At 41.8% G+C, this 120,608-nt stretch overlaps 1 protein-coding gene across 1 annotated transcript; it reads left to right on the top strand.

Moving 5' to 3' along the window:
• The first annotated feature begins 12,215 nt into the window (after positions 1 to 12,215).
• On the top strand, positions 12,216 to 89,794 carry LOC110529773 (sodium/potassium/calcium exchanger 4). The gene is made up of 17 exons (XM_021612293.2): positions 12,216 to 13,107; positions 23,888 to 24,004; positions 56,287 to 56,363; positions 69,337 to 69,411; positions 69,758 to 69,842; positions 71,274 to 71,377; positions 72,962 to 73,036; positions 73,295 to 73,320; positions 73,504 to 73,557; positions 74,254 to 74,351; positions 77,253 to 77,422; positions 77,713 to 77,857; positions 80,820 to 80,986; positions 81,392 to 81,506; positions 81,708 to 81,820; positions 83,960 to 84,025; positions 86,807 to 89,794. Exons 1-17 carry the CDS (start codon positions 12,951 to 12,953, stop codon positions 86,954 to 86,956), a joined length of 1,794 nt encoding a protein of 597 aa, XP_021467968.1. The 5' UTR covers positions 12,216 to 12,950; the 3' UTR covers positions 86,957 to 89,794.
• The last annotated feature ends 30,814 nt before the right edge of the window (positions 89,795 to 120,608 follow it).

The raw sequence follows: 120,608 nt of genomic DNA, 5'->3' as shown, positions 1-120,608 counted from the left end.
TCCTCAATGGGATTCTTTGCAGTGATTTGCAGGGGCAAAAGGTTAGTCTTCCCTTTCCCTGCCCTTCCTTTCTGCTTGGCAGACAGAAGCATAATGAAGTTACTTATATGAGGCTCGTTACAAATGCCCTGTGCCCTCACCGAGATAGCCCACTCTGTGCTTCTGTCTTCCATCCCTTTTCTGAATCCTGGAATATGGAATATCTACATAGGTGTACAGAGGCACATTATCAGAAACCATCCCTCCTGTGTTTCAATGGCATGTTGTGTTAGCTAATCCAAGTTTATAATTTTAAAAGGCTAATTGATCATTTGAAAACCCTTTTGCAATTATGTTAGCACAGCTGAAAACTGTTGTTTTGATTAAAGAAGCAATAAAACTGGACTTCTTTAGACTAGTTGAGTATCTGAAGCATCGGCATTTGTGGGTTTGATTACAGGCTCAAAATGGCCAGAAACAAAGTGCTTTCTTCTGAAACTCGTCAGTCTACTCTTGTTCTGAGAAGTAAAGGCTATTCCATGCGAGAAATAGCCAAGAAACTGAAGATCTCCTACAACACTGTGTACTACTCCCTTCACAGAACAGCGCAAACGGGCTCTAACCAGAATCGAAAGAGTAGTGGGAGGCCCAGGTGCACAACTGAGCAAGGGGACAAGTACATTAGAGTGTCTAGTTTGAGAAACAGACGCCTCACAAGTCCTTAACTGGCAACTTTTGAACGGTAGTGTACATGTTTTAAAATAATTTCTTATTGATCTATACAATATATTAAATACTTTTCACTTTCTAACATTCAAAATAATAGATATCTCTAAATGTCACTACAACTCCACAAAGCACTGTTGGGACAAGCCAATTTTCTTTCCCTAAGTACTTTAAACAACGCATAAACAAAAATGGTTGTAGTATAAAGGACTTTCATGATTAATTATTGATAAGCAGTTCAATATAAACAAAAACATGTATGATGTATTTGTAATTTTTGAAGTGTTTTTTGTTGTCCTGCATCTCATTGCTTGAGGCGTCACTACAAACCCTGGTTCGATCCCGAGCTGTATCACAACCGGCCGTGACCGAGAGTCCCATAGTGCGGCGCACAATTGGCCCAGCGTCGTCCGGGTTAGGGGAGGGTTTGGCCAGGGTAGGGTGTCATTGTAAAATAAGAATTTGTTCTTAACTGACTTGTCTAGTTAAATAAAAGTTAAATAAAAAAATATGTTGATCTTTGCCAATATGTCATTGTGGTACATTACATCTCCCTGTGTTTGAGAAATAAACCTTTTATGGGCAAGGTGTGTTTGCCTGGCCTGGCTGTATCAGAGGTGACACTCAATGGGTGATTAAGTCCAATTGTTATGGAGCTGATTTCAGTGCTGAAGATGACTGCTGAATATGACTGCTGGCTCCAGAATGCATAGACTAGGCTCTTTGCCGCTTCTCTCTCTGTGCTGTTTACTCTTCACACCCGACCAGGCATACAAACAGACCTGCAGCGCTGCTGCTGCCACAGAACCAACGCTCTACGTTGATGATGAATATTACATTTTTTCCTGCAGCAAGAAGTAAATTCAGCACTTTCATAGGGACGCCCCATGTACACGACGAGGCTGTCAGGTGCTGTTTTTTTTTTTTTTTGTTATTATTATTTTTTTATTTCACTTTTATTTAACCAGGTAGGACAGTTGAGAGCAAGTTCTCATTTACAACTGCGACCTGGCCAAGATAAACCAAAGCAGTGCGACAAAAACAACAACACAGAGTTACATATAAACAAGCGTACAGTCAGTAACACAAAAGTAAGGAAAAATAGAAAGATGTATGTACTATGTACAGTGTCTGCAAATGTAGAAGAGTAGGGAGGTAGGCAATAAATATGCCATTGAGGCGAAAATAATTACAATTTAGCATTAATACTGGAGGGATAGATGTGCAGATGATGATGTGCACGTAGAGATACTGGGGTGCAAAAAGAGAAAGAGGGTAAGTAATAATATGGGGATGAGGAAGTCATCTATTTACAGATTGGCTGTGTACAGGTACAGTGATCGGTAAGCTGCTCTGACATCTGATGCTTAAAGTTAGAGAGGGAGATGTAAGACTCCTGCTTCAGAGGTTTTTGCAATTCGTTCCAGCCATTGGCAGGAAAGAACTGTAAGGAAAGGCGGCCAAAGGAAGTGTTGGCTTTGGGGATGACCAGTGAAATATACCTGCTGGGGCGCATGCTACGGGTGGGTGTTGCTTTGGTGTGAGCTGAGATAAGGTGGGGCTTTACCTAGCAAAGACTTATAGATGACCTGGAGCCAGTGGATTTAGCGGCGGATATGTAGTGAGGGCCAGCCAACGAGAGCATACAGGTTGCAGTGGTGGGTAGTATATGGGGGTTTGCTGATAAAATGGATGGCACTGTGATAGACTACATCCAGTTTTCTGAGTAGAGTGTTGGGGGCTATTTTGTAAATGACATCGCCAAAGTCAAGGATCGGTAGGATAGTCAGTTTTACGAGGGTATGTTTGGCAGCATGAGTGAAGGATGCTTTGTTACGAAATAGGAAGCCGACTCTAGATTTAATTTTGGATTGGAGATGCTTAATGTGAGTCTGGATGGAGAGTTTACAGTCTAACCAGACACCTAGGTATTTGTCCACATATTCTAAGTCAGAACTGTCCAGAGTAGTGATGCTAGTTGGGCGGGAGGGAGCGGGCAGCAATCAGTTGAAGAGCATGCACGTTTTACTAGCATTTAAAAGCAGTTGGAGGCCACGGAAAGAGTGTTGTATGGCATTGAAGCTCGTTGGGAGGTTTGTTTGCGCAGTGTCCAAAGAAGGGCCAGATGTATACAGAATGGTGTCGTCTGCGTAGAGGTGGATCAGAGAATCACCAGCAGCAAGAGCGACATCATTGATATATACAGAGAAAAGAGTCGGCCCGAGAATTGAACCCTGTGGCACCCCCATAGAGACTGCCAGAGGTCCGGACAAAATGCCCTCTGATTTGACACACTGAACTCTATCTGAGAAGTAGTTGGTGAACCAGGCGAGGCAGTCATTTGAGAAGCCAAGGCTATTGAGTCTGCTGATAAGAGTGTGGTGATTGAAAGATTCGAAAGCCTTGGCCAGGTCGATGAAGACGGCTACACAGTACTGTCTTTTATCGATGGAGGTTATGATATCGTTTAGTACCTTGAGCGGGGCTGAGGTGCACCCATGACTAGCTCGGATACCAGATTGCATAGTGGAGAAGGTACGGTGGGATTCGAAATGGTCGGTGATCTGTTTATTAACTTGGCTTTTGAAGATTTTAGAAAGGCAGGGCAGGATGGATATAGGTCTATAACAGTTTGGGTCGAGAGTGTCTCCCCCTTTGAAGAGGGGGATGACTGCGGCAGCTTTCCAATCTCTGGGGATCTCAGACGATTCAAAAGAGAGGTTGAATAGGCTAATAATAGGGTTTGCAACAATTTTGGCGGATAATTTTAGAAAAAGAGGGTCCAGATTGTCTAGCCCAGCTGATTTGTAGGGATCCAGATTTTGCAGCTCTTTGTGGTATCCGATAGGGTGGGGGAAGTTGTTGGAATGGTATGGGGTGGCGTTAGCACATGGGAAACTGACAATAAAAAAGGCCAGACCTGACCACAGTGTTATGCTATTAATACAGAACCGGAGACTACAGAACCGGAGACTATAGAACCGGAGACTACAGAACCGGAGACTAATACAGACCGGAGACTAATTCAGACCGGACTCCCTCCCTCTCTCCTCCACCAGCTCCCAAACAGTTAGAAAAATATTATTTACAATGCCCGCGAGGCATTAATGCAAGGTGTCAGACTTCCTCCTTCAGCTCTGTGACACCCAGGCCCAGGCAGCCTCTCCTCCGCCATCACCCCCCCCCCCCCTCTAGAGAGATGGACACGTATGCTCGCTCGGCTGTCTGTGTGTTGCTGGTGGCCTCAGCAGAATTTGCCACTCATGTACAGTATGGGATATCCCAGCTCACCCTAGCAACTTGACATCTGAACCCATCCAAAAGAACATATCACCGTCATCCTTTTTCTTTCTCCACACTACAGATGCAGTTTACGTAAAGCCTGCTACCAACTTTAGAATTGCTAAATAATGTAGCATGACGATGCAGACATTGCTCATTTGAATTGTGAATAGTGGGGCATGAATCACCCCACTGCTGAGGTAGACAGGGGGAGAAACTGCTGTATTGTTGAACACACCGATTGTTATGTGTGTCACTCAGTCCATTGTCAACGCCCTCAACACTTGTCTTTCCCAGGTAAGGAGATGACACTTGTTGTTTTTGCATCCAAGTCCACACACACACAGCTTTCTCTCTGTCTCTATTTCTCTGCTGCAGGTCAGATACACTGCGATGGGTCCCACAGAAGGAGCAGAAGGAGGGGTCTCCCGAGTGGCGCAGTAGTCTAAGGCACTGCATCGCAGCGCTAGCTGTGCCACTAGAGATCCTGGTTTGAGTCCAGGCTCTGCAGCCATCCGTGACCGGGAAAGCCATGGGGGCGGTGCACAATTGGCCCAGCGTCGTCCGGGTTAGGGGAGGGTTTGGCCGGCAGGGATGTTCTTGTCCCATCGTGCACTAGCAACTCCTGTGGCGGGCCAGGCGCAATGCACGCTGACACGGTTGCCAGGTGTACGGTGTTTCCTCTGACACAATGGTGCGGCTGGTTCCCGGGTTAAGCGGGCATAGTGTCAAGAAGCAGTGCGGCTTGGCTGGGTCGTGTTTCAGGAAGAAGCATGGCTCTCGACCCTCGTCTCTCCCCAGTCCGTACGGGAGTTGCAGCGATGGGACAAGACTGTAACTACCAATTGGATACCACAAAATTGGGGAGAAAAAAAGTAGCAGGAGGGACAAGCAGGTGATGTGTGTAGATGTAGCACAGTGGATAAAGTCCTGTAAGCATCCCTGGCATGGCTCCCCGATTACCTGCCTGCTGTGTGGGCCGTGGCCTGCCTGCCTGCTTTGTGGGCCGTGGCCTCCCTTGACGTGTGTGTTGCTGGCTGGCTGGTGACCCATGCTGCAGGATGGAAGGACCTGGGGCCAGATTAATCCTGTGAGACCCACGTTACCTAAATTGCATCCTTTACAGGCAAAATATAAAAATGTATTTCATTGTCTTACAGACATGTCAAATGACCAAAAGTAAATATATTTTTAAATGTATGCTAAAAGAGGTCAGGACAACCAAATATTACTAAAAGTAAGTCAGATGTTCTCCATGCGTAGAAAACACCCCAAATAGTTGATCCTTTCATAAATATACATTTTTGGTAGCGAAATACAAACATTTGAATTGGTCAAGTTGGTACATTTTGCCATTTCAGATGTGTATATACCATTAGACATTTGTAATACCATTGAAGCCCATGTGGCCTTTTTGCAACGATTCCATAAAATTGTTCTACAAACTTGAAATTGAAAAAACATATTTTCATAATCAGAGGCCAAGTAAGTATTTATGAAAGGTAATCCATTTTCTTGCTCTAATTTGAATCTATTCTTTGGTCTCACAGGGTTAGAAAGCCCTCGCTAATGACAGAGATGCCTTCCATCCACACTTGACCAGCTGGCACAGACACAGGCCCCTCAGAAAACATAAATGGCATTGCAGTACATCCCTTAATGCAAAGAGTGTGTTTTGGAGGTTGAGGGTGATCTGACATAATGCATGTCCACCAGATATTGTGAGGCGAGTGCCTTGACCCTTTGATCTTTATATCCTCCCTGGTGTTTTCGACTAAGTGGGCGGCTGCAGTCAGTCGTGGCGGAAGATGACAAGCTGAAATCTGACAGGCTGATTTCTGACATGTCAACCTGCCCCTTGCGGATTGGTCTGTGGCTGTGTGCGGCATCTCTCCTCTCCTGCCTGTTATCTTGGTAGTTGAGGTGACCTGTGGGGCCCAGTGGGAGGGGCGCAATCTCCATCCCTCAGCGCCTCAAGATCAAGGCTGCGGTCTACGGCGGTCTACCCTTATGAGACAAGTTTGTATGGTGTGTGGTTGTGGGATGATCCAATTGCTGATTAAAAAAAACATTTACAACGCCCCTCACGTCGACATTACCACAAATGACTTCAGCGACGGCAGACTCAGACAGAAGTACAGTATGTGTTGAACATGTAGTAGCGGAATAATTCAGTTTGAGTCATCAGGCAAGCACACAGGTGCACATAAATGCTTGGAGGAGGGGGGGGGGGGGGTGTAATTCGTATATGTGTTTTTTTTTTTTTAAATGTAGGGGGTAGATGAGCTTTAATATTGCAGATAGATTGTGGCTTCCATCAATGTAATCGTCTGCATCATTTCCAATCACCCATATTTGTTTTGTTTAGATGTATTTTCCTTCATTTTTTCCACTAACCCTACCATCCCTCCCCTAATTGGGATGAACGAATGGACAACAACTCTTAGGCTTCTACTTCCATCTTATATATACTATATACATTTTACGGACTCAGTATATTTTACGATAGTTATCTTTTGTTTGTTTTTAGTCCCATCCTTCAGCTACCCTCAACCCCTCCCATCTATCTCTGAACACCATCCAGTCCCATCCTTCAGCTCCACACAACCCCTCCCATCTATCTCTGAACACCAGCCAGTTTTGTGCTGTGATGTTTCACAAAAGTTCTGAACACTTCTATTCTCATAGATTCTACATATTGTAAATTAAAAATAAACATTTTTGCTAAGAGTATTATTACATTATTGATCGATTTGACTATGACTTTTTAAATCACCCATCAGTGCTATTTGCAGAGGTGGACATAACTTGGCAGGGGGTCTGGTGGTTCTCACATTTTCTGGGGCATCGAAAGATAATTTCTACACAATCTAATATGACCCGTGGCCCTTCTAGTCATCTCTCTTTAGAACAACAAAAAGTAAGCAAAAATGCCCACAGTCATCAAGCTAGGTAAGAGATTATTAAATATGTTTAGGTAATTGATAAGACTGAACTAGATCCATGATAACTAAATCATCTAAATCGTGTTGCACCATAGAACGTACTATATGCCAGTGAAACTGAATATCATGCACTCAGAAATGGTATTATTCCTTTGGGGCGTGTCTACAGATTCTCCCTTTTCCCTGTTTTTGTTTGCTTGGAAATGTTGATACTGGAGACTGTTATCAGAAGAAACTGTGTAGCCTAGCATTTAGAGTGGCTAATAAATGCATTGCCATTCATTGGAAGGATGGTTATCCTCCCACAATGGATGGAAGACGTCAAGTTATGTATAGCATCACTAGATTTGTTTTAAGATTAAGGGTATACTGTACAACTTTCATAAGGTCTGGATGCCTTCATATGGAATACTGTACAACAAAAGCAGTCTCTATTTAAAACATGCCCACGTCAGGGGAGATTTAGGCAACTCCTAGCTGCTCAGTCCTGGCCCTGGAGGTCTGCTGTATTGTTGTCACTCTGGCTTTGGCCTAACAAACCTGAAACCAATAATGAATGTTTCACTAAGACCCCAAGGCTGAGTGGGTTGTGTTGGGTTGGTGTGCTGCAGGGCCTTGGACCCCTAGGGGCAGGACAGGGTGACCCAGCTACAGTGGGGAGAACAAGTATTTGATACACTGCCAATTTTGCAGGTTTTCCTACTTACAAAGCATGTAGAGGTATGTAATTGTTATCATAGGTACACTTCAACTGTGAGAGATGGAATCTAAAACAAAAATCCAGAATATCACATTGTATGATTTTTAAGTAATTGATTTGCATTTTATTGCATGACATACGTATTTGATCACCTACCAACCAGTAAGAATTCCGGCTCTCACAGACCTGTTAGTTTTCCTTTAAGAAGCCCTCCTGTTCTCCACTCATTACCTGTATTAACTGCACCTGTTTGAACTCGTTACCTGTATAAAAGACACCTGTCCACACACTCAATCAAACAGACTCCAACCTCTCCACAATGGCCAAGACCAGAGAGCTGTGCAAGGACATCAGGGATAAATTTGTAGACCTGCACAAGGCTGGGATGGACTACAGGACAATAGGCAAGCAGCTTGGTGAGAATGTAACAACTGTTGGCGCAATTATTCGAAAATGGACGAAGTTCAAGATGACGGTCAATCACCCTCGGTCTGGGGCTCCATGCAAGATCTCACCTCGTGGGGCATCAATGATCATGAGGAAGGTGAGGGATCAGCCCAGAACTACACGGCAGGACCTGGTCAATGACCTGAAGAGAGCTGGGACCACAGTCTCAAAGAAAACCATTAGTAACACACTACGCCGTCATGGATTAAAATCCTGCAGGGCACGCAAGGTCCCCCTGCTCAAGCCAGCGCATGTTCAGGCCCATCTGAAGTTTGCCAATGACCATCTGGATGATCCAGAGGAGGAATGGGAGAAGGTCATGTGGTCTGATGAGACAAAAATAGAGCTTTTTGGTGTAAACCCCACTTGCCGTGTTTGGAGGAAGAAGAAGGATGAGTACAACCCCAAGAACACCATCCCAACTGTGAAGCATGGAGGTGGAAACATAATTCTTTGGGGATGCTTTTCTGCAAAGGGGACAGGACGACTGCACCGTATTGAGGGGAGGATGGATGGGGCCATGTATCGCGAGATCTTGGCCAACAACCTCCTTCCCTCAGTAAGAGCATTGAAGATGGGTCGTGGCTGGGTCTTCCAGCATGACAACGACCTGAAACACACAGCCAGGGCGACTAAGGAGTGGCTCCATAAGAAGCATCTAAAGGTCCTGGAGTGGCCTAGCCAGTCTCTAGACCTGAATCCAATAGAAAATCTTTGGAGGGAGCTGAAAGTCCATATTGCCAAGCGACAGCCCCGAAACCTGAAGGATCTGGAGAATGTCTGTATGGAGGAGTGGACCAAAATCCCTGCTGCAGTGTGTGCAAACCTGGTCAAGAACTACAGGAAACGTATTACCTCTGTAATTGCAAACAAGGTTTCTGTACCAAATATTAAGTTCTGCTTTTCTGATGTATCAAATACTTATGTCATGCAATAAATTGCAAATGAATTACTTAAAAATCATACACTGTGATTTTCTGGATTTTTGTTTTAGATTCCATCTCACACAGTTTAGTGTACCTATGATGAGAATGACAGACCCCTACATGCTTTGTAAGTAGGAAAACCTGCAAAATCGGCAGTGTTTCAAATACTTGTTCTCCCCACTGTATATTGTGTGCAAGTCAAAAGAGCTCTACAGTACTATTAGGCCTATGATATGAATTCTATGGAGGGTGAACTGTTTCTGTGTGTTAATATGAAGGTGTCTGTGTTTTCATTAAACTTTTGTTTTCCAAACCTTTCCCTTGAGACATAAAAAAGAAAGGAAGTGTTAGGGAGGGGAGAGTTCAGTTACTGACTAGACAGGCGTGTAGGTGGCTCGGGTTGGCTGAGCGGTCTGGCTGAAATGTTATATAGAGGATGTCTTAAAGACAATACAAAAGTCTTTGGACTTTATGTGTAAGAGTTGTTGAACCCTTTTTTTCCCAATTTCCGCCTAAAATGACCTCAGGACCTGAAGCAAGCATATGCATATTCTTGATACCATTTGAAGGGAAACACTTTGAAGATGGTGGAAATGTGAAATTACTGTAGGAGAATATAACACATTAGATCTGGTAAAAGATAATACAAAGTAAAAAACATGTTTTTTTTTAAATCATCTTTGAAATGTAAGAGAAATGCCAAAATGTAATATTCCAGGTTAGGCACACTTTATATTTTGCCTTCATATGGAATACTGTACATCAAAAGCAGTCTCTATTTTAAACATGCCCACGTCAGGGGAGATACCTATTTAGGCAACTCCTAGCTGCTCAGTCCTGGCCCCGGGGGTCAGGATTGTGTGTGACACACCACCGCCCCTCTCCAACTCCAAATCAATCCCACTCCAGAGTACAGGCCTCGGTGTAACGCTCATTCCTTTGACGATAAGCACGAATCTGACCATCACCCCTGGTGAGACAAAACCGAGACTCGTCAGTGAAGAGCACTTTTTGCCAGTCCTGTCTGGTACAGCGACGGTGGGTTTGTGCCCATAGGTGACGTTGTTGTCTGTGATGTCAGGTGAGGACCTGCCTTACAGCAGGCCTACAAGCCCTCAGTCCAGCCTCTCTCAGCCTATTGCGGACAGTCTGAGCACCGATGGAGGGATTGTGCGTTCCTGGTGTAACTCGAGCAGTTGTTGTTGCCATCCTGTACCTGTCCCGCAGGTGTGATGTTCGGATGTATCGATCCTGTGCAGGTGTTGTTACACATGGTCTGCCACTGCGAGGACGATCAGCTGTCTGTTCTGTCTCCCTGTAGCACTGTCTTAGGCGTCTCACAGTACGGACATTGCAATTTATTGCCCTGGACACATCTGCAGTCCTCGTGCCTCCTTGCAGCATGCCTAAGGCACGTTCACGCAGATGAGCAGGTACCCTGGGCATCTTTCTTTTGGTGTTTTTAGAGTCAGTAGAAAGGCCTCTTTAGTGTTCTAAGTTTTCATAACTGTGACCTTAAATACCTGTTAGTAAGCTGTTAGTGTCTTAATGATCGTTTCACAGGTGCATGTTCATTAATTGTTTATGGTTCATTGAACACGCATGGGAAACAGTGTTTAAACCCTTTACAATGAAGATCTGTGAAGTTATTTTGATTTTTACCAATTATCTTTGAAATAGAGGGTCCTGAAAAGGGGACGTTTCTTTTTTTGCTGAGTTTAGTATATCATACTGTGAATATCCCAGTGGCCAGGGTCAGTCAGTTAGTAAAGGGTGGATGCTGCTCAGGATAGATGCAGACAGAAATTAGATTGGGTTTTTCCAATTCAGCACTGTGTAATCGGGCAGGCACCTTCCCCTTTCGCTCTCCCACTCGCCAAGTGCCCTTTTGGGTAGTGATATAATTATAGATTTTTGGTATACATTTCTTTGTTCCGTTGTTCTGAACTCACTGCACCAAATTCTACCCCTATCCCGTCCGTTGGTCTGCCCTGAATGGAGATTGCCGCCTGGTATCCAAACATGCATTGTGACGCGGGTCACCGTTCGTGTGTGTGTGTGTGTTGCAAGCTATCTAGTTTAAATATAAACAGTACTGCCACAGTAGCATAAGATATGATTAACATTCGATTTACATCATTCGGTCTGGTTGGCTGATAGCCTATGCGCAGCAGCGCTTCATAATTGATTTCCTTATAGAATCATAGCCGGGGAAAGGGGCTGGAGGTGCTGCAGCACCCCTGATAAATTGAAATAAATGTGTCAAAATTATAGAATAACTGCAGTCTGAAAGAAATGTAATAATTCAGAATAGCCTACTACACCATATGTAGGGATATAATTTAGCCACAGAGGATCAATAGCTTCTTTTAAAAATAGCCTAGCTGTGGAATGCCTGTCTCCCAATAACAAGGCATATCCTGCAGTCGGGATTGCGCCTTAAATCTGTCAGTGTACAGCATTCTGACAAAACAGGCCTTTCGTAATATTTCAAATACAATGAAGGGAAAACACAGGTTGGAAAGGAAATGACTCCTGCTGAAAATAAAATGTGAATCTGTCTGCTGTAAGCTACCAAATTATTTTATCAACATCCAAATAGGCCTATTGAGCGAACATTGTTTAGTCTTCAAGTGAGAGTATTTTGGAACAAGCGCATCGGTAAGGCCAGTGAGCAGCACATCATTGGGCGAGTCAGTGAAACTGGAAAGCTTTTTTAGGATGATAAATTCTTCCTCATATTGTACAATAATTGTCAACACACACCTAGGCCTACAGTAGGCTGTTGATGGATTCAAGAGGAGGTTGTTTTGTTTGATCTCAGTTTGTCAAAGTAGCCTGTCATTACAATCATTTGTGCAGTAGGCTATTAAAAATATTATGCCAAAGTCTCCAGTCATGCAAATTTACATAGAAGTGCATGAAATGTGTTCATTAAAAAAAGCTATTTCTTTCTTGGACCTAGGCTACTAAAGATGCGCAACTTCTGTAAGCACTGCTACCGCTCAATTCCACTACGCAAATACGATGATACGCATGCAATGATTCATTATAAAGGTGTTTTTTTTTGTCAAAGAAACAGAAGTTTTATTTTGGAGTGGTCGATGAGCTGCTGTCAGGATTTCAAGGTCGATAGTCCAGTGTTTTCAGTTCAGTTGTAACGGAGCAAAAGACAAGAATATTATCCATTGCCGCAAACTATCACGTGTCTGCACATGACACCCTCGGAAAAGTTGCAGTTGGAGGAATCCGGCGAGGTGTTTTAAATGGACCGTAGACTGTAGCTTAAAGGAAAACTGCACCTGGAGCGACGGAGTTGACGATAGTCCCATCATCCGCACGCTTATTATTCTGCTCTACGAATTTAAGGGGAGGTTTTCGAACGATGTGACATGACTGCTACCCGAATGTAACAATTAGTCTAACCTTGATGAAATCAGATTGCGCTCTTCCGCCGTGTATTAATTGGAACCAGTCGGGTGCGCACAGTTCTGCGGCCATATGTAGATGAATAATTTAACTGAAGAGGATGCTTTAAACGTACATTCAGTAGAACATTGAAGGCAACCCGGAATAGCCCCCAATTAATTTCAAATGCCATGGTAGCTTATTTGCTTAAACGTAAAGGTCAGAATCTGGGGTTTGCGAGATACATGCTGAATTGATTGGAGACCTTCGGAATTGACCGCCCTGTCATTCATTGCCTGTTGTGTAGGCACGGAATTTTCACGCGCTGTTCTAGCAATCCAACAGCTGAACAACATTGTCTAGGTAGCTCATCCAAACTGACCGCCCCACTACTTCGCATCTGCGCCCCGGCCACTTGAAATGAGGACCGCGTCCCGAGCCTGTTCTGTGTGAAGCCGCGAACACGGGCAATTCCTTCCGTCTCTCCCGTCCGCAGTGAGGCAAGGACATTAAGTCCCCTTTGGCCGTGCTGCAGCCATGGACCAGGACGAGAACAAGAGCGTCTCGAAAAAGACCATAATCACAAAGATTTTCAAAGTTCGCAGGAGGAGAGAGATGCTTTTCGTGCAAGTGTGTTTTCTCTGCAGTGTCCTCTGCATGGCATGGAGCATGTCAGTATTGCTGACAAAGACAGGTGAGTGTGAGCCGGGGAAACTGCTGAGAAACGCGGGGCAGGGAGGACAGCTGAGAATTCTGCGGTGTAATAGTGCACCCTCTAGCCAGCTAGCCATTAGTTATATACCGAGAATTGTCTTTCACCACGCTTATAAAAATACATTTTCAAGGACATGCAAGCAAAGCATTGTCCGAATCATTTATGGTGCCCCCCCCCCCCCCCCCCCCCCAGTATTTCTAGATATTCATCTGCATCAAACCATGTTGAGATAAAATTGGAACCACTGATAAAGTGCATGGTTATTGCTCATAGTTATTCAGTGCAAAATGCTTAGCGAAGTGATGGTTTATAACAATGTCGAGAGGTTTTGAGAAACTCTGCATTTAGTCTCAATGTCGACGCAGTGGCTGTTTGCCTCGGCATTATGACCCAACGCTCTCATGACAACTCCCATATTAATTGTGAGGATACCTCTGTGATTTGGGTCACTATAATTTTTCTTCATCGTGTTCGATTATGCGTTGGTCTTTCCGTATGCCGCAGTGTGCGCGGCTGCAACACGTTAAGAAGCGTGCAAGGTGGCTTACACCTCGACAACCATATACATCACCTCGGATGTAGGCTGTCATAGAACCTCAACAATATTTAATTGTGTGTGTTGGTAACATTTGGTTTGAGCGTTGTCACCCTATGGCAAAACGAGAGCAACCAACCTGGCGCATCAGTCGCTCAGCGTTTGAGAGAGAATGAGCGTAGGCTGTGGTAATGCTGGCATCATCGTGTCTCGCCCAGGGCTTCACACATCATTGCACACTGGACAGGGCCGGCTCTAGCCTTTTGGGCCCTCCTTTACAGTAATTGTATATATTTTTTTACTATGGGGCTGCGAGAACATTTAGCAATTTTATAACATTTCCTGAAATTCTACACATTTTGCCATGACTTATGTCAACTTAAAATTATCTGAGAGAGTGACTAACAAAATCTATGGGGGTCTGGATCCCTGGGCTCTTGCCCTTCATGCCTGGTCGTTAATTTGGATGTGATTACTACAAGTTTAGATTGTTAAATTAGTCTAGCCAACTATCTAAAAAATGTTAGCTGACATTGAGTGAGTGAAATAAGAGAATCTGCTGATGCACAACCACATTTCAAAACTTGCACCTTGTGTATTCCACTATTCTAACTCAATAGTAAGTTTAGACCCCGACTGAGTTGCCCATTCCTGGGCTATATGGTAGGCTGTACAGTGTCAAAAGAGACTAGTGTAAATAGGATAATTTTGTTCAGAAAGTCAGTCTTGTCCAAAAGAGTTTAGTGAGTTAGTCATGACTTGACTTGAGGGGTAGGTTTAGTTGGACATAGCTCATTTGCCCACTCACGGGATACACAGCTGAAATGATTGGACTCTATCCAATCCTACTGCAGAACAGTGTGAGGCAGACCTGTCAATCAGCACAGCAGATACATAAACACATCATGCATTTAACTTGAGAAATACTGCACCAAACACCTTCATGTAAAATTGTGCAAATTACATTTCAGCAAAAACCTCAATTTCTGGAGTTATCCTATATTCATGGACTGTTTTGGGGAAATTATACTGGCTTTTTTCATATGGTGTCTCATGAGAGACAAACCTTTAACTGCCACATCAAACCACACCCAAGACTGAAATTCGGTGTGTTCAGTCGTTCTTTAAGTTGGATGGCTGACCATGTGTGTGACATGCCCAAAAACCAAAGGTTATGGGTCCCCACGCACCTGTCATAAATCACCTCAGGCACGTGTGAACATTCAGAATGAGTTGCCAACACATTAGGAATATGTAATCAGACAAGTAGCCCTGTCCGTTTGCTTTTGAACAGAACATGTGACTGATAAGCACTGTCACTGACATTTTGTTATGACAGCAATAGAGATTTCACCCTAGATCAATTACAAATGACCAAATTATGTCAGTCATCCTTTCTATGGGCAGTAGTGTTTAGGATTGACACTAAGCTCTGAGAGCACAACTTAAACAAAGGACTGGAAGTTTTTTGAAGGACTGTCTGGTTTAGGATTTCTGCTGTCACCTTGGCACATCGGTCAGAATGCAATAAAGGAGAGCGAGACGAGAAATGCAGTTTTAAGGGTAATTAGTATGCACAGTTGAACAGAGGCACATGGGGGGGAAAGTTTGGATGGAGGTTAAGTGTTGGGATTGTAAGGCCTCTAGGTTGGATAGGAATAATGTGTTAGGAATTGTGTCTTGTGAGGCCTTGGAGAAAAGTTAGGATGTGAGGGTCTGGAATGGAGATACAAAAGGGTAACATTAAGAACACAACATAAAAGGTGCAGACATGACAAAGTAGTGCCACGTGATTATGGGGAATAGGCTTAACATATAACCTAGGAGACTGCCAGGATAAACGTAACAAATGAGCATTAGCATGGATATAAGGGATATGACCAGTTTAAACAGCATAACATACATTGTATTCAACACTTTTTTCAGAGAATAAATATATACAGTACCAGTAAAAAGTTTGGACACCTACTCATTCCATGGTTTTTATTTTTTTTACTATTTTAGACATTGTAGAATAATAGTGAAGAAATCAAAACTATGAAATAACATTAATGGAATCATATAGTAACCCCCCCCCCCCAAAGTGTTAAACAAATCAAAATATATTTTATATTTCAGATTCTTCAAAGTAGCCACCCTTTGCCTTGATGACTTCTTTGCACATTCTTGGCATTCTCTCAACCAGCTTCATGAGGAATGCTTTTCCAACAGTCTTGAAGGAGTTCCCACATATGCTGAGCACTTGTTGGCTGCTTTTCCTTCACTCTGCGGTCCCACTCATCCCAAACTATCTCACTTGGGTTGAGGTCGGGTGATTGTGGAGGCCTCATGAAGATGGTTGAGAGAATGCCAAGACTGTGCAAAGCTGTCATCAAGGCAACGGTTGCTAATTTTGAAGAATCTCAAATATAAAATATATTTTGGCTTGTTTAACACTTTTCTTTGGTTACTACATTATTCCATATGTGTTATTTAATAGTTGTGATGTCTTCACTATTTTCTTCACAATGTAGAAAATAGTAAAAATTAAGAAAACCAATAGAATGAGTAGGTGTGTTCAAACTTTTCACAGGTACTGTAAATGAAAAGGCACTCTATCAGTCATGGCCGGTGGAAGGATAGGGCAAACTAAAGCATGCTGCTTAAAAAGGGAACTGGAGAGTGAAAAATGTAGAGGATAGGTGATTAAGAGAGTGGGAACAGGTGTGGTTGGAAGGGGTGTGGCCTAGGGTAATTGGTAGCATTTGGAGTCCTGTAGAGTGACATTACCCTTCACAATAACACCACATGGGCCTTATGGTGCTTTCAAGACACCTCAGAGCAAAAAAAAAAACTAGGTCAAATCATGACGTCAGTGATCTTCATGTCGGAAATCTGAGCTCTAAAAAGATGCCAGAGTTTCTGACTTAAATTCCGAGTTGAAAGACAGAGTTCCCAGTTGTCTTGAACGCACTGATGTCGGAGATTTCCTAGTTCAGAGTTCCTACTGTAGTTCCCAGTTATTTTGAATGCGACAACAGTCCTAACAATTTTGAAACTTCTATTCGATCAAATAAGCCTCACCTAGCAAATTAGTAATGACATATTTTTCTGATCAAATTCAACACTCTCATTGACCTCCATTAAAAAAGTCCTTACTTCGTGGGCTTATTTTTCGTCGACAGATTTTGGGCGGAGAAACCTCTCCCTTTGCCTCTTCCTCTCTGCTGTGACCCTCCACCTCTCCAACCTGGTAGTGGAACATGCCCATCTGCATCCACTCAGGCCCCTGAGCGCAGAAACCCACCATAAATCACCTCGTTATGTTATGTACTGTAAGGCCTATGTCTGACCGCACTGATATGTTGGAGTTTTTATTAATTACATTAAAAACAACAAGAGGCTTAAAAGATTATTCTGGAATGATATACAGACAAGCTTGCCGCAAATCTCTTATTTCCAAAAGGCGGGCTCTAAGGGGACCAAAGTTAAAGCTTTATGGTCAGTAATGGCTTGCCTTTTTTTGCATTTAATCAAGGTTGAATGACCTGTGCACCGTGTGCTGTGATTGTCACCATAAGAGGGTATTTGATAAGAGAGCATGCTGTGTGAATGCCTACCATGATTGGACACGTCTCATGTTTGACCATCACTTTTTGTGAGGCGAGGCAGATGTTGGAGGCAGGTGTTTGATCAGAGAGAAATACAGGTGTAACCCCTCACCTCCCCTCCATTATCTCTTTAATTCTCCCCCCTCCCTAATCCCCTCTGAACGCATCTGACTGCTCTCCATATTGCTCTCAATCCCAAATCACCATAAGAATAGGAACCAGGCATTCGTAATGTCATAATATGCCCATGCCCCCTTTCTGACTCCTGTTTTTATGGATGGGAGTACTCTGGGGTTGTTTGTCTGTGACAAATGTAGTGCCAACAGAATATGGCCAGATGGATGGGAATTGAGTGATGGATTACTTAAGGGTTATGTCTCTCTGTCACCCTCCATTTTGGTTAGAGCAGGGTATGTCTCCATAATGGAGATGGGGAAGGTCGAGTACTTTTGAGAATACGCCAGGTGGTTACAGAGCTAGAGCCAGGCCTGGTCTGACAGGTGTGTGTGTGTGTGTGTGTGTGTGTGTGTGTGTGTGTGTGTGTGTTGTAGGGTGATGGTGAGGGAGATGGCACTGGGACGTCTTAGCAGTGTCAGGGCAGAGAGGAGCCGTGTTTGTGTGGGAGCCGTTCGTGGCACAGGAAGTTGGCAGAGATTGATGGGTGTCATTGGTTCATCTCACTCGCCAGCTAATTGGACTGAGTTGCAGGATGAATATGCCCTCTGTTTCTCTCTCTCTCTCTCTGTAGTCCTAATAGGGCCCTATAAAATCTGTTAGATTTCTTTCCTGATTCTGTGAATCTTTTTCCAAAATTCTGTTTTGTTTTTCCAGGTTTCAGTTTTCCTAGTCTTGTCAGCTTTTTTGCTGACATCATTTTGAGAAAAACAAAACAATTGGATGTTCTAGGTCTACAACAATGCTTAAACCAGATCAGGAGACCACCTTTGAGGTCTGGGGAAAAAATACATGTTGAATTTTGAGTGTAGTTATCCTTTAATGTAGGTGAGCACCAGCCAGAGACCAGTGTTTCTGTAGCGCTCATGTGATTGCAGAGTTTGCAAAACAAAAGGCCACTGGACTGATGCAAATATTCATGATATCATTCTGCCAGATAGACATGGGCTACTTTGTAGTTAGCATTTAATTGTTTTTTGGGAAAGCTTTTCCATCTACCAGCAGACAGTTATCGTTAGCATTGACGCTAACGGCTACACAAAGTGAAGACTAGACATACGCATGCAAACACCTCGCACAACAAACCGATGGGGGCATTCCTGTTCCCTTTCAGAAGGTTGCATGTAAATATCAATCACTAATGCATTATGATTAACTTGAGCAAATTAATGCACCTTTTGAATAACTTCAATGTATTTAGTTTTTTTTCCTACTAAGTTAAAAACGTTAAATGGCAAACATTTGTCTCCACCCTATGGCAAAATATGTAAAATTGCAGCAAAACGCACAGAATTACATTCCCATCAAAGTTGCCCATACCTGATCTACAGCTACCCTTTGGTTTCCCATTCAAGGTTTTAACCAAGCTCAATTCTGCTTGGCTATGACATTTGTTACTGACTATTACCAATGTGCTATCGTGAGAGTGATTGAGAGGTCATCACTTAAAAAACGAAATAGATTCACTGCTACTATCAAAGTCATCCTCAAGGGTAATAAGTTTAACAGAGCAAATTCAATTTGTCCACACTTGTATCAATCATCAATGTTGCTATTGCTATCATCGACAGTAATTGTTGATCCCGAGGCTGCTATCTCTTATAGAATTCAGATGTCGTAACGCATCTTAATGTCTTAACTCAAAGCTCGAGTCTGGTTGGTCTGTTCAGTTCTTGACCGTGACTTGACCAAAAATCAATACCCCAAGGGAAAGGTTAGTCAGTCATTCAGTTAAGACACTCATCCCTTTTCTGTTGGTGGTTGAAATCAGTGAGCCTATAATCTAACTGGGGTTACAAACACTGACAGGTTGTAAATCTGGGTTCTTTGCACATTCCAATCTCATTGAAAACCTTCGAGAAATGACTGATGGAAAGCCAGAAGCGTCGCAAGTTGGCCCTGTGTATGGGTGATTTGCATCCAGTAATCGGGAATTAAACAGTTCTCATTTTGTATTCATCCCACTTGAAACCCTTAACAGTCAAACCTGAAAGGATGGGGGAAATTCATTGTATTTATTTATGTCACCTTTATTTAACCAGGTAGGCTAGTTGAGAACAAGTTCTCATTTACAATTGCGACCTGGCCAAGATAAAGCAAAGCAGTTAGACACATACAACAACACAGAGTTACACATGGAGTAAAACAAACATACAGTAGAAAAATAAGTCTATATATACACGATGTGAGCAAATGAAGGGAGGTAAAGGCACAAAAAAAGGCCATGGTGGCAAAGTAAATGCAATATAGCAAGTAAAACAGTGGAATGGTACATTTGCAGTGGGAGAATGTGCGAAATAAAAATAATGGTTGCAAAGGAGCTAAATAAATAAATAAATAAATAAATACAGTAGGGGAAACGGTAGTTGTTTGGGCTAAATTATAGATGGGCTATGTACAGGTGCAGTAATCTGTGAGCTGCTCTGACAGCTGGTGCTTAAAGCTAGTGAGGGAGATACAGTGGGGCAAAAAATTATTTAGTCAGCCACCAATTGTGCAAATTCTCCTACTTAAAAAGATGAGAGGCCTGTAATTTTCATCATAGGTACACTTTAACTATGACAGACAAAATGAGAGAAAAAAATCCAGAAAATCACATTGTAGGATTTTTAATGAATTTATTTGCAAATTATGGTGGAAAGTAAGTATTTGGTCAATAACAAAAGTTTATCTCAATACTTTGTTATATACCCTTTGTTGGCAATGACAGAGGTCAAACGTTTTCTGTAAGTCTTCACAAGTTTTTCACACACTGTTTGCTGGTATTTTGGCCCATTCCTCCATGCAGATCTCCTCTAGAGCAGTGATGTTTTGGGGCTGTTGCTGGGCAACACGGACTTTCAACTCCCTCCAAATATTTTCTATGGGGTTGAGATCTGGAAGATTGCTAGGCCATTCCAGGACCTTGAAATGCTTCTTACGAAGCCACTCCTTCGTTGCCCGGGCGGTGTGTTTGGGATCGTTGTCATGCTGAAAGACCCAGCCACGTTTCATCTTCAATGCCCTTGCTGATGGAAGGAGGTTTTCACTCAAAATCTCACGATACATGGCACCATTCATTCTTTCCTTTACACGGATCAGTCGTCCTGGTCCCTTTGCAGAAAAACAGCCCCAAAGCATGATGTTTCCAAATCAAAAATCAAAAAATCAAATCAAAATTTATTTTATATAGCCCTTCGTACATCAGCTGATATCTCAAAGTGCTGTACAGAAACCCAGCCTAAAACCCCAAACAGCAAGCAATGCAGGTGAAGAAGCACGGTGGCTAGGAAAAACTCCCTAGAAAGGCCAAAACCTAGGAAGAAACCTAGAGAGGAACCAGGCTATGTGGGGTGGCCAGTCCTCTTCTGGCTGTGCCGGGTGGAGATTATAACAAAACATGGTCAAGATGTTCAAATGTTCATAAATGACCAGCATGGTCGAATAATAATAAGGCAGAATAGTTGAAACTGGAGCAGCAGCACAGTCAGGTGGACTGGGGACAGCAAGGAGTCATCATGTCAGGTATTCCTGGGGCATGGTCCTAGGGCTCAGGTCCTCCGAGAGAGAGAAAGAAAGAGAGAATTAGAGAGAGCATATGTGGGATGGCCAGTCCTCTTCTGGCTGTGCCGGGTGGAGATTATAACAGAACATGGCCAAGATGTTCAAATGTTCATAAATGATCAGCATGGTCGAATAATAATAAGGCAGAACAGTTGAAACTGGAGCAGCAGCACAGCCAGGTGGACTGGGGACAGCAAGGAGTCATCATGTCAGGTAGTCCTGGGGCATGGTCCTAGGGCTCAGGTCCTCCGAGAGAGAGAAAGAGAGAAGGAGAGAATTAGAGAACGCACACTTAGATTCACACAGGACACCGAATAGGACAGGAGAAGTACTCCAGATATAACAAACTGACCCTAGCCCCCCGACACATAAACTACTGCAGCATAAATACTGGAGGCTGAGACAGGAGGGGTCAGGAGACACTGTGGCCCACTCCGAGGACACCCCCGGACAGGGCCAAACAGGAAGGATATAACCCCACCCACTTTGCCAAAGCACAGCCCCCACACCACTAGAGGGATATCTTCAACCACCAACTTACCATCCTGAGACAAGGCTGAGTATAGCCCACAAAGACCTCCGCCACGGCACAACTTAAGGGGGGGGGGGGGGGCGCCAACCCAGACAGGATGACCACATCAGTGACTCAACCCACTCAGGTGACGCACCTCCTCCAGGGACGGCATGAGAGAGCCCCAGTAAAGCCAGTGACTCAGCCCCTGTAATAGGGTTAGAGGCAGAGAATCCCAGTGGAAAGAGGGGAACCGGCCAGGCAGAGACAGCAAGGGTGGTTCGTTGCTCCAGAGCCTTTCCGTTCACCCTCCCACTCCTGGGCCAGACTACACTCAATCATATGACCCACTGAAGAGATGAGTCTTCAGTAGAGACTTAAAGGTTGAGACCGAGTTTGCGTCTCTGACATGGGTAGGCAGACCGTTCCATAAAAATGGAGCTCTATAGGAGAAAGCCCTGCCTCCAGCTGTTTGCTTAAAAATTCTAGGGACAATTAGGAGGCCTGCGTCTTGTGACCGTAGCGTACGTGTAGGTATGTACGGCAGGACCAAATCAGAGAGATAGATAGGAGCAAGCCCATGTAATGCTTTGTAGGTTAGCAGTAAAACCTTGAAATCAGCCCTTGCTTTGACAGGAAGCCAGTGTAGAGAGGCTAGCACTGGAGTAATATGATTACATTTTTTGATCCCCCATGCTTCACAGTAGGTATGGTGTTCTATGGATACAACTCAGCATTCGTTGTCCTCCAAACACGACGAGTTGAGTTTTTACCAAAAAGTTATATTTTGGTTTCATCTGACCATATGACATTCTCCCAATCTTCTTCTGGATCATCCAAATGCTCTCTAGCAAACTTCAGACGGGCCTGGCACTGCAGGATTTGAGTGCCTGGCGGCGTAGTGTGTTACTGATGGTAGGCTTTGTTACTTTGGTCCCAGCTGTCTGCAGGTCATTCACTGTGGTTCTGGGATTTTTGCTCACCGTTCTTGTGATCATTTTGACCCCACGGGGTATCTTGCGTGGAGCCCCAGATCGAGGGAGATTATCAGTGGTCTTGTATGTCTTCCATTTCCTAATAATTGCTCCCACAGTTGATTTCTTCAAACCAAGCTGCTTACCTATTGCAGATGCAGTCTTCCCAGCCTGGTGCAGGTCTACAATTTTGTTTCTGGTGTCCTTTAACAGCTCTTTGGTCTTGGCTATAGTGGAGTTTGGAGTGTGACTGTTTGAGGTGGTGGACAGGTAACAAGTGGAGGACAGAGTAGCCTCTTAAAGAAGGCAGGTCTGTGAGAGCCAGAAATCTTGCTTGTTTGTAGGTGACCAAATACTTATTTTCCACCATAATTTGCTGGATTTTTTTTTCTTCTCATTTTGTCTGTCATAGTGTACCTATGATGATAATTACAGGCCTCTTTCATCTTTTTAAGTGGGAGAACTTGCGCAATTGGTGGCTGACTAAATACCTTTTTGCCCCACTGTAAGTGTTTTCAGTTTCAGAGATTTTTGTATTGAAGCCTACAATGCATTTACTTATCAATTTAGTTTGTGGTAGAATTTCCATGCATATCCATTAGTTTCAAATGATCAATATTACAATCATTGTCATTTAATTATTTTTTTAAACCTATATTTAACCAGGCAAGTCAGTTAAGAACGACATATTTGTACCTTGTCAGCTCGGGGGTTTGAACTTGCAACCTTCCGGTTACTAGTCCAACGCTCTAACCACTAGGCTACCCTGCCACCCCATGAATGCATCTGTATTTTTCAGCACCCTTTTCACAGATACATTGGTTATGTCTTGTTCAATGTTACTCAGTGGTGAGAAAAAGTACTCAATTGTCATACGTGAGTAAAAGTAAAGATACCTTAATAGAAAATGATTCAAAGTAATAATACTTGAGTAAAATTTTTAAAGTATCTGGTTTGAAATGTACTGAAGTACAGTGGTGTAAAAAAGTAAATGCTATGCATCAAATTCTTTATATTAAGCAAACCAGATGGCACGTTGTTTTTTTCGGACAGCCAGGGGATCTCTCTGACATTATTTACAAAAAGGCATTATTTGTGTTTAGTGAGTTCGCCAGATCGGAGGCAGTAGGGATGACAACGCGTTATATTGCTAGGTGTGTGAATACAATCATATTGCTCTCCTGTGTGAGCATTCAAAATGTTAAAAGGACTTTTGAAGGAAAATGCATGGGAGTAAAAAGTGTTATTTAGGAATGTAGCGGAGTAGAATTTGTCAAATATATAAATAGTAAAGTACAGATACTATTTAAGCAGTTTTTTGGGGTATCTTAAAGTATTTTTAATTAAGTACTTAATAACACTGATGTTACTCAACTTCTTTATGTAACATGGCTATGATTTTCCGTGAGCAAGGATGCCTCTTTTCTTCCAGGGTACGGAATAACATTAAAAAATGGACACGAGAAGCATGAACATTGGGGAAGGAAGCTCATGGGACATGAACCCGACAACGACAACGAGACCGAGTCGAAGAACTGCACAGAGCCAGGTATGCTCCCATCACTGGAGAAAACTACTGTCGACCATGGCAATAGTTGTGCATTTATTATTTGTATCCTGATTACTGTAGTCCTAAAAAATGTACAGGAGTTACCTCTGGTTCGTTCAGCCATTCCTATGGGGGAAATTAATGGGGAAAGAATGGGGTTTTGGGATAAATACAGAAAATAAGGTCTCAGGTTAACACAGGCTTAGGAGATCTTTTACGTTTTGATCTGAGATAATATCAGTCAGTTAACATGATCTTTATGAATTATGAAGCCTTTATGCCTTATGTTCTTGTTTTGATAACATACCCACATTAAAAAATGCTATAGTATACTATGGTATAAATACTATAGTATTCACTGTAGTATTTTTGCAGGCTTTGCTGTAGTATTCATCAGGGTTACCCAACTTGTGGCCGTTTTATTTGTCCCCCCCAAGTCTTCTGAACAAAAAGTGATGTATTTATTTTGTATTTTTTTTTCCTCGCTGGACATAAAAGATTGTAAAAACACCAGTTATTTTAATTTAGCAAATCTGTTCCCAATTATTCCCATTCTTAATAGATACACATGATCATATACAAATGTAAGCAAAGTTTGAAATGATCATGTTTTTGTAAAATTTTTTATCTATTTGTGATTCTTGCAGTCTACAAATGATTTGTAATTATGTTCCGGCCCCCTGACCATACGCTCACAAAAAAAACCCAGCCTGCGTTTGAATCTAGTTGAGGATCCCTGCTGACATGCCATAATGTTAAATAATGGTGTTGTATTAATTGTGACAGGCTCACATTTTACTGGTACAGCATATCCCCACTATTTATTTTACCGTACCGAACCGTACCCCCTTATTTTAACCCCTGAATGTGTTACAGCGACGAAATCACGCTCTCCTGCTGCGCTACGATGTTAGTGGCTGTGATGAAGGGTTCAGCCAGTAGTTAATGAACAGTCGGGAGAGTGAATGAAATGGTAGGAGGGACATCCCAGCTTCAAATGGTGTCAGATTTCACATCCTGCTTCACAAAGGCAGAAGAGACATACTCCTAGGTCTGTGAGAATCAGGGCTAATGCTCAAGCAAGCCAGTTCCATCTATGGTGTTCACAGATGAATTTATAAGCGAAAATGTCAGTCGGAACCGGTACCAGAACAACGCAGATCCCTAAAACAGGGGACTTTGCATCTTTAAACACTCTGAGGGTGACACGAGGTAACAGACACTTTGGAAGGTTGTGTTTCCGGCTATTTATAGTTTCTTTGTGACACATTTGGCCCAATGGAGATTGGGTGTCTGTTTCTCATTACCAGCCACAGCTAGCAGAATCCTTTGGGGGCCTCACTGAAAGTGTTAAGGGTTGAAGCGTCGTTTTATAAGAGGAAGTTTTGTCAGTGTTAAGTGTTGGAAGTGTTTACTTCAATCTAGGCCTCCATGATTGTTATATGAGTTAACACTTAGTGTTAAAAATAACACATTTTTAACTCTACAATAGTTTCCCTATCTATAATTGGAGGATGAGTAATTTATTTATATTTTTTATATTACTCTCAAAGTATATTGGATTTGTATTGTCAAGCACTTTGAACATTTAGAGCATTAACTAATTTAAACACAGTAGGGTCCTTTTCAGACGAGTGCCAGTTGACAAGATTATGTGCTGAAAATTTTACGATTTCTAATCCAGAGGGGGATTATTTAATTTTTTGTTTGTTTACGTCTTCTTGCCCACTGCAGGCAGACTGCCCCACTCATTCCTATTTTCTCCATCCCATTCCTTTTGTTCTACCCTTCTCCTGGCAAAAAAATAAGTTTTATAATCTAAAATCATGGCTATTTTACATGCTCTGCTCATATGAGAGCACAGTTTTGTTTCCAGGAATAAGCTCAGTGTGAGTCTCCCCATGCGCTCCACCTCAGCCTCGGCCACCTGGGGCAGAGCATGGAGATGTGGGCTGGGGATGGCACCAGGGTAGTCTATATGGATGGATGCTTATTATTATTATTATTATTATTATTATTATTATTATCCTAGTTTAAAAAAAATCCTGAGTATGTACCCCATCTAAAGTTGCACGTAATTAGGCCAGTGTTTGTGAGATGCATAGATTATCTTCCGCCTGATTTGGTCTTCTCTTTCCTCCTCATCATTACCTCTTCGCTTAGTAGTTCTGGGTTCACCAGAGGTGCTAATGTTGATCAGAGCTGGATGACGCTTAATGATGACCGTTGTCGTAAATTAGGTTTATTGGCCATTCAGCAATATTACGTTCTTAGAAATACACTTTTTTTTTTCTATTGAAAAAAGCTACAAATTATGTTGCTGGTACACTAGACTATGAAGCACAGGGATCAAATAAAAAACAATATATAATGATATTTTACTTCATTCACAGAATCATTATTGCTTCCGTATTTTTTCTTTTTTGACCCATCACTCACTTGAGTCATTAACCCTCACTCTGATCTAATTAAAACGTGTGTTTTAGAGATTTAATTTCTCCTTTGACTGTCCTAATGATGAATGCAAACTGTTGTACTGCTGTAGCTGTAGTTCTGCTTAATTTGAAAGCAGTACTGTTTTATTGCAAAACTCATGTTTTATTAGCCCTTACACGGTGACGTGATCCAAATTGGCGAGGGAACAATTTATTTGCCACTTGTACTTTGTTACAGGCACTTACTCAAATGCTGCGGGTCTTTTAAATGATTGAATTTCTTTCAGGCCCCCAATGCTAATTTAAAGCTGCAGACTTGACACTACTTTTTTTGTGTGGGGGAGATGGAATGCAAGGTTAAATCGCAGGAGGAATATATTGGCCAAATACTGTACATTTACTATTTTTTTTTCTTCCCAGTAGCATAATTCATATTCTATGGTACATTAGAACTGAATGCTAGTTTCAAATACATGCAAATTAAAAATTGCATATCACGACATTTCGATTTGAAATCTTTTGGACATAAGAGAAACCTTGAGGGAATCATATTTGAGTCAGAAAAGGGTGTTCATATGATAGGGAAGATATACAAAACCTTGCAGAGAGCCTAATACAATTTTTAGATTTTTTTTTAACTATTGGAACTAAGACTTGAAAAGAACTGACATTGGCACAAGATGGAGGGAAAGTTGAAGCATAAATTACAGTTAACAAAAATATACACTTAATCCAGTATAAACTACAGAATTTATTATACAAGAGACAAAATTCACAAATTCTACAGCACAACGGCAGAGTCATGTCTTAAGTACAAAACCAATAATGACTCAATAATCCGTGCTTTCTGGGAATGCTATAAAGTCCAAAAGTTATGGGCGGGGCTAGAAAGTTGGCTGTTAGAAGTATTACAATGTAAACCTTTGTTCTGTCAGTCTGCATATTTCAAGACATGGCATATGGGAGTGTAGTGAGATACCCAATGGGTTGGACACTTCACTTCTCGTCACTCAACTTGAAAAAAATGTACACTAAAAGCATCAATAACACAATCTAAAGATTTATTTATTTGAAAAAATGAATTGGTACAATTTTAAGGCCAAGTGGCAAACAATAATTCAGGCACTGGGGGTGGGGGTGTGAACATGCGGGTCTAGGCAGATGAGATGAAGTCCTTGTTTGTGTGCGTCTCCGCAAGTTGTTGTTCGTTTAAGTTTGTATCTGGAATGAAAAAAAAAAAACTAATAATATATATATAAAAAAAAGATTTGAATGCTAAAAAGCAAAGTAGAACTGAAAAATAAAGCAAAGGTTATTATGGCTTTAGTTTCTAGTATGTAATAATCCCCTGGGGGATTTTTTGATTACAGTGGTTTTAGATACTGCATCACACTAATCTGGAAGAAGGAACAAGGGAGGGAGGGATGTGGAGGGGGAGAGGTGAGTGTATGTTGCGTGTTTTTGGCATGGAGCGAGAGGAGAAGGTGAGTCACACTGCCCCCAAAATTGACACGTTATGGTGCTGGCAGCCTTGATACGGCTGTGTGTATATATACACACACTACTGGTCAAAAGTTTTAGTACACCTACTCATTGAAGGGGTGTTTCTTTATTTTTTTACTATTTTCTACATTGTAGAATAATAGTGAAGATATCAAACTATGTAGAATCATCTAGTAACCCCCCCAAAAGTGGTAATTAAACAAATCAAAATATATTTTTTATTTTAGATTGTGCAAAGCTGTCATCAAGGCAAAGGGTGGCTACTTTGAATAATCTTGGCATTCTCTCAACCAGCTTCATGAGGTATTCACCTCATGAAGTTCCCACATATACTGAGCACTTGTTGGCAGCTTTTCAATCACTCTGCAGTCCAACTCATCCCAAACCATCTCAATTGGGTTGAGGTTGGTTGATTGTCGAGGCCATGTCATCTGATGCAGCACTCCATCACTCTCCTTCTTGGTCAACTAGCCTAGAGGTGGGGTTTGGGTCATTGTCCTGTTGAAAAACAAAGGATAGTCCCACTATTGCTGCAGAATGCTGTGGTAGCCATGCTGGTTAAGTATGCTGTGAATTCTAAATAAATCGCTGACAGCGTCACCAGCAAAGCACCATCACACCTCCTGATCCATGTTTCACTGTGGGAACCACACATGCGGAGATCATCTGTTCACCTACTCTGCGTCTCACAAAGACTCGGCGGCTGGAATCAAAAATCTCAAATGACATTTTATTTGTCACATACATGTGTTTAGAAGATGTTATTGTGGGGGTAGCAAAATGCATGTGCTTCTAATTCCGACAGTGCAGTAATATCTAACAATGTCACAACAAATACCTAATACACACAAATCTAAGTAATGGAATTAAGAATATTTAAATATATGGACGAGCAATGTCAGAGCAGCATACACTGAGATACAGTAGATAGTATAGACTACAGTTAAAGTCGGAAGTTTACATACACCTTAGCCAAATGCATTTAAACTCAGATTTTCACAATTACTGACATTTAATCCTAGTAAAAAATGTACCTGTTTTAGGTCAGTTAGGATCACCACTTCATTTTAAGAATGTGAAATGTCAGAATAATAGTAGAGAATTATTTATTTCAGCTATTATTTCTTTCATCACATTCCCAGTGGGTCAGAAGTTTACATGCATTCAATTAGTATTTGGTAGCATTGCCTTTAAATGGTTTAACTTAGGTCAAACGTTTCAGGTAGCCTTCCACAAGCTTCCCACAATAAGTTGGGTGAATTTTGACCCGTTCCTCCTGACAGAGCTGGTATAACTGAGTCAGGTTTGTAGGCCTCTTTGCTTGCACATGTTTTTTCAGTTCTGCCCACACATTTTCTATAGGATTGAGGTCAGGGCTTTGTGATGGAAACTCCAATACCTTGACTTTGTTGTCCTTAAGCCATTTTGTCACATTGTTCATTTGGAAGACCCATTTGCGACCAAGCTTTAACTTCCTGACTGATGTCTTGAGATGTTGCTTCAATATAGCCACATACGTTTCCTGCCTCATGATGCCATCTATTTGGTGAAGTGCACCAGTCCCTCCTGCTGCAAAGCACCCCCACAACATGATGCTGCCACCCCCGTGCTTCACGGTTGGGATGATGTTCTTCAGCTTGCAAGCATTCCCTTTTTTCCCTCCAAACATAACTATGGTCATTATGGCCAAACAGTTATATTTTTGTTTCATCAGACCAGAGGACATCTGAGCGGTATGATGGCTGCGTGGTCCCATGGTGTTTATACTTGCATACTATTGTTTGTACAGATGAACATGGTACCTTCAGGTGTTTGGAAATTGCTCCCAAGGATGAACCAGACTTGTGGAGGTCTATTTTTTTCTGAGGTCTTGGCTGGTTTCTTTTGATTTTCCCATGATGTCAAGCAAAGAGGCACTGAGTTTGAAGGTAGGCCTTGAAATACATCCACAGGTACACTTCCAATTGACTCAAATGATTCAATTAAACTATCAGAAGCTTCTAAAGCCATTACTTAGTTTTCTGGAATTTTCCAAGCTGTTTTAAAGGCACAGTCAACTTAGTGTATGTGAACTTCTGACCTACTGGAATTGTGATACAGTGAAATAATCTGTATATGAACAATTGTTGGAAAAATGACTTGTGCCATCCACAAAATAGATGTCCTAACCGACTTGCCAAACTATAGTTTGTTAACAAGAAATTTGTGGAGTGGTTGAAAAACAAGTTTTAATGACTCCAACCTAAGTGTATGTAAACCTCCGACTTCAACTGTACATGTGAGATGAGTAATGCAAGATATGTAAACATTATTAAAGGGACTTTATTAAAGTGTCTAGTGTTCCATTTATTAAAGTGGCCAATGATTTTAAGTCTGTGTATTTAGTCTGCAGCCTCTCTGTGCTAGTGATGGTAATTTAACAGTCTGATGGCCTTGAAATAGAAGCTGTTTTTCAGTCTCCTTTGTCCCAGCTTTGACAGATTTCCACTGGGCTAATGTCCATTGCTTGTGTTTCTTGGCCCAAGCAAGTCTCTTCTTATTATTATTGGTGTCCTTTAGTAGTGGTTTCTTTGCAGCAATTTGACCATGAAGGCCTGATTCATGTAGTCTCCTATGTTGATGTTGATGTGTCTGATATGTGAACTCTATGAAGCATTTATTTGTGCTGCAATCTGAGTTGCAGTTAATTGCTGATTTCTGAGACTGGTAATTCTAATGAACTTATCCACTGCAGCAGAAGTAACTCTGGATCTTCCTTTCCTGTGGCGGTCCTCAAGAGAGCCAGTTTCATCAAAGCGCTTGATGGTTTTTGCGATTGCACTTGAAGAAACTTTCAAAGTTCTTGAAATTTTCTGTATTAACTGATGGACTGTAATTTGTCTTAGCTCATTTGAGCTGTTCTTGCCATAATATGGACTTCAAATAGGGCTACCTTCTGTATACCAACCCTAACTTGTCACAACACAACTGATTGGTTCAAACGCATTAAGGAAAGAAATTCATTTGATTTGAAATTCCACAAATTAATTAATCATCCATTAAGAATGATGGAGGCCACTGTGTTCTTGGGGCGCTTCACTGCTGCAACATTTTTTGGTACCCTTCCCCAGATCTGTTCCTCGACACAATCCTGTCTCTGAGCTCTATGGACTATTCCTTCAACCTCATGGTTTGGTTTTTGCTCTGAAATACACTGTCAATTATATAGACAGGTGTGTGCCTTTCCAGAGCATGTCCAATCGATTGAATTTACCGTAGGAGGACTCTAATCAAGTTGTAGAAACATCTCAAGGGTGTCCAATGGAAATAGGATGCACTTGAGCTCAATTTTGAGTCTCGTAGCAAAGGGTGTGAATAGTTACGTAAATAAGGTATTTCTGTCTATTAATTTGAATACATTTGCAAACATTTCTACAAACCTGTTTTTTTCTTTGTCATTATGGGGATTGTTTGTATATTGCTGAGATGTTTTATTTGATTAAAATCAATTTCAGAATAAGGCTGTAACGTAACAAAATGTGGAAAAAGTCAAGGTTTCTGAATACTTTCCGACGGCACTGTGTATATACATATATGTGTGTTTGTGTGTCTGCGAGAGAGACGGGGCTGGAGAAAATGAGGTACAGTAGAGGCTGTAGGATAATTGACTTAAGGGTTGAGTGCCAGAGTCAGAAGTGTGGCGGTGAGAAGCCGTAGCCTGCTCTTCAGCCCAGCCTCCCTGCTCACCCTCCCTTGGTGGCGAGTCATGCAGGTTTGTCCATTTTGGGAAACACCAGAAGGCATTTTAAAAGGGGAATTACACAAGCAGAGGATTATGCTGCTACCGCGTAATGGAACCTGACCTTGCTTCTGCTTCTTGCTCGCAAGCCAACAGGAAAAACAATACAGGGCCTTGTTCATTTGCCACCAAACGGGAGAAAGTGGACTGAAGCGATTCCGTGAAGGTGGCTACACGGAATCGTTTCCCGGCCCCGTCAGCAAAAGTTTGCGCACTCAGTTCGTAATCAGAAATCTCGTTGTTTACCTAGCAGTGGACATGATCACGTGCAGCTCATGAAAGTTAACAAACACGTGATCAGATGGTTATTGTCTACAACATCGCAGATGTCATCTGAGGATTGATTACCGAGAAAGATAGCAAGCCAGCGAGGCAAAGGAAAATATTAGGAAGTTGTTGCTAATGTTTGGTACACTCCGAGTACTTGTTGAACATAGCTATAACTATCAGTCTCTAGTGTTTTCATGTTCGTCACTTAAGTTTGTCAAGGTCTCGACATCAGCGTAAGCGTGATAAACAAAACATTGCTCTATTGCAAACGCTCATTTCCTTTTTCCATTGCAAAACGTTTTAAAATGTTGGGTACCCCATTGAACAGAACCCAGTAGAGAGAATGGGTGAATGAGTGAGTGTACCAGGAGGCTGAAAGATTTTTGCAAGGGCCCTCCTCAAAAAGTTCTACAGCTGCACCATTGAGAGCATCTTGACTGGCTGCATCACCACTTGGCACGGCAACTGCAAAGCAACCGACTGCGACGCTCGACAGAGAGTGGTGAGTACGGCCCACTACATCACTGGGCCCGAGCTCCCTGTCATCCTGGACTTCTATACCAGATGGTGTCAGAGCTCAGAGTCCCAAAACATTTTCAAAGACTCCAGTCACCCAAGACTGTCTTCTGCTACTTCATGGCAAGCCATACAAATGCAACAAGTCTGGAAACAAAATAACCCTGAACAACTTCTACCCCACAAGCCTTAAGCTTGCTAAGCAATACTGTTAAATAGCCTATCAAATGGCTACCCAGACTAACTGCATTGAGCCTTTTTATGCACAGACTCTCTTGCACTGACTCTATGCGCACACACTGGACTCTACCCACACACTCACACCTATTTACACTGACACCCCAACACACACACTACATACGCCCACACACACAAGCGCGAACATGCGCACACATGCATACTGACGCCAAACACACACACTTTCACACTCGCCACATACGCTGCTGTGCCTGTCTATTATCTATCCTTTTGCCTAGCCACTTTATCCCTACCTACAGTGCCTTCAGAAATGATTCCCACCATTTGACTTTCTCCACATGTTACAGCCTGAATTTAAAATGGATTCCATTTAGATTTTGTTTCACTGATCTACACACAATAACCCATAATGTCAAAGTGGAATTATATATTTTTTGAACAGGTTTATAAATTCATAAAAATTAAAAGCTGAAATGTCCTGAGTCAATAAGTATTCAACCCCTTTGTTATGGCAAGCCTCAATAAGCTTAGGACTAACAATTTGCTTAACAAGTCACATAAGTTGCATGGACTCACTCTGTGGGCAATAATAGTGTTTAACAAGATTTTTAAATGACAAACTCATCTCTGTAGCCGACACATACAATTATCTGTAAGGTCTCTCAGTGGAGCAGTGCATCTCAAACACAGATTCAACCACAAAGACCATGGAGGTTTTCCAATGCCTCGCAAAGAAGGGCACCTATTGGTAGATGGATAAAAATAAAGCATAAACAGATATTGAATATCCTTTTGAGCATGGTGAAGTTATTAATTACTTTCGATGGTGTATCAATACACCCAGTCACTACCAAAGATACAGTTGTCTTTCCTAACTCAGTTGCCGGTGAGGAAGGATACCTCACAGGGATTTCACCATGAGGCCAATGGTGACTTTAAAACAGTTACAGAGTTGAATGGCTGTGATAGGAGAACATTGAGGATGGATCAACAGCAGTGCAGTTATTCCACAATACTAACCTAATTAACAGAGTGCAAAAAATGTGGGGTAATTTTGACAACCCAGTACTGGGTCAATATTGGGCAAACACAGCATTGGGTTAATTCAACCCAGCGGGCTTGGGTTGTGCTTCTAACCCAACAAATTAGACTATATTGCTGGGTTAAAACAACCCAGTGTGTTGGGTTGTGACAAACCCAGCACATTGGGTAGGGGGATTGACCCAGAGGTCATTCTAATTTCAATTTTCTAATTTCAATTTCAATTTTGCTTTGTTTATTATAATTTATTTTTATTATTTCATGAACCCGAAAAGTCCAAACATCAGAATAAAGCCTCAGTTGAAATGGATGTGAACACTTCGATTGCAATCTCAGAAAAACACAGCTTGCATGCGTGTGACACTGTCTGTTTTAAGTGGTAGTAACACAGATCTGTCTATCAGACGGTGCCAGAGCTAATCAATGGATATTCACATTCATTGACACACTACAGCTATCTTAGGTGACAGCACACACACACACACACACACACACACACACACCATGCTGTTTTGCCATACAATAATCGTCTACATTTGGGTCGAGTTAAAACCATTCTTACACAGCACAAGTGTAAAATAAACATTTGAAGGACACTACTAAGGACATGGACTAATGACTCGTTACTTAACTCTATTTCATTATTAAAGCACTTTTCACAATCCCCAATGTAACATTTGTATTTTAAAATGAATTGTAATAGAATGAACATGTACTAGAACGCACTTCAGTAGTTGAACTAAAGGCAAACGAGACAAATACCATACCGTAAGCAAAAAACAGGCACAAATGCATTAAACAAAATAAAAGTCCATTTAACAGAGCTATAAATAGTGGCTTAAGTGCATATTAGCACCGGAACGAGACACTTCTGGCTCATCCAGCCATTGATCTAGTCATTCACAGGAATGTGCTTCCTCCTGTCACTTCTCACACTACATACAAGAGCAGAAAAGTATCCACTATTGTTCAGTGGAAAAAAGACATGCGCGCAGCCGTCGTACTGTGAGCTATTCTGTTCCTGGTAGCCAATACACTGTGGTCTGTAGGAGTTCCCATGCTGGGGCACAGTGGGAAAGTTGTTATGAAGCACATAATAGGGCTTGAAGCACACATCCAGTGCCACAAGCAGTGTACCTTGCTCCAATGCCCGTCCACTAATGACCATAAACACCTGTAAGCAGTCCCCAAGAGTCAACACAAATGGGTAGGGTCTGGACACCTCCGCCTGGTGCAGTTAATCAACCATGTTGGTCCCAACCTGTTGGTGAAATCATTTGATTTTAGAATATGAGGACTTGTGCAAATCATGGAGGCACACTGACAATGCCATCACACATTGTATTTTGTATATTTTCATGCCATTTATGTCAATCAACACCCAATCCCTGTTTTAAAGCCTATACCTTCCATTAATTTTGGGCTGGAGCTCATAGGTCCATTTACACAACACTAACCATGTTTCCATCCAACCATTTCATGCAGATGAATTACCTGATGCATGAAAAAAGTCAGAGCTGGTGGAAACATGAAATGCTGGTGCAATTTTATAAATGCCTACAGACAATTTGTTTGTTCGACATGGGATCTTTTTGTGTAGTTAAAATTAATTATGCAAGAAATGGCAGTGGAAACTCAGCAGTTAATTAGCTACAGATGAAATAAGTTAAACTTCACAGGATCGTAAAAGTGCAAGGTGATGAGCTTGATGCTCCTTTCCAATAAATATTGAGGGTCTAATTTTGGTGACATGATGATCGATGCTTGGTGGCCGTTTGACAATGTAAATATCTCTCTTATCCGTAATAATCTCATGATGTAGATAGCCTACCACAACTGTATGTGCGAGCTGTTGACTAGAGCTCATGTGTCAAGACCAGAGTGGGCACATTCCCTATATAATGCAACAGTTTGTGACAAAACCATCAGAGTTGAAAATGATGGAAACCCATTTAACTTCAATTTTTTTTTATTCGATACATGGGAATTTAACGGCAACATACATTTTTATGTACACTACATCATCAAGCACAGCCTTTTCTCCGCAAAAGTCAGTTTGCTGGAAACATCTCCAGTGGGAAAATGCGCAACAGATTTTGGAATGCTGTTCCTTTCATTCAAGGTTTACAAAATGCCATACTCTAATTATCCCAATAATTTCCCTAGGCTGGAAGTAATTCGCATATCTTGAAGACTGGTGTTGGGAGGACCACTGGCAGAAGTCTTAAAGCAATGTCACTGTTGTGGAAATTCTAGAGGGACACTTGAAGTGTCCATTTGCACATAGACTTATTTTTTTTCTATTGTGTTATTGACTGTACGCTTGTTTATTCCATGTGTAACTCTGTGTTGTTGTTTGTGTCGCACTGCTTTGCTTTATCTTGGCCAGGTTGCAGTTGTAAATGAGAACTTGTTCTCAACTAGCTTACCTGGTTAAATTAAGGTCAAATAAAAAAAATAAAGTACATTAATTAATGTACTTAAATTAATCATTGTTTATTATCAGTACACTGGAGTGGTTCCAACCAACTCAATGCACCAAGTACACATGTCGATCAGGAGCTCTATCGGAGCAGTCCTGTTAGATATTTTATATACAGACAAGTTACATTTGCATGATTTAGCTTATTCATCATTCATAATTAATTAATAATTAACATTTGCTTCATTCATGTGACTGACCAATACTGGGTCATGCATGTGCCAGACCAATATCTCATGATGCTTCTTCTCTCTAATCTGAGACCTTGAAACTGAGATCTTTCATTATCAAAACAAGGGTCAGGGCATAATACCAAATTGCAGATATTGATAGTGAGGATTCGTTCAATTAGTTACTTGCATGAACACAGAAATTGGTTAATAGAAAAGCACCAACATAATGTTCCATCACATTTCATCCTCTTATCACTCAATCTGTGATAATTATCATTGTCACGCTGGTATAAAGGATTTGGAGACAGGTGCAGGAATACACAATAGGGGTTTTAATACACCCAAAACAAGCACGTATACAAAAACACAGCCTTCTCCTAAGACTAGCTTACTGCTACTTCCTATACATATATGATAACTCTAGATAACATTATAGATTAAAAAAACTCAGGTTATAGAACTGGTTGGGGTATTCTTTCAGACACGCACCTCTTTCACATGCACACAACTCTCACATCCACATTCACTTAGTACTATTCCCAAACACACTCTAATCTCCCTTATTACCCCATGAGCATCTTCAACGATTATCCTGTTACTTCCTATGCACCATATATATTTATATACACCTCGTGCTATTATCAGTGGCTGCAGACCATGTAAACACTTCTCTTATGAATGCCCACAGACAGCTGTCAGCGGGGCATTCCATTCCATTACTTGTCCTCTTTTGGTCAGACGGGAAATTTCCCTCACGCTTCATAACATTTTCCATCACATCACCTTGTGTATCTGAAGAGAAGAATATTTAGTGAATAACTTATAGTGAATAAATAAATTAGCATCTGAGGCACCACCAGCAGGGTAATTTCAAACTATACCTGCACTTCGAAGAGAAGATCTTGAGCCTGCTTCTCTCTGGGCTGGCGAAGCAAAGTTTTTTTTGTCCTTGTAGACCGCGATCCAGCTATTAGTCAGTTTCCTGGAGCAGTCTGGCTTTAAATTGTAGAAGTCCTGAGCAGTAGTAGTATCTGTAGTGACAGATAATTACTTTTTTTGTAATATGTTATTTATCTTTTTCTTTTGACAAACAAAAACATACATTGACAAAAACAATACACAACTTAACATTTACATACAGTACATATTCACAAAAATGTATGACATCACACTTGCTCAGATCCACGTTCACACAGTAGCCACACCCAATGCCGTTTCTAATTTTAAAATCCAAACAATGAGGTCTCAACCCTAAGAGGAAAAAAACGCATTTGAGAGAACCAATAGCACAATATTTTAGCAAATATTGTATTAACAAACGTGGATACTCTCAGACTATCTCGATTGTCTTGGCCCCATTCGGGCTGGTCCTCTGGATTGCGGTCTCCTTCAGGTACTCCGCAACCTGGTTTGCCGGCCAGATGTTGTTGTGCCACTTGGTCACGTGGGCTGCCGTCTCACATTTAACTGTTGTGAGCACGAAGTATTCAATTAATTATACATTTATTTCAAAAATGTGTTTTCAAAATACCCAAATCTTTCAACATGTACCTGGCAAGACCCCTCTACTGCTCAAGCTCAGTGTGTCGCTTGGTGTGTCTACAGTCCTATGTATTCATGTGTGTGTCCCGTGGACCTCTCCTCGTGTATAAAAAAGGTGCCGTTTACAGAATACTCACTGCTTGTAAGGCATTTATGTTCTTTAACTTCAGGCCATAGTCAAGCCATCCAAAAGTAAGAGGGTTTCCTGGTCCATCTCTTCCGCTGAAAAAAATAGGGTAAAAGGGAAAGGGGATACCAAATCAGTTGCACAACTGAATGCATTAACCTGTTAAGGTATAGGGGGCAGCATTTTCACTTTTGGATAAATAGCGTGCCCAATTTCAAATTTCTGCTACTCATGCCAGGAATATAAGATATGCATATTATTAGTAGATGGGGATAGAAAACACTGAAGTTTCTAAAACTATTTGAATCATGTCTGTGAGTAAAACAAAACTTATGTAGCAGGCAAAACCCAGAGGACTAACTGTTCAGAATGTTTTATTTTTTTTTGCCTCTGACTGTTCCCTGAGTTGTCATTGCCATGGGATATTTATTGGGAACCTGTTTTCAGTTCCTACCGCTTCCACTGGATGTCACCAGTCTTTGGAATTTGGTTGAGGTTATTCATTTGTGCAATGAAGAAGAGGCACATCCAGGAACAACGTTACACTATTGAGAGTTGCGCAATACGTAAAAAGGAGCATGGTTTGCTTACTTCCTGTATTGAAAGCAGATTGTGCCGTCTACAATGATCGATTATTAACGTTTAAAAATACCTAAAGTTGTATTACAAAATAGTTCAAAATATTTTGGCAAAGTTTATAGGCAACTTTTGAAATATTGTGTAGTTGCGTTTTTTGGAAGCTGTTTTTTTCTGGATCAAACGCGTCAAATAAATGGACATTTGGATATATATGGACGGAATTAATCAAACAAAAGGACCAATTGTGATGTTTATGGGACATATTGGAGTGCCAACAAAAAGAAGCTCATCAAAGGTAATGCATGTTTTATTTTATTTCAGCGTTTTGTGTAGCGCCTGCAGGGTTGAAATATGCTAATCTCTTGGTTGACATTGTGCTGTCATCAGGTAATAGCTTCTTATGCTTTCGCCGAAAAGCCTTTTTAAAATGTTGGCTGGATTCACAACGAGTGTAGCTTTAATTGAGTATCTTACATGTGTGATTTAATGAAAGTTTGATTTTTATATAATTTTATTTTATTTGCCGTGCTGCATTTTCCCTGTTTTTTTTCCAAGTGGAACGCAACCGTCCCCTATACCATAAGAAGTTAAACCAAAATGTGTCTTCCGCTGCTTTAATCGACATCCACGTCTTTGGCACCCAGGGAGCAGTTGTTGTTGGGGGTTAACTGCCTTGCTCAAGTGGCTGAACGGCATAATTCGCCGCCTTGCTGGTTTAGGGATTTGAACCAACAACCTATAAGTTACTGACCCTACAATATTTCTGTATACAAAATAGTGCCGTTGCGCCCTCGAGCAAGGCACTTTACCCCTAAGTACCCATGAGCTGCTCCTAGCCTGTGATGTGTGTCAGATTGGTCACTGTGACAGAATAGACTATCTATGGTATCTGTGCATGTAATGTATCTAGTTCCAACGTGTCTGATTGGTTCTAAGAGGCTTTGGTGAAGTTAAGTATTTCTAGTATCCATTAATTAATTAATTAATTAATAACCTCTTGGAACTCTAGGGGCAGTATTTTCATTTTTGGAAAAAAAAACATTCCCGTTTTAAACGGGATATTTTGTCAGGAAAAGATGCTAGAATATGCATATAGTTGACGGCTTTCGATAGAAAACACTCTAACGTTTCCAAAACTGCAAAGATATTGTCTGTGAGTATAACAGAACTGATGTTGCAAGCGAAAGCCTGAGAAAAATCCAATCCGGAAGTGCCCCAGGTTTTGAAAGCGCTGCGTTCCAATGACTCCCTATATGGCTGTGAATGTTCCATCAACGAGCTTACGCTTTCTACGTATTCCCCAAGGTGTCTACAGCATAGTGACGTAGTTTTACGCATTTCTGTTGAAGAATAGCCGTATGGGGGCACATTGCGTAAGTGGTCACATGGTGGCTCCGAGAGAGATTCTCGCGTAAAATACAGAGGTAGCCATTACTCCAATCGGTCCTAGAGAAAAAGGAATTGTCCCGACGGATATATTATCGAATAGATATTAGAGAAACACCTTGAGGATGGATTCTAAACAAGGTTTGCCATGTTTGTCATTATTATGGAGCTAATTTGGAAAAAAATTTGGCGTTGTGGTGACCGCAATTTCCGGGCGATTTCTCAGCCAAACGTGAAGAGTAACAAACAGAGCTGTTTTGCCTACAAAAATAATATTTTGGGAAAAAAATGAACTTTGGCTATCTACCTGGGAGTCTCGTGAGTGAAAACATCCGAAGTTCATCAAAGATAAACTATTTAATTTGATTGCTTTTCTGATTTCCATGACAAGGTTGCCTGCTGCTAGCAAGGCATAATGCTATGCTAGGCTATTATAAACTTACACAAATGCTTGTCTAGCGTTGGCTGTAAAGCATATTTTGAAAATCTGAGATGACAGGGTGATTAACAAAGGGCTAAGCTGTGTCTCAATATATTTCATTTGTGATTTTCATGAATAGGTATATTTTCTAGGGATATTTATGTCCGCTGCGTTATGCTAATTAGTTTCAGGCGATGATTACGCTCCCGGGTCCGGGATGGGTAGTATCAAGGTTGTATTATAGGTTATCGATGACAATGTGGAAAAATGCTGTTTTACACCGGGTCAATGAAAATCTGTGTTTTTCTCCCCCCAAAGCTCTGTCTCCACTCAAAAAGGAATTACTCAGTTTTACTTACCCTCAAACTTTGGAATGAAAGGGGCCAGGTTCCCTCATTCGGTGTATCTTTACAAAGCTGTCCATTCATTAGCATTGACCTCTGTATTTAACCTTTCTGATCTCCCCATCCCGGATCCGGGTTCGTGAATACAGACTCAAGCACATTACCATAACGCAACGTTAACTATTCATGAAAATCGCAAATGAAATGAAATAAATATGCTAGCTCTCAAGCTTAGCCTTTTGTTAACAACACTGTCATCTCAGATTTTCAAAATATGCTTCTCAACCATTGCAAAACAAGCATTTGTGTAACAGTATTGATGGCTAACGTAGCATTTAGCATTAGCATTCAGCTGGCAACATTTACACAAACAGAAAAGCATTCAAAAAAATCATTTACCTTTGAAGAACTTCAGATGTTTTCAATGAGGAGACTCTCATATAGCAAATGTTCAGTTTTTCCTGAAAGATTATTTGTTTAGGACAAATCGCTCCGTTTTCTGCGTCACGTTTAGCTATGAAAAAACCCCTGTATCCAGGATTGTGTAAATCTATCAGCAAGCTCATTAGCATAACACAACGTTAACTATTTATGAAAATCGCAAATGAAATGAAATAAATATGCCATCTCTCAAGCTTAGCCTTTTGTAAACAACACTGTCATCTCAGATTTTCAAAATATGCTTCTCAACCATAGGAAAACAATAATTTGTGTAAAAGTAGCTAGCTAGAGTTAGCATTTCGCGTTAGCATTTAGCGTTAGCATTAGCGTTAGCATCCAGCACGCAACATTAACAAAAACATAAAAGCCTTCAAATAAAATAATTTACCTTTGAAGAACTTCTGATGTTTTCAATGAGGATACTCTCAGTTAGATAGCAGATGCTCAGTTTTTCCAAAAAGATTCCTTGTGTATTAGAAATAGCTCCGTTTTATACATCACATTTGGCTACCAAAAAAAATCCATAAAACTCAGTCCTCAAAACGCAAACTTTTTTCCAAATTAACTCCATAATATCGACTGAAAACATGGCAAACGTTGTTTAGAATCAATCATCAAGGTGTTTTTCACATATCTCTTCATTGATACATCGTTCTTGGACACATGCTTTCTCCCCTGAATCAAATGGTAAAGTAGAAGCAGCTGGCAATTGCGCACCGAATTCGACGCAGGACACCAGGCGGACACTTGGAAAATGTAGTCTCTTATGGTCAATCTTCCAATGATATGCCTACAAATACGTCACAATGTTGCTAAGACCTTGGGCGAACGACAGAAAGTGTAGGCTCATTCGTTGCGCAATCACAGCCATATAAGGAGAGAATGGAAAACAGAGCTTCAGAAATTCTGCTAATTCCTGGGTGATGCATCATCTTGGTTTCGCCTGTAGAATGAGTTCTGGGGCACTTACAGACAAAATCTTTGCAGATTCTGAAACTTCAGAGTGTTTTCTTTCCAAAACTGTCAAGAATATGCATAGTCGAGCATCTTTTCGTGACAAAATATCGCGCTTAAAACGGGAACTTTTTTTATCCAAAAATGAAATAGCGCCCCTAGAGCTCTAACAGGTTAAGTACAGAAATCAAGAAATGTTAGAAACATAGTTTAGCTAGCTGGCTCGAAATAACTTGGCTACGTCAAATTTAAGGTAAACTTTAGCTAGCTAACCGAATTTGCATCCATCCTCCAACTTCACAAGTCTGACAAAAACTGCCACTGTCAGAAACCATTGAAAACCAGTGCAGTAACGCTAACGAACTCCATCAATCACCATGCAAGCATGAGATAAGCTTGCCAAATAGCTTGGTTAAATTGATCCAGATGCAGAATAAGTAAAATCTCCAGCTAATTTAGCTAACGTAGTTAACGAGTGAAACCATGCCCGATACAGCCCAGAAGAAGTGTCACACTAAGGTAGCTAATAACTTTAGTTAGCTATCGTTACAGACACTGACATAGTTAGCTAGCTATCTAGCCAAACGCTGCCAAAAAACGTACATTTAGTTATATTCTGCGACAACACTTCAGTAAGCTATCGTCGCGAGCATGGTAACGAGGCTAAAGAGCTGCTCCTAGCTAGCTAATGTTACCACAGCCAGAGATATTAGCACATAAAATTATATTAGCATAGAAAACGCTCAAGATAACGTTAGCTAGCTACCTAATTATGATAGGATAACCTATTTAACCTGAATGACCATCAAATTCGTAACGTTTGTTACTTACCGTTTTCATGGTTTTCAGTAAGCCAAAACACCTTCAGTTTGTCTAAATAACGTTAGCCGTTTTCCACTCGTCAGTCACTCAGTCGCACTAGCTAGAATTAAAATACTTCCAAGTATTCTGGTGGACTTCATGCGTTGGTGGTGGGAAAATTAACCCATCAGCTGGGTCAAATATCCATATCCCAACCTTAGTAATAACCCAGCAACAACAGTCCAACCTTGCTGTATTTACAGAAAACAACCCAACTATTGACCCAATGGCTGCAACCCAGCAATTGGGTCATCCAAACAACCCAACCATTTTTTGGTGTAATTTACATGTGAAAACCATGCATGCAAGAAGCCTTGACCTGTCTGGTGCACACATATTTCTCTGTCCTCAGTTTGATTGAATGCCTAAATCTGTATTTTTGCCTTGTAACTGATTGCCTCTAGACAGAGAGAAAGGAAAACACATGACCAAGATGAGCTAGCAATTAGTTTAAATCAATGAAAGATCTAATTGTTAAAAATAATATATGGGCTACGTTTGAGGAAAAATAAATGCATTTACTTTTTCAATCTTGTGTAGAGCTGATAGACATACCCAAGACGACAAAGCTGTAATCGCCACCAAAGGTTTTCTACAAAATATTGACTTAGGGGTGTGAATACTTATGTACAGTTGAAGTCGGAAGTTTACATACACTTAGGTTGGAGTCATTAAAACAAGTTTTTATACCACTCCACAAATTTATTGTTAACAACTATAGTTTTGGAGAGTCAGTTATGACGTGCATGACACAAGTAATTTCTCCAACAATTGTTTACAGACAGATTATTTCACTTGTAATTCACTGTATCACAATTCCAGTGGGTCAGAAGTTTACATACACTAAGTTGAATGTGCCTTTAAATTGTTTGGAAAATTCCAGATAATGATGTCATGGCTTTAGAAGCTTCTGATAGGCTAATTGACATCATTTGAGTCAATTGAAGGTGTACCTGTTGATGTATTTCAAGGCCTACCTTCAAACTCAGTGCCTCTTTGCTTGACATAATGGGAAAGTCAATAGAAATCAGCCAAGACCTCAGAAAAAAGGTTGTAGACCTCCACAAGTCTGGTTCATCCTTGGGAGCAATTTCCAAACACCTGAAGGTACCATGTTCATCTGTACAAACACCATGGGACCACGCAGCCGTCATACAACTCAGGTAGGAGACGCGTTCTGTCTCCTAGAGATTAACGTACTTTGATGCGAAAAGTGCAAATCAATCCCAGAATAACAGCAAAGGACCCTGTGAAGATGCTGGAGGAAACGGGTACAAAATTATCTATATCCATAGTAAAACAAGTCCTATATCGACATAACCTGAAAGGCCGCTCAGCAAGGAAGAAGCCACTGCTCCAAAACCAACATAAAAAAGCCAGACTACGGTTTGCAACTGCACATGGGGACAAAGATCGTACTTTTTGAAACAAAAATAGAACTGTTTGGCCATAATGACCATCGTTATGTTTGAAGGAAAAAGGGGGAGGCTTTCAAGCCGAAGAACACCATCCCAACTGTGAAGCACGGAGGTGGCAGCATCATGTTGTGGGGGTGCTTTGCTGCAGGAGGGACTGGTGCACTTCACAAAATAGATGGCATCATGAGGTTGGAAAATTGTGGATATTTTGAAGCAACATCTCCAGACATCAGTCAGGAAGTTAAAGGTTGGTCGCAAATGTGTCTTCCACATGGACCCCAAGCGTACTTTGAAAGTTGTGGCTTAAGGACAACAAAGTCAAGGTATTGGAGTTGCCATCACAAAGCCCGTACTTCAATCCCATAGAAAATCTGTGGGCAGAACTGAAAAAGTGTGTGCGAGCAAGAAGGCCTACAAACCCAACTCAGTTACACCAGCTCTCTCGGGGGGAATGGGCCAAAATTCACCCCACTTATTGTGGGAAGCTTGTGGAAGGCTACCCGAAACGTTTGACCCAAGTTAAACAATTTAAGGCAATGCTACCAAATACTAATTGAGTGTATGTAAGTTTCTGACCCACTGGGAATGTGATGAAAGAAATAATTCTCTCTACTATTATTCTGACATTTCACATTCTTAAAATGAAGTGGGGATCCTTATTGACCTAAGACAGGGAAATTTACTACGATTAAATGTCAGGAATTGTGAAAAACTGAGTTTAAATGTATTTGGGTAAGGTGTATGTAAACATCCGACTTCAACTGTAAATGAGGAATTTCATTTTCAATAAATTTGCTAACATTGCTAAACATGTTTTCACTTGGGATATTGAGTGTAGATGGGTGAGAAATATATTTAATCAATTTTGAATTCAGGCTGTAACGCAAACAAAATTTGGAATACGTAAAGGGGTGTGAATACCTTTTGAAGGCACTGTACTTGAGCTGTGTGTGTGTGTGTGTGTGTGTGTTTACCCAGCCATGTGGTGGGGAGGTTGAGGGAAGGTTGGAATGTGACAGAGAGGCACAGCTTGGTCTGGTACGTCAACTGCCACATGCCAACATTTGGAAGCACTGCGTTGTTGACATGGTATCTGGGTGTCACGGCAACATACTCAATGTGAGGCCTGACCCTGACCAGCAACTTTTTGTCACCTTTTATTTGAGGGTATTTTCATTTTTGCCCAATAGGAACTGAATGGTGAATCATGTATTATCATTTTAGAGTCACCTTTATTGTAAATAAGAATATAAAATGTTTCACGATACTTCTACATTAATGTGGATGAGACCATGGTTATCGATAATCAATCATGAATGATGATGAGTGAGAAAGTTAGAGGGTCAAAGATCATACCCCCCCAGAAAATAACCTCTTAACCTCTCCGGTTATTGGTTTCATTTTTGCGGGGGTATGATTCTGTAACTTTCTCACTAATCATTCATCACAATTTATGTAGAGCTGAATATAAAAATGTTAGCTTAGCTGTCCAAATAAATACGGAGGAGTGTATGATGTCATTCGTCATGCCTGCCAATGATGTCTGGTGACACAATGAGTAATTATCTACAAAAAAAAATCTACAAATAATGAGTCACTGCTTCGTGATCGGTTACTTGCAGGATTAATCATGTATATTTTCCAGTTGAATATTATGAAAGGTGCGCCAGTATAAAACATAAAATGCATGCATTACTATAATTGTTTCCGAATCTCCCGTAAATTGGATTCTGAAACGGAACATGGCATGTGTGTTTCCTAGGGGGGACATCTTTGGATCCCATAAATTTGGCAGAGAGGGCAGACCATATGCACAAAACATCTATGATACACACACATATTCAGGTATGTTGATGTACTAATGCATATGAAGATCCATATGTCAAGTCCAAGCTTGACAAATGGAGTTATGTTGTGCGTGTGAGAAAGAGAGATGTGGGAGTGAGGAGAGCACTACCTAGGATCACAGGCCTAACGCCCAGACAGTTGTGGCCTATAGGATCTAGTATGCGGCAGGAGATTGTTGGATAACGACCTTATTGACCTATCAGTTGGTTGGTTTATGACTCAGAAACTTAGGATGCCCTAATGCCCACATGGTTAGCACTAGCAGGCAGAGACTTTATCTGGTAAACCCTCCAACACTTCCTCTGCTTGGACTTTGTGGATTACTCCTGGAGCTGATTATGTGTGTGTATGCATAGAGAAGATTGATGAACAAAAGTGTTGCCATTTATTGCATAAGTAGACGCCACTAGTCAGGTGTCCAAACAGAGAATCCAGTGGTTTATTTATAGATGTGTAGTTTAGCCTCTTTAGATGATTTTGTGGTTCTCTCTCTCTCTCTCCCTCTCTATCAGTTAGACTTCCCAAAGAAACAATCCCAAGCAAATGTGACAAAGGAGGAGTGACTTTTTTAGTTATTCTACTGTTGTCCTTTTCAGAATGTCCTTTGAACATAGGATGTATTTACTTGGTTTAAGAATGTAGCTTGCTTGTTTATGCCAGACATTTTAGTGCAGGTTTACACCGACTGACGTTTTGGAGAAATATATCAATAGAATGCTCATTTTGTAGACTTACTTAAAACATTTATTTTTAAACATTTATTTAACTAGGCAAGTCAGTTAAGAAGAAATTCTTATTTGCAATGACAGCCCACCGGGAAAGCCAGTTCCACTGCCTTTTCTTGTTCAGGGGCAGAACGAAAGATTTTTACCTTGTCAGCTCGGGGATTCAATCCAGCAACCTTTTGTTTACTGGCCCAACGCTCGAACCACTAGGCTACCTACCACCCCATACTAATCGGCTGTTAAAAGGTCATAAAAACCTCCTGCGTTATTTTTACATTTTTTGCTGAGTCAGACTGCTCAGCTCCAGTGATGTAACGCAACTGTGACAGCATGAACTGCTACTATTGTTGGCATGTAAAGTAATATGATAGAAGTTAACATATTATTTAAGGGAACCATACTATTTTAACCTTTCATGTGTTCTATATGTCACTAAGACGGTGTCTCTTTTAGCCAACTACTTTGTGGTTTGTTATGACAAAACAACACAAAGGTCTTCCAACTGAAATGGATTTGCATGAGTATAACTTTGTGCTCTAGGACCCTGTACACACTCATTGTGCAACTGATGTGAAACAAATTTGACCCAAGAATTGTGACTTGTGACACAAAGGGGTTTTTCTGGAGCAACACTGCACAATGGTTTAGTCCAAATGGTTACTGGGCAGACCTGGGATAAGTATAGTTTTAGCTATGTGGAAAGTACTTTTTTTGGATTGGCTGCCTTCAACTAATGTCAGGGTTGTACAGTGTCTTGCAAAATATTCATTCCCCTTGGCGTTTATCCTATTTTGTTGCATTACAACCGGTAATTTAAATATTTTTATTTGGATTTCATTTAATGGACATACACAAAATAGTCCAAATTGGTGAAGTGAAATTTAAAAAAATACTTGTTTCAAAAAACAAAACAAGAAACCCCCAGAAAACTGGTGCGTGCATATGTATCCCCCCCCCCTTTGCTATGTATTCCCCCCCTTTGCTATGAAGCCCCTAAATAAGATCTGGTGCAACCAATTACCTTCAGAAGTCACGTAATTAGTTATATAATTAGATTGCACACGTGGGTGGACTTTATTTAAGTGTCACATGATCTCTTTACATATACACCTGTTCTGAAAGGCCCCAGAGTCTGCAACATCACTAAGCAAGGGGCACCATGAAGACCAAGGATCTCTCCAAACAGGTCAGGGACAAAGTTGTGGAGAAGTACAAATCAGGTTTGGGTTAAAAAATATATCAGAAACTTTAAACATTCTCGGAGCACCATTAAATGCATTATTAAAAAATTGAAAAAATATGGCACCACAACAAACCTGCCAAGAGAGGGATGCCCACCAAAACTCACAGACCAGGCAAGGAGGGCATTAATCAGAGAGGCAACAAAGAGACACCCCTGAAGGAGCTGCAAAGCTCCACAGCGGAAATAGGAGTATCTGTCCATAGGACCACGTTAAGCCGTACACTCCACAAAACTGGGCTTAACGGAAGAGTGGCCAGAAAAAAAGCTATTGCTTAAAGAAAAGAATAAGCAAACACGTTTTGGTGTTCGTCAAAAGGCATGTGAGAGACTCCCCAAACGTATGGATGAAGGTTCTCTGGTCAGATGAGACTAAAATTAGCTTTTTGGCCATCAAGAAAAACGCTATGTCTGGCCCAAACCCAACACCTCTCATCACCCTGAGAACACCATCCCCGCAACATCATGCTGCGTTTTTTATCGGCAGGGACTGGGAAACTGGTCAGAATTGAAGGAATGATGGATGGCACTAAATACAGGGAAATTATTGAGGGAAACCTGTTTGTCTTCCAGAGATTTGAGACTGGGACGGATGTTCACCTTCCAGCAGGACAATGACCCTAAGCATACTGCTAAAGCAACACTTGAGTGGTTTGAGGGGGAACATTTAAATGTCTTGGAATGGCCTAGTCAATGCCCAGACCTCAATCCAATTGAGAATCTGTGGTATGATGTAAAGATTGCTGTACACCAGTGGAACCCATCCAACTTGAAGGAGCTGGAACAGTTTTTTTCTTGAAGAATGGGCAAAAATCCCATTGGCTAGATGTGCCAAGCTTATAGAGACATACCTCAAGAGACTTGTAGCTGTAATTGCTGCAAAATGGGGCTCTACAATGTATTGACTTTGGGGGGGGGGGGTGAATAGTTATGCACGCCCAAGGTTTCAGAATTTCTTGTCTTATTTCTTGTTTGTTTCAACAATCAAAAATATTTTGCATCTTCAAAGTGGTAGGCATGTTATGTAAATCAAATGATACAAACCCACCAAAAATCAAATTTATTTCCAGTTTGTAAGGCAACAAACTAGGGAAAATGCCAAGGGGGGTGACTACTTTCGCAAGCCACTGTATCTGGAACTGCATGTTGAACATAGAAATACAATTAATAGAACACAATCTCCTGTACTATTCCAATCTATCTGACAGTCATATTTGATCTACACAGCATATTTATATAATTCTGTAAATTTGCATTCTCCTGAATGTCCATTGCCTCAGGTGTACATAAGCAAGTAAGAAAAGAAAGTATATACAGTCTCAGTCAAAAGTTTGGACACACCTACTCATTCAAGGGTTTTTCTTAATTTGTACTGTTCTACATTGAAGAATAATAGAGAAGACTATTAGGTTTGATGGCGTGGGGGTGCTTTGCTGGTGACACTGTCTGGGATTTATTTAGAATTTAAGGCACACTTAACCAGCATGGCTACCACAGTATTCTGCAGCGATACACCATCCCGTCTGGTTTGCGCTTAGTGGGACTATCATATGTTTTTAAACAGGATAATGACCAAAAACACTCCTCCAGGATGTGTAGGGGCTATTTGACCAAGGAGAGTGATGGAGTGCTGAATCAGATGACCTGGCATCCACAATCACCTGACAACCCAGTTGAGATGGTTTGAGATGAATTGGACTGCAGAGTGAAGGAAAAGCAGCCAACAAGTGCTCAGCATATGTGGGAACTCCTTCAAGATGGTTGGAAAAGCATTCCTCATGAAACTGGTTGAGAGAATGCCATGAGCGTGCAAAGCTGTCCTCATGGCAAAGGGTGGCTACTTTGAAGAATCTCAAATACAAAATATATTTTGATTTGTTTAACACTTTTTACTTCTAAATGACTCTATCAACATGCCACTGAAAAGGTTGAACGCTGCAATTAATGTTATGATATCCATTGCAAACAGCTAGCTGGATGCTCAGCAAAAACAACTTCGAAAGTGTTCTTGTTTCAATCACTATACCCCTCAAACTCAACTCTGGACTGCATTTTCTTAATTGTTCCCCTCTAATCAGGGATGATTTAGACCTGTGACACCAGGTGGGTGCAATTATTAGGTAGAACAGAAAACCAGCAGGCTCCTCACCTCATAGGGTAGGAGTTGAATACCCCTGCACGATACCATCTTTAAAAGGATAGTTTACTCAGAATACAAACTTAACATGATTTTCTACCTTCCTTGGTTGTACTTTATTTAAGGATATTGTTTCCTTTGAAACTTAATAGCCATATTTTGTTACTGTCAGTATTCTCAGTAACACAACATTAAACTGTTATTGTGTCTGTGTCATTAGTCATTAGTTTTGGAGCAACATTTTATTAGTGTTACATAATACTTTGGTAATTGCATTTTAAATGCATAGCAATGAGCTGAGTTTTTGTAACTTCTGAACACAAGGAATAGTCACTTACTTATTCCACTTATGTAATAACTTGATTATTATGCAATTATAAAGCAATGTAACAATGTTGCAATGTAACCAAGTTAATACACATGTATAAGAACTTGATGTAAAGTGTTAGTTTTACCTTATGCCACTCATTATGAAAATATATTTGTTAGTCATTTTGAAGCTGCGCAAGTGGTCTACTCGAATGATGAGATTCCATGTCCCCCATGTATTTTATTATAAGATTAATATCTGAAAGCCCTCCAAACCGTTGTTAGACTAATTCAACGAGCTGTTGTAGTTTTTGGTTCTTCATCAAATATTTGGCAGCCATCAAATAAATAATTTTTTTGTTTTCAAATAACTAGCATATGTTCAAATACCTTCAAATATAATAGGGTTTTCTGAGAGGTATTCAAAACACTTAAATAATATTTGATTCTGAGATCTGTATTTGAATAAAGAAAATGGTTACCTTTTAGTTGAAACTCTATAAAACTATATTCGACTACCATGAGTATTTGAAAAGTTGGTATTTTCAAATAAACAAAAAAATACAAAAATGTTCTGCCCAGGTCTGGTATGGGGCCTAGTTGACTCACTGCATGTGATTTGAAGTTCCACTATGGCAATACACAAATGTATGGTGTGCCACTTGACATTCATATCAGTGCCAATTTTGGACATTTAGGTGCTACCCAGATATTCCTATTTTATGTATGGCTAGGTGGTGAGAGACTGAGATTAGATTATTGTTGACCATGTTCAAGAATGTTGATTCCAATCCAACAAGAACATTAGGCTATTTCAAGGTTGACTCATGTTGAAACTGAATGATACATAGCCTACTTTCAAAGGTATCCCACAAGGTTACCACACAGACACACACTGACGCATTGTTTCACACTAAGGAACTGCAGCAACGCGCAGAACGCAGCAGACTTTCCTGTGCAAATATGCCATCAACTCTGATCCACTGACTTGTCAAATGTGCCACCTTTTTAAACCTCAAGCCTACACTAGTGGAAAACGTATCAATTAACCTGTCTATATGAATCAGTTGTTTGGCTAGGTTTGGGACGCGACATTTAATCAAGCTGCACTGGAGCACCCTCCTTCTGCCGCCGCTGTTCTCTGTCAGCTGTAGTGGTAATCAAGCGATCCCCTGCCTATCCCCGTGTGGAAACGTCTGTTGAAGCATGTTCATGTCTGGACAGACCTCTGCAGGGAGGTACAAGGGCAAACTGTGTGCAGATGGTGTCTGGTTCACTGTTTACACTGCTTTGAGAGCGGGAGAGAGGTGACCAGACCCCCTCTGCCCGCCCAACTGTGCGCTAGCTCCCAGTTCTCAGAGGCGTCCTCTAAAAGCCTTTTGGAATACTGACTGTCTAAACAGAATGTTGCATGTGACCAAATCGGATTTGTGTGTGTTGAGACAGCAGTCATTTTCTGGCATGGCTACGCTAGTTGTCATAGTAACAACAAGTGTGTGCGCAGTGGTGTAGGCTGATTGGTGGTGGTGCTCCTGTTTCTTATCACTCAGAAGTTATGTAAGGTGACCACAATGCCTGCCATGGACCTTTCCCAGTTCATTTGAATGTTCAAAATCATAGTGTAAGAACACTTTTAAAGCCTTAAGAGATAAGATTATCCAACTTTTAAAATGTGTCCTTTTTGGCTAGCCAAGACAGTCAACTAGCTAGCTAGGTAGATGTTTAGCTTTCTAGAGCATTCACTAATTTGACAAACTGTCAACAGTGTAGCTAGCAAGCAACAATATATGCTAAATAACAGTCTATAAACCACTTGAGGGCAAATAAATCAGATTTGACTATTCAGACACAAGTTGCATGGCCAGGAATCAGATTTGTATCTGACTTCAAAACACCTACGAAGGTGGTTTGAAAAGCTGCTTGAAATATCTGATTCCATGTGCTTTTTGGCTGTTCAGACTACAGGAAAAATAACAGATTCGAATCAGATATGCAAAAAGATAGGATTTGACTTCAAACTGCTAATGTGAAGAAGGCTTTTAGTACCTTTGCCATCATACTTCTGGGTGGGTGCTTTCAAGGCAACTGGGAACTCGACCAGTTTCCGATTTGGAATTCCGAATTGGGTGACGGTTCCAAAAAATGCTCCCCGTCGTAGCTTGTTTCCCCCCCCCCCAGAGTTCCCAGTTCTCTTGAACACACTGAAGTCGGAAGTCGGAAATTTCCGAGTTCATGGTTCCCAGTTGTTTTGATCGTGGCATTATACCACGCACACAGCCAGACTTGATTGTGTTGTATCACTAAGGGGTTGTGACGTTAACTACAGAAAGGGACCGAGAGGGATGGCGGGTAGAGCCATTCAATTATTGATTGATTCACAGATCTCCCGAGTCTGATGCTTCTTTTAATTACAGACAAGGAAGGGAAAATGTGGGCGATTTAGGCAACAGAGCGGGTTAAAGCGCACTATAAGAAAGGGGAAAATATTCTTGATGACTTGGTTGGCAGCTCTATTTTTCGATTCCTCTAAGCTTTGTAGTCATCATTGCCAAATGAGTCAAGCGATTGATAGGCTACCTACTGTATTTTCTGAAGTAGCATAGGCCTATTTAAGGCTATGTTTACACAGGCAGCCTAATTCTGATGTTTTTTTTCTTCACTAATAGGTCTTTTGACCTGAAATAGATCTGATGTGAAAAGAGCTGATGTGATTGGTCAAAATACCAATTAGTGGAAAAATGATCAGAATTGGGCTCTCTGTGAAAACACAGTGTATTATTGTTACGTTGCATGTCGCTCAAGTAGCCTAAAGACCCTTGTTGTCAGCTGTCATGTTCTAAGTAATTGCTCTTGTGAGCGGTGGTCACATGACAACGCTTTTGCCACATGACATGGTTTCATAAATAAAATGAGCAAAATATAATGCACGATGAAATGTTTTTCCACACTGAAGTCTGGGAAGACTCTCCATAGATTATATAAGGCTCCCTGCCTTACAGAGATTTCAGAGCAGGGTGTGGTGTCACGTGGCAAAGGACCGATACCTGTGCTAATATAAAAAAATCACGCTACTAGTGGAGAGTCACTACCATGGATAATGACCAAGGAAATCCTGGACCCATATCTGAAGTTGACGGTCCTTTAACGGTCCCTCTTTTTACCGGTATGCCTACTGGGGGAAGGGATGTCAAACTGTACATCTCATATGATGTCCCTTTGAAGAGTTGGGCCAAAGCAGCGGTGCCAAGGAGGAGTCCAAACTTGGTTTTGTAAATCAGTCATGAGCGCCCTCTAATGTTAATAGGCGGTGGATTGCATTAGGCGTTCGTTGTCTCAGGCGTACATTGTCATTTCATGGGTCCATATGCGACAGAAGATCAAAATGCATTGGTGCGTTCTCTGTTAAACTGTGCGTAGTATTTCTGTGTGGATGGTAATGCATTGTTGTTTCAGTTTATTTTCCAATTATCTGGGGTAAGCATTTTTTTTCAAGCCACATGCAAATGCACCAGTACATCAAAACAAATATATACTGTCTATCTGATCTAAATGTAGCCTACTGTGTATTTTGGACAATCTATGATTATATAACTTTATGCTCTAGTATCCTTACTGCCTGGCACATTGTTGTACATTATGTAAGAGATAGGAAGAGAAGGCACATGCAGGTGTACATCTGACCTCTGGTGGACTTAACACCATTCCTGATACAGACACTAGCGGCTCCCATGGAGGGCCAGTCTGTTTCTTTCTGCTGCGGCCAGATACTGAAAGGAGTGACCACGGTCTTGGGCAGTACAGGGGTCAGTACTGGGGTCAATAGAGTCAGCGGTCAGCCTGTAATCTGGGATGCCTCCCACAAATGTTATATATATATATATATATATATATATATATATATTAGTTTAAAATTTGGACACCTATTCATTCAAGAGTGTTTCTTTATATTCACTATTTTCTACATTGTAGAATAATAGCGAAGACCTTTCCCTTACATCAAAACTATGAAATAACACATGGAATCATGTAGTAACCAAAAAAAGTGTTAAACAAATCAAAATATATTTGAGATTCTTTATAGTAGCCACCCTTTGCCTTGATGACAGCTTTGCACACACTTGGCATTCTCTCAACCAGCTTCACCTGAAATGCTTTTCCAACAGTCTTGAACATATGCTGAGCACTTGTTGGCTGCTTTTCCTTCACACTGCGGTCCAATTCATCCCAGATCATCTCAATTGGGTTGAGCTCGAGTGATTGTGGAGGCCAGGTCATCCAATGCAGCACTCCGTCAAGTAGACCATTCACAGCCTTGAGGTGTGTTGGGTCATTGTCCTGTTGAAAAACAGATGATAGTCCAACTAAGCGCAAACCAGATGGGATGGAAAATCGCTTCAGAATGCTGTGCTAGCCATGCTGGTTAAGTTTTCCTAGAACTCTGTGAAGCATTTTTTTGGGCTGCAATCTGAGGTGCAGTTAACTCTCACAAACTTATCCTCTGCAGTAGCGGTATCTCTGGGTCTTCCTTTTCCTGTGATGGTCCAGTTTCATCATAACGCTTGATGGTTTTTGGGACTGCACTTGAAGAAATGTTCAAAGTTCTTGACATTTTCTGCATTGAATTACCTTCATGTCTTAATGATGAACTGTTATTTGTCTTTGTTGATTTGAGCTGTCCTTGCCATAATATGGACTCGGTCTTTCACCAAATAGCCCTATCATCTGTATACCACCCCTACCTTGTCGCAACATAACTGATTGGCTCAAAGGCATTAAGAAGGAAAGAAATTCCACAAATGAACTTTTAACAAGGCACACCTGTTAATTGAAATGCATTCCAGATGACTACCTCATGAAGCTGGTTGAGAGAATGCCAAGAGTGTGCAAAGCTGTCATCAAGGCAAAGGGTGTCTACTTTGAAGGTTCTCAAATATAAAATATATTTGATTTATTTAACACTTCACTATTATTCTACAATGTAGACAATAGTCAATAAATGAACTCTGGAATAAACTCTGGAATGAGTATCCAAACTGTGAGTGTCCAAACTTGACTGGTACTCTGAATATATATATATATATATATATATATATATATATATATATATATATATATATATATATATATATATATATATATATATATATATATATATATATTCAAACATTTTATTTGTGTGTCAATTTCGACCAGCCCACCCAACAAATAATGGTCCGGCCCTCTGGCATTTGCCAGATTGCCAATCCGGCCCTATTGGACAAGTTCAGGTAGTTCATCCCGGCTTTATAGGTTTCCAAACGTTTACTCCCTACTGAACACAAGACCCGTTCATGCTTTTTAAGTATTACCTCACTGTCTTTTTTTAGGGGTTGAGGAGGATCCTTTGGTGACGTATTGCAAATTAAGTAATGTTGACTTGAACATTTAAGTCTTACCAAGCTCTTTGTCAGTGCCGCCACCACACAAGGTAAACTCATCCTTGGTTGTGGACAAGGGGGAATCTGGCACATCAGTCACATTACTGACACACCGTGATGTTGTTTTCTCTTCTCAGCTATCAAGGAGTTCCCTGAAGACATGTTTTCCAACTACGAGCGCAAGAGTGGGGCCGTCCTGCTGCACATCGTGGCGGTAAGAGAGCGCTTTAATGCTTCTATTACTAGGTCAACCTCTTGTTCTCACACCTAGTTAGTGGACACTTCTTGATTGCCCCTAATACTGTAGGTATGAAAGGTGTAAGCAATATAAGAATGACTCCACCTAGACCTTACTCTTAGAATGATGTTGTCATGACGTTGGCCTGGGGGGTAGGTTTATGACAGTCATAAATACCCCTTCCCCCCCCTTTTTCCTCTCTCTACCGTACTGAGGTTACATTTGCAAAACCCTTGGTTAACATAGAGATTCTGGGAACATCAGTAGGTGGGGGGAAATGAACTATATTCTGGTAATCCGAACAATTGAACATATGCGGTAGTACTTAATGAATATGATGTCCGGTTGTCATCTGAGACATTCTCATCAATGATAAGATTACATAAACTCTACAGTGGAAAGTCTACACATCAGAGTTATCGGATTCACATGGAATTGTTCAATTTAAATGTTTGAATATGAAATTATTCGTGATGGGATGAAATGTGATCTTAGCTTCTTAAATGTGAGATTTGGGTTTTCATAAGATATGGCTCTGCTCAATCAGCCCTGTGAAGGGACATGGGCTATAAAACTTTTCAAACACGCCCTCCTCTGCCTTCCTAAACAAGCCCTTGACGACAATATAACTAATGGTTCCAAAGATGTGAGGACGACGGTCCGATGTCAGAATGGTTCAGATAATAACTACAGAACGAAGACAACATCCGCGTGAGCTTTGGTTGCGAATGGTATGAACTTTGAACTCTTATTCACTACAGAAGTGATACCTCCTAGCCGTTGAGTTAGCAACAGCAGATGCAACGAGGGTTAGGAAGGAACAGACAGAGTATCCCGTCTATCACCCAACAACGTTACTACAACGTATCCAATTGACAACCAGAGACATTCTTCAAAGGACTCGTTTTGGCAACACAGCCTTCCATCTACCACCAACCTACCGAAGCGCAGCACAGAGTAAATATTTATTTCATTTTCCTTTTCCAAATGGGCGGTAATTTAGAATGCATAAGATACTGTATTTACGATAGCCCAACTTCTTCCCTTTGTTCCTCAGTCTTCCTGCTCCTTCACTCAAACCCAGCCCCTTTTCTTTTGTGTAACAAGATGTCATATCTGTTCCGCCCGCTAGGGACGTTTTCCTTTATGACGTAATTTGTAATCAAGTTATGATTTAATTATGTGTAAGTGTAATTCTGTGTGATTAGTTAGGTATTTAGTAAATCAATAATTAAACCCAATTTTGTATTGCTGATTCAAATTGTTAGCCAGGGTTTGTGCCGATAACCAAGAATTTACAACTTTCAAATGAGACTGAAGTAAGAGGACGATTGATATTGACTGCTATTGATGTAAAATATTACTAGGTCTTTAAGAGTTTATTCGGAAGATACAGTGCCTTGCGAAAGTATTCGGCCCCCTTGAACTTTGCGACCTTATGCCACATTTCAGGCTTCAAACATAAAGATATAAAACTGTATTTTTTTGTGAAGAATCAACAACAAGTGGGACACAATCATGAAGTGGAACGACATTTATTGGATATTTCAAACTTTTTTTAACAAATCAAAAACTGAAAAATTGGGCGTGCAAAATTATTCAGCCCCTTTACTTTCAGTGCAGCAAACTCTCTCCAGAAGTTCAGTGAGGATCTCTGAATGATCCAATGTTGACCTAAATGACTAATGATGATAAATACAATCCACCTGTGTGTAATCAAGTCTCTGTATAAATGCACCTGCACTGTGATAGTCTCAGAGGTCCGTGAAAAGCGCAGAGAGCATCATGAAGAACAAGGAACACACCAGGCAGGTCCGAGATACTGTTGTGAAGAAGTTTAAAGCCGGATTTGGATACAAAAAGATTTCCCAAGCTTTAAACATCCCAAGGAGCACTGTGCAAGCGATAATATTGAAATGGAAGGAGTATCAGACCACTGCAAATCTACCAAGACCTGGCCGTCCCTCTAAACTTTCAGCTCATACAAGGAGAAGACTGATCAGAGATGCAGCCAAGAGGCCCATGATCACTCTGGATGAACTGCAGAGATCTACAGCTGAGGTGGGAGACTCTGTCCATAGGACAACAATCAGTCGTATATTGCACAAATCTGGCCTTTATGGAAGAGTGGCAAGAAGAAAGCCATTTCTTAAAGATATCCATAAAAAGTGTCGTTTAAAGTTTGCCACAAGCCACCTGGGAGACACACCAAACATGTGGAAGAAGGTGCTCTGGTCAGATGAAACCAAAATTGAACTTTTTGGCAACAATGCAAAACGTTATGTTTGGCGTAAAAGCAACACAGCTGAACACACCATCCCCACTGTCAAACATGGTGGTGGCAGCATCATGGTTTGGGCCTGCTTTTCTTCAGCAGGGACAGGGAAGATGGTTAAAATTGATGGGAAGATGGATGGAGCCAAATACAGGACCATTCTGGAAGAAAACCTGATGGAGTCTGCAAAAGACCTGAGACTGGGACGGAGATTTGTCTTCCAACAAGACAATGATTCAAAACATAAAGCAAAATCTACAATGGAATGGTTCAAAAATAAACATATCCAGGTGTTAGAATGGCCAAGTCAAAGTCCAGACCTGAATCCAATCGAGAATCTGTGGAAAGAACTGAAAACTGCTGTTCACAAATGCTCTCCATCCAACCTCACTGAGCTCGAGCTGTTTTGCAAGGAGGAATGGGAAAAAATTTCAGTCTCTCGATGTGCAAAACTGATAGAGACATACCCCAAGCGACTTACAGCTGTAATCGCAGCAAAAGGTGGCGCTACAAAGTATTAACTTAAGGGGGCTGAATAATTTTGCACGCCCAATTTTTCCGTTATTGATTTGTTAAAAAAAGTTTGAAATATCCAATAAATGTCGTTCCACTTCATGATTGTGTCCCACTTGATGTTGATTCTTCACAAAAAAATACAGTTTTATATCTTTATGTTTGAAGCCTGAAATGTGGCAAAAGGTTGCAAAGTTCAAGGGGGCCGAATACTTTCGCAAGGCACTGTAACAGCTCTATAAATATTATTTTGTGTTGCCCGACTCTCTAGTTAATTACATTTACATGATTAGCTCAATCAGGTGGTATTAATTACGGAGAAATGATTTCATAGAATAGCATGTCATATCACTTAATCCGGCATAGCCAAAGGCACGACAATGTGCTGGAGTTTCCAACAGTGGCGTCATGCACGACAAATGTTTGTGGGGTTACTGATGGCAATATTCAATATTTTCACATTAATACTTTTAAAAATATTTTTTTCATATATTGAAAATGTAAAATATTTAAGGATCATAGGACCCCTCAGTTTCAATGGACATCTAGTACACCCCCCCCCCCACACATTCTTTCAGATGTACAAGTATGATCAAGAGGTGTCTCTGTAGGAGGCTATGGGTTGAATTTGGACTGGCATACCTCAATCTCCTTTAACAACAATACACCTCAGCTTGATCTCACACCGGGGAGAACTACTTCCCCCTCTTCCCCCTCTCAAGGCCGACCGCGGTACTCCAGGCATTGTTAGCAGAAAACACTATCCCCAATTGTAGTGAATGAAAAAATGGCAATCTTCGTTGTCAAACTTTGTGTAAATAACAATGTTTAGAAAACAATCATGATACCAATAATTGCATATAATACACCATTTGCATAGTTAATTGTTTAATTACATGCATTTTAATCAATTTCTTCATTTCCTGCACTAATGTGTTGTCATTTACACGCTGTCACGTTTCTTTCATCTTAGTATGCCTCTATTATTTTTTTTAACAACACTTTTCCTTGACAGAATAATGATTCTCCTATTTGACTGCATTTTCAGGCAGTTCTTACTTTGGTCACTAGATGGCGTTCAGGCTATTTCTAAGGGTCTGTGCTCCCGAAGTTGTTGACTGTTTTTGTGCTTTCCAGCAGTTCTCAGCTGATAGCAGCAAATGGCAAGCAGTTTCTTCCTGGCAATAAAAATGTATAATTGCCATCATTTTTTCGAGTCATTGCTGAATTTTTTTATGTCACAAATTAAACATTAAACCTCGTAAATAATACATGGTAACCTTGTAAACAATTCATTTAGACCCTGCGTTTATTTTTTTTGCACGGCAATTTAGAGGGACATGCACTTATTTGAGACAATGTTTAATTGACGTTTTACTGTAAAAGTATAATTTAGTTGCTAATGAGAGCCTGCAGTACCCAGGTTGACCTTCAACTTGAGTTACTCAATGAGAGAGCCAGCAATGTCACTTCCTGGAGTAACTCAAACTGTGCATGTTATTTCTCTGAGATGCCATCTTTAACTGACTTAATTTGGCTTTAATGCGTTATTGAGTCTTCTTCATGCGTCGCACCGAGAGATAAACACCTCCCTGGGAAGAAAAAGGGCGGGGGTGTATGCCTCATGATTAACGACTCATGGTGTAATCATAACAACATACAGGAACTCAAGTCATTCTGCTAACCTGACATAGAATTCCTTAAAATCAAATGCCGGCTATATTATCTCCCAAGATAATTCTTGTCAGTTATCGCCACAGCTGTGTGTATATACCCCCTCAAGCAGACACCACGATGGGCCTCAAGGAACTTCACTGAACTCTATGTAAACTGGAAACCATATATCCTGAGGCTACATTTATTGTAGCTGGGGATTTTAACAAAGCACATTTGAGAACAAGGCTACCTAAATTCTATCAGCATATTGATTGCAGCACTCGCATTATCAATACACTCGATCACTGCTACTCTAACTTCTGCGATGCATACAATGCCCTTCCTCGTTCTCGCTTCGGCAAATCCTACCACGACTCCATCTTGCTCCTACAGTCTTATAGGCAGAAACTCAAATAGGTAGTACCTGTGACTAGAACCATTCAATGCTGGTCTGACCAATCGGAATCCACGCGTCAAGATGGTTTTGATCTCGCGGACTGGGAAATGTTCCGGGCAGCCTCAGAGAATAACATCGATCTGTACGCCGACTTGGTGAGTGAATTTATAAGGAAGTGCATTGGAGATGTTGTAACCACTATTAAAACCTACCCTAACCAGAAACCATGGATGGATGGCGGCATCCATGGCTGAATATAAACAGTATAGTTATTCCCCCAGGAAGGCAATCAAACAAGTGAAATGTCAGTATAGGGACAAAGTGGAGTTGCAATTCAACGGCTCAGACACGAGACGTATGTGGCAGGGTCTACAGGAAATCATGGACTACAAAAAGAAAACCAGCCACGTTACGGACGCCGATGTCACGCTTCCAGACAAACGAAACACCTTCTTTGCCTGCTTTGAGGGTAATATTCCTCTGCGACTGGAATACCGACATAATCTGCCCGAAGATTCCAACAGGCCCCTCAGGCGCGACGTCCACTGAAGGCCCATTCTGCTAACCTGCTAGGTCTGCTAGCTACCTAGAGCTTCTTGGAACCCTACTAATTCCACGACTGGTCTATCGATGCCACCGCACGAAGAGGCAAAAACAGACTTACCCCCATTGCGATGTCCCCCATAGGCTAACTTGCTAGCCCCGGTCTGCTAACTGCTAGCTTGCCTGCCAACGGTCTGCTAACTGCTAGCTTGTTTAGCCCCGGCCTACTAACTGTTAGCGTGTTAGCATCGGCCTGCTAACTGTCTGAATCGCCGTATCCCCAGTCAGCCCAACCACTCACTGGACCCATATGTTCACTTGGCTACGCATGTCTCTCCCTAATATCAAAATGCCTTGTCCATTACTGTCCTGGTTAGTGATTACTGTCTTATTTTACTGTAGAGCCTCTATCCCTGCTCAATATGCCTTAACCAACCATGTTGTTCCACCTCCTACATATGCGATGACATCACCTGGTTTAAACGTCTCTAGAGACTATCTCTCTCATCATTACTCAATGCCTAGGTTTACCTCCAATGTACTCACATCCTACCTTACCTTTGTTTGTACACTATGCCTTGAATCTATGCTGTCGTGCCCAGAAACCTGCTCCTTTTACTCTCTGTTCCGAACGTGCTAGACGGCCATTTCGTATAGCATTGCCGTACCCTTATCCTACTTCTCCTCTGTTCCTCTGGTGATGTTGAGGTTAATCCAGGTCCTGCCGTGCCTAGCTCCACTCCCACTCCCCAGGTGCTCTCATTTGTTGACTGTAACCGTAAAAGCCTTGGTTTCATGCATGTTAACATTAGAAGCCTACTCCCTAAGTTTGTTTTACTCACTGCTTTAGCACACTCTGCCAACCCAGATGTCTTAGCCATGTCTGAATCCTGGCTAAGGAAAACCACCAAAAACCCTGAAATCAAATCAAATCAAAATCAAATTTATTTATATAGCCCTTCGTACATCAGCTGATATCTCAAAGTGCTGTACAGAAACCCAGCCTAAAACCCCTAACAGCAAGCAATGCAGGTGTAGAAGCACGGTGGCTAGGATAAACTCCCTAGAAAGGCCAAAACCTAGGAAGAAACCTAGAGAGGAACCAGGCTATGTGGGGTGGCCAGTCCTCTTCTCCATCACCATTGCTAACTATAACATTTTCCGCCAAGATAGAACTGCCAAAGAGGGCGGTGTTGCAATCTACTGCAAAGATAGTAATGCATAACTCTGCAGGCTATCCAAGTCTGTACCCAAACAATTCGAGCTTCTACTTCTAAAAATGAACCTTTCCAGAAACAAGTCTCTCACGGTTGCCGCTTGCTATAGACCTCCCTCTGCCCCCAGCTGTGCCCTCGATACCATATGTGAATTGATTGCCCGCCATCTATCTTCTGAGCTCGTGCTACTAGGTGACCTAAACTGGGACATGCTTAACACCCCGGCCATCCTATAATCCAAGCTAGATGCCCTCAATCTCACACAAATTATCAATGAACCTACCAGGTACAACTCCAAATTTGTAAACATGGGCACCCTCATAGATGTCATCCTAACTAACTCGCCCTCCGAATACACCTCTGCTGTTTTCAATCAAGATCTCAGCGATCACTGCCTCATTGCCTGCATCCATAATGGGTCTGCGACCAAACGACCACCCCTCATCACTGTCAAACGCTCCCAAACACCTTTCCAATCGACCTGGCCGGGATATCCTGGAATTACATTAACCTCATCCCGTCAGTAGATGATGCCTGGCTATTCTTTAAAAGTGCCTTCCTCACCATCTTAAATAAGCATGCCCCATTCAAAAAATGTAGAACTAGGAATAGATATAGTCCTTGGTTCACTCCAGACCTGTCTGCCCTTGACCAGCACAAAAACATCCTGTGGTGTTCTGCATTAGCATCGAATAGCCCCAGTGATATGTTAATTACAAATATACAAAGGCAGTTAGGAAAGCTAAGGCTAGCTTTTTCAAACAAATTTGCAACCTGTAGTATTAACTCAAAAAAATTCTGGGACACTGTAAAGTCCATGGAGAATAAGAGCACCTCCTCCCAGCTGCCCACTGCTCTGAGGCTAGGAAACACTGTCACCACCGATAAATCCACTATGGCCATGCTTTCCACCTGGCTACCCCTACCCCGGTCAACTGCCCGGCACCCTCCACAGCAATCCGCCAAAGCCCGCACCATTTCTGCTTCACCCAAATCCAGATTGCTGATGTTCTGAAAGAGCTGCAAAATCTGGACCCCTACAAATCAGCCGGGCTAGACAATCTGGACCCTCTCTTTCTAAAATTATCTGCCGAAATGGTTGCAACCCCTATTACTAGCCTGTTCAACCTCTCTTTCGTATCGTCTGAGATTCCCAAAGATTGGAAAGCTGCCGCGGTCATCCCCCTCTTCAAAGGGGGTGACACTCTAGCCCAAACTGCTACCGACCTATATCTATCCTACCCTGTCTTTCTAAGGTCTTCGAAAGCCAAGTTAACAAACAGATTACCGACCATTTCGAATCCCACCGTACCTTCTCCGCTATGCAATCTGGTTTCAGAGCTGGTCATGGGTACACCTCAGCCACGCTCAAGGTTCTAAACGACATCATCAATAAGACACAATACTGTGCAGCCGTATTCATCGACCTGGCCAAGGCTTTCGACTCTGTCAATCACCACATTCTTAGTGGCAGACTCGACAGCCTTGGTTTCTCAAATGATTGTCTTGCCTGGTTTAACATCTACTTCTCTGATAGAGTTCAGTGTGTCAAATCGGAGGGCCTGTTGTCCAGAACTCTGGCAGTCTCTATGGAGGTGCCACAGGGTTCAATCCTCGGGCTGACTCTCTTCTCTGTATACATCAATGATGTTGCTCTTGCTGCTGGTGATTCTCTGATACACCTCTACGCAGATGACACCATTCTGTATACTTCTGGCCACTCTTTGGACACTGTGTTAACTAACCTCTAGGCGAGCTTCAATGCCATACAACTCTCCTTCCGTAGCCTCCAACTGCTCTTAAATGCAAGTAAAACTAAATGCATGCTTTTCAACCGATCGCTGCCCGCACCTGCTCACCTGTCCAGCATCACTACTCTGGACGGCTCTGACTTAGAATACATGGACAACTACAAATACATAGGTGTCTGGTTAGACTGTAAACTCTCCTTCCAGACTCACATTAAGCATCTCCAATCCAAAATTAAATCTAGAATTGGCTTCCTATATCGCAACAAAGCATCCTTCGCTCATGCTGCAAACATACCCTCGTAAAAATGACCATCCTACCGATCCTCAACTTCGGTGATGTCATCTATAAAATAGCCTCCAACACTCTACTCAACAAACTGGATGCAGTATATCACAGTGCCATCTGTTTTGTCACCAAAGCCCCATACACTACCCACCATTGCGACCTGTACACTCTCGTTGGTTGGCCCTCGCTTCATACTCGTCACCAAACCCACTGGCTACAGGTGCTCTGCTAGGTAAAGCCCCACCTTATCTCAGCTCACTGGTCACCATAGCAGCACCCACTCGTAGCACGCGCTCCAGCAGGTATATCTCACTGGTTACCCCCAAAGCCAATTCCTCCTTTGGTCGTCTTTCCTTCCAGTTCTCTGCTGCCAATGACTGGAACGAACTGCAAAAATCTCTGAAGCTGGAGACTCACATCTCCCTCACTAGCTTTAAGCGCCAGCTGTCAGCTTTAAGCGCCAGCTGTCATTTGCACTCACTGTATATAGACTTTTTGTTTTCTTTTGTTCTACTGTATTATTGACTAGGTTTTGTTTATTCCATGTGTAACTCTGTTGTATGTGTCGAATTGCTATGCTTTATCTTGGCCAGGTCGCAGTTGCAAATGAGAACTTGTTCTCAACTAGCCTACCTGGTTAAATAAAGGTGAAAAAAATAAATTAAATGTAAAAATAAATACAGTGCCACCATTGCGGCTTGCTAACAAGGACTGTGCCTCCCCCCTCTCCTTCTCCCTGGCTGATGTGAGTAAGACATTTAAGCGTGTTAACCCTCGCAAGACTGCTGGCCCAGACGGCATCCCTAGCCGCATCCTCAGAGCATTTGCAGTCCAGCTGGCTAGTGTGTTTACGGACATATTCAATCGCTCCCTATTCCAGTCTGCTGTCCCCACATGCTTCACGATGGCTACCATTGTTCCTGAACCGAAGAAGGCAAAGATATATCTGAACTAAATTACTACCGCGCCGTAGCACTCACTTCTGTCATCATGAAGTGCTTTGAGAGACAAGTCAAGGATCATATCACCTCCACCTTACCTGCCACCCTAGATCCACTTCAGTTTGCATACTGCCCCAACAGGTTCACAGATGATGCAATCACCATCACACTGCACACTGCCCTATCCCATCTGGACACGAGGAATACTTGTAAGAATGCTGTTCATTGACTACAGCTCAGCATTCAACACCATAGTACCCTCCAAGCTTATCATTAAGCTGGAGGCCCTGGGTCTCAACCCCGCCCTGTGCATTTGGGTAATGGACTTTTTGACTGACCACACCCTGGTGGTGAATGTAGGAAACAACATCTCCACTTCGCTGACCCTCATCACAACACACAGGGGTACATGCTCAGCCCCTTCCTGTACTCCCTGTTCACCCATGACTGCGTGGGCATGCACGCCTCCAACTCAATCATCAAGTTTGCAAACGACACAACAGTAGTGGGCTTGATTACCAACAACGACGAGACAGCCTACAGGGAGGAGGTGAGGGCCCTCGGAGTGTGGTGTCAGGAAAACAACCTCTCACTCAACATCAACAAAACAAAGGAGATGATCGTGGACTGGAAACAGCAGAAGGAGCACCCCCCTATCCACATCGAAGGGACAGTAGTGGAGAATGTGGAAGATTTAAGTTCCTCGGCGTACACATCACAGACAAACTGAAATGGTCCACCCACACAGACAGTGTGGTGAAGAGGGCGCAACAGTGCCTCTTCAACAGCTTACAGACGGCAACAGCTTACAGACGGTAGGTAATTAAAGTCTCAGTTATGAAAACTTAGGACAAGAAAGAGGCCTTTCTACTGACTCTGAAATACACCAAAAGAAAGATGCCCAGGGTCCCTGCTGATCTGTGTGAACGTGCCTTAGGCATGCTGCAAGGAGGCATGAGGACTGCAGATGTGGCCATTGCTATGTCCATACTGTGAGATGCTTAAGACAGCGCTACAGGGAGACATGACGGACAGCTGATCATCCTCGCAGTGGCAGACCACATGTACCAACACCTGCACAGGATCGGTACATCCGAACATCACACCTGCGGGACAGGTACAGGATGGCAACAACAACTGCCTGACACCAGGAATGCACAATCCCTATATCAGTCTCAGACTGTCCGTAATAGGCTGAGGGTGGACTGAGGGCTTGTAGGCCTGTTGTAAGGCAGGTCCTCACCAGACATCACAGGCAACAACATCGGCTATGGGCACAAACCCAACGTCGCTGGACCAGACAGGACTGGCAAAAATAGCTCTTCACTGAGTTGCGGTTGGATGCACATTTATTGTCAAACGAATGAGCGTTACATTGAGGCCTGTTTATCGTACCTTTTAATTAACTAGGCAAGTCGGTTAAGAACAAATTCTTATTTTCAATGACAGCCTAGGAACAGTGGGTTAACTGCCTTGTTCAGGGGCAGAACAACATATTTTTACGTTGTCAGGGATTCAGTCTTGCAACCTTTCGGTTACAAGTCCAACGCTCTAACCACTAGGCTACCTGTTGCCCCAGGTAGCTAGCTACCTGCCTGTACTCTGGAGCGGGATCGATTTGGAGGTGGAGGGTCCGTCATGGTCTGAGGTGGTGTGTCACAGCATCATCGGACTGAGCTTGTTGTCATTGCAGGCAATCTCAAGGCTGTTCGTTACAAGGAAGACATCCTCCTCCCTCATGTGGTACCCTTCCTGCAGGCTCATCCTGACATGACCCTCCAGCATGACAATGCCACCAGCCATACGGCTCGTTCTGTGCGTGATTTCCTGCAAGACAGGAATGTCAGTGTTCTGCCATGGCCAGCGAAAAGCCTGGGTCTTAATCCCATTGAGCGCGTCTGGGACCTGTTGGATCAAAAGGTGACGGCTAGGGCCATTCCCCCCAGAAATGTCCGGGAACTTGCAGGTGCCTTGGTGGAAGAGTGGGGTAACATCTTACAGCAAGAACTGGCAAATATGGTGCAGTCCATGAGGAGGAGATGCACTGCAGTACTTATTGCAGCTGGTGGCCACACCAGACACTGACTCGTACTTTTGATTTTGACGCCCCTTTTGTTCAGGGACACATTATTCCATTTCTGTTAGTCACATATCTGTGGAACTTGTTCAGTTTATGTCTGTTGTTGAATCTTGTTATGTTCATACAAATATTTACATGTTAAGTTTGCTGAAAATAAATGCAGTTGACACTGAGAGGATGTTTCTTTTTTTGCTGAGTTATCTGAGTATGCTGAGTTTATCACGTCAAGTGTACCGAAATAGGATTATATTCTCTCACACAATGGTAAGGAACAATTGCCTGGTCCCAGATCTCTTTGTGCGGTCTTCCCAACTGCCATGGTTATTTGGCATGACAATGATCATAGGAGTTGGCTATACAGCACAAACAGAGATCTGGCACCAGGCTAGGAGAATACGATGCACTGCAGAAAATGTTTAACCAATAAATTCAGTTTTCGAAGTGATGGGATCGATCCCAAATCAACCCGGTGTTCCCCATACTGTGTTTTATTTGATTTATCTTCCTCCTTTGCACCCCAATATCTCAACTTGCACACTCATCTTCTGTACTTATATCACTCCAGTGTTTAATTGCTATATTGTAATTATAATACCACTATGGCCTATTTATTGCCTTACCTCCCTTATCCCACCTCATTTGCACACACTGTATATAGACTTGTTCTATTGTATTATTGACTGTATGTTTGTTTATTCCATGTGTAACTCTGTGTTGTTGTTTGTGTCACACTGCTTTGCTTTATCTTGGCCAGGTCGTAGTTGTAAATGAGAACTTGTTCTCAACTAGCCTACCTGGTTAAATAAAGGTGAAATATATATTTTTAAACTAGCCCCTACCCAACTAGTCAGTTGTTTAGATCTGAGAGGATTGGAAGGGTATTAATTCTACCTAATCCAGTAGTAGCTGTTCCATCTTTCCGCCAGATATGATAGGTAGCATTTTCACCACATTTCTTACTTGTTGTATCTAATCATAGCTGTATCATCTTCTTTGATCTAGTGCTCTTCTGTATCTCACCTTCTTTGATCTAGTGCTCTTCTGTATCTCACCTTCTTTGGTCTAGTGCTCTTCTGTATCTCACCTTCTTTGGTCTAGTGCTCTTCTGTATCTCACCTTCTTTGGTCTAGTGCTCTTCTGTATCTCACCTTCTTTGGTCTAGTGCTCTTTACATTCATCCTTCACCTCTCCTTCATTCCTTCATTGAGATCTTCCAACTTTCCTATTTGTTCAGCCAAGTTAATGTTTCAGACACGCATACACACTGACTCTTCTCTCCCGTCTCGACAGGCCCTCTATATGTTCCTGGCCCTCGCTATAATCTGTGACGACTACTTTGTACCGTCGCTGGAGAAGATCTGTGAGGTGAGAGACTCTTGTCAGGACACACAATCTAATCTGGTGAAACTGGTCTGAGATATTAGCATGGGCCCACCGTGGCTCTAGCATTATGTCCTTACCACGGGTGAGTTTTCAGCCAACTTAGTAGCTAAGACGGCACTTTGCTTCTCTCGAGCAATGCTTTTGATAATCAATATTTTCTGCGTGAACTGAATCAAATCTTTCTAACAAAGTACTTTGCTATTCTATGAGTGGTCTTGGTTGTCAAGATGATGACTAAAGGGCCACATTTAACCTACAAAGCCTTTGGGAAGCTCAGCCTAACTAACCAGTCCTGTCTCCTCTCTCGTTCTCTCTTTCGGTCTGTTAGAAACTAGACTTAAGTGAGGATGTTGCCGGAGCCACTTTTATGGCAGCTGGGAGTTCTGCTCCCGAGCTGTTTGCCTCCGTCATTGGTAAGATATGACACACACACACACACACCCACACACCAATACACACCGGCACACTCACACGCTCCTTTACACAACACAGAAAACTTGGAAACCCAGAATTAAAATCCTGTCGATTCTGATTTGTATTTGTCACATGCTCCGAATACGAGTGTAGACTTTACCGTGAAATGTTTGCTTACCAGTCCTTGCCAAAGATGCAGAGTTTCACAAATGAAATAGTAACACAAGGAATACAATAAAATACACAAGAATAGAACTATATATTACAGGGAGGACCAGTACAAATGTGCAGCGGTACGAGGTATTTGAGGTAGATTTGTACATGACGGCAGGGTAAAGTGACTAGGCATCAGGATAGATCATTATAAGAGTGAAATAAAGAACAGAGTAGCAGCAGCAAACGATGAGTGTAAGAATTGTATGTATTTGTGTTTGTGTTGCTGATGTGCCTGTGCGCGTATGTAGTGTGTGTCGGTTTTGTTTTGTGTGGGAGTGTAATTACATCAGATGCTTGATTAGGTTCTGGGGGAGATGTATGATAAAAGACACTAACCAGACTAACGACGTCTCCACCTCCCTAAATGGATATTCAGCCAAAGCATGTCCCATCCACGCCCGACATTTGAAAGACGTGAACACCTGCGAATGTGTGATTTGTCCAAATGACCAGTGACAAAAACATTTTGTCTTTAGTCTTCACATCCCACAGTCTGCTGACCGACGCTACGATAGCATTCAATCCTAGATGTTTTTATTTAGTCACATGCACAGATGTAGTTGCAGTATACAGTGAAATTCTTAAGCTCCGAGCTCCAACAGTGCAGGTGTAGGAAGTCCGGGGGGGGGGGGGCAGTCGGAGCAGGTAGCTGACTATGGTGGCTATTCAGCAGCCTGATGGTCTGAGGGTAGAAGCTATTGGCCAGTCTGATAGTTTTAGCCATGATGCTCCTGTACTGCCCACGTTTGAGTGATGGAAGCGGGAGAACAGGCCTTGGCTTGGGTGGCTTAGGTCCCTCATGATCTTCTTGGACTTCCTGCGACACCTGGTGTTGTAGGTGTCCTGGAGGGCAGGCAGTGTGCACACAATGGTACCCATAGGCACCCTATTTCTGTCCACTAGAGATTAACCAACACACCAAGGTTAAAATTCAACAAAAAGTCAGACAAACCTACACACCAGGGATGGGGTCAATTTAAAATTAAAGGCAGTCAATTCAGGAAGATATTCCAAAATGCAAAAACATATAAAATAAATAGCTACTCTTCAGTTTATTGAGAAGTCATTGAAAATAGCTGCAGTTTTTTAGTTATTTTGAATTGGTATTTAAGTTTACTTCCTGAATTGACACACACACACACACACACACACACACACTCTCCCAGATAGTTGTTGTCGAGGCTCATTGTGGTTGGCTAACTCCCCCTGTACAGGTGTCTTCATCACCCACGGTGACGTGGGGGTGGGGACAATCGTCGGCTCAGCGGTCTTCAATATCCTGTGCATCATCGGCGTATGCGGAATATTCGCCGGACAGGTGTGTGTGTTTCTGTGCACATGCACATGCACATACACGTGGCTGTTTCTGTGGGTCTGTGTGTGTGTGTGTGTGTGCGTGCATGTGGGTCTCGTTTAGTGCAGCATATGCATTTAGATCACTTATGGGCTGAGAAGTAAATTGAAAGATTGAGTTCTCCTATGGGGAACCATGTCTACATGTCTGATAGTTAGCAATTGCTCCCAGCTGTCGTTAGTCTCTGGAAAACATATTTCTGGTCCTGTATTCACGAAGACTAGGAGTGCTGCTCTAGGATCATTTTAGACTTTTAGATCATAATGAATAAGATTCCATGGAAAGGGGGGACCTGATCCTAGATCAGCATTTCTAATCTGATACGTTTTATACACTATATATACAAAAGTATGTGGACACACCTTCAAATTAGTGGATTTGGCTATTTCCGCCACACCATTGCTGACAGGTGTATAAAAGCACACAGACATGCAATCTTCATAGACAAACAATGGCAGTAAACTGGCCTTACTGAAGAGTTCAGTAACTTTCAACGTGGCACCGTCATAGGATGCCAACATTCCAACAAGTCAGTTTGTCAAATTTCAGCCCTGCTAGAGCTGCCCTGGGTAACTAAGTGCTGTTATTGTGAAGTTGAAACGTCTAGGAGCAATAACGGCTCAGCAGTGAAGTGGTAGGCCACACAAGCTCACAGAACGGGACCGCCGAGTGTTGAATCGCGTAGTGCGTCTGTTCTTGGTTGCAACACTCACTACCGTGTTCCAAACTGCCACTGGAAGCAACGTCAGCACAATAACTGTTTGTCAGGAGCTTCATGAAATGGGTTTCTATGGCCGAGCAGCTGCATACAAGCCTAAGATCACCATGCGCAATGCCAAGCGTCGGCTGGAGTGGTGTAAAGCTCGCCGCTATTGGACTCTGGAGCAGTCGAAATGCGTTCTCTGGAGTGCTGAATCACGCTTCACCATCTGGCAGTCTGACGGACAAATCTTGGTTTGGAAGATGCCAGGAGAACACTACCTGCCTGAATGCATAGTGCCAACTGTAAAGTTTGGTAGAGGAGGAATAATGGTCTGGGGCTGTTTTTCATTGTTCAAGCTAGGCCCCTTAGTTCCATTGAAGGGAAATCTTAACACTACAGCATACAATGACATTCTAGACGATTCTGTGCTTCCAACTTTGTGGCAACAGTTTGGGGAAGGCTCTTTCCTGTTTCAGCATGACAATGCCCCCGTGCACAAAGCAAGGTCCATACAGAAGGTTTATCGAGATTGGTGTTGAAGAACTTGACTGAGCTTGCACAGAGCCCTGACCTCAACCCCATCAAACACACCTTTGGGATGAATTGGAACGTCGTCTGCGAGCCAGGCCTGATCAGCCAACATCAGTGCCCGACCTCACGAATGCTCTTGTGGCTTAAGTCCCCGCAGCAATGTTCCAACATCTAGTGGTAAGCCTTCCCAGAAGAGTAGAGGCTGTTATTGCAGCTAAGGGGGATCAACTTTTGTCCACATACTTTTGGTCATGTAGTGTATCTGCAGGGATGTGATCTCTTTCCTGACTGACTGTTTCTCTCTCTCTTTCTAGGTTGTAGTGTTGGGTTGGTGGTCTGTTTTCCGAGATTCATTCTACTACGTCTTGTCGATCCTCGCTCTTATTGCGGTAAGTCTGAAAGTAAAATGCACATTACATGTACTGTATGCGACCATAAACAATAGATTTATTTAAGTATTTTATTAGGATCTCCGTTAGTTTTTCTGAAAGCAGCAGCTACTCTTCCTGGAGTCCACACAAAACATAAAACATGACATAATACAGAACATTAGTAGACTAGAACAGCTCAAGGACAGAAGTACATGTTGAATAATTCCTAACTGCCATTATATTCATTTCTGCCTGTGCTCTTTTTTTCCCCCCCAGTTCATCTACGATGGGAAGGTAGTGTGGTAAGCCAGCCCCACCTCTTTTCGATTGGTCCTTAAATAATACCTTGATGTGATGGAATTTGCATTAGTTGCTTATCTGAACTGTGGGGCTCCTTATTGGGTGATGTGATAGGATTTAATTGGGCTTCATTGGGTAACTGAGATACGATTTCAGTGGTTGTCTCTCCGTTGTGTCCGTCTCAGGTGGGAGAGCCTGGTGTTGGTGGTCATGTACTGCGGATACATCCTCATCATGAAGTAAGTGATGCACTACTGAGTCAGGGACTTTACAAAACTCAAGGCGTCACGCCCAATGACATTGATGTGGTGGGGGAGACCGATTGACGTCATTAAGGTATCTTCTATATTTCCAAGAAATATACATAGACTCCATGCAATGATATTGAATTTGAGTGCCCCCTGAGTTTCTGTGGGGTTCAAGATTTTCACCTGTCTGTATCTGTCTGGCTGTGTGTCTGCCCTGGTTCGTCCAGGTCACTCCCCTTGTGCTCCGATCGCCCTTCTATGACCCGTTATGATGCCACTCAGAGAATAGCCTACTACGCGCTGACCATTTCAGATACCATCCTACCTTGCCCATACGGTTCGCTGTATAACCTATGTGCGCATACATACAGTATGATGTAAAATACACAGCGTGGTTTCACATTTACCAGAAGTTGCAGGACTGAGTCTGCCACAGTTATCGTACACGTGAACAATTGCGAACGTTTTGCTGCAGTTCACTGTATACACGGGGACAGTTTCCCGGACCCAGATTTAACCTCGTGGTTGAATACAAAGATATTTGAATTGAGATGAAGTATGTTTATTAATCGGTGTTCAGGAAACTGTTCCTTAGAGTTTACAGACCACTGCATAGTGTTCAGTTATTGTTTATTGGGTGTTGATGAAAAACATTAACCGGTGTCCCCCTCTCCGCTCTTCTCCCAGGTTTAACCAGAGCTTGCAGAAGTTATTCGCGAGCAAAGACGACAAGGACAAGAATCAGGCCAATGGTAACGCAGCGGCCAGCAGCGAGATGCAGGATGGTAATGCTAGTTATGATGACAGTGTGTGGGATGCCGACCCCGTCATTGCCTATACGTATATAGCACGGCAGTAGGTAAGGCTAACCAGGCAGGCTGTAGTACACACCAAGGCTTATCTCGAGACATGGGCTTATTCTCTGTCTCTTCACTTGTCTTCTTTTAACCCCAAAAGTTGAAGAAGACTAAAATGAACTATTGGTCGTTTCTGATCAAATAGGGTTGAGGGAATGGCGGGCATTCTAGTTCAAATGTCATTAACTGACTTATCTTTGCATTTGTCCCATTATGGCATCTGAGAGCACGGGCAGCACCATTGAATCAATCTCCATTTTGAAGTAGTCAAATTTCTTCTGCTACTCCTTCCAACAAACAAACTGAAAGGGTGAATACTGCCACCTGGAGTATGTTGTTTGAACAGGTATAAAGCCAAGGTTGGCAATTTACTGCCACCTGCAGTTATGAAATGTAGACCCTCTTTGACGGTCTTTGAGCATGCTTTCTCACGCGGAAAAGTATTCTCAAGCTAAAGAGGGAACGCCCACTTATACAGACAGAAACCGCGGCCATTTATTCAATGGCGGTCTTTATGCAACATCCTCATTAACCACCATCTTTGAGTTGACTACTTCAACATGGTATAAGTCCTCCATGCGGTTGCCCGTGCTTAAACAGGTTTTTGGACACTATATGTCTGGAGCTAAGTCAATAAATTGGGCAGGAATATGAACTTGTGGGTCCATGGGAGTTGGGTAGGACTTCCTAGGTCAGTGTGGTGGAGGTGTTGCAGTTCTACAATCTCCATTGTACTGTGCCGATTGACAATGGGTAATAGGTAACCTTCAGCTCAACCACAGCACTTGGCTCTCTAGCTACAGGAGGATGGGCTCATTGTAATGGCTGGAATGGAAATGTGGAACGTATCGGACATATGGAAACCACGTTTGACTCGGTTCCATTTATTCCATTCCAGCCATTGCAGTGAGCCTGTCCTCCTATGGCCCCTCCCGCCAGCCGCCTCTGATATCTTCCTCTCTCTCTCTTCCTGGCCGCCTTATCTTTGGTATTAATGTCAGCAACTAAACACATGAAAATAACAGTCAGACATAGACAAACAAACAGTTCAAAGGTCAGATCAGTAACTTGTATAGATGCGGCCATATCTTCCACTTTCTTTCCACTAATGTCAAAGCGCCTGTCTGTTTAGTCTTACCAAACCCACTGTTGCTTAATGTGTGTTGTGTTTCTGCACGCGAGATTGCAGTGTTTCTCTGCTTACCTCTTGAGGTATCAACCCACTGTCTTGTGGTAAATGAATATCAAAATATAGGGAATGTTTGTCAGCCTTGTTTTCTTAGTATGCATGTCAATTTATATATCATTTATAAACGTAAGAGTTGATTATAGAACACTTATCAGACTCTGAATTCGGGCCATTTTACCAGAAATAGGTGTCAAACACAAGAGGAAACTTCTCACGGCAAGGTGTTTTTACACCTGAAATGGATTTTTGGTGTTTGATGTTTTTTTGCTAGCATGTTTGTGTGTGAGTCAGGGTTTCTGTTAGCTGGTAATAGCCGGCATTTGGCTAATAAAAATGAATTAATTGAAAAGCCGATGAAGATAATTGCTGCTGGCCAATTATCCGGGAGAAGAAGATAAAATCACATTGTGAAATAATGCTTTATAGCCTCTTCATTGATGGAAATACCAGTCGATGTAAATACATGACTGGTCATGCTTATCGGTCTATAGGTATATTTGCATAATTCTGTGGAAATAAATTAGTCCGTGTCCAGTACTTTCGTTATGCATCTTATTAATCACACCCGAACAGCATACAGACACAGAACCTTTGAGCTGAAAATCTGTCATACAATGTGAGAGCTGCTGCTACAGTATCTCAAACAGAAAATGAATAGCCAACCGCAGGCAGGCTTCAACACCACTTAGCAATGAGCTGGAGGCAGCATGTGCATTTTGAAAACATATACCTAATTGTTTGAAACCCGACCGTTTTACGACATATTATGAGGCATGTCTTACCTTCAAAACAGCCTAGACGAAATCAGACCATGTCCGTGGAGGCAATTATTTTCTATAGGCTTTCATTGTCCAGTAGCCAAAGGCACAATCCTAGTCTTTTTAACAACCCGTCCTAGTTGTTTCCTCAGATCTCCCCTCTTTCTACATTTCTAACGGTGTTTTCATCTCTGTCACATGAAAGCGCTGGCTTTGTGCGGTGCACTTTGACAACGGGGTTTTCCCGTTAATTGCATGATGGAACAAACATTCACACGTAGCCTACGGCCTTGTGAGCATTGCCGCCCTGATAACGTGAAGAAATAATAGGTGGTCAACATATTTAAGCTAAACGTTCTGATCTGTTGCATCAGACTCATTGCTTTTGAACTTATTTTTTCATGTAGCTTTGGCTCCTGGTTGTATGAATTTGGTATCTATCGTCCCACAACTGTCCCAGAGTCTGTTTGGAATGGGCTATTTCTTTCTCGACAAGCTGACAAATAGAATAGGTCAACTTTCCTACTATGGGGGATAGTATATTGACATAGGGTAGTGATTTTACTCCTCTTGTTGGCTGAGGAAACCAAATGTGGACAGTTATTCTTCATCTTCAAAGTGCACATCAGAATTCAGTAAGAAGGACATCGTTGCATCCTCGGTTTGCATGTTCTGTTCATATGAATTACCATAATCTAAATGCGATTTCTGTCATTCTGAGCACCGCGGTGAACGCCCTAATCCTGTTATGCACCCAATGCATATGGGTCCGGTACATTTCTCAAATGTCCAGTGCCACACTTTCCTAACAGAAACCCAGGTGTGTGTGTGTGTGTGTGTGTGTGTCAGTTTTGAATGTCTAACATGTCTGTCCGCCTCCAGTCAAGCCCAGTAAGGCTTACAGTCGTGGGTCTGTGGTCATGGTCGATGAGATGATGCATGCCAACCCTCCCAAGATGCGCTTCCCTGAGGCCGGCCTCCGCATCATGATCACCAGCCATTTTGGACCCAAGACCCGGCTGCGCATGGCCAGTCGCCTCATCATCACTGAGGTATGGATAGAGAGTGATGCAACTGCAGGAATATGGTTTGTTTCAATGTTAGAGAAGGCAATGATCTCATTTGTATAGATTTGATAGTGCTGTCACTGCTGTACTGTTGACTACCTGGGTCGTGTTCATTAGGCATCAAACGAGAAAAAAACAGGAAAAAAAACACTGAATCAGGGGGTAATATCTGGACTTGGTCCAATACCAAACACTCCCTTTCATTTTTCATTGAACAACATTTTCCGACGTGTGCCTTAATGAACAACTCCCTGTTTTGCCTCTTCCTGTGACAGCGTCAGAAGCTGGTCCAGGGTGCCAACGGAGTGGAGACCCAGGTGCTGGAGGGGAAGGTGGATGTTGAGAACGGCAACGTGCCCGAGGACAAGCCTGCAGAGGAGGAGGCCGAAAATGAGACAATCTCCCCCTTTCATATCCCTGGTGTGTGTGTGTGTGTGTGTGTGTGTGTGTGTGTTGTTTATACAGACAGAGCTGGACATTATTGTGGATATGGCTCATAAGATTTAAACATGTGCTTGCACTTCAGTAGACGCGGTGCCCTTACCCAAATTATCCAGTGACTATCATATCATGACTAATTCTAATGATCTTTGACAGAGTTATGTACATGACAGACACTGCTCCAATGTGTGTATGAAACCTCCAAGTGCTTTATGATTTGAAGTAGCTGATGAATTGGTTGTGTTAGTGCTGGGCTAGACCAAATACCTGCACCTTAACCCTGCACCTTCGAGACTGCTGCCCTATGTTCAGTCATTGAACACTGGTCACTTAAATACTGTTTTACCCACTTCATATGTACAGTGCATTCGGAAAGTATTCAAGCCCCTTGACTTTTCACACATTTTGTTAGGTTACAGCTTTATTATAAATGTATCAAATTGTTTGTTTCCCTTATCAATCTACACACAATACCCCATAATGACAAGCAAAAACAGTTTTTTGTATTATGTATATATATAAAAACACTGAAATATCACATTTACATAAGTATTCAGACCCTTTACTCAGTACTTTGTTGAAGCACCTTTGGCAGCGATTACAGCCTCGAGTCTTCTTAGGTATGACGCTACAAGCTTGGCACACCTGTATTTGGGGAGTTTCTCCCATTCTTCTCTGCAGATCCTCTCAAGCTCTGTCAGGTTGGATGGGGTCTCTCCAGAGATGTTCGATCGGGTTCAAGTCCGGGCTCTGTCTGGGCCACTCAAGGACCTTCAGAGACTTGTCTTGAAGCCACTCCTGCAATGTCTTGGCTGTGTGCTTAGGGTTGTTGTCCTGTTGGAAGGGGAACCTTGTGGGAGCTAAACTCATGACTATGATAACATTTCCATTATTAGCAGCATCTAGACTGTCCACTGTAAAGTGCTGAGACAGAATGGCTACATAAGGAATAGAACATATAGGACCAGGGCCCCGCTACCATTATAACCTATACAGCTGTCAGATGTGGGCGTTAACAAGCAAGAACTGGGACTGAAAGACAATGGTGACGAAAGGTCACGGGGAGTTATTTTCATATAGAGGGAGGGGACTCTATACGTTATGCAAAGACAGAATACTATAAAGGCAGTGCTCTGTGATAACAGATTGTACCCGTTTCATGAAATTGCTCGGCTCTGTTACTTTGTAATAAAGTCTAACTGAATCTACAGGTTCCGGCATCTGTGCAAATATTTGACTCAAGATTTTTAATAACAACCTTCGCCCAAGTCTGAGGTCCTGAGTGCTCTGGAGCAGGTTTTCTTCAAGGATCTCTCTGTACTTTGCTCCGTTCATCTTTCCCTCGATCCTGACTAGTCTCCCTGTCGCTGAGAAACATCCCCACATCATGATAATGCTGCCACCACCATGCTTCACCGTAGGGATGTTGCCAGGTTTCCTCTAGATGTGAAGCTTGTCATTCAGGCCAAAGAGTTCAATCTTGGTTTCATCAGACCAGAGAATCTTGTTTCTCACGAGTCCTTCAGATGCCTTTTGGCAAACTCCAAGCGGGCTGTCGTGTGCCTTTTACTGAGGAGTGGCTTCTGTCTGGCCACTCTACCATAAAGGCCTGACTGATCTGGAATGTTCTCCCATCTCCACAGAGGAACTCTGGAGTTCTGTGAGAGTGACCATCGGGTTCTTGGTCACCTCTCTGACCAAGGCCCTTCTCCCCCGATTGCTCAATTTGGCTGGGCGGCCAGCTCTAGGAATAGTCATGGTGGTTCCAAACTTATTTAATTTAGGAATGATGGAGGCTACTTTGTTCTTGGGGACCTTCAATGCTGCAGACATGTTTTGGTACCCTTCCCCAGATCTGTGCCTCGACATAATCCTGTCTCTGAGCTCTAGGGACAATTCCTTTGACCTCATTTGCTATAACACACACCGCCAACTATGGGACCTTATATAAAGAGGTGTGTGCCTTTCCAAATCATGTCCAATCACTTGAATTTACCACAGGTGCACTCCAATCATGTTGTAGAAACATCTCAAGGATGATCAATGGAAACAGGATGCACCTGAGCTCAATTTCGAGTATCATAGGAAAGGGTCTGAATACTTATGTAAATAAAGTATTTCAGTAAAAAATTTAAAACTGTTTTCACTTTGTCATTGTGGGGTATATTGATGAGGGAAAAAATAATTTAGTAAATTTCATAAGGCTGTAAAGCATGGGTGGGCAACTACAGTCCTTGAGAGGCTGATTGGTGTCACACTTGTTCTCCATCCCTAGCAAACACAGCTGATTAATCAAATTGTATTCTAAACTGAAGATCATGATTAGGTGATTATTGGAGTCAGGTGTGTTGGCTGGGGCAAAACTGTGACATCAGGCCCTCGAGGACTGGAATTGCCCACCCCTGCGTATTGTAACAAAATGTGGAGAAAGTCAAGCGGTCTGAATACTTTCCGAATGCACTGTATGTACTGTATTCTAGTCATTGCTCATCCTATATAACTACTGCTGTACACCTTTTCTATTCGTATACTGTCCATAATGCCTTTACACAACATCAAATGCATATGTATATTTATATTCTGGACTCTGACATTGCTCATTCTAATATTTCTTAATTCCTTTTCATTTTTTGGGATTTGCGTGTATTGTTAGGTATTACTGCACTGTTGGAGCTAGGAACACAAGCATTTTGCTATACCCGCAATAACATCTGCAAAATATGTGTGCGTGACCAGTAAAATTAGATTTGACCTAGTTTTTCCAGGACCAGAACGCTGTTCTAGAATGAGTTGTACGTTCTCCTAGGGAGTTGTTCCTCGCCACTGTGCTTCTGCTTGCTCTTTGAAATTCTGGGCTTTGTTACAGTAAAGCACTTTGACTTGATATTAATAGGGCCTTATAAATACGTGGTTGATTTTACCTGCCCCTTCAATCCTACAGCGGGCATCAGCAGCAAGTGTAAGTGGCTGATCGCGTGGCCCCTGCTGCTCCTCCTGTTCTTCACCATCCCCAACTGTGCCAAGCCTCGATGGGAGAAGTTCTTTATGCTCTCCTTCATCCTCTCCACTGTCTGGATCGCCGTCTTCTCTTACTTCATGGTCTGGATGGTGAGTGTCAGGGTACAGTAGTGGACGTGTTTAATTATTCTTAACCAGAAGTCCCCGCTAGAATAGTAAACAAACAAAAATTTGACCAACTGGGGACATTTTGTTAGTCCCCATGAGGTCAAATGCTATTTATAGGGGGTTTAGTGTTAAGGTTAGAATTACGTTAAGGGTTAGGGTTAGGAGCTAGGGTTAGGGTTAAGGCTTTTGGGTTAAGGTTAGGATTAAGGTTAGGGTGAGAGTACAGGTTAGGTTTATGGAAAATAGGATTTTGAATGTCCCCACAAGGTTAGCTTAACAAGACTGTGTGTGGGTGTGGTGTGGTGTGTGTGTGGAGGAGGGGCGTGTGTGGGAGTTGTGTCTGGCTGTTCTGGTCACTGATTAGTTGTAATGTGGGTGTGGTCACAGGTCACCATCATCGGCTACACCCTTGGCATCCCAGACGTCATTATGGGCATAACTTTCCTGGCAGCGGGCACCAGTGTACCAGACTGCATCGCCAGTCTCATCGTTGCTCGGCAAGGTACGACTCTACTTTCTGTCATTTCCCTTTAACGGTTTGTGAGGATGGAAATCAAGGGCATCTACTCATTGAAAAAACAAAAGGTATCTTTGAACTGTACCATCTTTGGCAATAATCTTGTCTTAAGGCTTTTCAAAGTTAATTCTGGGCTTTGCTTTTAAGTACAATGCTTGTATTTGAATGACAACTATTTCTGTTTAGGAATGGGTGACATGGCAGTGTCCAACACCATCGGCAGTAATGTGTTTGATATCCTGGTTGGGCTGGGGTTGCCCTGGGCGCTACAGACCATGGCGGTCAACTATGGCTCTGAGGTAAGAGCAGCTATAGGGAACGGAGTAGGGTTCAGTTGCCCCTTGTCGCTGATCTTGGATCAGTATAGCATTTCCCCCTCAAATGTTTAAGGTTAGAATAGGGGGATGGGAAGCTGATCCTAGATCTGTACCTTCACCCTGGAGCATAGGGAACAGCTTTCCTTGTAGGGAGCATTGACAGATTACTGCTTTGCTTGACGTACAACTTTGTAACTCAATGTGCACGGTAAATACGTGTAGTTTAGTAGTCATCTTCCAGGAAGCGTATACACTGAAATGAGGTCAAGTGATGTTGACTCTGAGCACTTGAGTTGGAAGTGTTCATCAGCCATGTTTTGGAGAGGGAATAACACATTTTTTAAGGACTACTACAACAAGTGTTTCAGTACTGTGTGATTGAGTCCTTGACCCTACTGTTTCTCCAGCTCTCTCCTCCTCTCCCACACTTCAACTAGGGGTGCATCTCAATAGTATAAAGCATACTCCTGGCCAGAGAGGAAGCCACTTAAGACTATTGAGACGCACCCCGTGAGTTAACTATGACCACAGCCATGTATTTAGATAGTTGTTCCAACTTTTATCATTTTGAATATTGCTTTAATCTATACAGTTGAATTCAGAAGTTTATATACACTTAGGTTGGAGTCATTAAAACTAGTTTTTCACTCCACAAATTTCTTGTTAACAAACTATAGTTTTGGCAAGTCGGTTAGGACATCTACTTTGTGCATGACACAAGTAATTTTTCCAACAATTGTTTCACTTATAATTCACTGTATCACAATTCCAGTGGGTCAGAAGTTGACATACACTAAGTTGACTGTGCCTTTAAACAGCTTGGAAAATTCCAGAAAATTATGTCATGGCTTTAGAAGCTTCTGTTGGGCTAATTGACATGATTTGAGTCAATTGGAGGCGTACCTGTGGATGTATTTCAAGGCCTCCCTTCAAACTCAGTGCCTCTTTGCTTGACATTTTGGGAAAATCAATAGAAATCAGCCAAGACCTCAGGAAAAATATTGTAGACCTTCACAAGTCTGGTTCATCCTTGTGAGCAATTTCCAAACGCCTGAAGGTACCACGCTCATCTGTCAAACAATAGTACGCAAGTATAAACACCATGGGACCACGCAGCCGTCATACCGCTCAGGAAGGAGACGCGTTCTGTCTCCTAGAGATTAATGTACTTTGGTACGAAAAGTGCTAATCAATCCCAGAACAACAGCAAAGGACCCTGTGAAGATGCTGTAGGAAACAAGTACCTATATCCATAGTAAAATGAGTACTACCGACATAACCTGAAAGACCGCTCAGCAAGGAAGAAGCCACTGCTCCAAAACCTCCATAAAAAAGCCAGACTACGGTTTGCAACTGCACATGGGGACAAAGATTGTACTTTTTGGAGAAATGTCCTCTGGTCTGATGAAACAAAAATACAACTGTTTGGCCATAATGACCATCATTATGTTTGGAGGAGAAAGGGGTCGCTTGCAAGCCGAAGAACACCATCCCACCATGAAGCATGGGAGTGGCAGCATCATGTTGTGGGGGTGCTTTGCTGCAGGAGGGACTGGTGCACTTCCCAAAATAGATGGCATCATGAGGTAGGAAAATTATGTGGATATATTGAAGCAAAATCTCAAGACATCAGTCAGGAAGTTAAAGCTTGGTCACAAATGGGTCTTCCAACTGGACAATGACCCCAAGCATAGTTCCAAAGTTATGGTAAAATGGCTTAAGGACAACAAAGGCAAGGTATTGGAATGGCCATCACAAAGCCCTGACCTCGAAATGTTTGAGTTAAACAATTAATGAAACAATTTAAAGGCAATGCTACCAATTACTAAATGAGTGTATGTAAACTTCTGACCCACTGGGAATGTGATGAAAGAAATAAAAGCTGAAATAAATCATTCTCTCTACTATTATTCTGACATTTCACATTCTTAAAATAAAGTGGTGATCCTAACTAACCCAAGACAGGGAATTTTTACTATGATTAAATGTCAGGAATTGTGAAAAACTGAGTTTAAATGTAATTGGCTCAGGTGTATGTAAACGTCCGACTTCAACTGTACATTAAGTTAATTATATTTTTAAATATTCCCCATGTAATGTTAACTATGACTTCCCCTCTAGGTCATTATCAACAGTCGAGGACTTCTCTACTCTGTGGTGCTGCTGCTGGGTTCTGTGGCTTTAACGGTGAGAAGATGCTGTCCTCTGTAGCTCAGTTGTTAGAGCATGATGTTTGTAACGCCAGGATAGTGGATTCGACTCCCAGGACTACCCATAAGTAAAACTGTTATGCACGCGTGGCTAAGTTGCTTTGGATAAAAGCATCTGCTTAATGGCATATATTATACATGTATTACATTATACTACTGACCAGAGTCTTACTTTGTATAGAGACCACAGTATCTATGTTTCTGCCACTGAACAGTCTGCCAGTGTATTCGGCTATGGAACCAATGTTTTTTCAAAGGGAGTCATCAGTTGACTGATGATAGACGACGGAGAAGATTGTCCAACAAAAAAACACTCAGGCCGTCATTGTAAATAGGAATTTGTTCTGACTTGCCTAGTTTAAATAAATAAATAATATATATATATTTTTAATGTACATATGCAACTTTGAGTTGACGGACAAAAACTGACAATTGATGAACGCATATACAATTGAATCCATGTTCTTGCCCCTCTGTGTGGCCTTAGATATGTATTGGAATGGTTCTGTTTTGTGGATATGGATAATGCTACTGTTTTGTCTCAAACTCTTCCGTGTGTGTGTTCGATTTAAAGAGGCACTATACAGAAATCGCTAATTTCCTGGTTGCTGGAAGTATCTGCACCTTTCTGATTTTCTCACTGAATGTTATCAGATCTTCAACCAAAATCTAATATTAGATAAAGGGAACCTGAGTTTACAAATAACTACACAAATTGATACATATTTGATATATTTAATTAACAAAGTTATGCAACACCCCATGTCCCTGTGTGAAAAAGTCATTTCCCCATAACACTCACTAACTGGTTGTGCCACCTTTAGCTGCAATGACTCCAACCAAACACTTCCTGTAGTTGTTGATCAGTCTCTCACATCACTGTGGAGGAATTTTGTCCCATTCCTGCATGTAGAACTGCTTTAACTCAGCAACATTTGTGGGTTTTCAAGCATGAACTGGTCATTTCAAGTCCTGCCACAACATCTCAATTGGGATTAGCTCTGGGCCATTCCAAAACTTAAAATGTGTTGCTTTTTACTCATTTTCATGTAGACTGTGATGGTTTGGGGATGCTTTGCTGCCTCAGGACCTGGACGACTTGCCTGATTGAAGGAACCATGAATTCTGCTCTGTAGCAGAGAATTATACAGGAGAATGTCAGGCCATCCTTCGTTGAGCTGAAGCTGATGACTGAACACAATGATCCGAAACACACAAGTCTACATGAAAATGGCTAAAAAGCAAGTTTTGGAATTGTCTAGTCAAAGTCCAGACCTAATCCCAATTGAGATCCATTACGAAAATAGAGTGCAGTCAAAGTGCAGTATAACTGCAGTATGCTGCAAATACTGCATCCAAAGTTGTTTTACTGCAGTAATTTTGCATTGTAACTGCAGTTATAGTTTATAACTGCTGTTGAACTACAATATAACTGCAGTTATTCTGCAATTACTGCACTTTTTTACAGCATTTTCAAAACGGCAATCTTTTTTTTGTAAGGGATGCTGTGGCAGGACTTGAAATGAGCAGTTCACGCTTGAAAACCCACAAATGTTGCTGAGTTAAAGCAGTTCTACATGCACGAATGGGACAAAATTCCTCCACAGTGATGTGAGAGACTGATCAACAACTACAGGAAGTGTTTGTTTGCAGTCATTGCAGCTAAAGGTGGCACAACCAGTTAGTGAGTGTTATGGGGCAATGACTTTTTCACGGGGACTTTCGGTGCTGCATAACTTTGTTTATTAAATCATTATGTCATTGTTGTGTTACTTGTTCACTCAGGTTCCCTTTATCTATATATTAGGTTTTGGTTGAAGATCTGATAACATTCGGTATTAAAAATATGCAAAAGTAGAGAAAATGAGAAAGGGGGTAAATACTTTTTCACGGCACTCTACAGTATGTGACAAAACAAGCCAGTATCATGTAGATAATCATTGTACCGTCTAAACCGCTGTGATATTTTTCCACAGCCACAAATATTGTATTTTCGGCTGTTTTCAAGCTGGTGAACAAAAGCAAAAGACACAAAAATGAAACTGAAGAACAGGACGCATAGAAAAATAGAACAAATCTCCCGGTTGTTAAGACCTCCTTTCAATGTTAATGGCAGATCTGTAACACCGTTGGTCGGTCGCCCAAAACGTTACATATTGCAGCTTGAAGTGCTAAATTGGTGTTATTGAAAAAGGTGTCTAATAAGCTCAATGACACGAATGGAAATCATCATCATTCGATGAATTACATTAACAGGTGTCTTAATTTAATTAGCTAATAGTTTCCCATTTGTTTTATGATCATATGCTGAAATAAGGTCTAACAATTTAGAACATTTTATAAATGTAAATATTTCTGTCCCATTCTAAACCGTGTGTATGCGGGCTTGCCTTCTTGCACATGCGTGTGTGTGTGTGTGGCAGAGACAGATGAACAAAAGTGTTGCCAGTCATTTCTTGATGAACCATCAGCCACTATTCAGGTGAACATGCAGAGGTCTGATGTACCTCTGACTATGGTTGCGTTCCCCTGCTCGGACGTTGCATGCATCAACCAATGTTTGCGTGCCATGTCATCAACAGTCGAGCCACCAGTTTGCTATAAAATATGATGTGGTTAGCTGATACGTAATATCAACCATTGTAAGATAAGACATTGTAAGGCATCAAGGCATTGTAAGATCTGGCATGCGTCAGCTACGCCTGGGCATAGGAACACACCCTAAGTATGGTGTGCTGTGTGTGTTCTACCTCTGCAGGTGGGGGGGATCCACGTGAACCACTGGAAGCTGGATCTGAAGCTGGGTATCTACACGCTGGTCCTCTACGCTGTCTTCCTGTGTTTCTCCATCATGATCGAGTACAACGTGTTCACCTTCGTCAACCTGCCGATGTGCATGGAGGAGTAGCTAGACCCTGCCCACCCACGCTGACCTCTGAACCAGGATGCTCCATCCCCTCAATCCCAGAGAGCAACCAATCACAATCAACCTTCTTCGCCGTCATCCACTACATTACTAACCCTTGTAACTGAATCTCCTGTCTGTCTGACTCCATCTTTCATTGTCATAACAGACCTGTTGACCTCTTGATCTGCTCATTGTCTTTAAATCTGTCTCTCCCTGTGCTTGGACTCGCTTTCCCATGAGGCTTTGTTCTGAGGAGTGGATGGACGCCTCTCCATGCCTCAAACGTCCTCCTCTCTCTCATCCAACAGACAGGACCCAGTGTCAGACTACTCTATTTTCCATTTAACCCCTCCAACTATCTCTAGTCTTACTGTGCTTTCATTAGCATTCCATCAAAGGCTTTAGAATTAAGGGGATCCTACAATACCTACAGTCTCCCTCTCACAACAACCCACACATACCTCAGGTTAGGGTTAGTCGTAAACCCCAACATTGACACTCGACCATTTCTCCCACTCTCCCCCATCAAAACCTCTTCTCTTAACCTCCCCACACCACAGATCTACCCAAAGACCCTAGGAAGAAAACACAACCTCACCCTCTCGCCCTCAATCTCTACCTCTCCCCCAAATCCCGCTTGTGCCCCCACCCTTTGGAGGAGGAACTTTTTTTCTACTTCTACTCGTTCTGGCCTGGACCCCTCTGGCATGGTCCAGGCTGTGATAGTTTCCTGTTTCCACATCACTACGTCCCACCCCACTGCACCAGACACTCATCGTCACTTCTCCCCATCACCTCTTAAGAAGGACATTTTGTCAGGAATCTTTATGTAAAATGAGTCTGCGGTCAACTCAAAGCTGAGACTGAAAGAAGAGCGCATATGATGTATATTTGCAGCACTGCACAGTGTTAAACTTGTAAACATGTATTATTATTATTTTTTTTTTTTGTACCGTGTGGGTTTTTGTTTTTCAAACGGGAGTTTAAAAAGGACTCTGAAATATGTAGAGGAGCGCTTGTTGCAATCATAAAGGACGTTGCCTGTTTCACAGTAAGGAATTGCGCACAGAGAAAATGCTTTTCTTGCTTTTTGCTGTAAGGAGATTTGGCCCTCCTCGAAGGCAGGGCGGCTCGCTGATGGAGGCGACTCTATAACCCGTTGTGCTGAAAGTTCAGCTGTTGTTTTTTTCCCCTCGATCCGAGACTGATATCTCTCACACGCACCCTCCAACTGCAAATCACTAAAGAGAGAAACGACTCACTCCGGATCTTGGGGAGATGCGACCGATACGTCACTGAATGGAGGGGGGGGGTACGGTGTCATCTTTGGAATGGTGTCCATATTAGGACATCTTCGCACAGCAGCATGGAGAAATGTGTATTGTATCACAGATGATCGGAATCGGTCTGTTCTTCTCATCTTCTGTCATTGACCCCCCTTTGACCACTAGGGGGCAATGCTGCCCCCTCACTCTGATCTGTCTGTGCATGGCAGGGGTCTTAAGCAACCACAGCTGTTTGGTTATCAGGGAATATTTGGAGCCTCTGAAGTTCCAGTAGGTGGCGCCATTGGTGGTGTTCGCTCAATGTTAATTACATGTAGATATTGCACTTTAAAACAAGCAAAGCCGTCCTCTCATTCTGAGTCAACTAGTGCTTCCTTTGAGTGTATGTATGTACATTATATGTGAGTGTGCGTGCGTGGGGGTGGGGACACACCCGTGAGCACACAACAGTCTGTCTGCAGTGCATTGTACTTACTGCTCCTCAGCAGTACGAAAAGTGATAGGCTGAGGAGCGTGCGTGCGTGCATGCCCCCCCCACCCCCCCACCCACTTTACAAAAAACGGCAGCTACAAGCTACTGCAATCTGAAACATTTGACATCATGCAAAAACACCTGCGGAGACCGAGTCTACAATAAGCTGGAAAAATTTGCTTTAATAGGGGAGTGTTAATGACGAAAACATGACCTTCCCTTTTTGTGTTGGCAGCAGGTACTTGTATATGCAATCTCAATGTTATGCGTTCTGTGTGTTGGAATTAGAAGGGCCCCTATGGAGGTTGCCATAATGTTAGGGGAACATTTGAGCTCGCTTGTGTGAATGACAGCTGAGGAACCGAGCCAGAGGACATGGATGGAACGTTCTGGAATGGGGGATTCTGTGTGTGCGGGGGAGTCCGACCCTCCTGGCACAAGGGCATTATTCAACCACCAACTCTACCTGAAGACCAGACCAGAGGGGAAGGACACCAGCCGGGAAGCTGGGAAACCCCCCCTCCAGGCTACAGATGGTTTAGTCCAGTGTACTCTGAACTTTCTGGAAATTCTCCTCCAGGAAAGACAACTTTGTGAGATGAGATCTCATCTGTGCGTGAGTGATGAACCTGAGTAGCAGACATTTTAGGAGTTGGACCCCTAAGCTGCTACTCCCGGGGGAGGTATTTGACTCTAGCTGCGTTCTCTTGGAAGGAGGTGACCACATAGGTCCTCAAGACTCTCCCCCCCCCCCCCCCCCCCCCTCCCCATCCTCCTCATCACATCCCAATGCCATCAATGCTACCCCGATCGTGTGTCCTCCACCCTGCTCGACTGTCAATTTATAGCAGTTACCCTCACTGCACAGTATGCCCCCCAGTTGGTCTTTTCCCTGTAGAAGAGTGTAAAAGTATTCTCTACTAGTGTCATTTGGATTTGATTCTCATTGTTTCCTTCTTGTTAACGATTGTCGCATTCTCAATCTTTTCGTTTGTTGTTATTAACTGTACATACAGTGGGGCCCGAAATTATTGACACCCTTGATAAAAATGACAGTATAAAATAAATAATTCAAATACTGAGCTAAATTGTATGCAAAAAAAAAGGGGAAATTATGTGATTTTATACTAATATAATTGCTCAGAGAAAGAGATTTTGTTTAGCAAGTAATATATAGGGTATGGGTCAAAATGATTGACACCCCTGTTTTCAATACTTCACTTTGTGAGGATAACGGCACTGAGAATTTTTTTACACATTGGGAGGAATCATAGACCATTTCTCCATACAGTATCCTTCCACATCCTTGATATCCTTTGTCTGCGCTTATGGACGGCCCTCTTCAATTCAAACCACAGGTTTTCACAGGAGACTGAGATGGCAATTGCAAAATGTAGATTTTGGGGCCCATTTAACCATTTTATTTGTGGATTTTGTGTGCTTGGGTTATTGTCTTGCTGGAACATCCACTTGCGGCAAAGTTTCAGCCTCCTGTTAGAAGGAACTAAGTTTATTAACGGTGAAATTGGACCCCTGCTATTTTCATCAAAAAATATGACTTTTGTTAATTAAACAAAATCTCTTTCTCTGAGCAATTGGTAGTAGTATATCAGTATAAAATCATAATCTCCCAATTATTTGTTTGCATACAATATAGCTTATATTGAATTATTTATTTTATACAATATTTGTATCATCTTTATCAAGGGTGTCAATCATTTCAGACCCCGTGGTACATATGTACAGTTGAAGTGGGAAGTTTACATACACCTTAGCCAAATACATTTAAACTCAGTTTTTCACAATTCCTGACATTTAATTCTAGTACAAATTCCCTGTCTTAGGTCAGTTAGGATCACCACTTCATTTTAAGAATGTGAAATGTCAGAATAATAGCGTAGTGATTTTATTTCAGCTTTTATTTCTTTCATCACATTCCCAGTGGGTCAGAAGTTTACATACACTCAATTAGTATTTGGTAGCATTGCCTTTAAATTGTTTCATTTGGGTCAAACGTTTTGGGTAGCCTTCCACTAGCTTCCCACAAGAAGTTGGTGAGTTTTGGCCCATTTCTCCTGACAGAGCTGGTGTAACTGAGTCAGGTTTGTAGGCCTCCTTGCTCGCACACGCTTTTTCAGTTCTGCCCACACATTTTCTATACGATTGAGGTCAGGGCTTTGTGATGGCCACTCCAATACGTTGACTTTGTTGTCCTTAAACCATTTTGCCACACATTTTGAAGTATTATTGGGGTCATTGTCCATTTGGAAGACCCATTTGTGACCAAGCTTTAACTTACTGATTTCTTGAGATGTTGCTTCAATATATCCACATAATTTTCCACCCTCATGATGCCATCTATTTTGTGAAGTGCACCAGTCAGCAAGGCTGGGATGGTGCTCTTTGGCTTGCAAGCCTCCCCCTTTTTCCTTCAAACATAATGATGGTCATTATGGCCAAACATTCTATTTTTGTCAGACCAGAGGTCATTTCTCCAAAAAGTATGATCTTTGTCCCCATGTGCAGTAGCCTATAAGAAGTTTCTAAAGCCATGACATAATTTTCTGGAATTTTCCAAGCTGTTTAAAGGCACAGTCAACTTAGTATATGTCAACTTCTGACCCACTGGAATTGTGATACAGTGAATTATAAGTGAAATAATCTGTCTGTAAACAATTGTTGGAAAAATGACGTGTGTCATGCACAAAGTAGAGGTCCTAACCGATTTGCCAAAACTATAGTTTGTTAACAAGAAATTTGTGGAGTGTTTGAAAAATGAGTTTTAATGACTTAAGTGTATGTAAACTTCCGACTTGAACTGTACATTTTTGAACAGCTTTTTGGGTCAAAGGAACAAGCATAAGCATCCCACCTGAGTTGATTCAGAATGTCAAACGTTATTGGGGGTTTGTTGTTTTCCATTGTACATTTGCGTTTGTCATTGGTTTTAAGTGGTGGGTTTGGGTTAACACCTATGTGGTCGTGTCCTTGGACCAATCCCAAATGGACCCCTAGATCCTACGCATTGTGCACTTGTGGAGATCTGAGAGGGTTCAACAGGTGTAAGCAATCAGTAATAGCTCCACATAGCCACCTGACGTCCAGGTTCAGTGCAAGTTTCACTATATTGCGCTAATACTGTTATAGGCTTTGAGGTTTTGCTCGATTTCGAGGGTTCATTCTGTTTGGGTGTGGCTTGCCCTGATTGAATCATCCTTGTTGGTCAGGATGTGTTGCACCTGTCGCCTTGTTAATCAGCCAATAGTTTCACCTGTGCTGGCACAGTGTTCCAGTGGAAATTTAGATTTTGGAAGAGCTATACGGCTGTTTAGCAGTGGAGGCTAGTGGGAGGAGCTATAGGAGGACTGGGTCATTGTAATACCTGGATTGGAATAAATGGAACGGTTTCAAACGTTGTTTCTATATGTTTGATACCGTTTCATTTATTCCATTCCAGCCAGTACAATGTCCTCCTATAGCTCCTCGCACCAGCCTCCACTGCTGTTTAGCTATTCCTCTTTAAGTTTGTAAACAAAGCTTTTTACTGTATCTTGTGTCTCACCTAAGTTTTGTGCGTTTTCTTCCTTTTAATTTGTCTGATATCAGGCAAGTCTAGTGGGCGTCCATTGTGGGTGCTAAGACGCTACTCGGGTGGTTTGCTTGGCCAGCACACCAGTCAGTAGGCACCCACATGGATGCCTCTCAAAACACACTTTGAAACCAAACCTGTTTCGCTCTGGTTGTCAGCGGCTCAGTTGTTTGCGCCCAATTTCTTTTGAGCAACGATTTGTATTTATTTTTTGGGGAACGTAACAATACCAATAAAATCCTTGGGTCTCCACAAGTGAAGAGAGCATAGGGTCTAGGGGTTGCCTTGGAATTGGGCACTGGTTGCCAGGTCCTGAAAGTAACAACGGCACAGCAGCTCACACTCCTCCTACTGTTTGACTATTTAAACTCATTCAACACACACATCCACCCACATTACCAGTTTATCTGCCGCAAACGTTTATTGTCAAATATTATTTTAATTTTAAATAAGTCGAATTTAGATACCATAAATCATGTCATAGCTCGGCATTAAAAATACATGGAAACCATGTTGTAGAAAATAAAAGAGCACACACAGCCACATACACCCAGGGCAACATTTACTTAGTGCCAAATAATTAGAAAAAGTGTAACAATTACCGTAAACCTCATTATCAACCGAGTAGTTTGGGTCCTGAATGCTGATTGGCTTAAACAGCATTTAGTCGTGTGTATATCGGGCAATATACCACGGGAGTGAGGTAAAAATACTTGTTTACTGTTCTATTTATGTTGGTAACCAGTTTATAATAGGAATAAGGCACCTCGGGGGTTTGTGGAATATGGCCAATATACCACAGCTAAGGGCTGTATCCAGGCACTCCACTTCACGTCAAGCGTAAGAACAACCCTTAGCCGTGGTATATTGGCTAATATACCACACTCTCTCAGGCCTTGTTAATTATAATCTGGTAGTGTGATTTTAATTTGAAATGTATCATTGTGCAAAGACAAAAAAAAATACCATACACCTCATTATAATCTGAGTGACATTTTTAAAACTTTTCTTCAACAATGTGTGTATAAAGAGACCCCTATTTATGTATTGCTCGGGTAACTAAACTCTAGTTAAATAACCACCTCTTTATAACACACATTGTTTAACCCTCAAGCTACTGACTGGGGTCATTGTCGAATATTTAATGACTGTCGATCAACATGTTCTTAACAAATCTAAATCATTGTTTTGTGTTTATGTATGAATATGGACTTTTTAAAGACACCCAGGCAAAAACACCCAATTCTGCTTATAGTAATTTGATAAATGGGACCTTTATTTGAATCTAGGTTTCTCTGGAGACATGGTAACAAGTTATCCACACCACCAAAGGGTGGAGGGGGACCTGTATCATGGATTTTGACCAGATAGACAGATCACCTGCAGACATATAGCTTCCCATGTACTCACCTAAGATTGTACTTTTCTATACCACATATCGTATGACTGTACAAAACCCAAATCACCTTATTTTTGTGCATATAAAAATCTGCCTATGGTATACAAAGTCTGCCAGAGGTAACAACACAGAACTCGGATACACTCTGAATCTACATAGAGAGCTGTATTGGTGTGTATTCTCCGAAAAGTTGTTATTCTAGGGCAAATCTAACGTATTTATTTAAATCCAGGTTTCTCTGGAGACATGAAGTTCCACATATCATCAGAGGGTGGAGGGGGGCCTTATGTACCCACTCACCTATGGTTATAACTACGTGTGACCGTGGTACAAAATCCAAATTAACTTCAATATAAACCAGTTACCCTCTGAATGTACACATAGTGCTGTACAGGCCGTTATCAATGAAACATCCCAATAAGGTGTTATTTGGTTTACTATTTGGTTGTAATATCATCACCTCTTGAAGAGTATAGTCAGGACTACACTTGGTCGATTATTCCACATTTAGCTCTATAATCAGAGGTATACAGCAAGTAACTGCATGCTTGTCATGATCAGAAGACATCAATTGATCATGTATTTTCAGATACGTGAGGGGAGCCTATCCATTTGGCATGTAGCTAGATAAGCAAACAACATGTGTCATTTAGCTTGCTTCATCAGAGATTAGGCTTTTGGAAAGAGCTTGACATTGGCAAGTCCTCGTCCTGGTAAAGTTGTCAATTAGACTACTGTCATCACCACTATAGATGGTAAGCAAATCAATAAGTATGTGACTGACCGGCTTGATTCAGTCTTGTGTAGCAAATTTTTTTAATATATTTTTTTACATTGGATAAAAATAGACTCAGAGCTAGAAAATTGTATATCATACACTACAGTTGAGGAACAATGGGAAAATAATTCTGCTTTAAAAGTTGATAAACTTGTTACCTCAAAATGGCCCTTGAATGTTTAGGTAAACCTACTGGAGAGCTGTTCATTGTCTACACTCATTCAGCATCGTCCACACCCTCTTAAGCCTTAGCCCCACCCACCTCTTTAAGGATTCACATGTCAGGCCATGTGCCAAGCAACCAAAGAGTTCAAGACTAAAGGCTGGTTTATACGACGTCTGTCGACAGTGGTCACAGTGACATCATGAACATTCTATTGTTTAACATCAAACTTGTCGTTGTCATTGTGAAAAAGTATGAGCACAAAAACTACAAGCTGCATGACATCAGCAGCCTGGTAGTTTAACACCAATAAACCCAGCCGTTTAAAAAAAACTATTTAGTATATGTCAAACTAGCAAACCAGGCAACTTAAAGCAACTTAAAGCAACTTTCTAAACAATTAAACAGTTCAAATATTGACCACATTATATAGCTGACAATGTCTTCACTTTAGCTCATTTGTCTTCATCATTACAGGAAAATAAACTCGCAACAATATCAATATTTATAAGTTAATGGTGAGCCAATTACAAAAAAAATATCTTTCTACCAGATAATTTTTGAACTTGGACACTGTCTCTTTGGCCTAACGTTAAATACTAATTTGCAGCTCATGTTCTTCACATTACTGTTTCTGCTAAACACATACTTTTGCAATTCTACTACGTGATATATATATATATTTTAAAGACGCGTTGGAAAGGATTACCTACACATACTGACCAGCTCTTGTTATAGACAGAAGGGTGCTAGATGGCAGACCAATCCAAACTCATCTCTCAGCATGTCCAGCCCATCCATTCTCTCAGCCAATCATGGCTAGCGGGAAGATTCTTGCCTTTTTCTGTGGCTAAACCAACTAGGCTCGTAATTGAACAATTTTATTTGTGTTTACAGATAGCATACAAGTTTGCTATTAAGGCACATTAAAGTTTGCATGTTCCAGAAGGCATTTCTACCAAAAAACAGGTTTTGATTTTTCTTTTTAGGTTTATGTTCAAATGCTTCTCCTGGGAAGCGGTGACGCACGACATATGCCTAGTTTCCTGAAACAAGTCACATATTTGAATACACAGCCATCTAGTTTATCCCCTGAAAGTTAGCTTGTTAACTAGCCATATTGACGTGATCTATTCTTAGCTATGTAGCCAATCTGACGTGGTCCATCCATTAATATAGCCTATCCTGTCTGTCAGCAGCAATCGTGATTAAACACTTAAAAACAATGTTGAAAAGGGGATAATGCTAGCCAACTTCGCTAGGTAGGTCTATGTTGGTTGGAGAAAAAAGTACATACTTTGTACAGTTGGCTAAACAGTGCTAAGTTTCTACCGGTAGCTTGCAAAGTAAACATTATCAGCTAACTGACAGTACATTGGCAAATGTACCTTTCTGCTGCTTGACAGGCAGACATAGGATGAACCTTAACCACTCATACTTGTCAGGTATAGTTCACTTATATTTTATATCAGTTATATCTAATTAATGGTGGCCTATATTGTGAGGCTAACCTCATGAAACTGAAATGACATGATCAATTGATGTTTACTGATCATGAAAAGCAGGCAGCTACTTGCTGTATAGCTCTGATGATAGAGCTAAAATGTCCTCAATTGTTTTGCATGGAATAATCTGAAATGTGTAGTTCTGACTATGCTCTTCAAAAGGTGATGATATTACAACCAAATAGTTAACATGTATTTAACAATCCCTTTGAAACGGTGCGCAGTTGTCAATGGTTTGAGCGGAGCTGGGGGTCTCCTTGCCTCCCCAGCAGGCAAATTGAATGCTCTGCATCTTATTGTGAGGTTTTATTAATAATGACCTATTGGTGTGTATTCTCCCCCAAAAAATATTTTACTGAAAATATGATAAATACCAGAATTCCTATGATAACCAATATACTTTATGTGCAAGTTGTTATGATATACTAGATGCTATACCCTTTGGTTTAAAGTAACTTAAAGGATTCGGGCATGCTTTTTTGATGCATGCGGCCATAGCCCCTACCACTCCCATTGTTTCACTAACATAGATGCTAACGCTGGCTGCGGGGTAAGTAGATAAAGAAAACTAAGCCATAGTTTTGGTCAATGTCTCTCAGGGTTAAATTATTTCAAATGTTGGTGTACTTCCCCCTTTAAATGGCAGTGAATTTTACCACAAATTAATATTTTCTTCAAGAAACTGAAAACTAAATGATACTATAGTAAAATGGTAAATGAGCTTTTCAGTACTAATTGTACTTTGGAAAAAAGCTGCACATTATATGAAGGAAAAATACATTTTCTTTTTGCAAAATATGTAAATTAACTGTAATATTGCTAAAATAATAGTCCAGATAACAATAATGACATGTCTAATGATGTTTTGATAATAAATAAGGTGATCTTTTGCTGTGATTGTTAATGAATAATTTCTTATTAGGGTCAAAATGTCACTTGATGGTGAAGAAGTTTCACTTTTCACTTTGTCACGCTGTTAGATTGAGGTTTACGGTATTTTTTGCTCTTTGCACAATTTGTTTGCGCTATGAAAATGTTGCCCACACACACACACACACACACACAAACGTTTAATAACTAACTATAAGTACTGAACATCGGAGTGGAACCATATGTAATTCTCTTGAATGAATGCGACCAGATGCACTGTGAGCTCAATGTGATGTGGGAGTCATTTGTCAACCAATAAAAATGGGAAAACATAATAATAATCATATTAATTATTATTATTATTATGATAATACACTATTATTTATATATATATATATATTATACACACACGCACACACAAAAGTCTGTGGACACCCCTTCAAATTTGTGGATTCGGCTGTTTCAGCCACACCCGTTGGTGACAGGTGTGTAAAATCGAGTACACCGCCATGCAATCTCCATAGACAAACATTGGCAGTAGAATGCCCTTAATGAAGAGCTCAGTGACATTCAACGTGACACCGTCATAGGATGCCACCTTTCCAACAGTTCATCAAATTTCTGCCCTGCTAGAGCTGCCCCGGTCAACTGAGCTGCCCCACTCACTACCGAGTTCCAAGCTGCCTCAGGAAGCAATGACAGCACAATAACTTTTCGTCAGGAGCTTCATAAAATTGATTTCCATGACCGAGCAGCTGCACACAACCCTGAGATTACTATGAGCAATGCCAAGCGACGGCAGGAGTGGTGTAAAGCTTTCCGCCATTGGAGCAGTGGAAACACAATCCCTGGAGTGATTAATCATGCTTCACCATCTGGCAGTCCGACAGACGATTCTGGGTTTGGTGGATGACAGGAAAAAAAGCTATCTGCCCCAATGCATAGTGCCAACTGTAAAGTTTGGTGGAGGAGAAATAATGGTATTGGGCTGTTTTTCATGGTTCGGGCTAGGCCCTTAGTTCCAGTGCAGGGAAATCTTAATGCTACAGCATACAATAACATTCTAGACGATTCTGTGCTTCCAACTTTGTGGCAACAGTTTGGGGAAGGCTCTTTCCTGTTTCAGCATGACAATGCCCACATGCACAAAGCAAGGTTCATACAGAAATGGTTTGTCGAGGTCAGTGTGGAAGAACTTGACTGGCCTGCACAGAGCCCTGACCTCATCCCCATCGAACACCTTTGGGATGAATTGGAACGCCTACTGCGAGCCAGGTCTATTTGCCCAACATCGGTGCCCGACCTCACGAATGCTCTTGTGTCTGAATGGAAGCAAGTCCCTGCAACAATGTTCAAACATCGAGTGGCAAGCCTTCCCAGAAGAGTGGAGACTGTTATAGCAGCAAAGCGGGGACCAGTTCCATATTAATGTCCATGATATTCGACTAGCAGGTGTCCACATACTTTTGGTCATGTAGTGTATATTTAATGTAAAGTTAGTTACTATAAAACATTATCGAGGACATCTGTATAACTTATATGAATGTATTGTCTTGCTGTACTGGACATATCCAACCGATGCATTTTACTGTAAAGCAATAATGTGAAAAAAATTAAATGGCAAAATAATTCCTGTACATTTGTCTCAAAGTCCTTGAATATAGGTTATGAATTAAACATCAGAATATGGTGCAGAGCGTTTGATTTGGCTGCTGGGGGGAAAGGAGACCCCCAGCTCCGCTGAAATGATTGACAACATGCCGTATTCAAGGGATTGTTATAGTCCAGGTTGCAGATAATGGACCCTATCACACATTTGTGTTGTTGGTGCTGTATATTAACTAATATACATCGGTTCTAACTTGAACAATCATTTTTTTGTTTACAAATGTACAATTTATATTCCCTGAAATATGAAAACCACGAAAACTGCCGGAAAGGCCCGAACGCAAGATCGTCATTTTGATGACTCACATCAAAAGTTGGCCTATGGTAGATGGTAAGCTGGTGCGCACCAGGTTGTACTTCACGTTGAGGATTTTTCTACAATATTCACAACATATTGACACAATTACAATCTTTATAGAATAAAAATCTAATTTCATCAATTATATGTGGAAAAACGTATTTGAGTGAACATTATCAAACTAACAGTAGATGAAACAGAAAGTTAATTATTTTCTCCTCTGTTGGAGTAGTGAGCGGCCACGCAGTTGTGAGGGGCCCTTGTGTTGAGGGTCAGCAGGGTGGATGTGTTGTTGCCTACCCTCACCCCCTGGAAGCGGCCTGCCAGGAAGTCCAGGATCCAGTTACAGAGGGAGGTGTTTAGTCCCAGTGTCCTTAGCTTAGCGATGAGTTTGGAGATCACAATGGTGTTGAACGCTGAGCTGTAGTCAATGAAAAGCATTCTCACGTAGGTGTTCTTTTTGTCCAGATGGGAAAGGGCCGTGTGGAGTGCAATAGAGATTGCGTCATCTGTGGATCTGTTGGGGCAGTATGCGAATTGGAGTGGTTCCAGAGTTTCTGGGATGATGGTGTTGATGTGAGCCATGACCAACCTTTCAAAGCACTTCATGGATACAGATGTGTATGCTACAGGGTGGTAGTCATTTAGACAGGTTACCTTGGTGTTATTAAACACAGACTATGGTTGTTTGTTTGAAACATGTAGGTATTACAGACTGGGTTATAGACACGCCATGGTAATCCATCTGGCACTGTGGCTTTGTGAATGTTAACCTATTTAAAGGTCTTGCTCACATCGGCGATGGAGAGCGTGGTCATACAGTCGTCCGGAACAGCTGGTGCTCTCACTCATGGTTCAGTGTTGCTTGCCTTGAACCGAGCATAGAAAGCATTTAGCTTATCTGGTAGGCTTGCGTCACTGGGCAACTCTCGGGAGTGTAGTAGGATTCGATCTTAGTCCTGTATTGATGCTTTGCCTGTTTGATGGTTCGTCGGCGGGTGTAGCGGGATTTCTTATAAGTGTCCGGATTAGTGTCCTGCTCCTTAAAAGCTGCAGCTCTAGCCTTTAGCTCAGTGAAGATGTTGCCTGTAAGCAGGAATCAGGAAGATCGTTATGGTCCGACTTGCCAAATGGATGGCAGGGGAGAGCTTTGTACAGTATGCATCTCTGTGTGTGGAGTAAAGTTGATCTAGAGTTTTTATCGACATATGGCAGTACACAAACGAAATCTAGCTCACTTATTTTGCCAGCTAGAAAAGCCAGCCTCAAATATATTCAGAAACAGAGGAAGAGGATGATTAGCTACAGCAATTTGATATTACAACCGAATAGTAAAAATGTATTTTACAATCCCTTGGAAACACACCTGCACAGTTATGAAGACTGCACTATAGTGCCTCTTCCCCCTCAGGAGGCTGAAAAGATTTGGCATGGGCCTTCGGATCCTCAAAAAGTTCTACAGCTGCACCATCTACAGGATCTTGACTGGCTACATCACCGCTTGGTATGGCAAATACACCGCCCTCGACCGCGAAGCGCTACAGAGGGAGGTGTGGACAGCCCCAGTACATCACTGGTGCCCAGCTCCCTACCATCCAGGACCTCTACTCTATATCAGGCAGTTTCAGATGAAGGCCTGAAAAATTGCCAAAGACTCCAGCCACCCAAGCCATAGATTGTTCACTCTGTTTTCGTCCAGGAAACGGTACCGGCACATCGGCTCTCTGACCAACAGGCTCTGAGACAGCTTCTACCCCCAAGCTATAAGACCACTAAATAGTCATAAGACTGCTATACTGAACAAAAATACTGTATAAATGCAACAATTTCACAGAGTTAGTTAAAATAAGGAAATCAGTCAATTGAAAGGAATTAATTAGGCCCTAATCTATAGTTTCACATGACTGGACAGGGGCGCAGCTATGGGTAGGCCTGGGAGGGCATAGGCCCAGCCAATCAAAATGTGTTTTTACACACAAAAGGGCTTTATTACAGACAGAACCCCCCCCCATGCACACTCCCTCAACTTGTGACATTTGTGGCATTGTGTTGCATGACAAAACTGCACATTTTAGAGTGTCCTTTTATTGTCCTCAGCAATAATAATGATCATGTGTAATGATCATGCTGTTTCATCAGCTTTTTGATATGCCACACCTGTCAGGTGGCTGGGTTATCTTGGCAAAGGATAAATGTTCACTAACAGGGATGTAAACAAATTTGTGCACAACATTTTAGAGAAATAAGCTTTTTGTGCATATGGAAAAATTCTGGGATCTTTTATTTCAGCTCTTGAAACCAAACCTTTACATGTTGTGTTTATGTTTTTGTTCAGTGCCTTTGGAAAGTATTCAGACCCCCTTGACTTTTAACACATTTTGTTATGTTATGGCCTTATTCTAAAATGGATTAAATAAATAAAATACTCAGCAACGTGTAGATGGGAGAATCTTCCAGAAGGACAGCCTTCTCTGCAGCACTCCACCAATCAGCCATTCCTCAGTAAAAGGCACATGACAGTCCACTTGGAGTTTGCCAAAAGGCACCTAATGACTGTCAGACATGAGAAACAATATTCTCTGGTCTGATGAAACCAAGGTTGAACTCTTTGGCTTGAATGCCGAGTGTCACGTCTGGAGGAAACCTGGCACCATCCCCACGGTGAAGCATGGTGGTGGCATCATGCTGTGGGGATGTTTTTCAGTGGGAGGGACTGGGAGACTAGTCAGGATCGAGGCACTGATGAACGGAGAAAAGTACTTCGAGATCCTTGATGAAAACCTGCTCCAGATCGCTCAGGACCTCAGACTGGGGCGAAGGTTCACCTTCCAACAGGACAACGACCCTAAGCACACAGCCAAGACAATGCAGGAATGGCTTCGGGACAAGTCTCTGAATGTCCTTGAGTAGCCCAGCCACTGCCCAGACTTGAACCTGATCGAACATCCGGGGAGAGACCTGAAAATAGCTGTGCAGCAACACTCCCCATCCAATCTGACAGAGCTTGTGAGGATCGGCAGAGAAGAATGGGAGAAACTCCCCACATACAGGTGTTCCAAGCTTGTAGCGTCATCCCCAAGAAGTCTCGATGCTGTAATCGCTGCCAAAGATGCTTCAACAAAGTCCTGAGTAAAGGGTCTGAATACTTATGTAGATATATATATTTTTTTATTAGTGATACATTTGCACACAAAAAAACAACTGTTTTTGCTTTGTCATTATGGTGTATTGTGTGTAGATTGATAAGGGACATTTAAAAAAAATCAATTATAGAATAAGGCTGTAATGTCACAAAATGTGGAAAAAGTCAAGGGGTCTGAATACTTTCCGAAGGCACTGTATATACACACTCACTCACATACACTATATTGACACTCCCACACAAAACCCACATACAGGTATACTACATACGCACTACATACGCATGCACCACACACATAATACACATGCATACTTACACAACTCAAACACACACACTTTTACACATCATTTGCTGCTGCTACTCTGTTCTCTATTTGACAAATTATTATCTATCCTGATGCTAATTCTCTTTACCCTACCTTCATATACACATCCACCTCGTACCGCTGCACATTGCTCTGGTACTGGGACTGTATAGAACGTCATTATTGTGTTTTTATTTTATCCTTATGTTACTATCTGATATGATTTAAATGATTTTCAAACTACATCAATGGGAAGGGCTCGTAAGCAAGCATTTCACGGTAAAGCCTACACCAGTTGTATTCAGCGCATATGACAAATACAATTTGAATTGAAAACGGCACGCAGTTGTCAATGGTTTTAGCGGAGCTGGAGGTCTACTTGCCCCCCCCCAGCAGGGAAATCGAACGCTCTGCACCTTGTGACGTTTTAGTGATAACGACCTATACCGGTTGTATAAAAAAAAGTTACTTTTTAAACGTAGCACTGTACTGTGCTTATACTTGAATGTATCAGCTGCAGTGTGTCCGTCATGAGGGGAGAAATTCAAAGTCCATAGACCAGCATTTGATCACAGCATGTTCATTTCCCACTGAATATGTACCAGCAGCCAGCAACCCTTTTGATTTCACTGTTACAGTACTTGGGTTCAGCCAGTGAAGAGATGTGTCTTTACAGTCATGTCTAGTAGGTGGCACAAGTGTGAGAATGCAAGAGCCTCCTTACCGTCACAGAAGATGTCAATTTTCTATATACTATATATACTAAACTACTTAATTAAATACTTAAATTATTTACACTATAAAAAAAGTACAACTTTTCTAATTTTGGCAGAATAGCAGTATTGGTTAAACGGATAGTTCACCTAAATTACAAAATGACATATAGGCTTCCTTACCCTGTAAGCAGTCTATGGGCAAGATAAGACACCAACCTATGGCTTGCTGTCTTATCTTTCCCATAGACTGCTTATAGAGTAAGGAAGCCAATATCTCATTTTGTAATTTGGGTTACTATCCCTTTAAGTGAAACTGTAATGCCAAACCATGGTTCCATTTCCATTACAACTGCATTTCGATTTCAATTCCAAACTTCTTAAATCTGGATAAAGCCCTCTATAGATTCCTCCATGATGGGTGACCATCTCCCTGTCCATCCACGCACATCACCTCCAGGATCCAGTCATCTGGATCTAACAGCATGGGCCCATGTAGCCAGTGGTGCTTCTTCCGCTATTCAGATACCCACTAGGCTAATATGTTTGGGTGGCTTGGGGTTAAAAGCCCTCCTGTAATTCTATCAGAAACCACTGTAAAACAAAAAAAATCAACACATTCCCTGGATAACACTAGTGTTGTTACACAAAAAAAAAGTGTAATCAGTTTTTAATAAAGTAGTACAATTGGGGCAAAAAAAATCAGTGCAAGTTAATGGTAACTATATTAGCATTTTCCAAACAATGACCAAATCATCTAGAAGTCATTTTGAGATACTTTAGGATGATTTGGACAGGAAGGGCGAGGATATTAATAGTAATGTGCAATGTCATTTTGTTTCCGATACTTTACATATTGAATTCAAATAAAATACCTAGACTTGAGCTTTTTAAGAGTCAACTAGATGGTAATTGTACATGCAGTACAATTGGTGGGACTTGCTTCAACTCTTTCAAATTATCTTTGTGGTAGATGTTTTAAAAGCAGTTATACTGTATAGTCAAAGTTAACTTTGCTAAAATAATTGGTCTGATTACTTTATAGACTACTATATCAACCTTATTACTTTGGATTATGGGGCAGTTGTTGCGTGTGAAAACTGGATGAAGACAGTCATTGGATCAAGAAATGTTCTGTCAGAAGGATCATGATCAAGTATACAACACTCTTAGGAAAGCAAATAAACTCTGACTCATGCATGCTGTGGATTTCAGATAATGTCACGCCCTGACCTTAGAGAGCTTTTTATGTCGCTATTTTGGTTTGGTCAGGGTGTGATTTGGGTGGGCATTCTATGTTTTATTTTCTATGTTTTGTATTTCTTTGTTTTGACCGGGTATGGTTCTCAATCAGGGACAGCTGACTATCGCTGTCTCTGATTGGGAACCATACTTAGGTAGCTTTTTCCCACCTATGTTTTGTGGGTAGTTGTTTTCTGTTTAGTGTTTTCTGCACCTGACAGGATTGTTTCGGTTTGCACTTTATTCTTGTTGTTTCAGTGTTCAGTTAAATAAAAGTAATGAACACTTACCACGCTGCGCTTTGGTCCGATTCCTCCTCATCAGACGACGACACCCATGACAGATAAATAGAGTACATGCACGATTTACTTTTGTAAAACCTTCAGTGTAAATTAAGGATGATTTTAGCTTAATATAATACTGATTAGAAAGTGATGCTATTATTTGGGGAGAGAAATATGATGGTGCATCTAGTGATGACAGCTCTTTAAAAAAAAATTTCTGGTAGTTGAATAATAGGTTTGAATGTAGACCTACACCTATCTATCAGTAGGTCTATCTAATAAATAAACTCTTAGGCGAACAGTGATCAAAAGTACATTTCCTGAAGAAAATGTGGTGCTTTCTAACTTGTTTTGAAGTATGTATGGTATTGAAATAAGTTATGGTAGTGGTAGTGTCTGCAGTAGCAATGGTGGTGACTGGTTATAGTTGAAAAAGTAGGTTTGGTCAGTCTTTCTTGTTTAATAGTGAGTAGTCAGTAGTTGTGTGGTTGTGGTCAGTAGTGGTCAGCCGTTTGGTAAGTAGGTGTGTGGTTCAGTAGTTGTGTGGTGTGGTCAGTAGTGTTGGTCAGTAGTTTGGTCAGTAGTTGTGTGGTTGTGGTCAGTAGTGTTGGTCAGTAGTTTGGTCAGTAGTTGTGTGGTTGTGGTCAGTAGTCTTGGTCAGTAGTTTGGTAAGTAGCTGTGTGGTTCAGTAGTTGTGGTCAGTAGTTGTGTGGTTGTGGTCAGCAGTTGTGGTCATTTGGGGAGGCAGGTGGCCTAGTCGTTAGAGTGTTGGGCCAGTAACTGAAAGGTTGCTGGATTGAATCCCCGAACTGAGAAGGTAAAAATCTGTCATTTTGCCCCTGAACAAGGTAGTTAACCCACTGTTCCCCGGTAGGCCATCATTGTAAATAATAATTTGTTCTTAACTGACTTGCCTAGTTAAATAAAGGTAAAATAAAAAAGTCAGTAGTTTAGTAGTTGTGGTTGTGTGGTTAGTAGTTGTGGTCAGTAGTTGTGGTTGTGTGGTCAGTAGTTGTAGTAAGTAGCTGACTTGTTGGGGGAGTGGTCAAAATGGCGGCAGTTTGGGGAAAATGTGTTAATGCAGTTACTAAAACAGCTGTAACGTTAGACCCGTAGGATATACAGTATTTTTGTTCTGCGATCAGATTTCAATAGCAGATAAGTAGACGAAGACGTCATACCCTACAGTTTTTTGTCTAACTGGTTGGGGAAATGGTCAAAATGTATGTTTATAGAAAGTTACAGAAAATGTTGTTGACACGGTTACTAAAACAGCTGTAATTTTTTATCGGAATAAGATATTTTTGTTCAAAAGTCAGATTTGAATAACAGATTTCATACATTAACCTTTTTAAAAGTTGTTGGCAAAGTGGTCAAAGTAGCTGATTTGCAAGTTGGATTGTTGCATTTACAGTGAATGGAATGTTGGAAGTGATGATGTCACAATGGGGCCACTTACAACCTTGAGGAAATGCCATGAAAGTAAATTAAGATGGACAAAAAAAGGACAAAGTTTAATAGTTTAAAAAGTATAAAAGATATCAAAATGTATACAAGCACACTTCATTTTAGTCATGAGTTGGTATAAAAGATCCCAGAAATTTTCCAAATGCACAAAAAGCTTATTTCTCTCAAATTGTGCACACATTTGTTTACATCCTTGTTAGTGAGCATTTCTCCTTACTCAAGATAATCCATCCAGCTGAGAGGTGTGTCAAGAAGCTGATTAAACAGCATGATCATTACACATGTGCATCTTGTGCTGGGGACAATAAAATGCCACTCTAAAATGTGCAGTTTTGTCACAAAACACAATCCCACAGATGTGTCAAGTTTTGAGGGAGCATGAAATTGGCATGCTGACTGCAGGAATGTCCACCAGAGCTGTTGCAAGATAATTTTATGTACATTTCTCTACCATAAGCTGCCTCCAACATCATTTTAGGGAATTTGGCAGCACGTTCAACCGGCTTCACAACCGCAGACCACATGCAACCACAACAGCCCAGGACCGTCATATCTGGCTTCTTCACCGGATGTTGTCAGACCAGCCACCTGGGCAGCAGATTGAACCGTGGGTTTGCACAACCAAAGAATTTCTCCACAAACTGTCAGAAACGTTCTCAGGTAAGCTCATCTGCGTGCTTGTTGTCCTCAACAGGGTCTTGACCTGACTGCAGTTCAGCAATGTAACTTACTTCAGTAGGCAAATGCTCACTTTTGATGGCCACTGGCACGCTGGAAAAGTGTGCTCTTCAGATGAATCCCGGTTTCAACTGTACCGGGCAGATAGCGTGTACATTGTGTGGGTGAGCAGTTTGCTGATGTCAATGTTGTGAACAGAGTGCCCCGCGGTCGTGGTGGGGTTATGGTATGGGCAGGTATACTGGACTCGCTAAATGTACAGTAGCTCTTACCCAGGTATCCAGTTAGCTAAACACTCATTCCAATAACTCCACGAGAAGCAGGGTGCCGTTTTGGAAGTCTACTTAAATAAGTGTGAAACTGCAACAAAAGCAGAAGGACATAATGCACGGAATATCTTACACAATAACTGTACTAAATGTATGAAATAAAGTTATTAAATGCAAATGTATGCTTGATATTCCTTAGCTAGGTGTCCCCCCTATGGAGAAACAGCAGAAGCTGACGCTAAGTAGCTAACTAAATTCATAATACTGTCAGAACCTTCAAAACAATGGTTGATGAACATTAATCTTGTGTTAATAAACAAATGTACGTACAGACATTGTCTTACAAAGTTTATAAAGAAGGATTCTAACTACTCTGTCAGACTTGCACATCTTTCAAATTGCTTCACTTCTGGAACTGCTTCCTGTCACATGACACAAACAGGTCAATTCTGCACTGCTGCGCTTAAACTACCACTAGGGGGTGCTAAAACAGGTCCAGAACAGTAGGCATAAGCTACGGACAGCAAACACAATTCCATTTTATTGATTGCAATTTGAATGCACCGAAATAACGTGACGAGATCCTGAGGCTTATTGTCGTGCCATTCATCTGCCACCATCACCTCATGTTCTTCCATGGCCTGCATACTCATCAGATATGTCACCCGTTGACCACGTTTGGGATTCTGTGGATCGACGTGTACGGCAGCGTGTTCCAGTTCCCACTAATATCCAACAACTTCGCACAGCCATTGAAGAGGAGTGGGACAATATTTCACAGGGCACAATCAACAGCCTGACCAACTCTATGCGAAGGAGATGTCACGCTGCATGAGGCAAATGATGGTCACATCCGATACTGACTGGTTTTCTGATCCACGGCCCTACATTTTTTACATATCTGTGACCAACAGAGGCATACCTATATTCACAGTCATGTGAAATCCATTTAGTAGGGCCTAATTAATTTACTTCAATTGACTGATTTCCTTCTATGAACTGTAACTCAGTAACATATTTGAAATTGTTATATGTTGTGTTTATATTTTGTTCAGTGTAGAATGGGATGTTTGCTTCCGAAGCCCCCCCCCCCCCCCCCCCCCCCCCAAAAAAAGCTGAAATAAAACATATAAAATAGATTTTAGCAGACTAATCTTCAGGTTTACCACGAATACAGGGCAAAACTACTCCTTCCTAAAGTTTCTATTTTTATTGAGGAAAAATGACCAAACGTAGCTTTTTTTCTGTCATAAAATATACATTTCCCGTTTAATACAGGGCTGTTTTCCCCCAAGTCACCTTACTGTTAACAAGCTTCTCTCCCTCTCCCCCTTCTGTTTAGAGGTGGCACCACAGGTCTTAAGAGATGTGGGGTGATTTTTTTATTTGGACTGATTAATCAGTTGTAAAAAGGTTTTATATGGACTATGATGGGACTAGAGTTTTCTAATCAGGTTAGGGAGGATGAAAACCCTGTCAGCAACCTCAAACTTGTTCATATGAATTATATTTTAAAACCAGACTAACAGCTGGGCTTTCTTTGTACACAGACTACAGACACAGAAACAACAACTGCGATTCGACAATATAAACCATGCAGGGCTGATCATGCTTTAAGCAGGTTTGTATCGTGTAGGCAGGTCTATGCAACTATAATTAAAAAGTTAGCCCACTCACACAGCCTATGTAGGGATGTCACCAATATTGTGTTGATTGATTCATCCCAGTCAATGATTTTGGATTGAAGGTCTAGGTAGCCTAGCAAGACCTGTGATTTCCGTGAATCTGATTGGTCAAACACACACAGACTCTGCAGGACTTCAATGTGAAGGACAGATGGTGCACAAGTTGACAAATCACGAGGCAAGTAAAAAACACTAGCCTACATTGTCCCTCTTTTCAACGCTTCAATATTTTGAAAACGAAATGAACCTGATTGAAAAGTGCCGGGGCAAATGCCAGTTGAGTCATTCCTACAATGCTGTGGCTTTTCTGTCCACAGGAAATCCAACTTTTATTATTCAAAATATTTCTTCATGATTTTACAGTTAAATAGTTAAATTCTCTCTCATCAATAACACAACATCATGACTATTGTATTGACCATATTTTATTTAAAATGTTCTGTGTGTCCCTGATTTCACTTTCAACCCTGTCCATTTAAGAAAACAACCCCTTCCTACAACGACACCACATTCAGGAAGTGTCATAATTTCTTTGGTGGGAAAACAAGCAAAATAAATGTATACTCTCAGTTTTATCTAAATGTACCATGTTGTTAGTCTGTATGTCCCACTCATAAATAAAAAATATGTTGAATGCATTTGGAAAGTACTCAGACCCCTTGACCTTTCCCACATTTTGATACTGTAATGAAGACAGTCGAGAAGCAGGTGATACGTTTGAATAAAACAACAAACATGGAACGAGACAACATAGCAGTGGCGTCTTCAGATAAACACACAAGACATTCTGACTGGGGAAAGAACCTAAGAGAGTGCCAGATATCGGGTAGGTAATAACTGACGCAATGGAGTCCAGGTGTGCCTCATGATGAAGTGCACGTGCGCATAGTGATAGATGCCAGGACCTGGGGTTAGTATACCAGCGACGTCGAACTCCGGAGGGGAGGAGCGGGAGTAGACGTGACAGTTACATTACAGAGACAGGATGCACGAGCTCAATTTCGGGTCTCATAGCAAAGGGTCTGAATACTTATGTAAATAAGTGGTATTGTGTGTAGATTGATGAGGAAATGCATTAATTTAATCGATTTTAGAATTAGGCTGTAACATAACGTGGAAAAAGGGGAAGGGGTCTGAATACTTTCCGAATGCACTGTGTATAAGATGTTTTAAATGATAGAGAAAATTCAAATGAACCAAATGTCCTCTCTTCTCTCTCAACCATTATCTTGTGCTCTGATGAGCCTCTTCTTGTTAATGCCCCTAACAAGTGTTCCATTCAGACTGCTTTACCTCATGAATATATCACTCATGAAATAATGGCCTATACAGGTTTTGGCCTACATATCTAGCTAGTAGTCCAACTGCCATTTTAGAGTTCTGGAGGAAAAACTATGTTCTTCCAGCCATCTGTGTTAATATTTTGGAGCATTTTGTTTCGTGTTTGTTCCCTGCTATTTCTGACTCATTCCCACTGTTTCTGCTAATTAATCTGCTCACAGTGATGGATGGATGGTGGGTGGTAGGTAGGTAGGCATACTGGGCTGATGTTGAGGGAAACTACACTCAAAGTAGCAAATACAAAAAACAAACATTTGAAAAAACACGTATAAAATAACACAAAAAAAGTGTAAAACAAATGGAATCAAAATGTATTTGAAATTAAATAGTACCTGCAAAACACCAGTCTCAATGTCCACAGTGAAGAGGCGACTCTGGGATGCTGGCCTTCTAGGCAGAGTTGCAAAGAAAAAGCCATATCTCAGACTGGCCAATAAAAATAAAATATTAAGATGGGCAAAAGAACACAAACACTGGACAGAGGAACTCTACCTAGAAGGCCAGCATCCCGGAGTCGCCTCTTCACTGTTGACGTTGAGACTGGTGTTTTGCGGGTACTATTTAATGAAGCTGCCAGTTGTGGAATTGTGAGGTGTCTGTTTCTAAAATTAGACACTCTAATGTACTTGTCCTCTTGCTCAGTTGTGCACCGGGGCCTCCCACTCCTCTTTCTATTTTGGTTAGAGTCAGTTTGCGCTGTTCTGTGAAGGGAGTAGTACACAGCGGTGTACGAGATCTTCATTTTCTTGGCAATTTCTCGCATAGAATAGCCTTAATTTCTCAGTACAAGAATTGGCTGACGAGTTTCAGAAGAAGGTTCTTTAGAACACAAGCATTTCGCTACAATCACAATAATATCTGCTAAACATGTGTATATGACCAATACATTTTGATTTCATTTTGTGAAGCATTTATTTGGGCTGCAATTTCTGAGGCTGGTAACTCTAATGAACTTATCCTCTGCAGCAGAGGTATCTCTTCCATTCCTGTGTCGGTCCTAATGAGAGCCTGTTTCATAATAGCCTTTGATGATTTTTGCGACTGCACTTGAAGCAACTTTCAAAGTTCTTGAAATGTTCCATATTGATTGACCTTCATGTCTTAAAGTAACGATGGACTCTCGTTTCTCTTTGCTTATTTGAGCTGTCCTTGGCATAATATGGACTTTTACAAAATAGGGCTATCTTCTGTATACCACCCCTACCTTGTCACAACACAACTGGTTGGCTCAAATGCATTAAGGAGGAAAGAAATTCCACAAATTAACTTTTAACAAGGCACCTGAAGCTGGTTGAGAGAATGCCAACAATGTGCAAAGCTGTCATCAAGACAGAGGGTGGCTACTTTGAAGAATCTCAAATATAAAATATATTTTAATTTGTTTAACACTTTTTTTGGTTACTACGTGATTCCATATGTGTTATTTCATAGTTGTGATGTCTTCACTATTATTTTACAATGTAGAAAATAGTACAAATAAAGAAAAATGCTGAAATGAGTAGGTGTGTCCAAACTTTTGACTGGTACTATGTGGTAAAAACGACAGCCATCTACAGGGGCAGTACACCAACATGTTAAATATACTTAATTAATAAATATTTAAATGAATAAATAGTCAAAATAAATAAAAACCCTTGAATGAGTATGTATTCTAAAGCTTTTGACTGGTAGCGTATTGAAAACCTTGTCAGAGTTAGAGAAAAGGAATGGATATCTCCAGGTATCTGTTTAACAACAATACTGTATATCGTTTTATTTGCAGAGGATATATTTTAAATTTTCCTCAAACCTGTTTAAAAAAAATTAGATATACGTTTTGTTTTATATAAATCTTTACATTAATACAGATTCATCCGTAACAGATTGTAAATTCCATTCCATACTTTACTAAACTGATCAATGCACACCATATAGCCCAGGGGCCTTAGAAATGCCTCCCTAAGAACTTTAAACATGTATTTTCTAAAATTCCACCCCAAACCTTGTTGTTGTAGTACTGTTGTTTTGCGTACAGTATATTGCATATATAATGTTGTATTACATTAAGCGTTTTGATAGTTTAGGATTTTACTATTTGATAATTGTATGATTGTAAATCGGTTTACCATTCAGTCTATGACCGCGAGAAACCAATGAAACCTACTACTACTACTACCTGTCCCAGACCTGCTGTTTTCAACTCTCTAGAGACCGCAGGAGCGGTAGAGATACTCCAAATGATCTGCTATGAAAAGCCAACTGACATTTACTCCTGAGATGCTGACCTGTTGCACCCTCGACAACCACTGTGATTATTATTATTTGACCCTGCTGGTCATCTATGAAAATGTGAACATCTTGGCCATGTTCTTTTATAATCTCCACCTGGCACAGCCTGAAGAGGACTGGCCACCCCTCAGAGCCTGGTTCCTCTCTAGGTTTCTTCCTAGGTTTTGGCCTTTCAAGGGAGTTTTTCCTAGCCACTGTGCTTCTACACCTGCATTGCTTGCTATTTGGGGTTTTAGGCTGGGTTTCTGTACAGCACTTTGTGACATCAGCTGATGTAAGAAGGGCTTTATAAATACATTTGATTGATTGATACTACTACAACTACTGATATAAATGTCAAACCCAAATAATTGTTTTACAGAGCAGACTTTGAACTATACATGTTTTTTCTTTGATGTTCAAATAAGGACAGAAGGGTACATTTTCTCTCAGGGACTTAACCGTTCTTCCAATATCTCACTCAGTATTCTGAACAGTGCTCTTTCTGGCACCTTCAAGGTCTCTCGACTACCTCCAAAAATTCCTAAGTGTCTCTGGGTCTGAATACTGTTCCATTTAAAATTCCAATTTGACCTTTAAGCGCCTTCTAAAACTGCCTGGGAACCTTGCATTTAGATTACATTAAAAATAAATAGCAAAAAAGTTGAGGTCAGTGATTGTGGCACCCATTTTGAAAAGTTGATTTATTAAAGATAGATTAACAGAGACACATGCCATATTAATTCCTTATTTGTGTTTATGACATTCCAATTTAGGCATTTAGATCCCACATGCAGGGAGAAATTACCATGACACTGAATTAATAGGCTAATACATGATACTGCAGTGTGTGACTCTCCGAGCTCGATTTATAAAAACGTTTTTAAACCGTCCTGCAACAGAAAACGTGTTCCATGGTTCCTTGAGATGTGTATAGGCTTTGGGCTTCGCCCATGTCACTTCTTAGCCACACCTATAACACAGATTAATAATACAGATTCATCTGGAAACCAATCTGGAAGCCATCACTACCTGTTCGTTCAGTTTGAAGAACGTTTTGGGGGAAAGTGTCGCTCAGTTCGAACCTTTACACAACTTTGCACATTTTCACCAATGTTCTTGAACAGACTGAGGTATGTTTGCACCGTCTGGTGTGGCGGGGTGTGGCTTAAAGCAATGATTAACGTATTCAAATGTCATGCTGAAAGCTTTCTCCAAACCACAACCTGGGTCTTCCTTTCCTGTGGCGGTCCTCACGAGAGCCAGTTTCATCATAGCGCTTGATGGTTTCCAGATTGACTGACCTTCATGTCTTAAGGTAATGATGGACTGTTTCTCTTTGCTTATTTGAGCCATAATTTGGACTTGGTCTATTACCAAATAGGGCTATATTCTGTATACCCCCCTATCTTTTCACAACACAACTGATTGGCTCAAATGTATTAAGGAGGAAAGAAATTCCACAAATGAATTTAACAAGCCACACCTGTTAATTGAAATGCATTCCAGGTCATTCCTCATGAAGCTGGTTGAGAGAATGCCAAGAGTGTGCAAAGATGTCAAGGCAAAGGGTGGCTACTTTTTTTGTGTTTTTTGAATTTGACCCCTTTTTCTCCCCAATTTCGTGGTATCCAATTGTTAGTAGCTACTATCTTGTCTCATCGCTACAACTCCCGTACGGGCTCGGGAGAGACGAAGGTTGAAAGTCATGTGTCCTCCGATACACAACCCAACCAAGCAGCACTGCTTCTTAACACAGCGCGCATACAACCCGGAAGACAGCCTCACCAATGTGTCGGAGGAAACACTGTGCACCTGGCAACCTTGGTTAGTGCGCACTGCACCTGGCCCGCCACAGGAGTCGCTGGTGCACGATGAGACAAGGATATCCCTACCGGCCAAGCCCTCCCTAACCCGGACGACGCTAGGCCAATTGTGCATCGCCCCACGGACACCGTTTCTTAGAATAATATGCACACGGATGCAGTTTTTGTGCATTACCTTGTCGTTGAGACAGAACTGGCCCCACGCCCAACTCTGAAGCGTCCACCTCCACCACAAAGGGTATCGTGGGATCTGGGTGTTTGAGAAATGAGGCGGAGGTTATCCCTTCAGTTGGCAGAAGGCTTAGTCAGCTGCTGGACTCCACACCAACCTATAGGGACCACCTTTGAGGAGAGAGGTGTGAGGAGCATCGATGTAGCTACAGTTCCTAATGAAATAGAGGTAGAAGTTGGCAAACCCTCAAAAACATTGTAACCCCTTTATGGTGGTTGGGACTGGCCATGTTCTTACCACGTCTACCTTCTTGACATCCATCTTCACTCCTTGCGGGCTGATTTGGTAGCCTAGGAAGGCTACAGCTTCCTGATGAAACTGCCACTTCTCTGCCTTGACAAACAGTTGGTTAGCCAGGAGGCGTTCCAGGTATACTCGGATGTGAGCGATGTGATCCTTAAAGGTAGCCAAGTAGACCAGGAGTTTGTCGACATACACGGCCACCTGGCGTCTGAGCATATACCAGAACACCTCATTGACGAATACCTGGAACACTGACGGAGCATTGGCTAAGCCAAATGGTATCACCAAGTGCTCGTAGTGATCAGACATCATGCTAAAAACTGTCTTCCATTCATCCCCCTCCCGGATGCGGATGAGTGAGATTGTATACCGGGCCCCGCGGAGCTGTTCGATGGCTGCCGTCACCTATGGGAGAGGGTAACGTTACTTGGTGATCTTATTGAGTCCTCTGTATTCAATACATGGGCATAACCCTCCATCCTTCTTGGCCACGAAGAAGAAGCCTGCAGACGCAGGAGAAGTGGACTTGCAGACAACCTTGTTGGAGCGCCTCATGGATGTACTCCTCCATGACCTTGGTTTCAGCCATCGACAGAATGTAGATGCCTCTGCACTGGGGCGCAGAGCCTGCAAGCAGGTCGATGGCACAGTCCCACGGACGGTAAGGAGGGAGACAGGTGGCGCGGGTTTTGGAAAATACCTCCAGCAGGGCATGGTATACCTCCGGGATGTTGGGCTGAAGGGCACTCAACTGACGTGGAACCACAGGGGATGGGAAAGCAGGTCCTCAGGCATTCGGGTGCCCAGGCTGTGATTTTTATCCTTGAACATGAGATGGTGGGGTTAGAGTGTTGAAGCCAAGGGTGGCTTGAAGAAGGGAAAGTTCTCCTGATGGATGGACTCCATGGTGAGGGCAAATGGTTTGGTGATGTGTGTAAGGGTCCCGGAGCCTAGTGGATTATCAAAGGCTTGAACCGGGAAAGGAGAGGAGAGCAGGTATGAGATGATGTTAAGAGAGGAGGAAAGTTCCCCACGGCACCGGAATCCACTAACGCTGTAAAAACAGTATGAGGGACACTCTTTTTGGTGATTGACACCAAAAGAGTTTGTCAGAAAGTGATGAAGGGATACTCACACTTGCCCCAGGAGGTGGAAGATCACTTGGCTGTCCCTCTGCTCTCGTGGATCGCGATTTGGGACGTTTCGGACACTGCTGGACCCAGCTGCCTCTGTTTGTGTTGCTGCGCCGCGGAGCGGCGTGTGACCCCTACCTCCATGGGTTCAGGCTCTGATCCAAAGTTTTCACTGAGGGAGGGAAAGAAGCAATGAGAGTACCAATGCTCCCAAAGTAGGTTATCCTGACAGATGGCCATCGCGAGGAGAGGTTGTCATCTCGACAGGTCAATTCCGTCTGGACCTCCTCGCACAGTCCTCTTCTGAATAGAGTACGAAGCGCCGGCTCATTTGGGATGCTGCTACTGTCTGGAAGGTGAGTGCGTACTCGGCAGCAGTCTGATCCTCCTGCCATAGTTGGAGTAGGCCCTCACCACCCTCTCTGCCCTCCGGTGGATGATCAAAGATACCTTTGAACTGAGTCATGAACCCCTCATACGAATCCAGACAAACGGGCATCGCTGACCTGGCTGGGTTGCTGAATGGGCTGGTGTGCTGGCTCGCTGTCCGACTGGTGGTAGAGTATCCTCCGCTAGTTGAAGGGAATGCCTCTCGGGTATGTTCGAGACGTTGAACACTGCGAAGAACCTCTTCCATAGCCGTCCTCAGTTGCGCCAGCTGGTCGTGGTGTTGATGAAGTACGTATCCCTGCTTGTCAACCATCTGGGAGATGTTCTGATTTGCTGCTGCTTCCATTTGTTGTGGTAGTATTCTGTAACCTTAATGCTGGGAGTTGATACAATTTTAATACAACAAAGAACATGGATCAGCACAACGTAGGAGTAGCATCTTGACATGAACGACAATGGGAAATTAACCTAAGGGAGTGCCAGATAAAGGGAGGTAATGAGTGAGGTAATGGAGTCTAGGTGGGCCTCATGATGAAGTGCAGGTGTGCATAATGATTTATGCCAGGTGTGCGTAACGATGGCTGCCAGGACCGGTGGTTAGTAAACCGGCGATGTCGAACACTGGATGGGAGAAGCGGGAGTAGACCTGACAAATATAAAATATATTTTGATTTGTTTAACCTCTCTGGTACCAGTGGGATGTTAGCGTCCCACCTCGACAACAGACAGTGAAATTGCAGGGAGCCAAATTCAAAACAACAGAAATCTCATAATTAAAAGTATACACCATTTTAAAGATAAACTTTTTGTAAATCCAACCACAGTGTCCGATTTCTAAAAGGCTTGAAAGCACTCATTGAAAGTGCTGTAGCTCCCTCATTTTCCAGAGTAAAAGCCTGAAACAATGCCTAAAGACTGGCCACATGTAGAAGAACCATAGAGATTGTCAACTGGGTCCTAAGTCTTTGTATGATGGATAGGCTTTCAATGGAAAAACAGCCTTTCAAAAATAATAGTACTTCCTGAATGGATTTTCCTCAAGTATAACAGAACTGATATGGCAAGGCGAAAGCCTGCCATATCAGTTCTGTTATACTCACAGACATTATCTTAACAGTTTTGGAACCTTTAGAGTGTTTTCTATCCAATGCATATCCTAGCTTCTGGGCCTGAGTAGCAGGCAGTTTAATTTGGGCACGCTTTTCATCCAAAATTCTGAATGCTGCCCCCTACCCTAGTGAAGTTAACAGGTTTTTGGTTACTACATGATTCCATATGTGTTATTTCATAGTTTTGATGTCTTCACTATTATTCTACAATGTAGGAAATAGTCCAAATAAAGAAAAATCCTTGAATGAGTAGGTGTGTCCACCTACTCATTATACTTTTGACTGGTACTGCATATTTACAAATTATCTGATTAAATATTGAATTTGGGCTTTTTTACTATAGACCATAAAAATGCAATGGATAGCACATTCCTCAATGGAAAAAAAATCATAAGGAGGAAGGTTGTGAAGTGTCTGTTTTATATCTAGGATATTTTTAGGGACACATATTTAACCCCTTTTTTGTTGGAACTAAACTACCTCCATATTCCACAAATTGTTTTAACGGGTACTGGGTTAACACCAGACAAGTCCCAAAACAGAGAATACCGAATATCATATTAGTTAGTCGGCCAAACCGTATGGACGCTACAGACATTTTTGTTAGAAGACCGATTTTTCGGATGTCTCCTGGTCTGACAAACATGGCTGTAACTTACCCAGCCACTTTCCACCACAGATACGAAAGGCTAACAGGCGGATGTGGTGGATTGAGACACAGCCCATGCAAAAAACGGATCTCTCTAGTTTAAACTGATGGATTTTGATGTGGATGTTTTTACTATGTTAAATAGATTGACTAACGGGTGTACCAATAAACTCGAAATAACCGACATCTGACGTGGTTTATTGGATTATGAGTATTTAATTAAATATTATGTGTAAGGCCATGTCTTTTGATTGTTGATCCCCTGTGAACAAGAAGAGACATGTATTAGAGTTTGAGTTGGGAGCATCGGCAATGTGTTTGGCACCGAAAGCTTTGGTTGTCAAATCAAATTTATTTGTCACATACACATGGTTAGCAGATGTTAATGCGAGTGTAGCGAAATGCTTGTGCTTCTAGTTTCCGACCATGCAGTAAGATCTAACAAGTAATATAACCAAACACTTTCACAACAACTACCTTATACACACAAGTGTAAAGGAATGAATACGAATATGTACATAAAAATATATAAATGAGTGCTGGTCGAACGGCATAGGCAAGATGCAGTAGATGGTATAGAGTACAGTATATACATATGAGATGAGTAATGTAGGGTATGAAAACATTATATGAAGCGGCATTGTTTAAAGTGGCTAGTGATACATTACATCTCGATGGCAAGATGCAGTAGATGGTAGGGTGTACAGTATATACATATGAGATGAGTAATGTAGGGTATGTAAACATTATATAAAGTGGCTAGTGATAAATTGATTACATAAATTTTTCCATTATTAAAGTGGCTAGAGATTTGAGTCAGTATGTTTGTAGCAGCCACTCAATGTTAGTGATGGCTGTTTAACAGTCTGATGGCCTTGAGATAGAAGCTGTTTTTCAGTCTCTCGGTCCCCGCTTTGATGCACCTGTACTGACCTCGCCTTCTGGATGATAGCGGGGTGAACAGGCAGTGGCTCGGGTGGTTGTTGTCCTTGATGATCTTTATGGCCTTCCTGTGACATCGGGTGGTGTAGGTGTCCTGGAGGGCAGGTAGTTTGCACCCGGTGATGCGTTGTGCAGACCTCACTACCCTCTGGAGAGCCTTCTGGTTGTGGGCGGAGCAACTGTACCAGGCGGTGATACAGCCCGACAGGATGCTCTCGATTGTGCACCTGTAAAAGTGTGTGTGTTTTTGGTGACAAGCTGAATTTCTTCAGCCTCCTGAGATTGAAGAGGCGCTGCTGCGCCTTCTTCACCACGCTGTCTGTGTGGGTGGACCATTTCAGTTTGTCTGTGATGTATACGGCGAGGAACTTAAAACTCTCCACCCTCTCCACTACTGTTCCGTCAATGTAGATAGGGGGCTGCTCCCTCTGCTGTTTCCTGAAGTCCACGATCATCTACTTTCTTTTGTTGACATTGAATGTGAGGTCATTTTCCCGACGCCACACTCCGAGGGCCTTCACCTCATCCCTGTCGGCCGCCTCGTCGTTGTTGGTAATCAAGCCTACCACTGTAGTGTTGTCTGCAAACTTGGTGATTTGAGTTGGAGGCGTGCATGGCCACGCAGTCGTGGGTGAACAGGGAGTACAGGAGAGGGCTGAGAACGCACCCTTGTGGGGACCCAGTGTTGAGGATCAGCGGGGTGGAGTTGTTGTTACCTACCTGCACCTTGTGCGTCTCCCACTAATATAATTGTTTATGTAACATGCGTTTCACTATCCAGAGGTTTTGTTTCCCAGGGTATATGTTTACCAATTACAACTTGAAGGCAAATCTAAAGAAATGTAAATGTTTACCTTGTTTGTTCTTCATGAGACCGGGGCACAAAGTAACACTTATAGGTTTTGCTTATTTAGAAAATATTATTTGAGGTAGATTCATAATATTTGTATACAAACAACATACAACATATCTAACATGCTGACCACACTGCTCGCGTTGTGTGCGTTGCAAAATAAATGTAAACATACATGTATTCAATTATTGCACCCGCACTGCTTGTGTGCGAAAACAAGCGTCTGTGTTGCCAAGTGCTTAAATAGAAGTCATATTTCAACCTGCGTGTAGTGATCATGTTTGGTGTGGGGGGACAAAATCTATTTGCGCGCGGCCGGTTTGAGTATGGTGTTAGCCACCTTTACACACTGTAACAACATTTCTAGGACATACCAGTCGTTTACAATTCAACCAAAAGTGGTGGTAAAATGCCCCCCATGTATTTCTCACATGGCTAATTGTAACAGGCTGCAGGGTTAATTATTACACGGTCTTCAATGGCAAAAATGAGAGGTAATTGAAATCTTCTCTGATTTGAATCTGATAGAAAAACATTTTCCTTTGATCTTTTAGTCATGTAATATTGCCCTAAAAAAGAGTAGTCAAATATACTTTTACAATTCAAAAGTATGAGTATGACTTGAATATGAATATACTTTTTCTAGGGTATTATCTTAGTTGTATTGGCAAACTTGATGTAAAGAAGTGACAGTTTATATCATTATGTGAATGTGTCTAAATACCATTGCATTTTAGGTAAGGGGTTCATTGTAACAAATGTTACAATTGTACTCCCAATACAAATCTAATCTAAGGCTTGTGAGAAAATATAACAATAACTATACCAATCAAAATACCACTTCTTACTGATAAAACAATTATTGCCTTTGTTTG

Source organism: Oncorhynchus mykiss, chromosome 8 (assembly GCF_013265735.2).
Source record: "Oncorhynchus mykiss isolate Arlee chromosome 8, USDA_OmykA_1.1, whole genome shotgun sequence".
In the NCBI taxonomy this organism is placed as follows: Eukaryota; Metazoa; Chordata; class Actinopteri; order Salmoniformes; family Salmonidae; genus Oncorhynchus; species Oncorhynchus mykiss.
This window is presented reverse-complemented; position numbering and strand designations above follow the sequence as displayed.

Coding starts and splice junctions, on each gene's coding strand:
- LOC110529773 (XM_021612293.2), top strand. CDS start 12,951: ATGGACCAGGACGAGAACAAGAGCGTCTCGAAAAAGACCATAATCACA. Junction 69,843..71,273: donor GCTGTTTGCCTCCGTCATTG/GTAAGATATGAC, acceptor CCCCCTGTACAG/GTGTCTTCATCACCCACGGT. Junction 77,858..80,819: donor CTCCCCCTTTCATATCCCTG/GTGTGTGTGTGT, acceptor TCAATCCTACAG/CGGGCATCAGCAGCAAGTGT.